The 126015-nt window shown below is 45.6% G+C and overlaps 3 protein-coding genes across 4 annotated transcripts; 2 read left to right on the top strand and 1 right to left on the bottom strand.

The window, feature by feature from the left end:
- Nucleotides 1-10845: 10845 nt before the first annotated feature.
- On the bottom strand, nucleotides 10846-11469 carry LOC149331264 (uncharacterized). The gene has a single exon (XM_089555925.1). It carries the CDS (start codon nucleotides 11467-11469, stop codon nucleotides 10846-10848), a length of 624 nt encoding a protein of 207 aa, XP_089412051.1.
- Nucleotides 11470-37695: 26226 nt separating this feature from the next.
- Nucleotides 37696-50341, top strand: LOC149331263 (uncharacterized). The gene is made up of 6 exons (XM_089555922.1): nucleotides 37696-37912; nucleotides 38051-38072; nucleotides 45760-45869; nucleotides 48550-48656; nucleotides 50214-50220; nucleotides 50304-50341. The coding sequence occupies exons 1-6, from the start codon at nucleotides 37696-37698 to the stop codon at nucleotides 50339-50341; spliced, it is 501 nt and encodes a 166-aa protein (XP_089412048.1).
- Nucleotides 50342-51297: 956 nt separating this feature from the next.
- Cmtr1 (Cap methyltransferase 1) lies at nucleotides 51298-108326 on the top strand. Of its 2 annotated transcripts, XM_089556427.1 has the most exons (26): nucleotides 51298-51479; nucleotides 54208-54279; nucleotides 55881-55991; nucleotides 60179-60274; nucleotides 62023-62091; nucleotides 63051-63131; nucleotides 65263-65294; nucleotides 66229-66390; nucleotides 67093-67185; nucleotides 70236-70307; nucleotides 70420-70514; nucleotides 72835-72907; nucleotides 75855-76047; nucleotides 77777-77895; nucleotides 78988-79084; nucleotides 79558-79690; nucleotides 81982-82167; nucleotides 83276-83332; nucleotides 86810-86867; nucleotides 90785-90853; nucleotides 92927-93076; nucleotides 95018-95140; nucleotides 97376-97467; nucleotides 100686-100802; nucleotides 103110-103240; nucleotides 107995-108326. In XM_089556427.1, exons 1-26 carry the CDS (start codon nucleotides 51449-51451, stop codon nucleotides 108249-108251), a joined length of 2769 nt encoding a protein of 922 aa, XP_089412553.1. In that variant the 5' UTR covers nucleotides 51298-51448; the 3' UTR covers nucleotides 108252-108326. The 2 variants fall into 2 exon arrangements, with proteins under 2 accessions (XP_089412553.1, XP_089412554.1); XM_089556428.1 differs by lacking the exon at nucleotides 60179-60274.
- The last annotated feature ends 17689 nt before the right edge of the window (nucleotides 108327-126015 follow it).

The following is a 126015-nucleotide window of genomic DNA, read 5'->3' as shown; positions in this document are numbered from 1 at the left end:
ATTGAGCGCGATAGTACATGTCAACAAAGAGCATTGGCGATAAATCATGTGCTTCTAGTGCATGCGTCATGCGCATCTCTTTTATGAACAGGCGAGCGAGAACAACATTGTCAGCAGAAAGAGGAAAGCATGCTTTTTAATACAGCTAAATTCGTTATAACGTTTGGCAATTACTTCGTTACAGCCGTAGCTTCGTTATAGCCCGTGTTGACTTGGCTTCCAAGGAAAATCGTCATTCCTTCGTTATATCCATTATATTGTTAAAAACCGTTTCCTTATAACGAGGTCCGACTGTATCTTGAATCATGAAATGTGGTTTATCGATCCGGTGAGTAGAAATACTTTCGATTTATGCAAGAATTCTGCAAGACACCTTGTAACGCAAAAGAGGGACTATAGTGTTCCTAGCACTTGCGGCTAGCTATTCCCGTTCTGTGCGGCAGCCCTCCAAAGCAGGATAACAAGTTCTTACTCACATAAACCGGTTGAAGAAGAAACATAGTGCGATAGCAAGATCTCGGCTAATAACAAGCAGCCTTGTAAGCTTTGGCGCGAAGTGTATAGTATTAGCCTCATGCGACTCCTTTCGGGTAAGCCACAGGAAAACTGATACTTATCTACTTACGCTGTCAGTTAAGCACTTACGCCGTTAAGTACTTAGGGTGTAAGTGCTTACGCTGTCGTTGATAATGTATTTTTGGCAGCAAGAGCCGCGATGAGAAAAACTAGAGGTCATCTGATTGCTAATCGTTAGCAATGCACTGTCTCGTCAAAGTATTCATCGGTCGTACTGTGAGATATTCAGTCTGGTTAAGCAAAGGGGCAACGTCATCCAATGCCGACTATCAAAGACCAGCAAGCATTGCGCTGTCAAAGCTACTGCGTCATCTTCAACCCTTGAAAACATCAAGATCAAACTCATGGAGGCTTAAACAAAAGAGTATTGGGGCCCTGCTTTGTTATATATACCGTAAGAACATTTTATTTGCACTATTTGTAATCATGCCTCCTCTAGTCGTGTCAGTTTCTGTGTTTTCGCTCCCTTTCCGAAGTGCTGCTGTTTTTGGTTTCATTGATACCATCTATTTTGCTTTACATCTGACCATTTGCTGTCCTGGCAATCGGCAAGTTGCTTGCCGTTGTTTGTGCCTTTGGTCATCCAGTTTTCTATGATTTTTTTTACTTGTATGTTTTGCAGATGAAGGCTGCAGTAAAGAATGCTCCTGAAAACAAGACATTTCTTGCCAACCCCTAATCTTAGTAGTCGTAGACGACTTTTCCGCATTCAGCGATGCGGTAACGTTGTTTGAATGTCTGTATTGGAATAATAACTTACTTCTAACAATTTCAAAAGTAAAATATTTCAATATTTCTAGGGCATTATTAAAAAAGTTTAATAACACAAGTAGACATTCTCAAAACTACCCATTTCTCTATCAGTCACTGTTCCTGTATATAAAAGGAGAAAATTGAAGTTTTGAATTAAAACAAAACATCGAGTATTTCTATCAGAGCACCCCAAATGCGTCGCAAACAATATTTGCCTCTTTGTTGCTGTCTAAGCACCCAGGAAGTGCAAAATAACATTGATAACCTAGCCGTACTATTGAATACAGACGGGCTTTCTGGTTTAAGTACCAATTTCGCGTTGTAGAAGTGGCAGGTTATCAGGTCTCATTGATAATGACTGCAAAAAAGAAGCAAACCGACATTTTCAATAAACTATGGAAAGTATAAGTCCAGACCGTCTAATTACTTTAAGTAGGAACACAAGTATTTAAACATGATGGGTGTGCGCGGATTTCTAAGTCAGCGACGGACCGGTTGACCACTCATCATGAAATCACCCAAAATTACCGACTTGGCCGGCCGACGTCTTCATTTACCGGCTGACAGCTCCTTACCTGACCGCACGCACGTTATCTCCTGGCAATTCAAATGCAGCTTCAAATGCACGCCTTCCAAAGTCCCGCGGTTGTCTTCCATATGTATACCCCACTCTCTACTCTCCCAACTGCAGATTCTGCGCTGGGCACGCTACTCTATACCTCATCACGTGGGGCTGTCCTATCACTCTTCCCCCTTAATCACTACCGAGGAGCAGTGGCAGACCGCGCTGCGCAGCTCGGAGCAGGGCCTTCAGGCTCGATTTGCCCAACGGGCTGAGTGAGTCACCGCAACGGGTCCTTTCGTCTATGTCCGCAGCAGGCCAGATGCCTGCGTCGATACCGCGGTTCGCGGCGAGGGCTGCGCGGTCATCCCCTACTCTTCTTCGTAGTTCAGCGCCTCCCAAGACACCGAGGATGATGATGACTGCCGCATCAATGTCTACCATTCATCGACCGCTGATGCTCCAGATGTGAAAGCGCATGTATTTTGGCGCTATGTAGGCAAAACTTCTTGGGCCACAGCGCCTAGGGTAACTGCGTTTTCGAGATTCTAAAAGCTCATATAGATTTCATTTACGGTGGGCTACACGCCTCTCAATTAGTAAGAAGCCTAACAGTAATAGTTAAACAGTTAACTATACAATATTAGTCAACCAGCCTGCCAGTCAAAACGTCTCAGCAGCATTCTGGTGCGCTACACTGCTGAAAATGCTATGCAGAAAAAAGCGCCCTTCTAACTCAAACAGTTTGGTTTTAATATTGCAGAGCACATTAGGTGAAACACCCGGTATTTTGTACCTATGTCGTTTTCGTATTTTTTCACTGTGGTGTGTTTTCACAGTTCAGAAACTTCGGCCACTTACCCACGGGGCATAAGTGGGCAATGCTGGCTGGTCCTCGAAACGATTAACTCGATGGTGACGCCACGCTTCGCTGCCACTTCCACTGAACTCGCTTGCCATTGTCCATGAAAGGCCACTGTACAAACAAAAATAGCCGTAGCAGCCTATAGTGATTGGGAGGATTCGTTACTAAAGGTAAGTGCAATCCGCACCACGGTCAGGGTTACCTACGGCCTCTGGTTCGAATTCGGCTTCTGGCATCACCTGAGAATGGAGGCCAAGATAAAGTGGCCGTACTTCTAAGCCGACTGCTTTGTGCATATGTATGCGTTTGTATACAGAATGTTTCATGTAACTTGAGCCAAGGGCTTAAGAAAGAATGAACTTTATAGAGAAACTTGTCTTGAGGGTTGCTTGACGATCAGATAGTGGGGTCCTCATTTCAGAACTCCAAGAATTGCCCGAGCTGCTTCGCGAACCTGATCGATAAGATTTAGCTGATTTTCCAAAGACACGCTAATGAGTTGAGCTTCCTATTGTTCGTAAGAAGTATGTATCGTCTTTAGAAGTTCAGGCTTTTTCGCACAACCCCGAAAAATGGGGAAAAGTGCCGGACTTTTGTCACATCAGTGGCAGAAGTATATTGGTTGGGGTACACTTTGCTGTATTTGCGAAGATTTTAAGATTTCGAAATAAGTTTGGCTATTTGGAGCCTGGGTGCATCATCTGCTGTTGTTAAATGTTGCACCCAGCTGACGTTTGCCACTTTTTTTTCAATTCCCTCCAAGAATTTTAAAAAGGCAGGACATCGCAGCTGAATAAAACCAGCGACATACTGTGTGCCGTCATGTGGTGCTCTTCACACTATTTCTCATAGTCCGCGTAATTAGTTAATTAACGAAGACTAATTATGCAAACTATGTTACATAAAAGAGTACTTTGTATTGACTCCTTTGTCCTAACCCTCGTCACGCTTACTCAGTGGTTCAGTGTTCAGTTACCAAGCCCCAAGTTCGCGAGCTCGTATCGATTTTCGAGTTTGGCTAGTACATCAAATACAATCACTAGTCTCGCTACACGTAAACTTTCCCGGGCGCTGAACTACGAGCACCTCAGAAATCAGCAACTTATTATTCATCAGCCTGAGCAATATGCAGATGAATTGTTTCTGAAACGAAAAAAAAATTCACGTGTCATGTAAGCTTTAAAATGGCGACATTCTACGCAAAATACTTTATCAATCACATTCCAAACGCAAGCGAACACTAATTTCATACTTTGATCATTAAGCTTACAGAATAAAGCAGAACCAACATTTTGTGGACTGAGTTGGCGAATTTCTAAGTATGATGCATGCCCAAAAAGTAATACCCTGATTTTTTCCCTCGACCGCAGTTCATTCAAAATTTCGGACATTTGTAAAAAATACAGCCGCATATCTGAAGGATATGCTTCAGTGTTAAATGTGGATTATTGTTCAATGTAATCTCCCTCAAATGTATGGATTTGGGCCACAGGTGAACAAAGGCATGCATACCGTTTTTTCGTTCTCCAGTCTGAATAAGCGAAGCGCATCTTTTAGCGACCTTGAATGATGAAAATAGGACAGTGTCAAGACAGGATCGGTCAGTACAGTCTAGCAAAATTTGGCTATCGGTTCTTTGCATGTAAAGAAAAAAAACGGCTGTCAAACACCGATGCCATATTCTTGAGCTAGTATAGTCGCGCCGGCAAAAGACCACATTTTGCATGCCATGGTAACAACTCCGCTATCAGTGATGTATCCATATCAGAACAAGGCGCCTTATCGCTTTTACTGAACATCGATACAAAAAAGGCATACGGAACTGACGGGATCCCAAACGCCTTCCTGTACAGATACGCAGAGTGGTGCTCCAAATACTTATCTGTTATTTTTAGAATATCCCTATCTCAAGCAGCGCTTCCAGTTGACTGGAAGTATGCGAAAATTACGCCCATACCGAAAGCGGAAAACAAATCACTTCTAGCATCCTACAGACCAATTTCTCTATTGAGCACAAGCGCCAAAATAATAGAACATATTATTTTCAAACACATATCTTTTTTCCTGGAGGAGCACAACTTAATCGATTCCCGACCGCACGGCTTCCGCAGGGGTGTATCTACGGTCACGCAACTTATAGAGGCGGTGCATGACTTTGCAGCAGACTCGATAAACAAAGCCAGATCGATATTATTTTTTTAGATTTTTAAAAAGCTTTCGACTGCGTGTCCCACCCAAAGCTGCTATTAAAATTGCAAACCATACTCAAGAACGACACATTGCTTGCATAGATAGCAGCTTATCTCTCATGTAGAGGCCAATGTGTGGGAATTGATGAAGTGTGCTCGAGCTATATGTTTGTCCAGTCAGGTGTTCCACAGGGATCTGTTCTTGGGCCCCTTTTCTTCCTAGTTTTTATTAATGATATTGTTAGTGTAGTACCCGTGAAAATAAAACTTTTTGCTGATGATTGTATTATTTATCAAGAAATTAAAAACTAGAATGACCAATCACGACTAAATTTTTCGCTAGCTCGAATAGAAAACTGGTGCTCAACGTGGCAAATGAAAATAAACAGGAAGAAAACGGTAACAATGACAGTAACACGCAAAAGAAAACCCCTCCTATTTCCCTATTCCGTCAATGGACACCCTTTATCTTCCGTTAAAAGCTGTAAATACTTAGGTGTAATCCTCACCTCAGATCTCAGATGGAATGAACATGTTTCATACATTACAAAAAAGGCTATGCAGAAACTAGGTTACATGAGAAGAACCCTGCGCAATTCTACACAAGAGATAAAACTCCTTGCCTTCAAAACTTTTATCAGACCCGTTCTTGAATACGCTTCTGTTGTCTGGGATCCGTGCACTCAATTAAACATTGCCAAACTCCAAAGCATCCAAAAAAAGGCAGCTCGATTGATCTATAGCTTATATAGTTGGCGTACCTCAGCAACTGCACTTGTGGAAAAAGCTAATTTAGAACCATTACAATTGCGACGGTATTATGAACGAATGAAATACATGCATCTACTCTACAATAGTAAGCTAGGTATAGATAGTAGCATTTATATCGAACCTGTTATACGGCGATGTACACGATCAAACCATTCCAAAAAATTAAAAGAATATATGTGCCGAACAGATACCTTTCAAAATTCCTTTTTTCCGAGAACCGTCCGCCAGTGGAACGCTTTGCCTTCTAACGCTGTCGAATGCCCGACTGTCGAATCTTTCTTATCAAAATTGAAGTGCATAAGTTAAATCAACCTAAGCTTTTTGGTTCCCGCTATTAATATTACTTTGTGGTTGGCATTATTGTGATTGCTGACGGATCAGCGTATGTCTACCGTTAGTGTTTATCTCTTAAAGCGTGCTATTGATGCCAGTGTTCTTGTGTTATGTGCCGGTGTTGTTTCTATATGCCTGCACAGCGCGAGCTTGTACAAAGCATTTTTCTTTCTTTTTTTCTTTTTTTCTTTTCTTCTCGGTGTTAATCTGCTCAAGCAAGCAGATGACACCACTGTTATCATTATCATGTCTTGTCGCGCTTTTTTTTCTTCTTAATGTATGCTCACTCCTGTGAAAGGCCTCCTGCGAAGGCTGGCAGTACCTCTGAAATAAATAAATAAATCTCTGTGACATAGATTAAAGTGGGCACATATGTATAAGCGGGATGCATCAGAAAGTGGGATGCGAAAGCACAGAAGTGAAGCCAGTTCATCCACTGGGAGCGCACGCATCTCTCCATCCACCTCAACTTCTTCGTGGGTGGCAGAGACTCCGTGATCGGCACTCGTGCAGCGATGGGGCCTACTCAAGAGAGGAGTACTCGCGGGCACTTGAGTACATGCACGACCGCGAGGTCCAGTGCGACTGAGACCGCCTGGACCGGGCGATGTACTCACCAAATGAGAGCAATCGCATTCAAGTCACGCGTTGCCACCGCCACCTGATTGTGATTTCAACCGTAGTGATAAGAGGACTTTATTATGATGAACACTAGCTGCACAGCATCGCCAGCAATCCCTGACTAGTTTTCTTCCACCAAAAGCGATGGAAGTAATTTTTCCCGCGTAACGATGCTCTTGCACCACGTTGGCAGGCAGCCGTCCGTCCGAGACATTCAATTCAAAACCGCAGCAGTGCTCAAGGACATTGATGTGTTTACGCCATACGAAGACCTCTAGGAAAAGCCTGAAGAGGACTTTTAAGGCAGCCCCTTGTGTAACACAGTAACGACAATGTGTACAGTGAAGCGCATCCGAATTTTCTGCTCAAAGCAAGGAGTATAAAGACATTTTTTTTGTTTCGCTTTTCAATGACGCGGAAGCAATCAGTGAACAGGAATAACCACGAAGAGGGCACCTTCGCCGCAGAATCTTCTCATGCTGTTTCTGTGAGCCGAACGGTGGATAGGACGTCAACTTGTACTTGAGGTCGTGAGGCATAAGGTCAAGACGACCACTGCTCGGTCGTCTACGTTCTTTTCTTATGCGAGCCTGCCCCAAAAGCCAGAACAACAAATGAGCACGTTAACAACGGTATGAATATCGACTTGCTTGCAGTATTCGCCAGCGTACATTTTGGCCAGGGCAGATGTGCTCGTAGCACCCTAAGAGATTCTTTAAACAGTGTCATATGTACCGCAGAGACCGAACAATATCTGCCATTGATCGACGAGTAAAAAATTTAGAGCTGTAGCTTCGAACGTAGCAGTCGAAAATACCAAATGGGATACAAACTATTGTATCTGAAACACAATGACAGGAAAATCAGCATTGCGTCAATTTTCCAACGTGTAGAGCGACATTCAAAGATTTTGACAGCCAAGCAAAGAAGGATGCTCCAGTATTCAGGAGCACGGCGGCGCTGGTGCCAGAAGACAGGATCCATGTCCGTCTGCATACCACAAACGGTCTGCCTTCGTGAAAAAAAAAAAGAAAGATGGTCCCCTCCGAGAAGCCAAAGAAGGCAATGCAGAACAAAGTTCACGTTGTTATCATTCAACCAAAAAAATAGCAGGCTGCCCGATCGAATGATCCAAGTTCACGTTAAACGCGCCATTAAAAATCCCAGCCGTCCACTTTAGCTGCCAACAGTAGTCAGGGTGGCGCACGCGTCACGTACGTCTTCTGCGTCGAGACGACTGGCTGCGACGTGCCCACAACGCCCTGTACTACACGCCGCGATGGCGCTGCTGCCATGACTGTCGACGTCCCGCTCCTCGAGAGATGGAGCAGCGATGATGACCTAGATACCGAGTACGCAGATCCCGCTGGCGCAGTTTGCACCACCGAGAAGCCAGGCTGAGGAGACACCGGCGCCGAATAGGCCACCGGCGATGACGTCGCCGCCGGGACGCTCACTTGTGGAGCAAGCATCGCCTGGTATCCGGTCAGAGGCGCGGCCATGGGCATTCCCAGTGTCGGTGTATGTGACCAGGTACCGCCTCCACTGCCGCCGTGCACATTGACGTTCGTGTAAGCCAGGGCAGCCTGCTGGTTCCCTCCCGAGCAGCTGGTCATAACCTCGGGCGCAGCTGGGGGCGCAGTGGGCGCCGCGGGTAGCGCTGGCAACGCCATTGGGGGCATTACCGGAGCCATCATGGGCTGCGGCAAGGGCATCGGCGACGCCAAGAACACAGGAGGCGGGGGTGGCGGTGGCGGTGGCGGTGGGGGCGGTGGTGGATGAGAGCATTGAGGAGGCGGCATCATGAGGACGGTAGGCTTTGGTCGAGGTCGACGCATGCTCCGTACTGGCACCAGGACGGGATGGGGAACTTCTACCTCGACATTCACGAGCTGCGGGGGTGGAGGCGGAGGAGGGGGAGGAGGAGGTGGTGGTGGTTGTGGCGGTGGTGGGGGTGGGGGTGGCGGTGCCTTCTTTTTCTTCTTTTTTCTTTTCTTCACAACCTTGCGGACCACTTTTTTCGTGACCACCTTTTTTTTCTTCTGCCCAACGGCTAGAAATATGACAGCGATGGATCCGGACGCAAGGGCGGTAAGCATTCCGAATAAGGCGGCAAGCACCAACGCCATCCAATGACCCAGTAAGTCATCCGTGAATAGTGGACATGCCGCAGTCATATCCGTGTCAATAATCTTATACGGATAGAAGCAGTCTCCGATGGCCACATATGCTTTCGAAGGTGCCGAGGTGCTGGAGGCCGGCTGTTGGAGAAGCTGTTCTTCCGGCGCGAGTTGATCAGCCACTACCAAGGTCTTCTTGTCAGCCTTACGTGGGCACTCCGGCAGGCTCTTGATCCCGGTGTTCCCTTTGGTGGAGCACTTGCGTAAGAGTGAGCTAGGAACGAGCCTGCAGAAAGGCTCTGGCCTGTTGGCTAGAGGCCAGATCCTAGAAACACTGTCGTCTATGATGGTAAAATCGGTGTCGCGGTATGGCCTGCAGAGGTACGTTTCCGCCAGCACGCAGACTGGCAACCAGCGCGCAATCATAGGCAGCGTCAAGGCCAGATGCGTGAGAAGCAGGACAGTGCCGGCCATGACAACCAGTGCTACGAACACAGGACTTCTGCCGCCACCCTCAAGATTAATTTTGCGCCTGTTCCAAGCGCCACACGCGAGCAGAGCTGAGGCCACTGCTACAGACAGCGCCAAACCCAGCAAGCCCATCTGGATCAGAGGCAATGGTCCCGTGAGCATGTCCTTCAGGCCAGCATAACCCGCGAAGTTGTTCTCCCAGGCCGACAAGTTAGCCCGCATCCACTTGATGCTGTTCGTTGTCGCGTTTAGGGCCTTGTCGAGGTTGGTGTCTGGGTCCTTCGCACCCTTCAGCAGCTGCACAGCTAGCTGTGTGTAGTTATGCAGTAGCTCAAAGGTCCATTCGTAGGCCTGGGGCGCTTTCGTGACCAGGCCGTCTTGCATGCCGTGCCAAGTGCTGATCATGGCCAGAAGGCAGATGAGTTGGACAGCGGCGCAACCGATGAGAACTAGCTCGAAAACCAGCCACGGTATCAGGCCCACGGCGGCAGTGTGGCGCCTCAGGCCGAGTGCGGCCAACGGCAGCACAACGAACAGCCCGAGCAGCACCAGGCCCGTCAGGATGTAGCAGACGAGGGCGGCGTTGCTCACGGACGGCTGCTCGTTGTCCAGGTAGCTTACCAGCGCGCCCATGCTGCCGTCGCGAGCCAGCTCGGTGAATAGGTCGGCATTCTCCGGTGCGGAGGTCAGGATTTCCACATTCGCGCGGCCCTTGCTGTTGAACCAAGGGCTGGTGCCGCCTGCGGTGAAGTCCATGTCCAGCTGGACGAGGATGGGCTTCTTTGCGGTGCTGGCCATAGCTTTTGAACCGTTCTTCCTGCGAAATCACCGTCTTGTTTTTTTTTCCTTGAGGACTGGCTAGCAGAGACGTATTGCCGGGGATCGGCTCGCGAGCACGGACCGCGCAGAGCCTGCGCCTTGAGGTCGTGCTTAACTTCTTCTTCACTCCGAGAAATATCATGGCTCGTGGTCTGACGCATTATTATGTTGTTGTTGTTGTTGTAGTTCACCTCATAGAATGGCGCATACCCACACAGGGGGATCGGCCAAGAAGAGGGGTGCATCGAGAGTTTTCGAGAGTTTTTTTTTTGTTTGGTTTATTTTTCTTAGGAGAAATGAATACATAAATTTAGTAATAAATGGAAATAGCAGTATGCTGGGGAAGAGAATCTTCAAGAGAAAGCAGAAAGACCAAAAAGAAACAGGACAAGCATAACGCACGCAGGAGCTGGACTCTGCAAGATCTCTAGCAGAGGGAGTTGAAAAATAAATAAATGAATGAAAATAGTAATAATAGAAACGGGGGATAGAAAAAATAATAATAAATAAATAAATAATGTAATGATGTGTAAAAAATAAATAAAGAATAAAATATTAGCAAGCTAACCGTTTAGATTCCAGTAAAAAATTTTGAATGGCGGTAAAAACAGACCTGTGGCTGTAGCCAAGAATGGTGGCACCAAATGACAATATGATCGGGCTGCTCAAACTAAGGCCAAGCTGTTGCAGCGGTTGCTCTAAAAACCATCGTCTCATCTTGGTGAAGCGACGACAAAAAAACAAAAAGTGGTCTATTGATTCTTGTTAACCACAGAATGAGCAGACGGGAGAAAGCGCCAAACCAGACCTGTGCAGATAAAAATTTAAGCGTCGGATCCGGCAGCGCAGCGTAGTTAGAGAGACCTCAAGCTGTCGTGAATGACATGACTTTCTGCTCCACGAATATTTCAGATGGAGGAAACCATCAGGTCTTAAAATTGATCCAGATGTCATGCTTAACAAAATACTTGTCCGAAACCTCGCTGCTGTGATGTACGCTGTAGCCGGGAGGATAGGTAGCACGGAGCCATTGAGGGACGCTTTAGCCAGGCTATCAGCCACTTCATTGACTGTCACACTGCTATGACCTGGCACCCATATCATATGTAAAAGGCTCAAATGGGGAGGAAGTAATGATAAGAAGGTGTTGAGGATTGGAGAATCCGTAGCTGAAGCAAGGGACGAGCACAAAGAAAAGGAGTCTGTAATGACAGCCACTGCGGAGAAAGAAGGGTCTAGTTTGCGAAGAGCAAGCACCACCGCCAGAAACTCCGCTTGTAAAATTGGGGTGAAATCCGGAAGACGCACAGAAAAAGACCAATCAAGAAGCGGGCAATATATTCCCACTCCTGCCTTTTCATCACATTGGGAGGCGTCAGTAGCAATCATGATGGTTACAGGTAGGCTTTGTAAATGGTCTTCTAATAATCCATTTAAAACGCTTGATGGTGAATGCTTTGCATGCTTCGGGAAGATATCATCATAGACAATTTTCACGGAAGGCCCACTGTCTTGCGTCGGAAGTATGTCAGACAGGAGTACATTTAACGGGTGAAGTAAATTTTTTACCAGTACTACCTGCGGTGTATGAAATCGAGGCCAGTGGATTCCAAAAAAGAAGGTCGGCTGGCAACAAAACACAGACGAGGAACGGTGGAAACTTGAGTCATATATCGTTAGGTACGTCTTAACAGTGAGAAACTTAAATCTAGATACTAAAGGTGGAATTCGAGCTTCAAGGTAAAGCACGTCGTTAGCTACAAATTTAGGGAGGCCAAGGCACAACCGTAGAGCTTCCCGCTCTAAAAGAACAAGCGGGCGAATTTTGTAAGCAGCTGAACCAGAAAACAGCACTGATGCAAATTCTAACATTGCTCGGACGTACATAACATAAATCATTAAAAGTGTATCTCTCCGTATTCCAGACCGGGGATTGCTTAATCTACGCAACATGCCCACAGCACGAGTGCCTTTCGCTGCAACGTGGTCAGTGTGAGAGCGCCATGTGAGCTTGTCGTCATAAATGACACCAAGACATTTTAAAGACTGAACTTGGGGAATAATTTGTCGCTTGTACGTTAGAGAAAGAGCAACAGAATCTTGGAGTCGAAAAACAAGGATAGCGCATTTGTTAACATTTAAGGTGAGTCGTAGGCCACACAACCAACTCTCAAGCAAGTTCAGGTACGATTGCAGACGCACGTAAGGAGATTGAATGTCAGGAGCAGCCGAGAAAAATGGAATGTCGTCCGCATAGACGTACGTGCGAATTTCGTGATGACTGGGAATAGAGCTCAGTAGAATGTTGAAGAGTATGGGCGAAAGGATTGCCCCCTGAGGAACACCTCTAGTTTGTTTATACCATCCAGAGTTGGCACCATGGAGTGTACAATAAAACTGCCTGTTATCTAGGAACGCCGATATCCAAGCAATTAAGTAGTGTGGAAAATGCAGAGTCTGCAGTCTTTGCAATAATATGGTGTGTTACACACTATCGTAAGCTTAATGTAACCAAAGCAGCATGCATTTTTTGACGCCGCACAAGGAGAATTCGACTCTCGAGGTCAACATGGGCATTCCATATGGAACATTTTCTACGGAAACCGATTTGACAGTGACTGAGGATATTTTCACTGTCCACAAACTTCGAAACACGTAGGAGCAAGACCCTTTCAATTAATTTAACCACATTGGATGTCAATGAAATAGGTCTAATATTTTCCACAGAATAGCCGCCGCCATTATTTTTAGGAAAAGGAATCACTTTGGCGAGTTTCCATTCAGGAGGAATCCAAGCATGTTTGATGGAATAATTTACTAGCTCTAATAAAGAGTTAGGACACTCCTCAAAGAGGATCTTTATCATTTTTGACGTTACCCTCACCATTCATGCTGATGATAGTGACGGTGGCGGCAGTGGTCGCCTGCCCCTTTGAAATGGGTCATCATATTCAATGTGTCCTGGCCGACAGAGAAAAAAAGGGCCATCTGGGGGGCAGCTGGTCCGAGGTTAGCCAGGCCTGCCACTTTAGGAGAGAGGAATATGGGTAATGGGGGAATTGAATGCCAACGGGACAGGACAACAGGCAATGCTCTAGATTAGCGTAGGGTTATGGGAAATTTAGGCATGCAGAAGAGAGTCGGAGGCTGTGGAGAAAGGAGTGGCCAGTGTTGAGGAGTGTATTTAGGTTGATGCACCGGAGGATTCGTAGTTGGTCGGTGGTTAGAGATTTGTCAGGAACAGGAAGCCTACGAAAAGCATCTTACACTGTAACGTGTCGGCCAAAGTTTCTCTTGTGTTTTTCTAATATGTCACATGTTCCCTCATGTTTGCCTGGTACTCCAAGCGATATGGCGTATAACTTGACCAAAGCAATGTCTTTGGCCATCTGTCTCTGACCGTCGACCAAAGAGTAAACAATTTCAGACGGGCCGGATTCGTGGTGCCACAGTATGAGCGCCTAGTCTAATCACTCTTGGTAGCCATCTCTAGGGCAAGGTCATATTCTCTCCTAGAACTTGCTAGTGCATACTCGTTGCCTTTAGATGTCGAATTGGTCCCATGGACTTTCTGAGGAGGGAGGCGGGATCAGCTTCTCTCTCTCCGCTCAAAATATCGAAAGCGGCGAGTTCAATAATATACGCGAGAAAATATTAGCACACAGGTGTATAACCAAAGTAAAAGGTTCCTCTTGCGCAAAGACAGATGTGTGGCCAAGTGAGGCGCGCACCTTCCCCGACTCATGCGCAGAAGAAACCCAGCACTCTGGAAGTAGATGTTTTCCAGCAGTCGACTTCGCTGCGCTTCCAAACAGACCAAGCCTACGCACCGCATCAGTGTCCCGCATTTCTCTGGAAAGTACTCCCGAACAGAACGCAAAATCAAATGTGTTTCAATCGCGCGAAGTTTCTTCAGTGTGTTTGCCTAGCCCGCAGTGCTCTATGCTGAATAATAGCGCCACAGCTGAGGACTCCCTCCAGACAGCGTTTCGTGCGCGATCCAACAGGAACAACACCAAAGAGCCCCCGCATGAGCACCGGCGATTGCGGTGTCGTGGTCAATATAGCGTCTATATCGATCCGTTGTTCGAGGCGCCGTGATGTTTCTTCTTGCCGCCTGCAATGTCACGCAACCTTTTTCTTTCCCATTTGCGTCATATGCACCTTGTGTCGCCATTAACTCAGTGTGGTATAAACAGAACCTTTTGCGCAGCTTTGGTGATCGCTCGCGTAGTCATAGATCGCTAAAGAAAATTTTTGCTTACAGCGTCACCGAAGAGCACGGCTGTGCACTTTGTGGCCTGCCCGCCGCCCAGGAAACGGCAGGGCCACAAATGAATTTATCTCACGCGACTCCCTCCACCTGACTTTTGTGCAGAGATATCCATTGTGACCGCACCCATGCTGGCGAAGTGCTGCGGCTATTTCGTAAATCAGTGAATGGTTCTGTATTCGATGAAGAAGGCTTAGGAGAGACACTCACAATCAGAACTCTTCTTTGCTACGCACCTGCAATCCGCTGTAGTTTATTCACTCGACGCAAACGTTCTTGGTTATATCACGATAACTATTCAACTCACTTGAAATCAATTAAGTGTCATATAGGACAGTAGCGTATTTACGCAAGAGCACGCCACTTGCTGAAGAGTTTGCTGAAACTTGTCACCTCACTGCGCTAGTTCCAGAATCGTCCAAACAAAAATCTGCCGGTGTTTTGTACTCTCGTACGCGTCTTGCGACCACAACGCATCCGCATTGATTCCGGCCTGCGTGGACATTTGAGAGTCTCCCAAGGCGGTTCCGCTAAAGCCACTGTGGACAAGCTCTTCGAAAGCTTTCCTCTCACCTCACTACTCAACAGAATCATTCGTCACCAGACTCGGCTTCCGGAGTTGGTGTATGGGCCACCTCTTCCTGCCAACATCCGAAGATTCTTGTTATTGCGTGATTCGCCCCAACCGCCGGCAGAATGGAAGCGTCAGAAAACATAAACTGAGCCTGATACACGCTGTGCGCGACTCCGCTCGCAAATATTTGATTATTTTAAACCTTGTGTCGGTGTGTGTGCAGGCACTAAGCTTTTTGTCTATAACATCGACGAGCGGCGACAATATTTTGCAGCATTATATTAATCACTCGGCTTCTACACTCTTTCGATATTATCCTGACGTACGTGTTCAGTTTTTTTAGATAAAATAGTCGATATTTGTCCTGAAAACCGTTTTCATAACCCGCGTTCGTGAGCCGCAAGTTTCAAGTGCTTCATCCCCACAAGGAACTTACCGCGTTAAGGCTGTAATTGTGTTGCTGCGTCGTGACGCGCTATTTCTCAAATTCTTTTACATCGTTGGAACGGCTCACACTTGCCATAATGGTTGCTTCACGAGTGATAACGTCAGTTGCCTTGATACTTCATTCTTCCCTTCTTGTAACCGCAACTGAAAAAGACGGCGATCGCATCATCAAGCTGCTTCGTTCTCGCATTGGTGAAAATGATCACATAGCCATAGCAACATGCAAGGGATTCTGGGACTCCACAGGCAGCAACTGGATGCAGAAGCTTCCGTGGCCATTAAGCCGGTGGGAACTGCCGAATCCCAAATTCCGAAGCATGATCCAGAGGAACATCTTTGCGAGCGTAAAGACGAATGTCGTTGTACCAACTCAAGGAATGAACGTTCCCAAGTGCCTCGAAGCATCATTTAGGATGGGATTATCATTCTATCTCGTCGACTTGATAGTGATCAGTGACCGTGCAGGCACAAGGGTGAGCTTGAATCTTGCGCTGATAAACTCTGACAGCGAAACCATCTGTCGCATTGAGGGGGCTGACAGCGACCGCAATACAGGTCAACATAATGAGAGTTTGCAGGAGTCCACCAACACGTCTCTGACTGTTTACTCCCAAGATTGCGCAACATCATCTCAAAAGACTCAAACAAGGAGGAAAATAGGGACCTTCTTCAACAACAGTGTGGTCCACGTAGCCTGCTACGACCCGTCCTTGTTAAACGCAGCTCGTCCCTGCAGTCACAGATCTCAAATCGAGAGTTTCTTCCGTTTCTATAACGCAACAATTTCAGTTTCCCTGTTCGGCGGCCCCATAGAAGCCTTCCGAGCTTTCTGGAGAGGGAATGCCGATGTAATGTGGGATGTCATCGCGGCGTCTCACTACGCCTCGTTCGTATGCAGCATTCCACCTGCGGTCGTCTACACGTATGAAAATTTCTACTCCAGTCGCGGTAAAGTGCAACGTGTGTCCTTGTTGAACCTAATCACAGAATTCAAACAGTCCTTCCATCTTGTGCTCGTGGTACTGGTGTCCTCTACGATTGTGCTGGGAGTTGCAAATTTTCTAGAATTCAGATTGTCCTCAATTTTCATAACATTAGACTCACTAATGGTCCTCCTTGCGTCGTTTTTCGCCACTTCGTGCCCCATGCCTAACACACGGCGCTGGGCTCTGAGCAGGAACCTGGTGTACGGGTTCTGGATACTCGCCATTCTTCCGCTTTCCAACTACATTAAGAGCGAACTGACGTCACGGCTCAGTTTCCAGCCCCTTCCTGAAAGTCTCGACACGCTGGACGAGCTTGAAGACGCCCTCGACATCGGCACTGTCTCGCTCTGCGTTGTTGGCCGCACAGTTACGGTGAGCGACCTGAAAGACAACTTTACTGGCAGTATACTTTACGCAAAGCTCCACTCCTTGTTCACGAAACAAACTAAGGGCACGGGCTTGGAGACGAACGACTATGTGAGCTGCCTTACCTGTGCCCAGCAGGAAGGCCATATTTGCTTGACGAGCCGCGTTTCAAGGTGGGTCCTCAACATGGCGGCTCCTGGAATTGTTGAGTCGGTAGAACCGCTGAGGAGCATGTTCGGCATAATCCCAGCACGCAAGAACTACCCCTTAGCGAAAGCCTATGGAGATTTACTGCTCAGGATCTTCGAAACGTCACTGCATATACAGAACAGACAACAGAGCTTAAACGAGCTCCGGTACAGTCCAGTGGAGACCAGTAGTGCAAGAATTAAGCACTCGGAGCAAATCGAGGAGTTACGCCTCATCTTTTTGTGCTGCCTGAGCATCATGGGAGTTGCAACGGTGGTCCTGGCCATTGAGATCCTTCTTGGCCGGTGACTGCGCGATCACAAGGTGAGGAATTCTTTTTTATAAATCTTGGTCGGCATTAACTTTATAAATGTCCCGACTTAATGAAAATAACCTATGTTATTGCAGAATATTCCAGAAAATTTGATACTTTCACAAATCGCAATTCTAGTACTAATCTATCGCACTCATTCTCAACCACGGGGAGGTATGACAATGTTTGTAGCAAGGATGGGACATCAGTTAACAATGTGTGCAGTCTCATGTAGGGCAGGGAATATATTTGCGTGTCACTGTGCCCATGCTATTGATGGCAGCAGATATTAACCCAGTGTCAATGCGATATACAACGTGGTGGAGCAGCGCAAAGGACGGGACACAAGAAACAAGGAAGGACGTACACAGGCGCTGCTTTTCCTTTGCGCTGCTCCACCACGATGCAACAGTACCAACTAGCCCAGCAACTTGCTCTACTGAGCGATATACAAGCCTTTGATTTATCTCGTTAATTTATCTTCAACTACGTGAAAGTTTGAACAGTTAGGCGAGTACTCCGCTATTCAAGCTTGTTTTGAAATGCACCTTGTTTTTACAAACATTATACCAAGACAACGTTGGAAGAAGTTTTAACTAATGCGTATCTACGCTCAAACCACAATTTTATTGGGAAATCACTCACATCAACTGATTCCTGCATTTCCCAGGCATCTCTTATAATACCAAATCAAATCAAATCAAATTTATTCATTTTCATTTAGTACACGAGTTTTCCCGTCCAACCTAAGCACAGCGTGCTTGTTGGTTGTTCAGGCAGTACAGTGAATCACCGAATGTGTACAAAAATTATGCACAAAACAATAAATTTGAGAACACTAATGCATGCATATTATACAAAAATTATGTATGCATATTGAGCAAATAGGAATGCAACTCGAGAAAAACGAAAACAAACATGAACAGACGTCATCACAACTTGAAATGAGCCATCTAAACAACTGAACAAATCTAAAAATATCTAAACAACTCTAAAATCTGAAGCAAAAGGGAAAGTAGATTATAGCAAAAACAGAGAAAGTAGATTATAACATGTAAGAGGCCATCAGTGATTTATCTGCAAGGATATGCACCATTTTCTTATTGCTTTAGTCATTTTACGTTTTGTTTTGAAATTGTAAAATTCTTCACCAAGTGTATTGAATACCTGTGGTACGTAATATCTCCGTATCTTTTTCCCATAATGCGTGAAGCAGCGCGGCTTAATATAAGCTTCTGTCTTTCTTAAGGCAGCGTTTTTCTTGACGGGTATTTTGAAAGCATTTGTAAAGTAATGACGTGTGAGCACTGTGTAATAAAATAGTTCCCGCATTTCCAGTACACCTAGTATACTGTATTTTTCCTCCTTATCAACCTCCTGCAGCATAGTACCATAAGTTATACTGTTTACAATTCTTTTAATTATGCGATTTATGGATCCCATTTTGTGATCAGAGCAGGTGCCATATAATGTAATGCCGTAGGTTATAATAGATTCAGCTAGTGCCTTGAATATGACGCGCCTTAAGTGCATCGAAGTCTTACCTCTGAGGTTGTACATCATCGCGGACACGGCTCTAAGCCTGTTACATACATACTGCACATGATTAGTCCATGTCATATGCTCATCAAATATTATTCCGAGATATTTTACTGAAGGTTCAAATGGTATGACATTACATGTGCACGAATCACAATGCGAGCCATGTAAAAAAAGTGACTCATTTAGGAGTACTCGCTTGTGCGGGTTTCTAAAACAGAGAAGTTTCGTTTTTTGCTGGTTTAAATAAATTGAGTTTTGAGCAAGCCAGTCTATTACCTTGCATATATCCTGCTGAAAGCTTTTGCTTGCAAAATGAAGATCAGTGAAATCTAGTGCTAGTGCTGTGTCGTCTGCATACTGAAAGATTCTCGACGTTAATTCCAAAAAACCGAGTTCAGAGACGTACATATTGAATAGTAATGGGCCCAGTGTACTTCCTTGTGGAACACCAAATTTGATCGCCCTAAATTCACTGTATTTATCATCAATTCTAACGCACTGCGCTCTGTCTGTGAAATAGCCCTGAAAGAATTGATGAAATCGTCCCCGGAAACCCATGTTTTCTAACTTTTGCAAAATTAATGCGTGATCAATAGTGTCAAAGGCTTTCGATAGGTCTAAAAATAGTGCTAATGTAAGATGATTGTTTTCAATTGCAGTGTTAACGTAATCCGAGAATTCTTCTAAGAGCGTAGTTGTGTTCCGGTCCTTTGTAAAGCCGTATTGTGCCGGGTTATTTAAAGAAAACTTCTCGCAAAAAGACTGCATAACTAATCCCACGTGTTTTTCCAAAATATGCGCAAGAGCAGATATAATAGAAATCGGTCTGTAGTTTGCGCAGTCATTTCTTTTTCCGGTTTTATACACAGGCCTCACTATCGATATTTTCAATTGTCTGGGCATTATTCCGGTTTCTAATATGCCGTTTAGTATTTTGAGGATCACACCTTTTAATATGTTAAAGTTGCAGTACAGATCGCGCACACGGATCTTATCAAAACCTGGCGGCTTGAACATCTTCATTCTACGTATGATGTTCCACAACTCAGTATCTGTTAACTCGGGAAGGTACGCTGTTTGTGCGCATGTAAGTATTGGCTTGTATTCTAGACGTTTTGTTCCATGAGCGAGGCGCAGCTTATCTGTTGCGTGAATGAATGTGTCGTTAAACAGTTCACACAATGACTGTGTTTCTTCCTTCGGAAAGTTTTTTTCGATCGTCTCCTCAATCGTAGACTGTTTGACCCGGCCCATTAAACTGTTTGCTAATTTCCATGTCTTTTTTCCGTCGTTCTTGTTCAGTGCAAACTGCTGGGATAGGTATCTTCTTTTAGCCAGTCGCGTTTTAGCTGTTACAAGATTTCGCAATGTGCGAAATTGCTGTCTAAGTGCAGTGTTTTCAGGGTCCTTCCTACAGTTTTGCCAGGCTTTATCCTTTAAGTAACACAACTCCATAATTTCCTGCGTTATCCAGTGGTTGTCTGGTTTTCTTTGTTTAATTTTGACAGATTTGTATGATGTCGAGTATATTAGGTGCAACTTTGCAAGAAATGTATTATACAAAGTCATGTGATCCAGAGATAACATCGCATTCCAGTTTGTTTGCTGAATTGCATTGTCTACACTCCTGTCGTCTAAAATTTTCCTAGCTATAGGTCTTATGTTCGCACTACCTTCGTAGTTGGAAGTTTCTGTCATGGTTACTAGTGCCACAAAGTAGTGATCTGCGAGTTTCAGCTTAATTACTCCTGAAGAGCAGTGTTTGTCTGCCATGCGAACAACTATATGGTCGATGCACGATGTCGTTATCTTGGAACCTAAAAATTCCTCTCTAGTACATTTATTAATAAGGTTAGCTAAGCCAAACTCTGCCAGTAGATCAAGATAGTCCCTGACTACCCTCTTTGACTCTTGCATTATATCTATATTTAGATCTCCGGCTAAAATAAAATGCTTCTCGTTCATATATGTTTTTACTAGTGAGCTAAGTTCTTCCAGGAATAAAGTGGTGTTCTTGCTGGGTGGTCTGTATATTGCACACACAGTGTAAGTTACATTCAATTTGTTAAGAGAAACAACAACCATTTCTGCGTTGTCTATGGATACCTGAATTTCGTATGACAGCCAGGTATCATTAACAAACACGATCACACCTCCTCCTTTTCTGTTTTCTCGACACCAAGTGTAATGAAAGTAACCAACAAGGCTGTAAATGTTTTGTTGGGTTGCGTCTAGATTAACCTCGGTTAGGACAATTACATCTTCTTTCTTCTGCCGGCTATTCACATAAGCACTTAGCTGATCCCAGTTTTTTTTTTATGCTACGTATGTTTACATGCAACAAACTTAGTTCCTGAATCAATCCTTCTTCTTTTGCAACCTGTTTTACATGAGAATCCCACTCAAAAAAAGACATGAACTCAGCCATTAATTAATTTTTTCCAAATCACTTTCCGTTGCAATGTTGATAGCAGTACTTCCTTCTTCCCGCCTTGCAAAGATTTTGCCATTGCGCATCCAGACAAACTTGTAGCCCTGCTGTTTGCCCCTCTGTTTACTCTGCCAAAATAACTTCTTTTGTGCTCGTGTCAGATTTTCATTTATGTAAATGTCATCAGACTTCAGTGCATACTTCTTCGAAATCCAAAGGTCACGATCAGCCAAGTCCTTAAATCTGACAATGATTGGGGGTATCTTATCTTTCTGCTCTTTTAACCTGTGAACGGCTTCTAGTGAGTGACGCTCGACTGTCGCTATTTCTAGCTTTGCGCTCAGTTCCGCTAGAACTTTGTACAGATCTTCGCCCTGCTTATAGGGAACGCCATGCAGCTCGACGTTTTTCCGCCTTGAGTACTGTTCAGCACTCTCAACGTTTTCCTTCAGTCGTGCGATTTCAGTGTCCTTTTCTGAAATCCTTTGCATCAGCTCTGCTGAAGTGGTTTTTAGTTCAGCAATATCCTTTTCTTGCCTTGCCATGGTGGCGATAACTTCGTCATATTTATGCGACAGGAGTTCCATCGATGCTTCTATTCCTGCTGTTGTCGTGCACTGGCTGTCTACCTTTGTTTCCAGCGCTTCCAGCCGAACCAAGACTGCAGCCATCTTTTGGCTAATCTCCTCAATCAGTTTTGCTACATGACTCATTCGACTTTTCTTTTCTCCCCTTCGTTCTCTACTTAGTTCTGGGTCACTGGTTTCTGATGTTTCTTCCTCTGTGTCCTTCTTTTTACAGCTCTCACACATCCAGCGGTCGATTTCGCGTGCTGTCATGTTTTTGAAAGTTTTTTTAGTCATTCCCGCACATTTACCTGCATGGTATACTTTTTTGCATTTAGCACATGATACACTCTCTTGACCGTTTTCAAGCAACTTTGAACATTTCATGCAATCTCGCGGCGGCATGGTTCAATACAGGAATGCAGTCCAGTGGAGCAAAGAAAGACGTCTGAACTCAGCTGAAAGGCCTCTTACCTAGAAGTAAGCAGCAAGATCAGCACGTAGCTCGGTGCTCCACCGGACTGCACCCCAGCATCGTTTGGCTCTTCCTTTTGTAGGCTTCAGCTCCTTCCAGGCCCCTGACGTCACCGCTGCCGTTGAACATCAAGCGATGATGTTATCGCTGGCCCGCCCACGCTCTTGGCTTAGATGTTGCGCCGTGCGTATTCCGTTGCTCGCTCGTTGATCAGTATAGTATGTAAATAGCTCGGTTTTCTTGATCAAAGTCAATAACTCACAAGTAGAATGTCAGTAAACATCTTGCCGAAAATGCGGGGCCAGGTTGTCGCAACGCTGCAGCCGAAGCCATTCTCTGCCACTTAAGTCTTTTATCGCTTAAAATTTGACGCATCGTTAAAAGTCTCGAAACATAAGAATAGTATGCATTGCTATGATACGTTTACCTAGCTGGATGCTGCAGACGAACCTTGTTTTCCATCTACTTCTACTTGTTTCTTTTTTATTTATCACATTATCTCCAACGCACATATTTTTTACATGCTTGTATTGGGGAGTTTTATATGTGAAATAAAAAAATAGATCAGTAGAAACACGTAAGTAGAAGGTACACACACAGCAAAATAGTATAGCAAGACAGTCCCCAAAAAAAGCTAAATATCCATGCGAGTATGCAATTTGCCATCAAGCACTCAAACTAAAACAACATATGCAACTATGTGCACGAAAAGTTTCGGAGGACAGAAAAGATGCCGATGCGGCAGTAACAGTATCAGCAGGCAACCTTGTAGGAGTGAGGTATTGAACAAGATTGTGATCCTTTCGCCAGATTAATGTCCCAATTCACATCCTTACATAGAGCAGCATGTCAGCGAATTTTACACGCCGGCTAAAATAGCTGCTTTTCATTAAACGGTCTTTCTCTCTCTTTCCAGTCTTGTATGGCACGAGGGAAGAAGCCTATTTAAAAAAAATTTAAAGAGGGGGGGGGGGGGGGGGGTAGACTTATGCGGCGCCTTTAAGGGTGTGACACGGCAATTGACGCTAATGGGTCCCGCCAGCAGTTGTTGTTGGTGGTGTCTGGTGGTGTGGCACACACCCACTGTGGGGGATTGGCCAAACTGCCTTGCACTTTCAAACAGTGGTGACACATTGACGCAGTTAAGATAGACATGGGTGAAATTTTGCTTAAAATGTAATAATTTAGAAAATTATAACTAATAAAGGAATCTCCTTGACGTAATGACGTAATCATGAAGACAATGGCACAGTGGTTTCACGGCATATCGTCTGGCGCTGGTCCCAAAGAAGAAAAGATTCAAAATATTTGCGCTTTTGTTCAATTCGTGCTCTCTCAGCAAGGTGTTAACACTGCGTCAACCGAAAGGCGACGTCAGTTCCTTTGTAATGACACTGACCACTATACAAGAGCCACTCAGTTCCATTGTAGACATTTATGTGAATCCCAGCAAGGCGTCCAGATTGCCTTCCGTACATTTCAAGACCCATATCACCTCTCATATGCATGCTTACCTGGAAAAGTGTTTGCATCTAATGAATTATAGAATCTCAAAATCATAACATAAAGCGAAAAATTCCTGTATGTGTCGTCACGACACGTTTAAAGAACATTCATATCATCAAAAATTTACTGCGCTACTCTGCAGACACTAAGCTTGTTCACGACATGCTCATGACCAGAGTGACTGCGTTCGTCAGGGCGAAATATTTTCTTTGTCCCTTCAAACATACGTGGGACTCGGACCACCTCCATCCTTTCGGAGTATTCCTCCGACAGAATGCTAGTACTGAGGGCTTCAAGCTCCGGTAAGCTCATCACTGGTATTTTTTTAACATTGCTTTTTTTTCCTTCATCTTTGCAGCCGCACCGCTTCAGCCTGTGTCGTGACAACCACCCGCAGCCAGCCTTTGTTAAGTCTCGTTCACAAAGACAAATGGGCCGGCAGTCGGCGCATTTGTCTTTGTGAACGAGGCTTAACAAATGCTGGCTGTGCCCAAGAGAGGTCTTCGCGGAAAAAAACTACCCGGAACAGGGACGATTGCAGCTGCGGCATTTCGACCCACGTGCTGCCCCTTGAACACGCAACACAGCTCAGCAGTGGACAAGCCTGAGTACTGGAGGAAACAAAGGAGCCCACCTCGCTCTATAGGACGCCTGCAACAGCACCCAACAGGAGGCAAAGCGCAAGAACATCATCGACGCGCACCGCCACTGCGAAGGCTGAAATGGAGCTAGCGCTGTTTATTGGGAAGAGCAGGCCATGCCAGTCTCGCAATAAGGAAACTGATCTTTTCGTTGGTCCTGCAAAACCAGTAGCGAATAACTGTGTTTAGCATACCGGCGTATCTGTTCTACTTTTAATGATGGTCATCATCATGAATTTTTATGGCGCGAGGGCATCTGTGGGCAAACAACGCCATGACACAAGGCATTTTTTTTGTTCTACTCAAGGTGTGGTAAAAGACCCTGTTCTACTTAGCAAAACATTTGCGGGCATGAGAGTAAACAAGGGCACGCACACCCTTACAAAAATGCTTCTTGAGACAGTGTTGAAGTTCTCATGAGCAGACTCAACATGCCATGTTGAATTTTTGTTGTGACCAGGATGGGCTAGTGTTGGTGAATTGTTGAGGCCGAGTTGAAACTCATTGGAAAAGTGGCCACTGTGCTAGAGTTGAGCATTCTCAATGAAATTTCTGCTTTGCGTTCATGTTGAATTCATGTTGGAATTACGGGAGTGAATCAACACGCCATTCTGAATCTTGGCTGGGGTAAAAAAGCAAAAAATCCTGGGAATGCATTCGTATTGCGCCAGATGGACCGACTACCAATGCAATTTTCGGCGGTATATTCATATTGCTGCGATTTCTCGTTAACGTGAAGCCATCACCCCCTGTGACGTAGCGCTCCACACATACGCATATAAATATAAGTATATAAATATATATATACATACACATCCATACATATACATACACATCCATCAGATAAAGAGCATGGGACAGTACTGCACACGAGGCTATAGAAAGAACTGACAGAGTTCATCTTGATCTTTAGTGCAACCTCGGCTTCGCCCTTATATAGTCCTACTCAGTGGTGTCCGGACCTGCGCAGGTTATGGCCTGCCGATCAGCAAAGTTATGTCAGTTATTACTCTTAATATTTATTTATTTTATGTGTAGAAGAAGTAATGAAGTTCATAGGCAACGGTCTATTATTTGACGACCTTGATTTATTCGTAAACAACTTAATTAAAGCATTAATTAAGCGCCCTTTTTTATGAGAGCACATACGAATCCTCCAAAGTAGGTATGCCTGAATGAGCATAGTGCACTTTTTTCTATGCAAGAAAATGACTTTGAGCGGTTTATGAGAGTTTTAAAGGGTGCTGCATGCGTTCTTAATATGTGTAATGTGATCAGGTTCTGTTTAACGATGGATGTTGAAATGATTTCATTTAGTTAGGCTTAGAAACGGCTGCCTTGAGATGATTCAACTTAAATCCAACAGAAATTGCTCAACAGTAAATCTCTTGACTACGCTCAACAAAAATTCCGTGTAGCAGGTGTTGAGTAGGCTCAACATACATTGAGTTCATGTTGGTTTCCAGTTGATTCAACAGGAGCTCAACAAGGCGTCAACTGAAGCTCAAAAGTCATTTTTGTAAGGGATCTCTTTGAGTCAGGAGCAAACTAAGGGCCGACCGAGGGCACAGAGAGGACATGCTGTGGCTAAGGCCTGCCGCTGAAGCTCCAAATAAGCTCTTCACCATCGAGCAAAAAAATGAAGCCGGTCGTTCGAGCTTGAATAAGGTCCTGGCAAGAGCTCAAGAACGGGTGTGCATCAAAGGTGCCTCAAGAGACGCTCTCTTACCTAGCTAAGCACCTAAAGGGTTTTTTCACTAATTCCTCCTGATCTAGGGGTGTCAGAATGGATAGGTTGCATGGCGAGAATTCACGATGTGGCCTGGATCCAGCATTAAAACAAACCACGCTCCCACAGAGCACTCACATCAACCAGCTGAGTACACGGAGAGCTGACACAACTGTGACGCAACGAAAACGGTTCGCAATGCATACGCAGAATCCCGATACCGGGCGTCTCGAGTGCGCTCCGGTCGCATGGAGATTAGAGAGCGAAACCTTAATACCTCGGGTTTCTGAGGGCATGCAACCGCCGGTCACAGCAAGGATCGTTTCTGGTCATCAATTTTAATGCTATACCCTGTACTTTTGTGGTATCTGCATCTTCTGCGTACTCTATTCTAGCTTAAAGGGACACTGGGGAGAACTTCATTCAATTCTTTCCCTCTGTAAAAATTGATTCTTTGGTTCTTTATGGCTTTGCTGATATTTGTCCGGAGAAAAATGGGTTTTGAAAATCTTCCAATTATTGGATTCAAACTCTCAACGTCCTTAGCGGGCAGGACGGATTTTTGGTTTGGTTTGCTTTGATTTATGCGGTTTAACGTCCCAAAGCAGTTCAGGCTATGAGGGACGCCGTCAGGAAAATTTCGACCACCTGGGGTTCTTTGACCTGCACTGACTTCGCACAGTACACGGGCCTCTACAATGTCGCCTCCATAGAAATTCGACGGCCGCGGCCGGGGTCGAACTCGCGTCTTTCCGGTCAACAGCCGAGCGCCATAACCACTGAGCCACCGCGACGGCAGGACGGATGTTTATCGTTTTGTAATGAATGGGCGTGTAACATACCTGCTGGAATTCACGGTAAAAACCGATGTCGAAGGACGCACATTTCCAGCCTTCTTAGACGATTTTGAATATTGAAATATTGTAAGGACCTTTTATGGAAATATTTAGGGTAATGAATCGTTCTTCTTTTCAATAGCAAGATCTTTCTTTTAAAATTTTTCCTTCGCTAAAATTGCGCAATTAAGACTGCCATAGAAAACCAACGGGGAACGTTTTAGACGCTATGATAGCGTGAGTAGCAAAAAAATGCAAGCCTGCGGAGGAGAAATTTTCGGATATACTGATTGTTAGAATGAAATTTTAAAATATTTGAAAAAAATGCTCTAGCTTTCCCGCTTAAAAATGCTTTTGTCCAGAATGGCTGGGTTATGTCACGCCTCGGTTATTCGCGGCCCTCGAGCTTTGATTCAATCGTGTTGTGTGTGTTTGTCACCTCAACGATTTGCGGTGACGTTCTGTGTGCAGGACACGAAAACAAGTGTCGGGGTTCCGCCTGTAAGAGGCGTGCCTATGCGCCCTGCGCATTCCAGTTTGTTCGGCGCCCAGCTATGTGGCTAGGTGGTACTGCAACCTTTTACAGTGCATACACATCCAAGAACTTATCAGTCGTAAGCCTACTACAGTTTCATCCCACCGCCTGTGCACAACCTACATGGTTAATGACATGTGTCGGTGTTTGTGTTGCAGTCACCAGTTTCATGAGTTTTATGTGCGTCTACTAACCGCGATGCGAGTGCCAGCCAGTGTGGTGTGTGTGTGTGTGTGTGTGTGTGTGTGTGTGTGTGTGTGTGTGTGTGTGTGTGTGTGTGTGTGTGTGTGTGTGTGTGTGTGTGTGTGTGTGTGTGTGTGTGTGTGTGTGTGTGTGTGTGTGTGTGTGTGTGTGTGTGTGTGTGTGTGTGTGTGTGTGTGTGTGTGTGTGTGTGTGTGTGTGTGTGTGTGTGTAGACATCACCCGTGAAACTCATTGTATTATGCCATCATCAGCCTCCATTCGCACTTTCCTTTTCCTCCTCTTCCCTTTCCCCTGTGTGGAGTAGCAGGCCAGGGCCATCTTACCACCGGCCGACCTCTCCACCTTTCCCTCATTAAAATTCCTTTCTCTCTCTCTCATCCCCCAATTGATTGTAAAACATTTTATTCGCCGGAAAGAGCTTGGTAAGAGGTCGCGTTAAGTGGTCGTGAGTATGCAGCCCTCGACGACTTTGTCAGCCCACTCCACCGCCAAAACTTGCGTTCTGGGGTTAGAGCTAGCCAGCACGGTCTCCCACCGCTCGAGAGAAGGAGCAGTAACTAGATCACCCGGAGGTGGCTCTATTTTTCAGTCCCACAGGATGTGATCATAGGTGGCTCGTTGGCCACAATGTTTACAATTTGGGTTGTAAAGATCTGGATAAATGTGCGCGAGGAGTGATGGGGTGCGTATCGATCTCGTCTGTAGACGACGCCACGTAACTTCTTGTTCTTTAGTCAGACTTTTGTCCGGAGGGGGGACAATTCTCCTCTCTAGTTTAAAATGATTGGTGAGATCATGATGTGTTATCATGGAGTCCTTCGTGAAATTCAGGGAGTCAGACTCATCCACTGCCCGGTCGACGAAACCTCGGACTTTATTGTGAGCTGCCTCGTTCCCCGGATTCCACGAATGGGCTGGGACCCATATCAATTCGGAATAATTTGGTGAGAATTTGGTTACGTGAAGGATTCTAAGGGAGGTGTTTGTAATTCGCCCTTTTGCGAAATTTGTCCTTCATCCCACAATAATTTTGCACCACCAAAAGTTCGAACTGCCCGCCGTGGTGGCTCAGTGGTTATGGCGCTCGGCTGCTGACCCAAACGACGCGGGTTCGATCCTGGCCGCGGTGGTCGAATTTCGATGGAGGCGAAATTCTAGAGGCCCATGTACTGTGCGATGTCAGTGCACGTTAAAGAACCCCAGGTGGTCGAAATTTCCGGAGCCCTTCACTACGGCGTCCCTCATCGCCTGAGTCGCTTTGGAACGTTAAAACCCATAAACCAAACCAAACCAAAAGTTCGAACTAACTATAGAATTCAGACTGTCGGATTTTCTTTTATAAAACTATGTAATTCATTGCCTCATAGTGTTAAAGCCGTGTCATCTGTATCGTCATTTAAATGTAGACTCCACTCGTCCATTCTTTATTATTGATTATGAAGCTATTTTAATCCACATTATATCTATCTGGTTCGATTTCTGATCGAAACTTCACTTTTTAGTGCATTTGTTGTTTGCACTTCATAATACTGTATTTTTTTAAATATCGCTAATAAGCTTGTATTGATAGCAATGCTGTTTCATGTTGCTATTTGTTCTTTTTTGCATGTGTACATAGAGGTCCCACTACAGTGTAAAAATTTGGGACCTTTTTCTGTAACCTTCTGTATAAACGTGGCATATGTAATTGCTTCTGAATAAACTTTCAAACTTTGAAACTGATCACAGTTTTCGCTTTGACTGCGAAATCGAACAAAAACTTCTAGCTGGGGCAACTAACTAAACTTTGCTAATCGAGTTTCTTCTAGCAATAGAGAACACCTACAGTACACTGTTATATGTGCATATTATCGTCTGTTTCAAACTTGAAGTTTGAAATTGATTCTTGAAACTACTTGCAGAGACTGCACGCAAAAACAGATGGCACCTACTGCAATACAAAATAAGAAAAGCAAGTAACTGAAGTTTTTCAAGCATATTTAAAACCTAAACCATAGAAAAAGTAAAAGTTTTCGATAAAACAAAAATACTCCACGTTTTTGCACCACCTGGCGCACTAATTTCATCTGCGAGTCAGTTTTATAAGGCATGCTTCAATGCGTCCTGGCCTTCCACGTAACTCTCAGAGGTACAGTTATAAAGCTTGCATTTCACTGACACTTCAGAGACCGGCAGGATTAACATACCTCTGGTCTTGCTCCAAGCTTGAGAAAGAAAGGAGGAATGGCATAAAAGAGAGAGAGAGTAAAATATAAGATGACACTGCCATGAATGCAATAAGGTACTGTCGCGATCACAATATTGCGGGACGTCGGCATATTGCGGGACGCGTGGCAGAATAAACCGGTACATGCAGGCTCCCTATGGCAGAACTGCGTTCTGCGCCATCTAACGGCGCAGCTTCGCTCCTTCTCCCCCTTTCAGGCATTTCTGTACTGTCACTCCTAGCACGCGCGCAGCACGTAGATCGCCGCTGGCGCCAGGTGCCGCTTCGGAATCTAGCCAGCATCTGGCTCCGCCGCTGAAGAATAAAGATAGCGTGTCGCTATCACGGTGCAGCGACTCTTGATAGGGGAGAGGGAGCGAGCATTTATGTTTTCTCTGTTTTTGTTGTGCGAGTGTATGCGCGCTGAACGAACACGCCTCAAGGCTGAATGCCGGGACGACCAACTTCTTGTCGCTAAGAATTTTGGTATACCAAGCACTCTCCTGAAAAACAAACTACTCGTCATTGAAAGTCCTCTCCCCTTTCCCCGGAGTCGATCCTCCGCGAAACCGGCAACTATCTGCTTCACCCATCGCAGCGCCAGCGGCACCTGGCGCTCGTTCCGATCTTCATGCGCCGCGCGTAAGGTAGTAGTGAGGCTACAGACATGCCCGAGCAGAAAGAACGAGCGGGAGTGCGCCGTTAGATGGCGCAGAACGCAGTTCTGCCACGCTTTCCGACGTCCCGCAATATTGTGATCGCGACAGTACACGTGCGGTGGTGGTGGTGGTGGTGAAAAGCATTTATTGCAAGTTACACATAGAGAGGTACTTTGGGAGGTGGCCCCTTGTGCGCCACCCCCCTCACAATACCAGGTGGGGTTCCTATTCCGGGACCCCATTTGACTCTACCGCTGCTCGGGCACGCCGGACCATCGCCTGTTGGGCCGGAAGGTCGTGGCAGCCGAGAAGGGCCGCCTCCCAGTCCTCTCGGGTTGGGTTGGGGTGGGGGGTGAGGGGAGGATTTTTCTGGCATGCCCACATCATATGATAGGTGTCAGACACCTCCGTACAGTATGGGCAGAGGCCAGAAAAGGAGGGGTCGAAGTGTTTCATGACTGCCGGGCACAGCAATGTATCTGTAAAAAGTCTTATCAGAAGACGCTCACCTGCTTTTCCCAGCCCCTTGAGGGGGGTCAGGTACTTGCGGTGAGAGTCTCGGTAGTGATTGACTATATACAGTATACAGTACGTGCGGTGCTCACTGCTTCAGAAGGGTAGCGGATCGGGCTAGTTGGTGAAGTTTTGACATTTTTAGTAGTGCTCGTCCCTGTCTGTTCCCTCTGCGTCCTTGTTGTTTTAGCGCTTCGAAAAATGTCAAATCTCACTGCTTAATGCATACACTTAAGCAAACACGCCCAAGCACACATCGTATCACACACGCTGTCACCACACCGTTCAAACTGTTCTTCATTGCCTTATGAATATATAGCGACTAGTGACCATTATTTCGGGTTTTCAGTCGCCAACATCGTTTTTTGCTTCACATGTTGTTTTGTGTAAATGTACTGCCAAAATGTTCAGTAAAGGTTTGTCTACGTTTTCCCTGCATGGTTTCATTTTCTCTGCGTCCTAAGACGTCTCTATTAGCTTCTGAATTAGGCTCTTCTCATAACTGGAGAGAACGGGCGACTAGTGACAGTGTCTTAGTCCAAGAACAGGATGCCCTATCTGCCTTTCTGACACGTTTATATATTCGGCTTTTTAGGTTTGGAACAAATTAGAAGCTTGGGCGAGTTGGTTGAACATTATAAGAACCACGCAAAGGCGTGGACGAGAAAAAAAAAGAAACAGACCGGACGCTGACTTACAAGTGATTTATTGAGGCTTTGGCACTGCTTCTATGCTGTAACAAGCAATCTCAAGTGAAAGCAAAAAAAAACAGCAAATGGTACAGCATGGAAAAGCGCGGAATATCGTGCTTTAGCATTTGACTTACCTGGTTTAGCGTTGTTTTGCATTGCTGGCATTGTTGTCATCCGAACATCCTAAGTAATTCTGAGTTGTTGGGAGCGCATCGGTGTCCACAACTATTAGCGCTTTCATGCACGGTATCCGCTGCACATTGTATTTTCTCCTGCATGCGCCTAAATGACCGTCCGGAGGTCCAAATCGTAATGTCGTCAGCATACAGCTCGGGCTTGCCTCCCTGTATACTGTCCAGCCTATTCGGTAGTCCTAATAGGACAATGTTGAAGAGCAAAGGAGTAAAGTTGTGCCGGTGGTGTTGGTCCGGTGGTTTCCAGCAACTGGATGCACCGCTTGAAGGGCTTCTCGATGAAGTGACTTCCAGGCGAAGCGATTCAGAGAGAAACGATGAATTTTATACAGGCTATTTACAGATGGATACAAGATTCAGTACGGCCAAACTATCTGCGGCCGGCCTAGCCGACCGCCTGCACAGAGGCGAGGGACACCACGTCCCAACAGTCGAACTGGCGCGCCTTGCACCAGCTCTCAACGGCCGCTACTCCGCGCTCGGCCCGACCGAGCGCCTGACAGCTACGAGTAGCTAGAGCCAAAAGCCCTCGGGCGCGGGTCTCTTCACGAGTTCACCCCGATCCCGCGCCCCTTTCCACACGCCAAATTTGAACTGTGTTACAGCTTCCTGCCTGACATCAGTTTTAACGAATAGGAAAGCTCAGAACTGATGTCAGGGTTTTTCCCTCACCCCGAAATTCCTCCCTACGTGGCTGCGCAATCCTCCGCCAAGTGGACCGGAGGCGCGCCAGACGTGTGGGGCCAACGGACACTTTCAGCTCCTAACCGTGCTGGCCTAGTATACCGCCCGTCGCGTAACGCGACGAAACCGAGATCGTTCTCGCTTGTTTATGGCCGGCGGCTTCTCCCCCCGGGAGGCAGGATTCCGGGAAGATGGGGGACAGGAGCCCAAGGTCGATGTCGGCAGAGAGCCCCGCCATCTGGAGTGGCAAGGGAAAACGCAAGAACGAACGGGGAGACCAACCGAAGAGCATGGGCGTTCGAGCCGCTCCTCCCCTTCCAACGGCACGCACTAAAACAAAACAAACAAAACGAAACAAAACGGGGCGCGCAGCCTAGTCCACTCTCCTCTCGCGGAATGTTCGTAACACATGTACAAAAAGAGGCGGCAGCGTGCCGAACCCTACAAAAGGGGATAGCGCTGGTCCCTGCGGTATGGCCCTTCAGTTATATGGGGTTTTATGGCGCATAAGCAACTATGGCTATCATACCAATCATACCAACTATGGCTATCATGCCCTTCATACCAATCTCGTGTACTCTAACTTGACTTCTCCGACATTGAGCCTAACTCTTGGGTTCGAGAGAGACTCTCTTCTTTAATTATAGGTCCTTACACCACAACTGCATTCCTGTAATTTTTAGTGTGGTAAAATGTTCCACATAATCAAAACCACCTTTGAAATCTAATGCTAAGACTCTAAGTTTGTCATTTATTTCTTCTTTTAGGTGTCAATATACGTCTTGAGTCGAAAGGTTTGGTCTGAACCCAAACATCGTGTTTGGGAAGAGACCACCCTTACCTGAATGTGCGTAAATTATTTGATACATTACTTTTTCCATGAACTCACCGGTAAACGACGTTAGCGATTTTGAATTGAAATTCTCGATACTCATATCTTTATCGGGTTTGGAATAAACAACACTTCTGCCGTTTTCCATTCCCCTGCAATTTTTCCTTCCTACCAACAGTTGTTAAAGAAGTCCGTGATAGCCTCCAACGAGTTGTCGTCCAAGTTAGCTAGCATTTTGGTGGTTACCCGATCTCCCCCAGGGCAAGTATCCCCCCTCGTGTCCACGAGTGCGGCTCGTATCTCCCAGGATGCGATCTCCTTGCCCATTCCCTCATTCTGTTCGCCCGTGCAGTATTCCATTTCCAGACCGACAACCTCCGATTGTGTATATCTCCTGTTAAGTTCTTCAATTAGCGCCCTTTCATTCCACTTGAAATTGTGTATGGCCTTCAGCAGAATTGCTTTATGTTCTATTTTGCCCTTTACTGGCTTCATCAGGCATCTCAATATGAATCACGTTATTTTGAGGTTACGTCTTTCATTGAAAGAGTCGCAGAGGTTTTGCACAGTTAGCCAAATTCGAGGTATACTTCTCCGCGTGCTCCGTAAGTTCTGCTCTTCTTTTCTTTAGTTTCCTTTTAGCTTCTGCCTTCTCCACCGCTTTGTGAGACCCGTCCTCGGTTCTTATAGATGCCATTAACGCGGTTAAATTCCCTCAAAGGCTTCCGGAGTCTTAACCTTTTTGGTGTCAGTATCCATGTCCTCCAAAAGCGCTCCCAAAAATTCAGTGTCTAAAGGAGTATAGACGCCGAACCTTTAGGTGCTTGTTTTCTTCTTTGTAATGAAGCGTAAAGCATTAGTATACATCAATTATCACGTTCTATCACCTACAGCGACTAAATAATTTATAACCTAATTTCTGTGTCTTGCTTTTTCGGTTTTGGTTTCAACAGCCGAACGGGGGCTGTGACGTAGACACGAAAAAACTGCAATATATTTATACATCGTCGTTTTAATTCACAACAACGCTAAAGGCAGCTTGTCTCAATAGCTGGAATGAAAAAGAGTGAGGACACTCATGACCCTTTTGCGCTGCAGGATACCGCGGCTAAATCTTTATTTATGCCGATCGGGGCTTTCGATATCCAACCTTTGTGAGTCTTGTGGCGAAATTGAGTCTATAGAACATTTGTTCCTCTCCTGCCGGCGGCTCGCTGCTCTCCGTAGAATTTACTTGGAGATCCCCCTCGCTCGGCTTGGGCTTCCTCTATCTATTCCGATTCTCTTATCCTTCGGGGCAAGCGCCAAGGGATATGCCCTGAAACCAGTGTTCGATTCTATTCACGATTATATAATTTCATCTGGTAGATTCCTCTGCTAGAATGTGAATTCACAACTTTTCTTTCTCCGTATTTTTTGTTTTGTACAAATTCTAGCTCTGCGTACCAAAATTTTAGACTTAAATATACTCCGTTCCCTGTACATGAGTGCGTTTGTATCCGCTACGCACCCTGGCCAATCCCCCGCCGTGGGTATGTGCCATTCAGCCCGAGGACATCATCATCATCATCAACCGTCTATACCCACAAATCCATTTTGCTTTTTTTTTTCTTACATTGTCCTCTACGTTTAGCGCGTGTCTTTTAATGCCGCAAAAGAAGACGAGCAAGAAGAGCAGGTGACATTGCAGCTTCGTTTCAAGTCTTCCACATCAACAGGAAACGATGAGGAAAGGGACTCGTGAGTAACCTTGCTTCGCCCTTGAAGCGCGGCTGACTTTGGCCATTAACCGAGCAGCGTGTATACAGACAGACAATAAACTTTATTAGCTGAGTGGAGGAGGCGGAGCCCCTCATAACGCAGAGGGTCAACCCCGCCTGATGGCCAAGAGCTTATGCGCCTCGGCGACCCAGTCAGCCCGTTGGACGAACCTGGTCTCTGAGCTGCCGAGCGTGGTCTCCCATTGCTCCTTGGTAGTAATCAAGGGGCGGGTGGTGATACGGCAGGCCCACATGACGTGGTGTTTAGAAGACAAGAGAATGGAAAGAGGTGCTCATTATGACATAAATGGACTGTTGGCGCCCGTCATCCTTATGATGTGGGATACGGTAGCGTGCCCACCACAGAATGCAGTTGGGAGAGTAGATGGTGGGGAAGATATGGGAGACAACTCCAGTATTTGGGAAGGCATGCGTTTGTAGCTGGCACCAGGAGATCTCATGTGCGCGAGATAGAGGACCTGTCGGAACGCAGATGTTATATCACTAGCCGGTATACCTGTAAATTCCCCTGAAACTCTTGTAAAGCAAGAAGACGCCATATTCTTTTTGGGGGGACCTCCGAAAAGGATGAAGCATAGATGTCCACCCGCCTATCTAAAGCTCTCAAATGATAGGGTACAGAGTGAGGTCATCTGTCGCTACGTGCAGGGTCTGGTAGCTTTTTGGGACCCGAGAAGTAAATCGTGGCCCGTTTGGAAGCACATGCTGAATAGCATATTTTTTCGAGCTCGAGGTGACTTGTACATCACGTCAGCGCAATCAATGGTACGCCATTTGTGCCCCCTAGACAAGTTTGTGCAGTAGCGCTACACCCCCGGTAAAAAGTCCTCAGATCACACGGTTTGCTATTCAGCCGTGTAATGAGGAGCTCATGACACCCCCGAAGTCCTAAATGTATTCAGGGTGACGAATACCCATGTGCCCACTTTCCAATATCGTTTAGTCTTCAACGGTACCCTGAGAGATAAAGCTGTAGGTTAAGAAAACTTTCTGTTGGACTCCTTGGGTTTTATTGATTTTTGCTTTTAATGCATCTTAAACAGGACGGAATACGAAGGTGCGCGACCGCATGAAGTGCCCGCTGACAGGGGGAGGGGGCGGGTCTCCACTGTAGTCGCCGGAATGCTTTTGATTACGGCTGTACATGAGGTTTTGTTCGGGTCTTAATGAGAGTGCCGCCAAGGTTTCTACACAAATGTACAGGTCTCAGTGCATGATTTCTTTAGATTCAGAGCCGACCAGCGTCAGGTTGCCTTCGTTCTAAACGTCAGTGTTAGTTTTTTCTGCGCCAGACCCCTTTTCCTCACTGCCAGCCTACGAGAGGAGGCTATTATTTGTAAACATGCTGTCCTATGCGGATTTAATCGCCTCAGACTCTCCGCTCGCAGGCAGCATAAGTAGCGCATGTAGGCTGTTATAACACAGGAAATCTTGGAAGCTGACAATGGCAACGGATCCTGCCATATCGTGGAACACCGAGGTCTGTTGGCTGAGCGTAGAATCATCAGAAGAGTGCGTGAACGAAAAATCCGCTCGTCGAAACCAAATTCTCATGCATAAATAAAATTGCTAATGAGGGCGACAATACTTAGAATGGCACTGAGCACAGTTGTCCCTAGTAAGAACCCTGTAAAGTTTATATAGTACAGAACAGGCCATTTGCCGGTGATTGTAAATTTATGGTCGTTCTTAAGTTCGAGACACTGAGCCCGCATTCTTGTGACGATGGTTGCTTGCTGGAGGCAATTGACAGCGGGAATATCTCAAGCTTGAATGATAGCCAGAAGGGGGACATTGGAGACTGCGCGTGTACCTTTTCCACAGACCTCTCTAAGAAGCGCCCTCTGGGAGTCGTCATATTGCTCGCGGATTGTCGAGCGCAGATGGCGCTAGCACGCTGGAAGCGGCCGTGCGAGCTCCCTGCACCTGCTCGCAGCCACGCAAAGAGCGGGTGTTTTGACACCTGCCTGTATTCAGATAGAACTGCTCAAAACAATATGATCAGGGTGTTGAAGGGGGAGCCTTAGTGCACCAGCCAACGTTTCGACAAGAAGGCTGTCTTCACCTGGGCAAACAACTGTTAGCTTTCGCGGCTGGGGCTACTCTCTTTGCCTGTCTATGTACAGTTTTTGCCAAAAGTAACCAGGCTGCACGGTTCGCTTCTCAGTCGTACGTTGAAGCTATTATTCCAGCCCTCAAGCTCAAAATCTCTGTATGGTAAGGAGAACCCCTGTCCTCATCTTCAGAGAACTTTTTGAATTTTAGAGAAGCTGAGAGCTCTGCTATACTAATGAGAAGCAAACTATGCAACCTGGTTACTTTTGGCAAAGGCTGCACATCGCCTCTGTTCTTTTGAGGCGTTTGAGCTTCTCTCAAGTCCTTTCACTCGCGTTTTCAGCTGTCCAGAGACCTCCGACGCCTAGCCGGTGCTCCCTGAGATCCATGGCTGCGCCCCCGACGTTACCTACACGTCCACCCGCTCCTCTCCAGCAGGTGGCACCACCGACGCCGGTGTCGCTAGGGGCGCCGGTAAGACCAGCGACCCCTGCGGCACCGGTGAGGCCACTGGTGCCGCCTGCCCTTCCTCAGCCGCTGGTGGTCCCAGTAGGTGGCGCTGTGAACCCGGAGACCGCGTTCGCCTCCAGCTTCTTCGGCTTCGGTGAGGACTGACTGTTCTAGGGGGAAACCTGGTCCGCACCTCCTGTGGACCCTTAACTCGTCCAGCTCAGTCACCGATAGTTTGGTTTCGTCGTATTACGAACAACTTAATTGAAGCTTTTGTCTTTTCTGCCTCCAGGTGTTTCGAAGATGTTCTCACAGTAAGCAAATAAATATTGAACTGCTTTACTTCTCTTTGTATTATAATCGCACCTTTCTGATTTCGCTGTCACACCGTGTAGCGAAGCGCAAGTTTGCATATCAGGCTGAAGGCATGATTATACTTATTTGCGCATCTATCTGTGTGCCAAATTCACTCGTAGAGGTATTGACGTATTAAATATGATTTATTTGTAGCATGTGGGAAGCAACGGCGAGTAGACACCTTCTTTTATACCTGTAGCTACGGCAGTCCTAATTTATGACACGCAAGAATGGTAGTTTTTTTTAGCATTCTTTATCTTCACGAGCCATAGCCTCTACCGAGGCTGTGGTATGTGAAAAAATACTATAAAATAAAAGTCATGATCGCAGTAGCTTTTCTTATTATTTTCACCCATTAGTTAAGAGCTGAGAACATCGCCATATAGTCAGCACAACCGACGGAATATACATGTGCGGTTTGGCAGCTCTGACTTCGTCAGCCAGCCTGCCGAGCCGAGAAGTCTCGTCATAGAAAACAGTTCCAAGCAGAGAAGCAGAGAAGCAACTACCCGCAGCCTTACTTCTTGCTCTTTTGAAGTGCATTTGTACTGATACCTAGTGCTTCTTTTTTATAGTGTGTGTGTGTGTGTATGTGTGTGTGTGTGTGTGTGTGTGTGTGTGTGTGTGTGTGTGTGTGTGTGTGTGTGTGTGTGTGTGTGTGTGTGTGTGTGTGTGTGTGTGTGTGTGTGTGTGTGTGTGTGTGTGTGTGTGTGTGTGTGTGTGTGTGTGTGTGCGCGTGCGCGTGCGCGTGTGCGTGTGCGTGTGCCTGCGTGCGTGCGTGCGTGCGCGCACTATGGTACGACTCCCATCCTTTATGCCACCCTGAGCGACACAGAGGCCCAGCTTTTTTTATGCCCAACGTTCTAGGTCAAAAATTTTGAAAATTAGAAAATTGTAAGATACTCTTAGAAATATTGAAGGTAATGGTTTATTCTTCTGATGTGTAGAAAATATTTTCTTTTAAAGTGTTTTCATCGATCGCATCGAACAGACCGCGGTGGCTCAGTGGTTATGGCGCTCGGCTGCTGATTCTAAAGACGCGGGTTCGATACCCCGACCACGGCTGCCGAATTTTGATGGAGACGAAATTCTAGATACCCGTGTACTGTGCAATGTCAGTGCACGTTAAAAAACTCCAGGCGGTCGAAATTTCCGGAACCCTTCACTACGGCGTCCCCTATAGCCTGAGTCTCTTTTGGACGTTAAACCCCCATCAACCATAAACCAGCTAAGATCGCCATAAAAAACCAATAGGGAACGCTTTTGACAACAGTAAAGATGTTAATAGACAAAAAATGCAAGACTGCCGCTAAGTGATCTATGGATTGTTATATTGTTATAGTGAAATCTTAAAATATCTGAAAAAAAATTTTCTTTCCCGTTCAAAAATGCTTTTGTCCAGAATTGTTGGGTATGGGGGAAAAACACCAATTTTCGAACGTTTCCCCGCAATGCACAGCCGCAGTAGTTCATGGAACAATTCTTTCAGAGTATTTCCCCGTCGGTGTCAGCAGAGAAGCTCCGAAACAGCATAAAAAAGAGGCATACAAGCGTATGCAACAATAACAAAAAATAATAATTTTTCGGCCATTTAAAAAAATTTCAAAGCCCCCCCCCCCCCCCCTCTCCTCCCTTAAGTAAGACTCAGCAGCTCGCCCAGCACGAAGTTCGCATGGTAATCCTGTGCTCTCAATGCAACGCAAAATAGTCAACAGCCACTAAAAACAAGGAAAACGCGTGGAAATAAAAAATACCTTTCCCAAAACTTTCCATAGTTTCAGTTGCTGCTAACTTCATTTTTACATAAATCCAAACAAGCCTTTCATCACCTTGTCGTGTGCTGCACCGGCGTCCGAAATTTTAAGCGTGGAATTTCCTGAGTGAGCGGCTCATGAGCGAGAAATACGTGTGCGTGCATTGCAAGAAATCAGCAGCAGCTGAGCTGTGTTCAGGGTAGACTCTCTTAACGACCTCTAATTATTCCTCCCTTCTCCCTCTGGTCCCCGCCCGTGGGGAGAGGTGCGTTCTAGTGCGTTATAACGTTTGCGTTATACAAGACGCTCGATGGAATAGCTTTTCCCCTCTTCGGCGTTCATCGCCAACAAGATGCAATGCGTTCACACGTGTATGCACACTGTGGAACCAAACGGCACCTCACGCAAACACCGCGTAGTAAAGGAGCCGAAACGAAATGAAAGATGTCCATCGACCTGAAGTACAATCGTTATCATCATCATCAGCCCGACTGCGCCCACTGTAGGGCAAAGGCCTCTCCCATGTCTATTCAATTAACCCTGTCCTTTGCCAGCTGCAGCCACCGTATCCCCACAAACTTCTTAATCTCATCCGCCCACCTAACTTTCTGCCGCCCCCTGCTGTGCTTGCCTTCTCTTGGAATCCGCTCCCTTAAGGACCAGCGGTTATCTTGTCTTCGCATTAAACGCCCTGCCCAAGCCCATTGCTTCCTCTTGATTTCGACTGAGGCGTCATTAACCTCTTTTTGACCACTCACCCACCCTGCCCGCTTACGGACAAGCGTATGAGATTCTGAAGAATGGCCTGAGGGGCGAGTTGGTGCATGATGAGTTGGTGCATGTTGCGCCGCCGTTCATTTCATCGTATGAGATTCTATTTTCCGGACTCGCCCTTTATTGCCTTTCGTTTTGTTTTCGAGTGAAAACTTGTGACGCTAAATCCACGAGACTTCTCAGTGTTCGTGCCGTCCGTTTCAAAAGTTCTCATCACCGGGCCGCGTATTGCGTGGCCTCCGCAGCCGAGATATGATCCCGCGTCCTCAGGTTAAGAAACCGAACTTCTAACCACTGAGCCACTGCAGAGAGTGGAGGTCTAGTAGCACTCACTGCACTTAGAAGGTCTCAGTGGATGAGGAGGAAAGTTTCCTTCACCCTCCAGAGGTTTGGAACGCTATGCGAGCCGCTCCGCACGGCCCGCATGGGAATCCGGCTGCCCGGTAATTTTTGAGAAGGACCGTACGCCTCTGCACTCTGGGCAACTCTGGAGATTTTTTGAACATTTCCATTTGACTATCGACCTATACTTCTTGGACCTCCTTGTCTTAGTTTCGATGAAGATTTCACAACACGGAGGGACACATTTATAAAACAGCAAAAACCGGCAGACCGAAACGAAAACTTGATTTAGACCAAAGTATGAAGTCATGGATAATGCCACTAAACCACTCGTACGCGCGTTGAATGGCTGAACTGGCGACTGTGAGCGACAGTTTCAGTCGTTACTTATTTCAGGTGATCAAAGCAAGCTCGAAATTTCTTCCTTCAACGAACGGCGCGCAACTGGTGACGTCACGCACGCAAGGTTGCCAGTAGAAATCCGCCCCCCCCCCCCCCCCCCATCCCAATTGAGACCTCAAGGCACTAAAATTTTAAAATCATTTGAGCTGAAACAAAGCGCATCCCGGCTGCGGAATTTGCCGAATAGGATATGACTCCGGCGAGCCTATTCTGCAATTTTCAGCAAAATGCGTGGAGGACCACAAAATGCCGTAGAGCCCGCTGGTTCTAACCGTACAATGCCAATTCTAACGCCATTGCTAGCATGGCGGACTAGCGTGTCCCCGTTGACCATTCGTCGGCAAAGCACAAACCGCAATTCAATTACATGTAAAAGTAACCAATGAGAAATGACTGTGCTGTTACAATATTGTTTCAGCTTTGCACGTCTTGCAGGACTACTACGTCTCCTTCTGGCAACAATGGGTTCTTTCTATCTGCTGAAGTCATGAAGGAAGGAAAAAATTTTCAATCACTGCGAGGACGCTTTGGCAACTAAAGTGTTGAGATACGAAAGCCGAGGACACTATGCCGTGACGACTTCCGATGGATGTGACGTCACACCGTTCCCGTGGCTATATCGATACCCAAATTATACATCTTTCGGAGATCTTATGTGTTTATTACGCTTAACTGCACGTTTCCCCATTCTAACTTGACAAAATTCGACGTTTTTCCGACCATTCTGTGACAATTTTCACTATGGCGTGACGAATTCCGCTGGATGTGACGTTACACCGTTCCCGTGGCTATATCGACATCCGCGCTATTTCGACGCAATTTCGTCATTGTTGCCTATAATTAATTAAATAATTGCTCTACAGTCATCAAACTTGGCTTCTATGTTCATTTTTTCCTCCTCTCGGCGAACGTGCGCATGCGCAGCAGGCATTGCAGCAGACGACGCCGCTGCGCCCGCCGTTTCTAGTGGCTGCGCCGTCGGCCAAAGACTCCCAGTAGTCCTTGCGAAAGAGCATGACTGCTGATTGCATGATTTATTTATTTTTTTATATTTATACAGAATACCCCTAAAGGCCCTCAAGAGGGTATTACATAGGGGGGGGGGGGGGGCACAGGCAATTGAACAGAATAAAAGAAAAACCACAAATATAAAACAAACAACAAAAGCACAAATAAGACACACTGGATGAAATAAGTAAGCAAAAGAATCAATCAAAAGCACAAATAAGACACTTTGCATGACATATAAGTAAGCAAAAGAATCAAAAGAATGGCAGCGCGGCAAAGAACGAAGATTACTGCATTATTAAAATTATACAAACAGAACACTAATACAATGAATCTTTTTAGTAACAAACCCTGCAAAAAAGGAAGCCATGAACAAATAAAATAACAATGTATGCGAAGAGTTAAGCAGTAGTTATTGAAGATATAAGTTTAAAATATTTATCAGGATCAGTGGTGGTTGCGATATGTGAAGGCAGAGTGTTCCAGTCAGATATTGTGCGTGGTAAGAATGAATGCGCATAGATAAATGTTCTGCACGTGAAACGTCTAACTTTAAAGGGATGATCGCGGCGGTCAAAAATCGAAGTAGGCAAAGAAAAAAAGTCGTTATGAAGTGATGGGATGATAAAGTTTATGAAAAAGTGACAGTCGTGCAATTTTACGGCGGAGACATAAATCCTGGAGACCTGCGCGTTTCTTTAAGGCTGTGACGCTGGTGTTACGTGAATAATCGGAGTAAATAAAACGAACGGCGCGGTTCTGCAATGATTCAATGTTATTTATTAGGTAAGATTGGTAAGGGTCCCAAATAGCCGAGGCATATTCAATTTTAGGTCGAATTAGAGTGGTATAGGCATGAGCACGGAGGTGAGGAGGAGCATGCTTTAGGTTATGTTTTAAGAGACCTAATGACCGATTAGCAGATGCAAGCATAAGGTTAATATGGTGGTTTCATGCTAAGTCTGAATGAAGGTGAAGTCCTAAGTACTTATACGTGGTGACTAGCTCGAGTGAGGTATTATTTAAGGAGTATGCTGTTTGAATTCGAGACATTCGGTTAGTAAAAGACATCAATTTAGTTTTTGAATGATTAAGTTGCATAAGCCAGGTTGAGCACCATGCTGTTACTGAATCCAGGTCAGATTGAAGGGATTGGCAATCGGTGTTAGAATAAATTTTGCGATAAATTACACAATCATCAGCAAAAAGTCTGATATGGGAAGAAATGCAATCCGGTAAATCGTTGATAAATATTAGGAAAAGTAAGGGGCCAAGCACACTTCCTTGTGGGACGCCAGAGTGTACTTGGCTGAAAGACGAATTGTGGTTATTGACAGTTGTAAATTGAGACCTGGAAAAGAGAAAATCTTTAACCCATGCAATGACAATAGGGTTAATATTAAGCAGTGCTAGTTTCATTAATAACCGGTTGTGAGGTACTCTGTCGAAAGCTTTAGAAAAATCAAGAAATATGGAGTCTACTTGAATGCCAGCATCAATCGATGAATGTATGTCTTGAATGAATCCGGCAAGTTGCGTTTCGCAAGAGTAGCCTTTACGGAACCCATGTTGATATTTAAAGATAATGTTATGTTCTTCAAGATAGTTAATTACCTGCGAGTGAATTACGTGTTCAAGAAGTTTGCAAACAGTGCTAGTTAATGAAATGGGTCGGTAATTTAGTGGTGAGAAACGATCGCCAGACTTGAAAATTGGCACAACTTTAGCTAGGCACCAGTCCAGCGGAATCACGCCTGATGATGGAGATTGTGCAAAAATAGCGGACAAGATGCGATGAATACCATCAGATGAATTTTTGAGTATTTTGTTATTAAAGCCAAGGTGATCTGATGCTGATGTTGTTTTAAGCTTCCCTAGTAAGGATAAGATGCCGGTCTCACTGATAAATATTTCGGACATTGATGTATTAGAAGTGCTGACAGAAATGGGAGGTAGAGGGAGATCTTCACGGGTAAAAACGGATGTGAATGCGTTATTGAAAATTTCGGCGCATTCGGCCACTGGAACACTGCTGCCTTCCGCGTTAGTAAGAGTAATGTCCGGATGATTAGCGGGGTTTATTATCTGCCAGAACTTCCGTGGATTGTTTGTTAGCATTGCCGGTAGATCGTGTGTGAAGAAGTGCCTACGTGCAGATATCAACTCAGACTGATATTCCTTATCACATAGTTTGTACCGTTGCCAAGATTCGGAGTGTCTGTTCTTGTCGGCTTGTCTGTAAAGGCGCTTTTTCTTGTTATTAAAGCGACGTAGATGCCTATTAAACCAAGGCGCTGTGTTAGTGCAAGGGATACTGATGACGGGTATGAATCTGTCAATGAGAGTAGCAAGTTTCACGCTGAACAGGTTCCAGTTCGTTTCCACGGAGCGTGACGAAAAATCGTGAAGAAAATGATCAGCAAAGACTGACAACTGAGCGTTTATTTCGCCGAAGTTTGCTCGGTTGTAGCACCTTATTTGTTTAGTACGAGTTACCTTTTTATGGGGCACAAAATTCAGGTTACCCGTGATTGTGGAATGGTCGGAAAGGCCTTCTAAGAGCGCAATGTTGGAGCAAAGGTAAGGATCACTTGTCAAGATAAGATCGAGAATATTGGCTGTAGTGGCGGAACGACGCGTAGGTTCAGAAATAAGTTGTTGCAAAGAGAAATCGAGACAGGACTGGAGGAAAGCCTGAGCTTCGGGATCATTGGCAGGAGCTGTTAAAGACGACCAGTTAATAGCCGGAAAGTTAAAGTCACCAAGTAAAAGTAAGCTTGAATTCGGGAAACGACAAGTAAGATCGCTTAGTAAATTAGAAAACTGACTTGCGAATGAAGAATTCATGTCCGGAGGGCGGTAAATGACGCCAATGATGGCGACCGTGGGACCACAACTCAACCGAACCCATACCGATTCGATGTACGACGTGACCTCGATAGGCACAGCAGTGAGCACTTTATTGACAGCCAGAAGGACACCGCCACCTCTACGGCCCGTGCGGTCACAACGAAATATGTTGAATTCGGAGTCACAGGCGAAAATGACATCATCAGGAACCATGTCATTTAACCAATTGCATTATTTGACCACTTCGACTACCTAAATGCGCTGCGCGAGTGTGGAAGCTCGGCATTGCTGCAGTAGCGGAAATGAAGGAAGGAAAAAACTGAGGAGCGGTGGTTACGTCACATTTTTTGAAGCCGGCTCCCCCTGATCCCCCCCGTATAAAACTTTGAGCAAGACTAATTAACGAACATGAATGGAGAACCAGATGAGAATAGACAAGAAATGGACAAGTGTGCATGTCGTTCTCGTCAGCCGTTAGACTCGCTCACAAAGCAGTTTCTGTCACCCCCGCAAGCTCCCGGATCGAGGCGGGTCACGTGAGGCGAGTTGTGATCGCCATCGCCATGATCCTGTCCCTGGCGGCTGTCCTCACGGCTCTGCTTATCGTCGTCGTCCTCAAAGATGGTGAGTGAAAAGTGACGACGGAACTCAAAGTGGTGAGGGAACTCATCGACTAGAAATACGTTTAAGGATTTTGTTTCACATTCTTTTACCGCTGTCCTCGTTGCATGACCTCCCGTGCAAATATTTTCAAAAGGCCGAAATGATGCACGAAATGATGCAGTGTCTATAGGCCGCTTATATGGATGCTTTTCCAGAATTATTGTAAGGCATGGGGCTTCCGGAAAGCAATGCCAGTCATTGTCCTTAAGCACTGTTTCTTTTTGCATTCTGCTCACTTGAGCGGTGTTGTTTTAGGGTTTTGAGAAGACACGGGAGAAGAAAATGATAGGGTTTAAACGTACAGTTAACCAAGTAGATGTGCAAAAGCATGTGTTTAGCCTGATTGGCACATCTGGCGATGATTAATAGTTTAAGCTCCGATCGAAGATAAGCTGACCCGCAGATGGAAGTTGATGAACGTGGCATCAATGTTGCTAGGCAAGGGCACAAGATCTAAAGATGACGAAATTCGTCGATGTTGGCGAGCGTACGAGTATTTTCGCAATAATAAACTGAAATACGAAATTATAAGTATGGCAGTAGTAGCACAATGGTAGTGGTAGTGTTATTAATAGTGGTAGCAGCAGTGACAGCAATAATAGACATAGGGGAAGGAATAGTAGCAGCAGTAGTAGCAGCAGTAGTAGTACAGCAGTGCAGTAGTAGTATAGTAGTGATAAGACACTTTTATTTCTATAAGACTTCTCTCACCTGCGGACCGGGGCGACGCATTTTAATGCGTGTCCCCAAGAACGCTAACGGCACTGTATAACAGTCGGAGGAACAGGGACTGAAGTTTCTTCCATGAGTGATTTTTTTTTAGCAAAAAATTGTTTCCAATGTGTCGAATTCCTACTTTTCAAGATTTTTTTTTTTTCTAGAAAACAGAAACTACGACAATATAACATTTTTTTTTTCTTTTTTTCTCCACTTCGTTTAGAGTAACTCATTTTCATAAAAAACTATACACGCCAAATTTTTTGCTTCCGTGTTTGCTTCTTTCAAATGATGCGTTACACGTTAATATACTTGGGTCATCCCGCGATATTAACCTGCGAGCACTAAATAATTCATGACTTGACACTGTTTCGGTTCCGGTTTCATCAACTGTTTGTGGCTGCCATGTGTGGTTGGTTTTCAGGTTACGTGAGGCACACAAAAAAAACTGGCAGCGATGATACGTCGTTTGTTGCCACTCCAGCTTATTTAAGTGTTTTATATAGTTGAAATTACGTATCAGCGTTTGTAATTCGGTTGGTGAAACCGAAACAGCATGAGAGAAGAAATTCAATCATGTATTTAGCGGACCCATAGAGTTAGCGGACCCGATGCGGTGGCTCAGCTGGTTAAGAGCTCGGCTACTTAGTCGGAGTTCCCTGTTTCGAACCCGGCCGCGGCCAACATTACTAGACTAGGCTAGTAACGTTGGCCGCGGCGGCCTCATTTCAATGGAGGTGTTTCATTTCAATGGAGGCTGGTGTGCTGTGCGATATCGGTGCGCGTTAAAGACCTCCAGGGGGTCGAAATATTTCCGGAGCCCTCCGCTACGGCACCTCTTTCTCTCTTTCTTCGTACCTTCCTCCCTACACTTACGGCGCGGTTCGAGTGTCCGCAAAGATGTGAGACAATTACTGCGCCATTTCCTTTCTTCAAAAAAAATTCAATTTTCAATTATTTAGCGGTCGTTGACGAATACCACGTGGTAATCCACGCATCTTAGTCTCTAACACATCATTTGAAAGAACAAAACGCGCATCTAAAATTTTGTGCACATAGTCACGTAATAAAGTTGGCCAGCACAGCTCGATTTTACCTCTTCGGATGCGTTTATTGATTTTTTGCCTACTTTCATATGTAAGGAACGGCGTTATCAACTTTTCCTTTTCTGAGTTGCACGAATCTAAGGTTAGAACGCCAGTGCCATCAATGATGACGATGATAATCATTCTGGCTTGCATCATTAGTCGACCCTTCCCTTAACGGCTTCAAATGTTTATCGTTGCAAGCCGAACCGCATGTACTTAAAAATAGAGCGTGTGATCTCGCCACCCTGCTTTCAGCGAGACGTGACAGTTTTATATTTCCACAAAGAAGGTTTTTTTTTTTTCATTGCCGCAAGCCATGAATGGGAAAAGCGTTGCAGAAGAACTTGCTTTGGGGCTAGTTGGTTCATGATTGAAGTTCAGAATGGCGCAAAAGACACACACACAGGAAAAATAGGGGATGACACAAAAAGCGCCTATTTGCGGAAACACCCTCTTTTATAAGGCAAGACATATCATATCCACGAACCGGAAGCAGAAAAAACACATATTCATGGTTTGAATTCACATTTCGAAACACATTCGGCAGAAAAGAAAAGGCCACAAGAACAAAAAACAGAATCTAGAACTACACGGGACCGTCTAAGAAACCCAGCTCCTGGCGGCAGAGTTTAATCGATGAAGTGCTAATGCACGCGGACCCAGCTTTCTGTATATGATATGCTTCTATAATCTCTCTTTCAAATCGCTCCCTGCCTCTGCCGATAAACGTTGCCTAGCGCTCTATGTGTCATCCCCTATTTTTCCTGTGTGTGTGTCTTTTGCGCCATTCTGAACTTCAATGGGAAAAGATTGGTGAACTGCTTGTTCCAACGCAGATATGACCACCTCGACGCACGATCCGTTTTTCGTCACGCGTGAACCGGGCCAGACGCACGGCGCTCCGGCGTTCACACCGCCGACGGAGCCCCAGACGACAGGTGACGTCACTTTACCGCTGCGAGCGCTAGAGAGAATCGCTTCAGTGGTTCATTTTGAGTGTTGTTTTTTTGTACACCCGCACGCTAATGGCAGCTAGTTTGATTAAAACTCATTCAGCGCTGACAGAACCTTCAGCTATGGATAAAAGTGTTGTACGTGAACAATCCAGTCCAGTGAAAAGCTCGGCAGCCAGAGAGGACATGCATTCTCCTTCTGCATGAACCAGATGAATGTGTAGCAACGTAACGCAGAATTGATGTTTTTCCTTTTTCTTTTCACGAATATCCATCCAATTAACTCTTGTTCACGTCTCTACACAAATCCTACGGGAAGACGCAACCAGTATAAAAAGAGGACAAAATAGTGTGTTTCGCTGCGGGACAGTCATTCGTCATCAGGCATGTGTGGCATCTGCTTATGAAAGCGGAATGGCGCCAAATCACTTGTTCGGTGCACACTACCGTTTTAAATATTGGAAGCACTGCTCTTGAAATTGTTAGTGCTCATGGAATTGGTCCTGCGTCCCATACGTGCAGTATATATTAGTAGTAGTAGGATATATGTAGTACCTAGCTTGTACTAATTCGGCCAAAATTATACATGTATATATAATTTCTGATAACAGATTGCTTGACTGTAACATACACCGAGTCCAGACCCTGCACTCAAAGCCTTTACCTGGGTTCGAGGTAAGAATATTACAGGAGGTCATTACACTTCTGTGGTCTGTGGTCTGTGGTCACCAACAAGGCGACTTTAACGCCAAGTGTTGCCATATTGTACAGTTTGTGCCTGAGCCCAAAAGCTGCCGTCGGATGCTTCTGCGGGAAGGCAGATGTCCTGGTGTTGTCAATAAACGGAGGCTTATGCACCCGCGTTTTCTTGTGGTCACTCTGAACGGACAGACACGCACCTGTGGTGTTACACTGCACACAAACAAGTATGACGCCATGACAAGGCGAGACAAGCTGAGAACTCTCAACTACACCATACCTTACCTATTACACGATACCTTGGACCATCCAAGTGGTCCAAGGGCGGGCGCACATGGCCCCTTTCATCTGTGCAGTCGCACTGCATGGCGACTGGCGGTGGCGGTATACAATAGCTCTTCTCAATATCCTCATGCTAAAACTTTCCATTCTCGATACTCCTCCGTTTGTCTGCGTCATAACTCCATCTACACGAGCCACCTTTCAACTTGTAGAAGCATATCCGTGGAGCTCCAAACCCTTATAAAGAATAATTTAACGCCCCCCCCCCCTTTTTTTGTCACTTGTCAAAACACCGTATACTTCTCAGTGGGTCTTGTGTGTTACATGCGACAATTTGCGTTCTCAAGATCTCAAGTGCGACCTTAAACAGTTCCTTCTCGAGATCACGCCTTTGCAGCCCAAGCGGTAAGCTGCCAACTCTAAATGACACAATATATTGACAAGCATTTGATAGTAAGCAGTGACTTTTTCTTTTTACTGCTTTGCTGGAAACGCCTCTGTTTAAAATCCCATCTGATGCCAGGCATTGCACATGTGCTCACGGTCTTGGTGTGCTCTTATTTCAGCTGTTCGGTAAGTCACTTGGCTAGAATGCATTATTTCATGTCTTTTCAAAATATTCGCTAATTCAGAACGCGCTTCTCTCATTTGTGCAGGACGTAGCGTGACCGACGTCTCAGCAGCCAAAAGGTAGGCCTCGCCTCGCGTCCAAATACTGTAAAATTGGTTTGGGAGAAAGGAAAGGGCGCGGATCGCATGCAAAAGCTGTAGTATGGTCGCTGCTTTCTTGGTTTTTAATTCACCCCAACCTTACGCAAGCTTGCTCAAAATTTATAATCGCAAAAAGTGAACAAGCATCAATTTTGAAATCGAAACCGAAATCACATTACAAAAAAATTAATAATAAATTATTTATTATTCACACTGTTGTCTTGTGCACTATTAAAAAAACTAATCCATGCGTTTAAATTATTATGAATAGATGGATTATAATGTGGTATTCATCTACAACCTGCAAATTGTTTTTAATTTATTGTGAACTAATATTTTCGTCAATGTTGTTTTGGTTTCGGTTTTGAGCAGTCAGATCTCAAAAGGCCATGTGAGACATAACGCGTAGCTTTACTACTTCTTCAATCGTTGTCATTCGGACTCTTCATACAGGCTGACTTAAACGTTGTGGTGAATTAAAACAATAAATGAAGTAATGACAGCTGACGGACTGGGTTTGAATGATACTACGCGACCCTGGAAACCATTTATGCCATGCTCAGTAAAAGAATTGGATCCCACTTAAATTATTTTTATGGGCTCAAAACAAAGCTGGCCCAATGTATGTCATATGATTCATATCTGACCGACTTCTTCAGCTTCATTACTGCGAGAACAGCATGACAAGATGCGTGCGCCCAAGCAACCTACGCTCTTTGAATTTTCGGCGCTCAAATTCAAATTTTGTCTGCTGTTTCTTGTTTGTGTGAGAATAGATATTTTTCGCCCCAAGCGTGCTCCGTCGCGCGGCGTAGATAGCTTAGGTACTCCCTGGACGGCACACTGCTCCGCACCGAATATATGAAAATTCAAACATTTCCTGTTCAGCACGTTGTCAGGATTTTCCGCACGGCGTCGCAACAAGCGCACCCAAAAAACATGGCGCCACCCTGGTTTTAGCATGGGCTGCTCCTTTCTTTAGTTCCCGGTTCAGAGTTTTTGCTCCCCTTTATTAGTATAAACGCTTTCAAAACTAAAACTACGCTTGGGTCGGAATCGCGGACTCTATTCCGAGGTTCGTTGCTCCACAATGAGTGCGTTCAAGCCCAAGATGCTTTCAGGTAAGACCGGTTGCGTCAGTGATGCGGACCGGCTACTTGTTTGCGTGTCAAAAGCGTCCGCGTTAAGTCGCGTTTATAGCAGTGGTTATCGAGCGGCGTTTCCCGCCGAAGGTAATGCGGGGTGCTGAGCTAGGCCGGAGCTGCCATGTCGATTTTCCATATGCCTCCGAGTTATATATTATACGAGCTTACCGGACGCTATCAGGTTATCACGATACAACGTTATCAACAGTTCGCGTTCTAATGGCAAAGTCCACCGCTCATCGGTGAACCCTAGGAGAATATCGGCGTTGAGAAGCCGGACGTTGAATCGGTCGCTGTTCGTCATTGAGTCTAAAAGTGTTTAATAGAAATCAGCATTTTGAAAGCGGTAATACAAAGCATCACGCACTTGTATTTTCCGTATAAACAAAAATCGATGCCTGTAATTTCCTGATTATTTACTTCCGTGCGGATTTGCGCACAGCTGGAACGCCGCCGTTTTTCCATTAAGCAGCAGTATTTTGTTTTTCTTTGACAGTTTTTTGTTTGAATGAAAGCTGGGCATAGTTTCCTTTTGTCTCTAATGTACCTTATAGTTCCCTTTTCACAACCTTTATATATTTTTATGCAGCTGTTTTGGACCGTTATAAGGTTTTCAGTTTCAAGTTAACTGTCAGCCATCTATAACCACCCAAAACAGCGTTACAGAACATAGGCGAAAAAAGAAACTACATGCTTGTAGTCGTCGGTAATCGTATCTGGATGACATGCTCGCCACTACTGGGAGCATGCATTCAATGCATTCACGCACGCACTTACGCACTTACGCACGCACACACGCGCGCGCCGTGAAAGACGCGGGTTCGATCCCGGCCGCGGCGGTCGAATTTCGATGGAGGCGAAAATCTAGAGGCCCGTGTTCTGTGCTATGTCAGTGCACGCTAAAGAACCCCTGGTGGTCAGAGTTTCCGGAGGCTTTCACTACGGCGTCTCTCATAGCCTGAGTCGCTTTGGGACTTTGAACCCCATAAACCAAACCAAACACACACACAAAACAATGCTGTCATTGTTTCGGATATCTAGGGCACTGGGTATTTCATTTGCAAGTGTTGCCATTCAGATTTACGAAGACAACCACTGCCTTGAAATTGCCGTGGTAGCACAGTGGCACTGGTGCGTGTCTGCTGCCCCGAAAGACGGTTCGGCCCCGGCCGCGGTGGTTGCATTTCGATGAAAATGAGATGTGAGAGGCCCATGTACTATGCTATGTCAGTACATGTTAAAGAACCCCAGGTGGTCCAAACTTTTCGGAGCCTTCCACTGTTTCATCCCTCATAGTCTGAGTCAGTTTTGGGACTTTGAACCCCATAAACCAAACCAAACACACACACAAAACAATGCTATCATTGTTTCGGATATCTAGGGCACTGGGTATTTCATTTGCAAGTGTTGCCATTCAGATTTACGAAGACAACCACTGCCTTGAAATCGCCGTGGTAGCACAGTGGCACTGGTGCGTGTCTGCTGCCCCGAAAGACGGTTCGGCCCCGGCCGCGGTGGTTGCATTTCGATGAAAATGAGATGTGAGAGGCCCATGTACTATGCTATGTCAGTACATGTTAAAGAACCCCAGGTGGTCCAAACTTTTCGGAGCCTTCCACTGTTTCATCCCTCATAGTCTGAGTCAGTTTTGGGACGTTAAACTCTGTAAACCAAACCAAACGTAAATATAGTTTGCTTACTACACCACAGATAACTCAATATGCTGCTTGGCGCAGCAGAGTCACACAAGCTCATAGCTGTTGACTGCTTGTATTTCCTAAGGGCCACAATTGTGGTGGTCGTATTATGCCATGTCACTACTTCAAGATATGATGTGGTGTGCGTTTTAATGTAAACCCTGACCTAGCTACTTCGCTTGCCACAACTTGTTCCTAGCATAGTGGAAGCTACGTGTGCCAGGCAATGGCTTTGACAAGTGTACTTTATCACGCGCTCACGAGCGAACCAGGAGCTATTACCTTGCAGTGTTGTGTTGTGGGACAGAGTATGCCGCTTACGACATCCGTGTACAGCAAGGCTGCATTGAGCTAAAACCCCCGTGTGTATATATGTGTGTGCTTGAGAGAGAGAGGGCATTAACTCATTAACTATCACGTCGTACCCTTAAGGTGGAGTGTAGGGCGCAGTATGGCGGAAACAGCCTTCACGAAGTTAAAACGCAGATCAGTAGGGGTGTGGCGTCGCCATTGCAGCAGTTAAATAGAGCTCTGCAGAGGTAGGAGTGCCAGCCGCGTGGCATCGTGTTGCATCATGCCACAGCGCGCAGCAATTGTGTTCACAAAGTGTGCGAGTGGGCTTATGTCTTCTCAAATGTAAGCAGTCTTAAATATCTGTGCCAACTTCTTTTATTTGGTCTGGATCGCTTTGCAGGCCTTCATTTTCAAACTTCCAGATGCTGAAACCAAATAAAAAGAAAAACAGGCTGCTTGTTAGAAGTAGAAGTGATTGTCTTGAGTTAGCTGGGAGTACTTTGGAACAGTGAATTTAAAAAAAGAGAGATGTTTATATTATACAAAAATGAGGTGTCTTAGGAACAAGTTGTAGTTTTGCTTTTCATTTCTCATGATGTTGTTGGGGTATGGTGCACATTTATGTTCTACTAAAATTAGTGAAGTGACAACAAACTGTTCTGCATCCCATCGTTCTTGTGAGCGTGTGCAAAACACAGTGGCTTCTTTTGCAGACACAAGTGAGGATGACACAGACAACGATCACGAGTCACCCAAGAAGTCTCAAAGTTTTCGTCCTGCACAAGGTATACGTGTTGCTTTTGCATGCTGTCTTTAATCGTGCATGGTAAGGTAGGTAGCGAGCTACCCATTATCTCCTTAAACAGTAAAAAGTGATCAGAAACGTGTTGTTAATACCTGTGCAGGCTTCAGATTAATTTATGCGTGAAACAGCTTTTATTCCTGAGGCAGAGATAGCCTCAGGAACACTTCAGAATATGGGGAAGAAAACAGAACTTAAATTGCACTTTAGCACTGATAGCTTTTTGTATTGATCACCCTCCCAATGTGTTCACCACAAAGTTGTTAGAATTGCCACACTGGGATAGAAGATTTATATATGGCTGATATTAGAATTTCCTTCAGTCTCTTCCCATTTTTACCCCCTTTTTTTTTAACGCCATTATTGATTGCGCAGCTCAGGGCCAAAAGACACTTGCTGGACGATAGGTCACCTGTGCTTCAGTTTCTTGTGCACCACTTGTGGCCTGGAAAGTGGATCAAGAGCAATCCAGGGCTGACATCTTCGTGCTAGCACTGTTTAGAATGGGTTTCCAGTCAATTAACGGTGCCTTTCTCTGTACCCTCGTATAGCGAGACTTTCTGCTGTCTTGGCACTGGACAAACACCCCTTGCGTTATCCTCATGAAACATGGAAAGCCTCTGCAAACTATGTGGAGACGTGTTCACAGTAAACCACATATTCCAAGTATAAAACTTGAGAAACTAGGATAAAAACATTTCGTAATATTTTACCGCGAGCACATTTTTTTTCCACTCCAACTCGCTCGTAGGAGAAAATGCAATTGTAAATTTGTCGCAAGTTGTTCCGCTTCTAAAAGGAGGGAATATGTTAAATTGATTGAAACTTTTTGAAAGCATGTAGTCCTTAAGTACAGTAGACGGGTATTTCTTTGTAAGTAATTGGTGCATGGTGGTTTTAGTCAATTAGGTACCATGAAACCAAACACAACAGCATCATGCTAACTTTAGCCATGTTTAGGCACCTATGCTGACTGTGTACAGTTATCAACTTCTCAGATAAAAAATAACTTAGTGAAAGAAGTGAATGGGTCTGTTAATAAAAATTTTAAAAAATATGGAAAAGATGAGACCAAGCAGTGCCTGTCACATCTTTTCCTTCTCCCTGTCTATCTCGTTCCAGTCAGTCATGCTGTTTTTGATTTGCTGTGGGGTCTGTGAAGAGGTCCAGCTATTTTGTTTCATTTTACTACTATGGTGGCCTAGTTGATTGAGTATCCGCCGCGCATACACGGGATCAAAGGGATTCAACCCCCAGCACCCACCGCAGTGGCTCAGTGGTTACGGCGCTCGGCTGCTGACCCGAAAGACGCGGGTTCGGTCCCGGCCGCGGTGGCTGAATTTCGATGGAGGCGAAATTCTAGAGGCCCGTGTGCTGTGCGATATCAGTGCACGTTAAAGAACCCCAGGTGGTTGAAATTTCTGGATCCCTTCACTACTGCGTCCCCCATAGCCTGGGTCGCTTTGGGATGTTAAACCCCCATAAACCAATAAACGAATCAATCCCCAGTGCCGCCGGGTACCAAGCAGTGATGCAAAAAGCACTAGCTTTCCCGGTAAACATTTTGTCGCCCGTTTCCCGCAGCTCCCAGGAAGCCGGGCTTCTCCATGCCGAAGCTGTGCGGAGACGATGAAGAAGAGGAAGATGGGAGCAACACGGACGACTGGGAAGTGGCAAGTGGTAACGATGATACGGGTAAGCCGCAGTGCACAGTCTCGCGGAGAAGACCTGTATAGTTGCTGGGGAGATTTGGCTCACATACCAGGGTTTTGGAAGAGGCTCTCATTGAACAGTAGTCATTACAACTGCTTTTTAACAATTCTAATCTGAGTGGTTTGTATTAGCTGTTAGTTTGAGCAAATTACTACATAGTTTGTTAATAATTTCAACAGCGCATGCTACACAAGGACACAAGACGAGGAAACACACACACGAGCGCTGAACTGCAACTTTATTTGACAAAGGCGCCAACCTCTACATATATACCCTCAAGGAACCTCCCACTAGGCTAAAACTAAAATCACAGTACATGTCAAGCCACAAGCGAGAAAAAATGTTCAAGAGTTAAGCATACAGTATACAGGTGACCAAGACTGCAAAAAAGAATAAATATTACAAGAAGCAGCGAGAAGAAATTATTTCACTTGCCCTTTTTTTCTGCGTAACAAACAGTGGGCAGAAATCGTTTTTAAAAAGTGGTAAAAGCACAAATCGCGGTAACGAAGCATGAAGATGACCGAAGCGAAACATCTGAACTGCATGAGAGCCAACAACTAACACGGCTAAACAAAAAGTGGTGACAAATGAGTTGTAAAAGTGCTAACACAAAGACTAAAAGAGATAAAACAGAGGTACAAAAAAAGGGCAATTGAAATAATTTCTTCTCGCTGCTTCTTGTAATCTTTCTTCTTTTTTGCGGTCTTGGTCACCTGTCTACAGTATGCTTAACTCTTGAACATTTTTTCTTGCTTGTGGCTTGACACGTGCTGTGATTTTAGCTTTACCCTAGTGGGTGGTTCCTTGAGGGTATATATGTAGAGATTGGCGCCTTTCTCAAATAAAGTTGCAGTTCAGCGCTCGTGTGTGTGTTTCCTTGTCTTGTGTCCTTGTGTAGCATGCGCTGTTAAAATTGTTATGAATGACCAACTGGCCCGTGAGCTCACCCTGTGCTAGTTTGTTGCTTGAGAGCAGCCAGTTATGCTAGCGCTCTGTCCCCGGTTCAACCCCATTAAAGGGGGACGAGGGTCTTAAAACTAACTTTTTTATTTATGGCTAGAATCTCATGAAATTTTGCACACAGGTGCATTTTTCTCTTCTGATCCAAATATTAACCATAATTGAGCTGGTGGTCTTAAATCTTACAAGGCCTAGAATGTAATTAGGCAATTTTTTAGCAGCTGTAATAAACTTTCTCATTGCATTTTGTGCTATTAATTACATGAATTGGTAGCCAGAGAGTTGCCATACTCGGTGACATTCTTCGTTTTTCTCTAAAGGCATGTCATCCTGATATACTATGTCGAGAGTAAAAGGTCGCAGTATTTGACTCTGCGACTCGTTGAGCTAATTGTAAATTACTTTTTTTACGTGACCTAACCAAAAATGTAAGAATGCCGTCGGGTATCGGAATTCTCTGGCCACAATTCATGCCATTAAAAGCAACAGAATGCAGTGAGAAAGTTTATTAAAGCTGCGTAAGAAATTACCTAATTACACTCTAGTCATTAAGATAACTTTTGATCTAAGACCGCCAGCTTAATTATGGTTACATTTTTGAAATCAGAAAAGAAACACGCACCTGTGTGCAATATTTCAAGAGATTCTAGCCACAAATAAAAAGGTTAGTTTTAAGACCCTCGTCCCTCCTTAAACTGCATTGCCACTGTTGTCACTTGCAGAACATGGCATATGAGTACAGGGTTGGATAGGGTGGACATGTCACATTGCTTTTCTGTTCGTGTAAATGTAGTTCGATTTGAAGAGCGCATGTGAGAAAAACCGTCTGATATATAAAGAAAAAAGGTTGTTCTTAACGCCTGCTTTGTGCTCTATAGGTGCGCTTTTATTCACGATACAGAGTCAGTAGTTTAGGAGGCAGCTAACGAAGTGCATTTGACTACTCGCTTAAGGTATTCCTGCACTTTCTTTTCCATTTGGTCTGCAGGCCTACCTACTCATTATGCAGGCCTACCTACTCATTATTCAGGCCTACCTACTCATTATGCAGGCCTACCTACTCATTATGCAGGCCTACCTAATCATTATGCAGGCCTGCTTGTCCTCTGAGGTAACTTTTGAAGGGACACTAAAGTGAGCTTTGATTATGGTAATTTTAGTTAAGAATGGTGGATGTTTATATGTGTGCAAATGCAGCATTGCAAATAGTAACCACATATCCCGCTTAATTAAATTACCACACTGCATTTCTCAAGTTGAATTGGTACTTGCTCATTGTGAAATTAATGGAAGAGGGCTTTAAGAAAGCAATTAAGGAGTCTTAATCACTTATGTTTGGTGAATAATCTATGTTAGCGGGTATATATGCCAAATTTAAAGATAGAATTTGTGCTGATCTTCCACATTTATACATTTTCCTGGCTTGCCGCAGTTCCATTCTTGGTAATAGGGACACACACACATACACACTGTGTGCACTGCTTACGTGCTCAGTTTTGTGAGGTTGTGATGGAGGTGTGTGTAGGTTGTTAAGCAGCTGATGAATATGTGATGTGAACAGTCATTTTCACTGAAGAGATTAATTTCGGCCGTTGAAAGTTTCTGAAGTTGGAAAAGAAAATGGAAATAATGTAGAACACATGCACTGGCAAAGGACGAACCCACAGTCTCATTTAATTGGTAGAGAAGCTCTGCTGAGTTTGGATGTTTGTAAGAATCAAAAGTTGTTTGGTTAATGGAGAGAATATGCTGCAGTTGAGTATGATATTCACATTCTCTGTGCACGCATGGTATATATTTTTTTTAATTTGTGCACACGATATCTACTGTCACTTCTTGGGCATCTCTTCTTTGGAGTCCAGGTTTCTGTTGAAATGTACACAAACTTCTATCGAAAGTTTTTTCATGGATAGGCTCAAGCTGTGGGAAGAAGCGCTTATTTTAAAGAGAGCATACACTGCTTGTGGGAGCAGGACAGCTGAAAAATGTATAGCTGCCTTTCTACCAAAACATTTTTGTAGTAATGACAGCATGCTGTTTAGATCATGTTTAATGAATGCAGTTGGCGTCTTAGGAAACAGCATAGCTTTGAAATACAGCTTTTGTGTGGCCTTGCAATTAGAAGGAATAGGCAATTTTCTAATGTCTTTCTTATTCAAGCCTGCTGTGCAACCAGCCAACTGCTTCAAACATACTTTGGGCATTATGCGGTATGAAGTTAGCACACAAAGTGCTTAATATTTGTAGCACTACAACCTTTAAAGCTGCTTTGTATTCCTGGTAATGGAGCGTTTAGCGGTCTAAGCGCCTTGTTGTAGTAACCTTAAGCATGGTCGTCATCCTGCATAAACAGTAACTTAATGTACAGAGGGCAAAACGCATGCCTAGAACAACCAAACCATGTGTTCCGGAGCTCCCAAAGCCGCTGCGACCAAGAAAGCAAAATTGACGATGAAATTCTATGCGTTTTACAGCACATGTTTACATCCAGACCATTTTTAACCAAATCTTATGGATAGTTATCGCGTGTTACGCCCGAAACACGCTCAGAGCGTGTTCTAGACATGCGTTTTGCCCTCTGTACATATGAAGGTTGAAGTAAAAAACACTTCTTCCCCATTGTTTTTGTTTTTTTTATTTGAGAGCCGTGCCACAAGGGGTTATGTTCTTCAGTGATCACTTTCTGCAGTGCTTCCACTTTCACATAAAATGCCTGACAAACTTCCTTGCTGCGGTGGATGCATTTGCGTACGTTCCTGCATTTTATTCTACCTCATTCTGTCAAAAGCAACACACCTTATTCATTTAATGGCACAGTTATCTGTGCATCACATTGGCAGCAGTTGTAAGAAGAGTACTAGGCCTAGTTACATAAACGTATTCGTAGTCGACAGAAAGATGGCTGTTTGGCTGTATTTTGAGAAACCTACATGACACCAGGATGTCTTTCACTCCACATCTTCTCGGCACTCAACAGCTAGTGTTGCATTGAATCAGTGCGCATGAGATATGCATCCACCAATCTCTTCAGCCATGTCTGATCTCACGGGGGTTCTGCGTGATAGCTGCCCATCTCCAAAAGCAGGTTGCAACAAGTGATCACTTTGGAATGTGGCCCCTGTGCCCAAAATAGTATTGATCCTGTTCCGAGGTCACAGTGTGGACTTTGTGCATGCGTGCGTGTGCGTACGTGTGTATGGCCACAGGTAAAGTGAAAAAGGCTCCGTCCAGCAGTGAAGACGAGGATGCTGAGAGCGTGAACAGCGATGACAGTGGCGGTGGCAAGAAAAACACGTGGAGGGGTAAGGATGGTGTATGGCGGTGGCCCGAACAGCGTGCTGTGAGTGGCGCTGATGTTTGTGTGTGTGTGTGCGTTTTTGTGTTTGGTGCTTCGACCTGGGATCTCCGTCTGTGCTGCTGCTGTCGGTGTTGAGGTTGCATCTGCGTTTGTGTCGCCGTGTCTCCTGCGTTTGTCCTCGCCATCTGCTTTCACTCACCACCCCCCACGTGTGTTGCGTTTTTCACTCATACTGCGTGAAATGTTGTTTGTTGTCACGTTTGTTGGCTTACGCTGGATTTATTAACCTTGGTGGTGGCGGTGGTTGGGAGTCTGGTCTGTCAGCTGCTTTTGGAGTGCGTTTTTAATGTGCAGCCGGCTGCAAAAGTTCATGGGACAGATTGTTGTCACATGACAAAAATGAATTTCATAGTGCCCTTGGTGCACATGTCCTGTACTCTGTGAGCTGTATTCAGTGGTTGCGGAGACTAGTGCAGTTTTCACTGATCAGTACCAAGCGTTTTTTGAAGTTGCTTTCCCAGGCGTGCATGCGTGTCCTGTGAGCTTTTGCTGTCCACTTTGCATTGAGTTAATCTTAATGTTATACCCCAGTGTTTGTCTGTTTTTGTATTGTCGGAAAAAGATGTGACTGGTAGTCTAGAAGTAGCTGGTGGTCACCAACGGTCACATGACTGTGTCTGTGACCATTACTGGTTGTGATAGCCCTGCATCTTTGTTGGTAGACACAGCTGTTCAGTTTGTCTCTAGGGTGTATTGCAGGGATGCATATGCATATGTTGCAGATCATGAGTAACTTGTCTTTTGTAGCATATGTGAATGGCTGTAGTGAGAGAGATGGGAGGAGTTTCAGAAGTTAATGATATCAGTCTGGCTACTACAGGGATATTATAGTGAGTTAGCAACCTTAGAAATATTCTTTTTCTTTGCGGAAAAGCTCGGTCCGTTGAAAAATATAGGAAGTGTAAGATGGGTACTGGGATGGTTAGGTATGGGGCGCTGGCGGTAGACACAGAGACACAGGCCTCGTAGACACAGAGGTCGAGCACCACGAGCACACACACGAAGCGATGGCAATGCCGCTCAACACAACGGTCAGAAGTTCGTCGTCGTCTTCGCCTGAACAGGAACAACTTCGTCGTTACAGAAGTATAACTTCGTTGTCTTGTATGTGCCCAGCAGCAAGCAAGAAAAAAAAAGTGGAAACAGAAACGTTTGTTACTTTCTACAGTACCTGCGCCTTTTCATAACAGATAGCGCTGCAAGTCCAGTTTGATACTTTCTTTTCATTCAACCTAGGTATTTGAACGCTATAGCACTAAAGTCTTGAGTCTGTGTCTGAGATCTAAGGGAGCTCTTAGCTTTTCCGTTGAAGTGTTCGTCGATCCCGATGTAGTTATTAAAATGTGCATCTTTTGTCAGGTTCAGAGGTACTTATTATTTCCTTTGCTCACAGCTAGAATATTTTTCTTTTTCTAGCAAGATTAAATATTCAACAACACAAAAAGTATTCTTAAAAGAGGGGCTTTTATCACCCAGTGCACTTGGGAGCTTAGAATGGATTTTTTTTTATAGACCTGAAATCTGAATGAAAAAAACATCGTCTTAGAGCGTATTCCGGGTAGACTCAACTGCTTTCATGAAAGAGTTGATCCCCTGTGATAAGTGCTTCATGAATTTTTGATTTTTCTATGTTATGAATGTCAAGCCAAGCTGTTGGTTCTTGAGTGACAAGCTTTTTTACATCTTTTGCAGGAAAGTACAAGTCGCCTGACGTGGCGAACAACAGAAAACGGAAAAGTGGCATGCATGACAGTCCCAAAGGTGAGAATCGCTTGCACTCCTCATCCTGTGTGTGTGCTCTGAACATAAAGTGGAAGGGCTTGTACAGCAGTTGAGTGGTGTTAACTCATTTTTGCATTAGAAGTGGTTAGATGCACTGGTTCACAAATGTTCAGGAGTAGATGTAATGAAAAATAAGCAGACTTTACGGGGGAATTCAGGGTTACATCTCTGAAGCAATTGTAACTGTAAAGAAGAATGATTTGAGTGGTTGAGTTGACTGGTTGAGTTGAGTGGTGTCTTGTCCTCTAAAATAAGACAGTACTTTAGCTTTGAGACTACTGTGTTCTTTTAGGTTGATTTGAAATTGTTTCCATTTAGTACCACTGCTACCATTTAGAGACAGTGTTGAAGTGAGGCTGTGAGAAGAACTTGTACATTGTTATTATAGTGACAGAGCTTTGCAAAGCATTGCAAGATTTCTGACCCAGTTGATTGATTGACATTCTTGTCTTGCACAAGGCCCAATGGTTTTCTGCATAATTGGGTTTACCTCCAAGGGGGAGTTATGCTGCGGAATTCATTGCTGATATATGGATGGGTTTATTGTCATAGTAGGTTTGGGATCTTGGTCGTTAATACTTTTCTTTGAATGCATGCAAGCTAAGTGTAGAACAGAACGTATATTGTATTGGTTTTTGACATGAATATTTCTTCCTTCACTTAATACAGCTCTGGTATTTAAGTATCTGAACGCTACCTGTTAGATTGAAGGCAACACATGACTTCAGTGATACTTCGGCAGAATCCGACAAATTTATTCCAAGTGTGAAAAAGGTGTTTAATGGCAGTGTGTCGTCACTGTTGAAGCTTCTTTAAAACTCCATTTATATCTTCGGCCTTTCAGCCACAGACCTTTTCTTGTGATCACTTACATGTCCTCTGCAAGAGTGAGCAAAATTATTCACTTGTACTGGCGCTGTTCTTGTGCGCTGTTCCAGCTAAGTTCCAGAGGTTCTCCCACGACTCATCAAAAGAAGACGACGATGATGTTGAAAGTGGTTCGGGCATTTCCGTGGGGGGTAAGTCTGGAACAGTCATTTTAAACTTGGAAGTTTAGAACCTCAAGAAACGTGCCAGGGCTTGGAAATGTAACTGAGTAACACTTGTTGGGGGGCTAGTTGGTGCATGTTTCCAGAAAGGGGTTGTAGTGCCGAAACAGACAACACACAGAAAGCGCCTGTCCCGTCTAGCTTTCTGTGTGTTGTCCGCTTCGGCGCTACAGCTCTTTTCTGGAATTGGAAGTACTTGTTTTATCCAAAGATATTGCTCGCTTGTGCATTAAAAGAGTACGTTTTTACGGTATATCCTCTTGCTTTGGTTATGCAGGTTTAGGAGTATTAGACATAATTAATGACCGACCAGTGACCGACCAGTTAGAGAGACAGCGGTATAATTTATGTGTATCACACACCTTTCTGTAGTTATGAGCCATACTGATTGGCCTGCATTTTGATGCTGTTTTTATGGCCTGTAGTGAACATTGCTTGCTTTTAATGGCATCTTGCCACTTGTTAATTGTTGCTTTTAACTTGTGGTGGTGGTAAAATTGCTTTTAACTTGTGGTGGTGGTAAAATAGACAGGGTGTATTCTGGCCAGATTGGTGCCACGTTGTCAGTTTATTAGAGAGCACAGCTGAAGCTATCACACAAAATGCTAGTTAGATGAGCAATTGTTGGATTGTCTATTGTATTTTGGGGCCTATTGGAACATATGCCAGATATCAGGACACTGCAGATACTATCTTTTGTTGTATTCCATTAAGCACAGTACCACCTAAGCAACCAGTTCTAGTTACACTTGCTCAGTCTATATTTGGCCTCAAGAGAAGCATTTCTGGGTGCATCAGGTGATCTTTAGCAGGTTTTTGTTTTTATATGATGTCAGCGCAAAAAAGAAAGAAAGGACGGGGACAGATATCACTTAAAATGAATACTTCTGTACACCGACCCAACTTTCCTTTCTTTTGCTTTAGCAGCTATAGCAGCATTGTTCTCATGGACGGCTCCAGTGTAGAAACACTTATGAAATGCAGAAAAGCAGCAACTTGACTTGTGTTGAAAGCATCTAAATGATCATTTCATCGTTTGATCTGTGATGTCTAAATGTCTGCAGTTTACTAGATTGATGCCTGTGGTAAGCATGCTGACCACGCTTGTGGCCTGTGGAGAAAATGTCGCATTGTGGAGAAAATTCCTTCCTATTCGCAACATTGTCTTCCATCTGTGAAGTTGCATGCTGCCTGGATCGTCCAATCGTGTTCAGTATGCCCGAACACTCACGCGGTGTTGCTCATATTGAGCACGATAGTACATGGCAGTAAGGAAGAGCCAGTCGGAACACCTTTGCACTTGTTCATGAAATACATGCCTCCAGGCCGGTGTTTTTGCCACTGTTGCTGTCTTCTCTTTGGGACGCTGCTGTAAAACCTCATTAATTCAAACATCAAGGTAGTCGGAAAGAAGTGTCCCAATTATCTGAATGTCGAATTATCCAATGTGTCCCCAAAAACTGCCAGAAGCCATTCGCGTGGAAATTAAATTTCTTTTGTGAGAACCTGGGCAACGGTCTCCTCCTTTTAAGATTAAAACTGCGTGACAGCGGCGATTTTTCCGCAGTTCCCTCAAATGTTTATAACTCGTGCACGCTATCGGGAGTGTCGGAAGCGGAGCTGTTCTGTAATGGTAAGGGCCTCCGCGGCTTCTTTTTGTGTGCAATGCGGCACCACTGGAGCTCCTTCGAAGTGAATGACGCTAAACACCGGTGACATGGCTGACCACATGCTTTTATTGATGAAGGACGTACAGGTGGACATGTGATATGAAATTTCAACTCTCACAAAAAAAAAAACTGTTAACTTTTTTCCCTGCCTAATGAACCCTTCCCCCAAGTTGATGTCAACTTTGCTGAAAAATGAGTGGGTTTGTTACTCAAGTAAATATGGAATTTTTAACCATATACACTACACGTTTTACCTACGCACACTACTGTGTAGTTTTATACGGTCTTGTAGTAATGAGTCTGTTAATTTAATGGCACTTTCTCCTTTGTTGCCATCTTTTGAATAAGCGTGCGGGATCTGTATCTCCAACCTAACATCAACTTCACTTTTTGAAACGCCATTATCTTTCTGACTATTTTTTTTGTTTCAGGACACTACAGCAATGTTTCAAAGAAGCTCATGGTAAGCTCAGTTTTTGTTGGACTAACCAGTGACAGTTACATTTCTTAGTTAGCTGTTGTCTACCATAGCACACCACTGAAACTATTGTGCACATATCATTTGCACCTCTGGTTCTTTTATGATAAAAAAAAAGAGAGTTTGTGCTTTTTAGGTTTTGTGCCAAGTTTTGACACGAATGGCACCCTGGGCTTGCTGTGGGAAAAGACGTGCTGCATTTAAATTAAATTCATATATGCTTCTAGATTGGTTGCGTTCTCCAGATGGATGATATCTTTTCTTTATGAAAAGCACTGCAGTCTCATACTTTTGGCTGTATGTGCACCATGCTATCGTTGCAGTGATACTGGTCTCTTCTTTTAGCCAAAGATTAAATTAGTGCACTTGGGGGCAGACATGTCTAAGACAAATATATAGGAGACATTATGCCTTAATCTTGATGTTTGTTTTTTTGTTCTTTTTTTTCATTCTGACTTGTTCAGCTTGCATAGTCAGCAAGTGTTCACTTGCCTTATTTTGGGAAATTTTGCACTAAGGAAGAAACTTTGTCCCTAGCTGGAAGAGACTGCACCTCTTCATTCGGTGATAGCCTTTATAGAAACCTACAGCTATAGTAGGATACAGCTTAAAAAAACAGCAGTTGCTAACACTGGGCCACGGTCTGTGGCGTCCTGTATTACTCCGCTGGCCAGTCACAGCTGTAAATGAAATAAGCTTTTTAATGTTTGACTATATCAAACAATCCAAGTATCAGTGTTCTAGAGCTCATAATTTTTTTTCTTGTGATAAGCTTCTTGTTTAGGCTATAAGACACGTTTCAGCAGCGGACTACTTTTTCGTCGTGGAGGAATTCTGTGCGCAGAGGCTGAATGTGGGCAGAGCTTCACTGCAGACTTCGGTTGTATCCGACGATAGTGTGTTCGTCTCTGGCTTTTAGGCAAGCATGGGCTACAAGGCTGGCACCGGACTGGGCAAGGACAACCAGGGAATCCGGGACATCATCCCCACATCCAAGCAGAGGGGCCGTCGAGGTCTGGGTCTCTCCATGGAGGGGCTCGAGCCCAGCACCGACGTCACCTGGGACTTTGAAGAGGAAGAGGTGAGAAGCAGCGCCCTTTGACCCCCCCCTCCTTTGATCTTGTGCTTGCAGTGTTATGAGCCATCACTGCAGTTCTCTTCATAAGGTCATCAAAGCTGAAGTTGAAACTTTTTTCTTGAAAACCTCCTTGTGCATGCCAGATAGTTTCTAGTTGTAACAGCTTCAATAGAGTAAAATGTTATTGAGATGAACATGGTCAAACAAGACAGCGTCTGTAGAACATGTGAGGTTCTTTTAGGGTTTATGGTGTACATATATATTCTCGTATATGCTCAGAATACTTTTGTATTGTTAATACTTTTGTTAATGTCCAGTGGGCAATTTTTTTCTATGGGTGGAGGTCCTAAAACCTATATAAATGCTGAATATGTTTAGAAAGCATTAGTGCCATGCCACGGAAACGGCCACTTTTGTATTCTGAAGCAGCGCGACATTTTCTTTTTTTTTTTTTTGCCCTTTTTTAATTTTGGCTTCTGTTGCAAAAAACTTGGTGCATATTACCACCGGTGTTTCCATTATATGGCAACCTTGCAGTGACTGTTTTCAGCTACAGCCACCACAGTAATGCTTTGTTCTTTGTTTCTTTGTAGCAAGTCTTCGTTAATCACTGGTTCCCACCATTTAGTAGCCTTGCTTGTGGGCGTTCCTTCATCAGGGTTCTCAAAGTGTGGTCTCAACAGTGGCGTCACGCTCTCCGCGCAGGTTGACGTGAAGGAACCGTTGGAATGGATTCCCGAGTGCGAGGAGGAACCACCCAGCATCAAGGGCCTCCGGGAGTGGGTGACGGAGGGAAAGGTGAGATTGGTGCCGAGGAGATCAAACCTGTAATGTGGGCGTCAAAGTCATTCAGGAGTTCTTGGCATGTTCCTAAGCCCTTTTACTTTGTGGGGCCTCTTTTCTTTTTCCTTTTCTTCTGTGTGTGTCTGGCAAAAAGTAGGGGTGTAGGCTAACTCCGTCTGCTGCGGTCCAGCATATAAATTGAACAGTAACTGCAGTGCTTCTTTGTAGGTTTGGTTTGGTTTATGGGGTTTAACGTCCCAAAGCGACTAAGGCTATTGAGAGACGCCGTAGTGGAGGGCTCCAGAAATTTCGACCACCTGGGGTTCTTTAACGTGCACTGACATCGCACAGCACACGGGCCTCTAGAATTTCTCCTCCAAAGAAATTCCAGCCGCCGCGGCCGGGATCGAACCCGCGTCTTTTGGGTCAGCAGCCGAGCACCGTAACCACTGAGCCACCGCGGCGGCCTTCTTTGTAGGAGCAGAGCACAGAGATTGACAAGCATATATTGTGTGCGGGGTAGTGTGTTTCCGATTTGAGATCCTGAAGTGGCATATAGGCTGTGAAGAGCGACTTAGTGGAGGGCTCTGGAATAATTTCGACCACCTGGGGGTTCTGTTAACCTGTGCTGACATCTCGGAGCACACGGGCGTTACTCATTTTGCCTCGATCGAGACGTGGGCACCTCAGCCAGGGTAAGCAAATGATGCTAGTGCTCTTACAAACGATGGTCTAATTAGGGGCTCTGGGAAAACTCGCTTTACTCAGGCTTGCAGTTTATTTGAATTGTGGCTTGGTCCCATTCAGCATTAAGCATATCAAAGTGGCCTAGTGCGCTGATGTAAAGTAGAAAGGAAATGCATTAAAGTCACTTTAAATTTCTTTAACTGAAACTTTGCATAGTCCAAACAAATTACCGTGAAAGTGCACAAAAGTGGGGTAGAAATAAGACACATTAAATTCACAATAAAAATTTGAACTCTGCGTGGTCTAAGCAAACTTTTCGGTCCCCTTTGAGGATGTGTTATTAAAAGTTGGCTGTATCTCCAATCCTGTTCCCCATAGCTGCTCCATCACCTTCATTGGTACTTCATGAGCCCCTTACTACTGGCAGTGATTTTCCATGCCAAATCTGAAAAATTCCCTTAGTTAGACCCAAAAATTCCTACATCAGGCCCTTTTTTCCCTGCATCAACTTGAAAACGCCATCAGTTTGGGAAAAGTCAGGCAATTTCACCTCCTGAAATTCCCTGAAACTGAAAAAATTTCCTTTTTGCCAAATCTTGTGTTCAAATTCCCTGAGAAAGGAAAAATTCCCCGAATCGAACACCACAGCTACCACTGAAGGTGACGGTGCATTTGATGATTGATAACTGTTAGTTTATTTGCTATTGCATCGAACCATGCATCTTGAAACAATTTTGTGACATCTTTTCTCACACAAAGGACGCAATGGCTTTTTTGTTTTTTCAGGTTTGAAGTTCTTCAGCTACGCTTGTTTCATTGAATGACCTTAGGAAAGTTTAAAGCAGCACTTTCAGTGCATTTTTATTGGTAATTGGCATGATGTAAATATATGCAACTTTAAAATGCATTGCGAAGGGAAGCTCATCACACGCACGCACGCACGCACATACATACATACGTACATACATGCATACATACATACATACATACATACATACATACATACATACATACATACATATAAACGCGTGTAAAGGCCGCACTCGTGTATGGGCCACACCCCGTTTTCCCGAAGAAAATGTTACAAAAAAAATAAATCCGTGTAAGGGCCGCACCCAAACTTTCCACGACCCAGATGGGAATAGCCTTCTAAATGCAGGTGCCCTGGCCTCCACGATCAGCTCCGGCTGCGAGCAATAGTGGGCTTGATTGCGGAGGCCACGCACATGCCCAGGAGCCTCCAAGTGCCGTCCATGGATGGTGCCCGAGGTCGCAGTCATCATCACCATAGTCAATTTTTTTCTCCGCCGCGACCTCCCGCTATCCACATCGGCATCAGTATCGTCACCTCCAGCCTTTTGTTATTTTTGTGGCATGTTAGCATAATCGCCGTAGTTGTGGTGGTTGTGGCTTTCGCGTGCTGCCACTGAGCATTGCAGTCTTAGCATGATGGCCAAGCACCTTAAGCTACATGGTTGGGAGTTAGCTCTCGGACACAGCAAGCATGCGGTGGGCAGGAAATTCGACGTGTGTGTGTGGGGGGGGGGGGGGGGGGGGGGGGTGCCTCCGATGATGGTGCAACCAGAAAGATGCTTTGAGAAACACGAGCTGCAAAAAGCGCGTTTTCCGAGGCAAGTCGTGCGAGTTTCCCGAACTGAAAGAAGAGCTGCTCTGCTATGTGATGGAAGTGCGGAACAATGGCTACGCGTTGACAGCGGACATGCTGCACGACTTCTTGTGGGATGAGCGCGCAACAGAGCACAGTGACGATTGAACGCAGAATAAATGCCGCTCATTCCCTGATTGGTGTGTTTCTACTTAAGAAAAAAATTTTTTTGCACATTGCATGCATGGGCCGCACCCCAAAAATTGGCCCTCGAATCTGGAAAAAAAAAGTGTGGCCCGTACACGCGTTTGTGACTCACACACACACACACACCGCCGCCGCGGTGGCTCAGTGGTTATGGTGGTCGGCTGCTAGCCTGAAAGACGCGGGTTCGATCCCGGCCGCGGCGGTTGAATTTCTTTGGAGGAGAAATTCTAGAGGCCCGTGTACTGTGCGATGTCAGTGCACGTTAAAGAACCCCAGGTGGTTGAAATTTCCGGAGCCCTCCACTACGGCATCTCTCATAGCCTTAGTCGCTTTGGGACGTTAAATCCCATAAACCAAACCTAAACCAAACCCCACACACATGCGCATGCACGCACACACACGCGCACACACACGCACACACACACACATTGCTGCCCAGCATGCTCACAAAGTGTAAATTTGGGCAGCTGGAGTCAAAAATGTTTATTTCAGAAAGGAGCTTCATCCTCAGCTGCTCAAATTTCAAGCCACCTCCTCAGCACATTGCTTGCTTTCTGTCTTGCAGAAAAAGCTGACCATAGATGATGAGACCTGTTTCTGTGATGAGGATGTGCTCAGAGAGGTCCTCGACTGCAAGGCAAGTGGCACTCCGTTTTCCTTTTTAGTTGAAGCATCTCAGGTCTGTAGGCTCCGCTTCCTCCTTAATTTAACCTTGCATCTTGTCTTTTCTTCGTCGTCTTGTCTTTCAGAGTGTGTTTGACAGGCTAGAACCAGAGGAGATGCGGAGGGCAAGAACACGGTCAAACCCTTTCGAGACCATTCGAGGTGGAATCTTCCTGAACAGGTAATTCTGTCTTTCTGTGCAGTTCATCACAATGCAGTTGAACCTGGGTGTAACCAAACTCTGCGTAGCTAATTTCGCAGTATTACGAAGCTTCTGAAACCCCCAAAGCCCTCCCCATATTTAAGCGCGTGTATTTGGGAACTCCAAATTACAAAGGTGTTGTGGCAGTGGACCATGATATAACGAACTCACTTGGCTAGCTCAGCTGTGCTACATTACCTGAAATTGGGCCGGTTCATGACAAAGTTGCAAGACTATAAAATGTGTACTGCCATAAGAGGAATGTCTGGGATCACAAGAAGCAAACGCAGTCACAACATAAGCGGCTTCCCAGGGTAACAGTGGCCAGGCAGACTGAAAGAGGGGACGTACAGGAAGAGGCGGGTGCCTCTGACTCTCCCCCTTTTCTCACTCTCTCTCTACACAGCACGTAATGGCATTGTGCATGCTGCAGCAGCAGAGATTATAGGGACTTTTGGAATAGGCTGACCCTATCAGTTAGAGGTATAGGGGAATAGGAGGGCACCAGTGCGAATGCGCAGGACAATAACTGGAGGGGTGTTATTCCCCACTATTCCCCTTGCCCTTAACCCTTTGAAGGTTTTTGCCGTATATGTACGGCGGCGGTTTTCTGTTCCGCAAGGTCTTTGCCGTACGGGTACGGTTTCGATCTTCCGTTTCAAATTTTGCGCCAAAAGAACAATGCGTGCTCACTGGGGGGTGCTGCCACCTCTTAGGACTTACAAGAAGTGTTTGAATTTTGTGCTGCCTTCTTACGGAGATAAGCAGAACTTATGTCTAGCTTTAGCGCGGCGGCACAGACTGCGGCAACACCCCTTTTGTAGTTTTGGTTTCGCCGCGTGATCGCAACGGAGTCGCGCGAAATTTGAGTTTTCTTTTTGTCAGTACTATCTTGCAGGGGCTGCCGAAGTTGATTTCTATCTTTATTGGCGCTGCTCTTAGCTTGCTTATCACCGTTGCTCGCGAGGTATTCTCGCCCTCTGTGGCAATGCGCCTATGCGGTTTCGATTCCGCTGCGGGATCGCAACGGAGTCGCGCGAAACGTGTTTTCTCTTTGTGGGCACTGTTTTGCAGAGGTGGCGAAAGTTGATTTCTATCTTTATTGGTGCTGCTCTTAGCTTGCTTATCACCGTTGCTATTCTATTCTATTGAACATTTTCCAGTTGTGAGTGATGCTGTCACCAAAGTACTGTTCCTAATTTTTTTTTACTATTTATTCTCGATTATATACATTTTGTAGATTCAAGATCCGCAATAAAGTAATTTGACCACCTGGGAAAGTTTTCTTCAAAATAATTCGACCCTCAAAGGGTAAACCAATAGGGTCACCCTACTCTAAATGTCTCGAACGGTTGCTGCTGCTGCAGTTGCCGTATCAGCGCGTTTGAAAAGTGTTGCTCAGCGTTTATAAGGCGGTTGACTGTGAACAACTGCAAGGTGATTCCACTGACTACATTGCGTCTCATCTTGACCGCAGTGGCTCAGTGGTTATGGTGCTTGGCTGCTGACCCGAAAGACGTGGGTGCGATCTCGGCCGTGGTGGTCACATTTCAGGGAGGTGGAATGCTAGAGGCGCATGCGATGTCAGCACATGTTAAAGAACCCCAGGGGGTTGAAATTATCCGGAGCCCTCCACTGTGATGTCCCTCATAGCCTGAGCCACTAGAGTCTCTTTTGCCGCCGCGGTGGCTCAGCGGTTATGGTGCTCGGCTGCTGACCCAAAAGACGCGGGTTCGATCCCGGCCGCAGCGGCTAGAATTTCTTTGGAGGAGAAATTCTGGAGGCCCGTGTACTGTGCGATGTCAGTGCACGTTAAAGAACCCCAGGTGGTCGAAATTTCCGGAGCCCTCCACTACAGCATCTCTCATAGCCTTAGTCGCTTTGGGACTTTAAACCCCATAAACCAAACCAAACCAAACCAAATTTCTTTGGGGATGTTAAACCCTATAAACCATAAACCTTTATTTCCATTCTGCAGTGTCCTTTCATGTCTTCATGCAACAAGTACACGCAGTAAAAACGTGCATGTAACGAAAAATCGCGGCATTTTTTCAGCTTCATTATATCCAGGTTTAACACTATGAAAAAAAAAAAAAGTTAAGTTGAACACTGAAGTGCAAGAAGCAGTCTCATTTGCATATGATGGAGCTTGCTGACTAATGAGCTGCTTTTTGATGTGTCGCACTCAGCGAATTTAAGACTGAAGCAGCAGTTTCTAGAAGTACAGAAAAGCAAAATGAATGCCTTCTTTCTCGCATGCTCTGGAGGGAGCTTACATGACGTGTGCTTTGCTCTGCAGGGCGGCCATGAAGATGGCGAACATGGATGCCGCCTTTGACTTCATGTTCACTTCTCCCAAGGACGAAAATGGGGTGAGTGCCATGCCATGGTTTTGCCTTCTATTGATAACGAAGGTTTTTCGCTGTTAACCAGCCTATTTGATCCACTAATGTCGGCTGCTTTTTTTTTTTTTTCGGTTTGCCAGCTGTCAAATCAATAGATAGTCTTAATAGTCTGTCAATCGATAGCTGTCAATCGATAGTCTTCCTCAAGGCAGTGTCTTGGGACCCCTGTTATTTTTAATCTATGTGAATGACCTAGTGGATATTGTTGAAAAGGATGTAGAGGTGAGGCTGTTTGCCGATGATTGTATAATTTTTAAAGAGGTAGTAAGTGATTCTGACCACTTGTCACTTCAAAAAACTGTACTAGCAATTGCAGACTGGTGTGAGCGCTGGGGCATGGATATTAACCCAAACAAAACCGTATTATTAAGAATCACAAGAAAAAAAGCGTCCAGATTTCACAGTTATATACTTCACAATCATCCCATTTTAGAAGTAGAAAGCTATAAGTACCTCTGAGTAACCCTCACGAACAAACTTACTTGGTCCACTCATATAGCTGACATCTGCTCATCAGCAGTAAAGAAATTATGGTTTATTAAAAGGAAACTCAGAAACTCTCCCGTGAGTACCAGAATCACTGCATACAAGGCTTGTGTTAGGTCCCGACTTGAATATGCGGCAGCAGTGTGGGACCCGCATAACAAGAAAGACATTGCTCAACTGGAGCGTGTTCAGCGAAAAGCAGTTCGTTTTATTTATGGGAAATATAGAAGGATAGACTCTCCAACTGCATTAATTCGAAAGAGTAATTTGCAGTTCTTGGCAATAAGAAGAAAAGTTACCCGTCTAGTACTGCTTCATAATTACATGTCCGGAAATCTGAAGGCAGATCTTCCTGATTGTGTGAAGCTGGCGAGCACTAGGAGAACACGTCATGTACATGAGCAATCATTAGCACCAATTTTCGCACGAACTAGTGGGTTTAAGAACAGTTTTTTTCCGAACACTGTCGCGGAGTGGAATGGTCTTCCTTCGGGTCTATGTAAGTCTAGGAATTTTGAGAAGGGGCTAAAGAACTTATTGTATGGCTCCTAGTACCTTGTTTGATGACTCTGGATTTGTGTCCTGTTTACTGACTCGCGGTGTTGTAGCTGATGCTCTTTTAGAAATTTTTTTTAGTTGTATGCCACTCCTGCTTGGGCCAACTCTGGCTTGCAGTATACTGAAATAAAAATAGAAAGCATCTTTTTCGACTTCAGTGACCCATCTTTTCAAACCTTGTTTGGAGCCTTTGTTGAAATGTCCTGTGTCTTTAGATTTACTACGTGTGTTTGTACGCAGACTAGGCGTGTGCAAATGTTCGATAATTTTGAATATTCGGTCAAATGCGTGGTGCGCACACACCGTAACCGGCGCAGTGGCATGTGTCAATAGAGACATTGTGTAGTGCGTTCCGCTTCGGCGTGCTGATTGGTTTCGACGGGGCAGGCGTGCAAACAGCCGACTGGTGCTTGGTGCCTTGTGGCATCCTCAGGGTGATCTGCACATTTACATTTGCACCACGGGACAGCAGATCATGCTGTGCTAAGTCTCTCTACTCAGCGAGTGCGGAGTTCCCTTGACTTCCGCAGGACGAGTCCGAGCTGACTGCAGCTGCCGCAGCCATTCTTCTCCGTGCAAAATCCGATAAACAAGCGCGATGAAGGGGAGCTAGTGCGAGACACATGAAAATGGGTGCCCTTTTCCGACGCCTCACCATGGGATGGTGCTGGGCACACGGCGTATATACCTGGCAGGTGTCACGGAGTCACCGTCTAAAAGCAACAACTGCGCAGTGACGTCACAATTAGGAGCAGCAGTTGGAGGTCCCTCTTGTAGGTCTCACACTCCACAAATACCATTGGCATCACATGTAGGTTGGCTGCCCCAGTTTCCAGTATAGCCATTTTTGAAGAAACTCAACAGCTTCAATGAGTGTGACAAAGCTTCAAAGCATTCTCTCTTTTTTTTCATGTAGTGGTCTTGTCTGTTCAAAAAATACATGATCTCGAAAATGTTTATCGGGCCAATTAGACATTTTTGTGTTCCAGAAGTATATGAAATATTCGATTCGAAATTATTCAAAGAAAATTGCTGTTCACTTCGAACTAAAAAACCGCTATTTGCACATACCAGTGCAGACACTTATGATGCTGTGACTGTGAAAAAAATAAAAAAATAACAATCTTGTCCAAAATAACAGCATCTCTGTGCTGCCTCAAAGTAGCACCTGTTTCTCTCACTAAAAAGTGCATGAAATGTGCATCTTGCTGTATTGATCGCATATGGGGCAGTAACATGGGGGCTAATGTAGAGGTTTGAAATTGAGGACTGGAGGGAGCTATTGAAAGGAAGGTGATCGGTTCAACGTTAGGAGACAGCATGAGAGCAGAGTGGGTCAGGGAACAAATGTGAGTCAATGACATTCTAGTCAAAGTCAAGAGGAATGAATGGGCTTGGGCAGGGCATGTAATGCGAAGACAAGGTAACCAGTGATCGTTAAGGGTAGTGGAATATAGATTCCAAGAGTGGGCGAGCATAGCAGGTTGCGGCAAGAAGTTACGTGCGTGGATGAGATCAAGAACTCTGCGGGGATAGAGTGGCCGCAGCTGACACACAACAGGGTTAATTGGTAAGATATGGGAGAGGCCTTTGTCTTACAATGGGCTTAATTGAGCTGCTGATGATGATGATGAGCACCCGCATTTTTTTTAAGAGCGTTAGCTCTTACTCATCACGTTTGGAGATTTCGTGGGGTCTGCTACCACCCTGAGATCACAGCGCCATCTGTGGCAGCAACTAGAAAACAGCGCATCTCGCACTGGGACTTGTAGCTAACGCTCGTTACTTCGTCTTCCAGACAGTGGTGGCCTTTTTTGTATTTATGCATTTGCATTGCTTAAGTGGTTCATTTGTGCTGTTTGCACTGCAGGACTCTGTGTTGGGCCCTGAAGACCTGTTGTACTTTGCCGACATCTGTGCGGGGCCTGGCGGCTTCTCGGAGTATGTGCTGTGGCGCAAGGGCTGGCAGGCCAAGGGCTTCGGTTTCACCCTGAAGGGTGCAAACGATTTCAAACTGGAGGACTTCTTTGCGGGGTCTCCCGACACGTTTGAACCCTACTATGGTGAGCAGCTCTTCTTAAGACATTCGTCTGTGCATTTGTAAGTGAGCAAAAACTGTTTCAAAGATGGAGGCGAACTATAAGTGTCGCAGCGCACATTTGTTGCAAATTTGCTCATAATTTGGAACCAGCTGGAGCTTTTTATTGTAGTCCTCCAGTCTCTTGGTTGTTTATTCTTGGCTGGCTTTTCTAAGTATTTCTTGTTTTATGTTTTATCTTATTGAAGGAAGTATACTGTTAAAAGTGCTTGAACAAAGCACACTTAAAGCAGGCACGATCACGCGATGCACGTTTTGTCCCTTGTTCCCCAACCTCTTTGTGATGCTTTGCTGTCCACTTATCACAGGGTATGTACTCACCTGATTTACCAGCAGAAAAAACTAATTAAGAAGTTGGAAATCAGCAAAAAAAAACATACAGTTGGCTTCTGTTGGTTTCTGCCTGGTTTCCTTCCTGTTGTGGTTGAATTGTGTCTTTGGCTGCTGTTTTCTTTTGTTTTTAACCAAGGGGTATGGCAGCATATTTCTTTTGCTAACCCCTTTTTTAGAACTTTATCCTATTACTTCCCTTATATGGCTCTGTAAACTTGCTCCTTGTTACAAGAAGAGATTGTGTTCCTTCTTTGTGGTAGCCTCTAGGCTTTTATTATGTATACTTGTTTTCTTTGTGTTTTTTTTGCAAGCTGATTTAGACCAACTTGTTATGCACTTGACTCCCTTTCTGTTTGAGCCAAGCTATGGCTGACATTGCCGAGAGATAATGGTCCACTAGAGGAGCTTGATTGCATTCCTGTGTTTTGTAGAATCAAAAAGCTGTACAGACGAAAGTAATTGCATAGCTGCTGGCTAGCTACTATCGAACGCATTTTCAGGAGCAAAGTGACGAAGCAAGGCTGAGTGAGGCATTGGGTTAAGGAAGCCCCTTTGTACAGTTGAGAACAAAAGTCTCTGGACCGCATGATCCACAAATGAAGTTGATAGGTCTATAATTAGCTGTCAGTTGGAGACCACACTTGTGCAGATGAAAGTCAAAATCCTCTAGTTTCACCTCCGCGATTGTGGTCTCCTGCCGGCAGCTAATAATAGAGCCGTCAGCTTTTTGGTTGCGGATTGCGCGGTCCAAAGACTTTTGTCCCAGACTGTACATTCTTTTCTTGCCTTGTGATTTAACATCAGCACTTGACATGGGAAGTTATTTTTATCATCTTATCAGATGAAATAGCTTGCCAAAATTGTTGCAATTTTGAAAAGTATTGGCTCCAAGGACTGGAGTTGGATGCCTAATGCCGTTTGTCGCAAGAAAGTGAAGGCCTTCAGCCCACTTAGATCGTAACAGTGATGGTCTTCAAAGCTTTGCAACGAAAACATGTGGCATTTAAAAATGTTTACAGGCTGTGTGTGAAGAAATGCGTGTGGAAATTTTTCGCTGTAATTTTGAAACTGACTGTCGCACAAGTAATAAAGTAGCACCGACTTTTTTTCCTGTTTTTCTTTGTCATATCTCTAGTCACCTTTTTTCAGTCCTTTGCCGCTCACACTGCAACAGTTAATGTTCATCATTACTGACACGTTCAATCCTGACTTTTACTAAATTGCTGTGAAATTGAAGACTGCCTGAAAGAAATATGCCTTCTTCAGCTCCTCATGCCAAAGCACTTCAAGCTGCTCATTGTGTGCTGAGAAAGGTCTTCGCCACCAATGACGACTGAGTGTACGTCATGTGCCATATGCAGGTGTCGGTGAGCTCGCCGGTGACGGAGACATTTTCGTCCCCGAGAATATTCGAGCTTTCTCCAGGTTCGTCAAGGCCAGCACAGACAACCAGGGGGTCCACTTCGTCATGGCCGATGGCGTAAGAGAGCTTTGCTGCCCGTTTAACTTCAGTTACATTGTGCATGCTGTTCTAGCCTGGGGGTGTCAGGCTTAGTTTTTAACTCCTGATGTAGTTCTAAAATGGAGGAATGAATTTTAATGATACATGGTACCCCTTTAACATGGCTGTCCCTTTAAGATGAGTATCGCCTCTCTATCCTGGCCATTTCCATTGAATCGTGCAGCTGTGTAGCGTTTTGTTCCTACGTGCATCAGTTACGTGCATCAATTTTAAAGTCGGCTGCTTTTGTTGTATCACTTCAGAGGATCTGTCTATGGTCGCTAGTCCTACCATTCAACACATGTTTGATAGTATAGGCATCCATGATACTTTTTTATTGATACTTCATTGATTTATTGATACTTCTGGCTTCGAGATTTCAAATACCAAGCATTCAGATGGAATAGAATATCGAATACTTTACTACACAACAGAATCTTTGGAATTGTCGAATTGTTTGCAGCCTCTTTTCTAGTCTGAGGTGATGACCATCTTTTTTGTATGGTATATTCATGTGGCTTGATGTTTGGCCGGAAAAGACTTGTTCTTTGTGGAGTGAGCTGAGCTAGCTAGATAAAACAGGAGTATCGATGATCAAAACTTTTCGATGTTCCTTGTTTCAGGGGTATGAGAAATTGGCTGAGCTGGTTGAGATATTTCTTCTATGACTCCGATCTGACATTGTACTGCTGGCCATCTTCTCTTGTTGTCTTTGGCACCATATGAATGGTGAATAGTTTTAGGAGCTTGCCAGTGAATGGCGTCCAGTATAAGCTAAGAAACGTTTTGTTTGTAAAGGCCAGGCATTGGCTTGGCTTATCAGGTTTTCATTTTCACTCCAGAGTGATGAAAACAAGATGTGCTGGGTCAGTAGTTTCTGTCTTCTGATTTTTATGAGCAAAGCAAGACAGAAGATCTGCTGTCTACTATGCTTGCCCAAAATTTCCTTTTTGAGAAGGAAGTGCCTGAACGTGGCTTCAGGGCTCAGGGTGTGCACTGTGTTAAAAGCTGTGGACATGGAAAGAGAAAGAAAAGACCCAGTTGCATCATGGTTTGTTTTTTTCAATGCAGGGCTTCTCAGTGGAAGGCCAGGAGAACATCCAAGAGATTCTCTCCAAGAGGCTCTACCTATGTCAGTTCTACATGGCATTATCTGTTCTGAGGACAGGTGAGTGCTAAGTGCTGGGCCTCTCACCTGCTTTTATTGTATCGCATATTTTCTTGCTCCATTCCATCCTGCTCCATCCCATTCCCATTCCATCCCATTCCTGCTCCATCCCATTTCTGCTCCATCCCATTCCTGCTCCATCCCATTCCATCCCATGTCCTTTCCATTAAGGCACCGTGATGGGTGGCCAACAAGTGCTGAGCGTTTTGAGTGCCTTTTGGACGCGCCAAGGAGACAATCAGCCTTTACCTTTGCACAGGAATGTGTACAAATGTGTGGTCTAAATAGAATTTGGTTCTTTCCAAGGACTTGTTTATAACTCCCATCTTGCCCCCAGTCCTTCCTGTTGATCTTTGTGCCTTAGGCAGTGTAGACTGGACACTGTTTTCTGTATTTATTTTTATTGCCCACCCTAACAATTGTCAATGTTTAGGTTCATCAGTTTCCCTTCGTCTTCCCCACCTTCCTCCCAGGTGGCCACTTTGTGTGCAAGCTGTTCGACATCTTCACCGTGTTCAGTGTCGGCCTAGTCTACCTGATGTACCGCACATTCCGGCATGTCTGCATATTCAAGCCCAACACAAGTCGGCCTGCCAATTCCGAGAGGCAAGTTGCATCACGACTGGCACGCCATCCAAAAGTGCCTAGAATGTTATACTATATAGGGCCCCACACGGGCCTTTCCTTCACGACCTGCTGTATTCTTGTATTCTTTCATTTTGTCTTGTGTGCAGTTTATATTATCTCCCCTTGATGTAATGCCTGAAAGGGCTTGTGGGGTAAACTAATAAGTAAACTTGAAGGTGGCTTTCACAATTCAACTTCGGGTAGTGCTTGGTAGGGAAAGAATGGCGCTTGTTTGATGCGATGCCTTCTCAGGGACTGAATGATCTCTCTGATCTGGCCCAGTACACAGTCCTGCCCCCTGATGTGTAGTTAGGACGGGCCCCCCAATAAAGTTTGGCGCCCACTTGCCATTCACTTTTCTTACCTGTGCAGCCTGATACTGCAACAATACAAGGCAAATGGATGGTGAACTTCATTCGAAATTAATGTGGTTTTCACAACTATTGCTTTATTCATAGTGCTGTAAAAAGGCTTAAATATTGCGACCCTTTCCATAGAAGAAGGCTGTGAAGCATTGTTGTTGCTAGAGCCCCCGCACGTGACACACTATAGTTTACTCTAATGTATAGGGCAGCAGGCATGCCAAGGCATCAGTTATTTGTTGCCCCATCCTGGCTGTAAGGATAATTCACACGATTAAATTACTAAATCACATTTCCACCATTCTGTGGCTCTTACTGATGTTTGTTGCCACAATAAAGTAAAAGAGAGAGAGAATGTGGTTGCTAGCATAGAATTCCACAAAATATGCGCAAATCCGCGATCTTTCACGCAGTCGCGGAAAACCGGGTACCCTAGTTGTATAGAGCCTTTTTGGAAGTCTTTAAGGTTGGCTGTCCCTAGTTAACTGCTCATTGGTCAAAATGTAGCCGCAATGGCTGATGATCAAATGAAAGATTCAAGAGTGCTCGCCAATGTTTGGCAGCAGTGCGTGGTGTTATCATGGGAACAACTTCAATGCCTTTTACATCCTAAAACTAGGCAGCCTGCATAAATATTCGGTTGAATAGTAGAGTTTTCAATTCAATCTGAATGTTTGGTATTCAAAATCTTAGAGTATTTGTCTCAAGTGAATAAGCAGATGTCCACGCAGTCACTGTTAAAAACGGCAGTTGCACAGCGATGCAATCGCAGTTAAAACCAGCATTTCCATTGCTCTAAGTTCCAATGAACTATTTTTGCAGAAAATCGATACAGTTGAAATAAGTTTGACTCAGCTTCAATGCCCTCTTTCTTTTTAGTGCACAAGTACTAGATGCCTCGCTAGGGAAAAAGCCATCCTGTCTCTTTGACGAAGCTTTCACCTTCAGAACATTTGATGCGTAATTTACCTTGACAGTGTTTGAAAAATCTCTGGGAAGTATATTCGATTTGCGCTCAATTTTTGGTATCCGAATTCGTTTCACACCTGACATTTTCTTATTTTCGCAGCTCGACAAATTGCTATTTGCTCCAAACCAAAAAACCCACCATTCGCTCAGGCCTGCCTAAGACGCAAAATCTATTCCCGTATTTGCTGCGTGAAAAATTGCCTGCCCCGCCACCATTTCTTGATTGTGCAGCATGGCTGTGAAGCCGGCTTAATAGTCTGAAAAAGAGCTGCTTATTGGCCTGCAAAAGATTAGTACCGCCATGCTATAAGCCTCTATGTTTCTACAAAAAACGTTCTGTTCATGTTGTTTACGGAATGCGTTGACACATTTCGTGTCTTTTGGCGCAACATTTTGCCAGTGTTGGTTGGAAGCATATAAATGCACCATTTCTTTCATCTACAGTCCTCTGGCATGGGTTGATGCTGGCTTCATGGCAGCCGTGATGTAAAAAAATTCAGGGGCACTTTGACGATCTAAAGTACGCGAGGCGACAGCCTTTCCATGCAACTTTGGCTGTTACTGTGAGTTGGATTGGCTAGTCATGACTAATTAGCCATGAACCATGACTGGTCATGATTGGTTAATGACTAACTAGTCATGACTAATTAGTCATGAGTGGTTAGTGGCTACCTAGTCATGATTGGTCAATGACTAACTAGCCATGATTCGTTAATTACTAACTAGTCATAACCAATTAGTCATGATTGGTTTATGGCTAACTAGTCATGACTGGTTAATGACTAGTTCTTAATTAGTTGATGACTAGTTAATGACTAACTATTCATGACTTCTGACTAGTAATGACTAGTTATTACTCACTTCAGATGTAATGGACGGACGGACAGACTCATAGCCGCGGGTATGAGCCATTAAAGGCTTTCACCTTAAAATGCGCAGGTACATCGTCTGCAAGTGGCGTCGCCCCGACACCAAGGACGTCGAAGACTACATGTACGAGCTGTGCTGCCGCTTCCAGCAGATCTCAAGTGTCACCAGCCAGGACGACATCATCGAGGTGGTGCCCCTGGAGGTGATCAACGACGACGACACCTTCGCCAAGTACATCCGCGACTCCAACAACAAGTGAGTGCTGCAATCTTGTGTGCAAGTTGATAAGCATGTTGCGTTAGAAACATGCCTTGACATTAGTGCCGCATGACAGACATCTTCATACGCATGGTCAGTTTGTGTGTTCAGGGTTCTTCCTAGTAGTTCATTTTGGGTTCCTCGAGCCCCATAATTCATGCAGGCCTCAACAACCCACCTTTCCTCTCTCCAGTTTGTTCTTGGACTAATCAAACTTAAATTGCTTATACAATATGTGGTTTCATTGTTTTGGTTGTTAGTCATTAACAGAAGTTGAATCATTTTTGGGCGACTATGCATCTTCATAGTTTCCTGTGGCTGAAAAAGAAAAATTCAGGACCCCTGGTTTATGTCATTACCATGGTATCAAGCTGTACTAAGGAAAGAGAATTTTATCACAACACTTTCATGGCAGAGTAGGTGCCACTTCAGAGAGCAGGATTTTACCTAAGTTCAGTTGCAATGGGTGAAGTTCTGTTTTGGCCTCACTGTATTTTTCGCGAGTCATGAAGTTTTCTTCACCTCTGTCTGCTGGTCGCTTCTTTATAATTTGTAATGTAACATTTGTCCACGCACTTTTGGTTGCCTCACAAAGAAATATGGGAAGTGTTAGAAGTAGTAGTATGTTGTTCATTTATTGCACTGGGCTTTGTTGCCATCACTAAGTGAACTGGTGCACAGCTTGGTTGCATTTGACTTAGTTCATTGTAATAGCAAGAGATATCATCACAAAGGCACGATGTGTATCAGCAGCCCTTCTGTTGCATTGTCTCGGAGGGAATGTGCCTTCTAGGTAACTTGCTAGTTGTGATAATTTCTTTCAAAGCTTTTATATTTTCTTCATTCTTTAATAAACCCAGTTGATAGTCAGCGCTTGTTCATGTTCTGCCTTCATCTTTCGTGTAGCCTTTGGTGTGCTGTGGGCAATAATGAAAAAGATAGTTTTCCTTACGTAGGAATGGTTTGCCATCGGCTGAATTGAGTGGTTGCAATATCTTGCTTATAGGTCACACTTTGTTAGAAGTATTTTTTTTTCTTGTCAATGTTTGATGTATCACTCCTCTGTCTCCATGTTTTCATTTTCAACTTTCTTCATGATGCCAAGGCTGGGACGGGCCCAAGTCACACACCTAAAGAAGATTAAAGCCTTCGCCCAGAACAGGTATGTGTTTTTCTGTCACCTTACTGACCTGGGTGTACTTACATTGAAGCATGTGCAGTGAAACCTCGTTGCAGCGAACTGATAAAAAATCATAAAATAGTTCGATAGAGCCGAAATTCCTAATATAAAATTTTTCCAAAAACTCGCACTGGAGACGCTAAATTTAAATCAGCAAAAGAATGGCAACTAGGAGAGACGTCTTCCATAGTTTTAGCGGCATTTCAGAGCTGCTCGTGATGATTGCGGAGGCCACAAAAAAACAAGCAGCAGCGGCAGGTTAGTTGCCAGGTAGGGCGGCTTCCTCACATTACAGCGGCGTTACGTAAAAAATCTGACTCTGGGACGAACGCTTTTGCTGTTTTCACCACCTTCTCTCCATGGCAGCCAACGTGAGCAGAGGATAGCTGCCGGAAAGCTACAACAACCGACCATTTCACGGGTTCTGGGGCACTATCGACGAGGGCACGAGCCGCAAACGAGTGCTGGCCACCTGGCTACCAGCTGTTCACGTGGGATTATCTTCTGAGGCGCTGTTGGCAAATGCGAGATAAAGTGGGAACCGTGGTGCGAACGCTTGCTGCTCCATCACACGTCACTCATGTACTAAGGCAAAGCCTACCTCCTGCTAACCTGGCATCATGCTCACCAAATATGAAAAGGCCAGCTGAATAGGAGCACAATAAAATTTAATCAAATCTAAAACTTCACAATGTCGCATTTTGTCCCACCCCCTGGGGCAAAAAGAGACTGGGCATGAGGCTAAATGAGACACCTCTCCAAAACTACCATATTGCTCATCCCTGCTGTGAATACACGCGAATTTGGCTCCATGAACGTTTAGACAATCTTTGCGAGCCACTTTGAATGACTGACGTTGTACTAAAACCGAACCAGGCACTGTTCTGTTCCATGGCCCACTATTAAAAATCCCCTGTTCCCCTTGGTTTCTGTGGCTGTTGGCTTCTGTCATATTTATAACGAGCCCCTCATTCCCCTTTCCTTGTTTGCTTAATTGCTTAGCGAGGGCCTCGGTTCTGGCAGCCTTGACGCCATAGGTAGCATAAGAGGGTTCTCACACAGCTTCCACCCTCTCCGTTCGATGACGTTCTACGTCACACCTGCGGTAACTCAGGACGTTCTACGTCCGCCGCTTAGGAACGTGGGTGGCGCTGATGAACACTCTCAAGGTTAGGTTACTTGTAAACATAAATACTCCCGAAAGCAGAAGGTTTGACAGCCGTCGCCGTAGCTCAGCGGTAGAGCACCGGACGCGTAATTTGGAGGTCGTGGGTTCGGATCCCACCGGCGGCATGTGGTTGTTTTTTCTTCTGCTTTTCTAATCAATTAGCTTTAAGCGATAACATATTCAGTAATATTCTAAAGTGATCAACACCACAAAAAATAAGTAAATAAAAAAAAAAATCCCCTGTGCTCCTTGGTTTCTGTGGCTGTTGGCTTCTGTCATATTTATAATGAGCCCCTCATTTCCCTTTCCTTGTTTGCTTACACTCAACACAGTTCTACTGCCGCACTCTGCGTGTAGCCTGGCTATGCGATATTATTGAATTTCCTGCCTCCATTGAAACTCTTCCGTTTTAGTGTAGGCAAGGACAGAGGGCTTGATTCGCTGAAACCGCCTGGTCTGATCCGCCTTGAAATGAAGGAGCTGTCGTCCTGCCCTGATTGCAGCTAAATGAAACTTTCTGTCGTTTGCTGGTGTGACCTCTGTTATCTTGCTCTTGCTATTCATCTCTCTGCATACACGAACGCTTGGCATTATGTACTAGCTGAATCCCACAGCTGTGGCATTTGTCACTTGCACGTTTCCTCACGAGGCCAAGCACCCATATGTTTTTTGTGGTATGCTGCTGTTACCATGTGAGCAATCTTTACCAATGGTACGGTGTCGGTAATAAAGAAAGCCTCTTTAATGGTACTAGTAGCAGTAACAGTATACAGTAAAACCTCGTTAAAACGTACCCGCTTAAACAGTACTTTCGTTTTAAAAGTAGTGAAGTCAAGTCCCCGACTGAGCACCCATTGAACATAATGCATTTTGCATCCGCATAAACCGTACCAGCTTATCGCGGTCGTATCGGTTAGCACGTACCATTTTCACTTTTCGTCGCGCTCGCGCGTGACGAATTCACGCCGGTAGCACCGACCCAAAGGACGGTTCTAATGACAAATTGGCGCCAAAGTTGGTAATCATACAACTAGCGCCATCTTTGGGGGTTTTATTGCGGCGGCAGCAATAACTACCCGTGGCCTCCGCGACGGTGAGCCGCCGGAGCCGATCGCGGAGGCCATAATTCGGAAAATCGGATAACTCGACGCGCACGCGAGGTCCCTACAATTATACATAAGAGTCTATGGGGCGAAACTCTCGTTAATTCGAACAAATTTTGTCGTGCGTCGGTTAATTCGACTTCACTCCGCAGCCCGCAAAGCCGGTGCGCCGAGAGCAAAAAGAAAAAAATACTGCCACGAGCGGCGCTACTGTACTGCTCATAGGCGATCGGTATGGTCATCGTCATCAGCAGCGTGAGAAAGGGCGGTTAGCGGCGGCCGAAGCAGCTGGCGTCTTTTTTTTTTTGTGCTTTGTTGTGTCGCAGCAGTCGTGCGCTGCTTGTTGCTGTTTTGTTGCGACTGAGAGAAGGGTGAAAGGAAATTGCACCCTGCCTACTGGCTCAGCCGAGCCACCACCGCTGCCTAGTGCAGATAGAGGAGAGTTAAAAGATCAGAGGAAAGATAAAGAGAAAAGATAAGACGCGTGTCGCAGCAACAACCGCGAAGCCGACGCTGGCTGAAAGAACAGATAAGCGGCCAAAGCCGCGCCCGCTTCACCTCCTCCCCGCGCTACTTTCGAGTGGGTAGCGCGCAGTGCCTGCGCGCCGGACAGTGATGAGGACGACGTGGAAAGTGAGGGTGATTTGGGCCCAACAGTGGCAGAGGCTGCGCGCGCTGTAAACGTGATGCGGCTGTTCGCTGAAAAAAGGGGACTGGCCGAGAAGCTGGCTCGCGGCCTAAATGAGTTTGAGGCTGCTGTTGTCGCTGCCAGAACACCGCGGCGTCAAACGAAGATTGCCGACTTTTTCAGTGCAAAATAAAGGCTGCATGTTTTTTTTTCCTTCTTTCAACTACTACTGATCTCTGGTTTTGTTTTTTGGTAGGTAAGTGGGCGATTTTATGCTACTCCTGTTAAGCCGTACTACCGTTTAGTACGTACTTTTTCCGGGTTCCGGCCAACTACGGTTTAACGAGGTTTCACTGTATTATGGTAGTGAATGTAGAGTATTTACAACAGCCTTGCAGAGTGTCCAGCAGTTGCTGCATCGTAAGTGTGTTGTTTTGCCAACAACTTTTCCAGCATTGCTCGTTGGTCTGTGGTACGTAAGCCTCATTAGCAGTGACAGCCCTTGGGACAAAGTTGCGTCGCTCAAGACTGTCGTTGCTTTTCTTTGTTGATCCGTGCAGTGACTTGTACGAAGAAAGGCAGAGCAGCCTGCGGAAAGAGTGTCTGCAGCACTGGAAGGTGCGTAACCTCTGCTTGCCTTAGCTGTCTTGCAGTGTAAAAGGCTGCTCGGGTGGTATGTGGCCACTGTGCAGCGCTACCCGAGCAAGAATGAAAGGCACCGCTCATGCATGGAACTGTGTGCAAGAGGCATCAAAAATGCAGATGTTGTGTGAAGGAAGCAAAGGTTGCTGTGACCGCATCACTGTCGGCGGGAACCCGAGCCATGCTGCTGCACTGTAAACAGAAAGCAGTGAAAAAACACCCTTTTTTAAAAGGGTGTGTGCACTAGAGGACAGCTTAATCCCTTTTTACTCCCATATAAGTGTATTCTTGTTTAAAGGTGCACTGAAGAGGAATCTGAACTTGTCTTTTTGCCGCGGGAACTCGATCTACACGTTCCTAGCATTCTTAGAAACTGCGACTTATTGCCCTGTATGGCCGATTTTCCTAATTAAATCGAATTAACGTCCGGCTCCCGCCCTTTTTTTTTAATTCTGCCTCGTACGATGGGCGGAGTCGACCAACGCGTGAAGTTCCTTTCACCCAGCTCCGTGGAGGCTTTGCTTGCACTTTATTTTGTTTTTTAGGTTTCCATGAATAAATAGTTTCATTCGCAGATAATATAGCCGCAAAATAAGCCCGCAGAAATAAAAATACGCGCGGACTATTTGCTACTACGGACTACTACGTATTACTCCGCCGATGGCAGAGCGGCAAGCCGCCACGGGACTGGCTGAAAGGCACTCCACACGTTGGTCGACTCCGCCCACCGTACGAGGGAGAATTAAAAAAAAAAGGGCGGGAGCCGGACGTTAATTCGATTTAATTTGGGAATTCGGCCATACAGGGCAATAAGTCACAGTTTTTAAGAATGCTAGGAACGTGTAGATTGAGTTCCCGCGGCAAAAAGACAAGTTCAGATTCCTCTTCAGTGCACCCTTAAGGTATTGAGAATGGATGAGGGAGGGATCGAAAGGAGGCAGACAGAAGGAGGCACCTTAGTGCAGGACTTCGATCAGGTTTGACCACCCGTGTTTTTTTTACAGGGACATTGAGGAATACTCCATCAACATTTTACTTTCAGTAAAAATTATTTGTATTGCTCTTCGTGGCTATGTTGATGTTTGGCAGCAAAATACGCATTTATTGCTAAGAAAATCAGATTTAAGGATGTGTTTTTTTTTTCTTCTGCTTGTTTCAAATTTGTAACATTGAGGTAGAACAGGACTGCTTGATCGTTGGCTCAAAGTCACTAGTAGTGCGGCCTAGTCCCTGGAAGAAGAGTGAAAAAAAAAAATGCCATTTTGACATTGCCGCAGTTTCCTTGCGAAAATGGCTGGTGGCAGTGATAACTGTGTTTAATTCTTTTGACTTTTTATAGCATATGAAACCTCTGTTTTCAGTGAGAGTGCCCTTCTTGTCGTTAGAGCGTGGTAATCTGTCAATACAGGCCAACTTCAGTCGGTTCTCGTCAACTGAGGTGCTCTACACAGAAAAAAGGATTACTTGGCTTTACCACTTCTATTGCACAGTGACACCAGGAGGTTTGAAATGCAGTTCACTCATGATAATTAAAACTCTGATGATTTACACTTTCAGTTAAATGAGAGAAATACAAAAATTTTTGACTGGCGAGACATATTTTCTGTGCATTTTAGAGGCGCTTATCTCAAACTATGCTTTTGCCTGTTCTAAACATTTTGTCTCTCTCCAATGTTTCTGGCACACGATAGAGGGGCGGTGGCTGAGGTAGGATACGTCAGGTTTGATGGCACTGCATCAGCTGCAAATTTGCCTCTTGCTATAGTGCAACCACATTTAAGGGTGGATGAGGGTCTTGAAAACTTTTTTTTTTTCTTTGTTAACATATCTTTCTGAAACTTAGCACCTGGGTGTATCATTGAATGCTGATTTCGAATATGCATTTAGATTTCAAATATTTCAGCTGGAAGGAAATATATGGCAAAATAAAATATCCTAATTAGGTCATTTCTTACGGGCATTTTTAGTAATTTATCAGTTAAATAAACATTTTTAAAGAATAAGCAAACATTTGTAAAAGCCCAAAGCACATCCTAAAGCTAACAGAATGTCTACAAACTAATTTTGTTGATCATAAATAAACAACAAAGTTGGAAAGGAAAAATGACGTGGCAGTAATTAGCCCACACTTGGCCTAATTGCTCATATATCATGTTTAAAGGAAAAAATAAAGCTTTAGGATGTGCTTTGGGCCTTTGCAAATGTCTGCTTTTCTTAAAAAATCATTCTTTAACTCATAAATTACTATAAAGGCCCGTAAGAAATTACCTAATTTGAATGTTATTTTGCGATAAATTTTCTTCCAGGTGAGATATTTGAAATCTAAATGCATATTTGAAATCAGCCTTCTATGATACACCTGTGTGCTAAGTTTGAACAAGTTATGGCAAAAAATAAAAAACAAGTTTTCAAGACCCTCATTCCCCCTTAAAGTTGAAGGGGTTTCTGAAGAGGGTCAGCCTTGAGGCGTGGCCAACACAGCAAGTGATGATCTAATTATCCCTCCTGAAAGCTGAATTGCACGGTACATCACTGCCCGTTCAAGCTTCGACATGGCCGCAACAACAGCAGGCGTGTGAAGGCAGTCCGAGGGCCCCTGTTGCGACTTAGTTTTGTTTTCCAAGCTTTGCTACCAGCCTGCTGCAACACCAACCAGGCCCTGCAGCAATTCGTTTTGAATACTGATTGGCAAGATGCCGATTCAGAATTGGCTGGGATGCATGCGTGTACGTTTTGCTTTTTCGTTGCCGCTTTTGCAATGACTGCCTCCTATTGGTTTTTTGAATTTGATTTAACTGTCTCTTTTTTTTACCACTGCAGTCTTCTCATGGAAAGAAGCTTCTGGAAGCTGGAGTTGGGTGAGTGGTTTCTAGGTGGATGGTGAGAGAAGGCTTGTAGGTGGGAGACGCATTTTTGCAGTTGGATGCCCAGAGGTGCCCCCACTGGCGGTTTAAGGTTTGCTTCACACACAAACACACACACTCTATCTCTCTCTCTCTCTCTCTCTCCCTCTCTCTCTCTCTCTCTCTCTCTCCTCTCTCTCTCTCTCTCCAGAAAAGGGCTTTTTACCAGCAGTCTATTCCTAAAGCAGACAAATGTATATCTCCCACCTGCAAGCCTTGACCTGTCCACCTTGGACCACCCGTCTCCACCTTTCTAAAGACCTGCACTTTTCATAATCAGTCTCGGATCATATTTAGAAAACAGTTTCTGGTGATTGAAGCAAAATCTGTGGTCACTTGGAGTATGAATTAATGAGTGTCTGTACTTAATACCTCAAGTTTGAAGCAAGGCGGTATTTTCACCACGAAGTACTTGCAGCATCTGGTCAGTGTCTAGGAGCACATTGAGAAGCGTTGTGTTCTTCCTCTCTTTGTTTTGTTGGACTCGTTCCAGTATACATATATGCCTTCCTGCCGTCAGTAAAATTCAGGTGCAAGTTAGTGTGTCAACTTCCCCTATGTGTGTCAAACTTCCTCATCTTCTTGTGTGCTCATGTTTTCATCAAATTGTCCAGGAGGCTGCGGTTCTTAGTTAGGTTGATTCGAATGAAAAGTGAGGACAGGCGAAGGAAGATCAAGATTTGAAAAAAGTGAAGATTTGAAGATTGGGTATCGGCTGCAACAGGTGGACCTCAAGCATTAATGCCTGGTTGCCATGATTGCTGGCCGCTGGAATTTCAGTTTCATCATAAATTCTAGTGTTCGTGTAATGTGTTCACGCATCTACCTCAATATTCAGGGATTGTAAATGATGAACGCTGAATGCTATCCGTAACTGATAATGTTGAGCCTCGTTGAACTCGTGCTCTGCCATTGATCTCCCGAGCTGGGAACAGCAGATCATCCCACGTGATGTTTTTCTTGCCTTTTCTCTGCATATGACCTTTGTAGGTTCCAGACCAGGCACGGTCGGAGCCCAAACGACAGGCACCTGAAGCAAAGCTTAAGGAGCTCACCAAGGTGGGACTTGGGACGTCTTATTTCTGCACCTTGCACTAGTACTATGCCAAGTGATTAAGAGATGGTGACATAGTTTTTAGTCTAGTTTAGTTTACTTTAGAATGGTCTCCCTATCCATACTCCTGAGAGGCTACCTCAGATGACGAGGTAAAGTGCAGAAAATAAGACAGAGATACAAGCAAGGTGGTAGTGCATTGTAGCAAGGCAGCGCTACATGTGCACACACAGCGAATGCAAATGCGAAAACACTCCGGAGCATCTATAGGACTTAAATGAATCCACTGTCTTGTAGAAACAGCAAAAGTACCTTCACTGCATTGAGTAGAAACAGTGCGAATTCTGACTGGGAGGAAGGAAGACACGCAAGGACAAGAGCTGTAAGGAAAGCATTGCATGCAATGCTGAGGTGGCACTCGCCCAGTGCCCAAGAACATTGGTTAAAATCAGGCTGGAATCGCTGTGTGAACACCATGGTCTTGTGTTCCCTTCTTTCTGTGTTCATTCAAAAGTCCAATTGGCCGAGAGGGTTCACACTCTTAAGTGTGGCCCGCGTGGAGTGTTTTTTGCCCGTGAAATCGCGTCGCGCACCCGACGCCCGCGCTGGCGTCGACAAATTCATTCCCACATAGTCAGCAGCCGAGCGGCGCGCGCTACAAGCACGTTACAGGATGCGTTGACAAGATGGCAGCGCTGTGCTCGCCCGCTTCGACATAAATACGTGTCGCCGCTGGATTCTTCGACGCGATAGCTTGCTCAAATGGTAGCGGTTCGTTTTTATTTCGCACAGCTCGCCCACGTGTAAAGATATAATCGATAACTAGCCCGTTTTTCAGATAATTTGGTGATTTTCAAGCTCTTAGGCCTAACTAAATGCCGTGTGTTTACCTCACAAGAACGACACCTGGCGAAGCAGTTGTCTTGCTTTCAGTCAGTTGTTACATTTTCATCAATTTGCAGTTTTTCTTCTTGGAACGAAAAAAGGCTCGCAATGCATCCACCCTAGTCATCAGCAATTACGGATGAAAATTTCTTCAACACAGCGTTGATGTGCTTTGGCGTCCTGTCACTGGATGGCGCTACCGTTTATGCGTTCCCCAGAGGGGCGCTACTGCACGGCCAGCTAAAAGCGACTCCTCTGAAAGACAACATGCTGCTCGGCCATTTCGGCCGAGAAACCCGAAACCCAAGCCTCGGTACCCTCGGAGCACCAAACACCCGTCTTTCCGGGAAGCGCGACGCAGTTTTGTGGGTCAAGCTACCGTGCCATCTCAAGCTCAAGCTCGCGAGCGCGTCTCTTTCGGCTGGCGTGGCTCTGTCCTGAATCATGTGACGCCCGCTCCGGCTCTCATTGGCCTTCTGTCGCTGCCCTCTCCCGGCATCGGCGCGGCGTCGACATTGTTTTCTGTCCTACCAGAACCCAACGATTTGGCAAAAACGCCCTCTCTGGCGGCGAAAAAACGCTCTGGTGCTGACGACGCCGACGAATCGCCCAGAAAATGCTCCATGCGGGCCACGCTTTAGGTCTTTTTAAAGCAGTGTGAAAAAGATGAAGTGAACTAGGGACACTTGAGGTGGTATGTATCAGAGTCTGTGCCTTTGTTGACACAAAGTAGTGAGACACGAGAGGCTCAGACTATGCACACTCATCTGAGGTGCTCAAAACTTTATCTGATGGTTGTGATGGCAGGTTGATCCAGATGACAGTAATAAAGCTTGAAGGGATACATATGTACTATTAGCACGAGAAAAAAGTAAACCACAGACACAACTCTAAAGTGTTATTGGTTAATACTGCAGGAAGAAAGTGGCGAATGTGGTAAGTACGATCTACCATGCTTAATGTCTACTCTCAGAGTAAACCTTTACTGCTATGCTGTATATCAAGGGGGTGTTCAGAGCACTTCAGTAAGTATGTTCACTTTCAGCTCTCCATTTAAGCTGATCCGATGACCCGCTAGTCAGCATTCAGCATTTTTAAAAAAAAATTACTGTTTTTTATGCCCACTGATCTTTGTTAGAATGTTGTGACGGCAACTTTTTCGGTCTTCTCTCTTCTCAACCTTGCTCTTTCAGAACGAACTTTCCTACTTTGACAAGCGGCCTGACGAGTTAAAACCCAAGTTCCTCGATGGCATCAAGAGCATCTACGACTACCGGTGTGTTGTGTGCGGTGAATGGAAGCCTAACCTTCAGGACAACAAATTTTTCTTCCTCAGTGTAGGGGTGAGTTGGAGCTATCTGGCCACACTGTCTACTTTTGAAATGTCAAGGACCGTAGCGGTGGCCTAGTGGTCTGAGCATCCGCCTGGCATGCAGGAGGTGCAGGGTTCGATTCCCCGTGCCGCCGGGTACCCACCGGTGATAAAATGGGTACAAGCTTCCCCTGCCTGGTGATCGGCTTCTTTAGGGTGAAATGCTTGGGAGTAGTCAAAAGCACCTTGTGCTATGGCGCTCTCTGGCCACAGATGCCCCTTCCAGCATCAGAAATCCATCATCATCATACCTTTGTGTCAAAACTGTTAGGGTGCCTCTTTTGTCTGTCTAGCACCAGAGGGACAGTGGCATATTTGCACCTGCTGTAATTCCACGGTTGTTGCATTCGTCTCATGGCTATAAAAAGGATGTTGCGTGCAACTTATCTACATATTTTTATTTCTGTGTTAAGGATTTGTAGCATGCTGCTCATATCCATGATGTGTTGCTGAATCTCAACATTTACCAGCCGCGGAGGATCGCTGGCTTTGACATTTGTCTGCTGGTCCTAAGGTGATAAGGTTGAATCTGAGCCACAGCGGCTGCAATTCGATGGAGGTAAAATGCAAACATGCCCATGTGCTATGTGATGCTGGGGCATGTTGGTTGTCCGAACCCGTTGTGCACTGCTTTCAGACGCTGACTGGCATGCCGCTTAGTGATGACTTGAATTTGGAATCGGATGGAAAGGCCGAATTGCCTCAAACACCTTGCAGAGGAAAGTTGCCCATTTTCAGCGCTAGTAAACATGCATACTGGGTAATGTACGTGCACAAGAGACATATTGCAGTGATGTGCGATGTCAGTGCGTGAAGAACCCCATGTAGTCGAAATTTCCGGAGCCCTTCACTACGGCATCTCTCATAGCCTGAGTCGCTTTGGGACGTTAAACCCCTCATAAACTCATAGCTGCACGATAGAGTTTCTCTTAGGCAAGCAGTCTGACCATCACTGTGGTGCTGTTGTGATGGCCTTCATCAAAAAGGTCCTGAGTTGACTTATTGGCCATAGGGAACAGGTTTATCGGGTGAACTTGAGCCATGAGAGGCACAATGCAACTCCCTTGAGTGCGCATGTACCAGCTGTTGTCATGCAACAAATGTTGTCCTTTGACTCAGGGAAGGTTACAAAGCTCATGAGTGTGGTTTTTTTTTAGATGATTTTCTTGAGCTAACGTGTGCCTGCAGTCAAAAGTTTACGGAACACGATATTAGCAAAGAGCTATAGTTTCACCACCATCTTTGTGCTCAGCCGTGACTAAATATGCACAGACGTGCAAATTGCACTGTGCACCATGGAATATTAAGCAGTGTGCCCCGTATGCAAATAGACAATTTCTGTACGGAAGTCGCATCCAACAAACTTGTGACTGCGGGCCTCTGATGAAGAAAAGCCGCCGCATTGAACAAGTGCATCTCTGCATGAGTGTTGACGTAGGTGCGTTTTGTTGTGAATCCACTCCACAGTAAAAGCTCGTTATTTCGGCCCTAATTAATTCAAAAATCCGGATAATTCGAACTGCTGGCAGGGCCCCAGCCACCGTCCATGTAGGTCTATGGCGTTGGACACTCAGCAATTCAGATGTTACAGATCTCGCACCAGTTAATTCAAACGGCTGTCCGAAGGAAGGCTGCACTTAGGAATGACCGGTATGACAAGTGGTCATCAGAATAGCGTTCTCAAACCTGATATTCATGCTAGAGAGTAGTCCACGCACCTCTGATAGCCAGAAAGGAGCGTTTAGACTTTCTAGAGGTCTCTAGAGGTTTAGAGGTCTTTTTTTTTTTTTTACACTATGCCAATTTTACTGTGACTTTGTGTTGTAGATCTAGTTGGTTAGTAGCAGTAGCATTACGAAGCATGTCTCGTGTCACTGCCATCAGCAGTGTTAACACAAACTTCCACTTCCAGCGAAAGCACGTGTACCAGTGGACCGGCATTCCAACAGACCAGTGGAAGAAAATGTCGGAAAACCTGGAACTTCCGGCAGACACACTCTTCTATGGCGAGATGGTGCAAGAATTCGCGGGGGAGGCAAGTATCTGCACCGTGGAGTTCAGACGATACATTCGAACCCGGATGTATTTAACTCGAAGGGGAATCTCGAAATAGTTTGGTATACCGATAATTTAGTATATATAAAAGTGACAACAGATAAGTTTATCTGTACCTTGCAAGCAAGAGTACATTGCACCCGCGCTGGTGACACACTTCTTGTAGTGGCATGCTGCCGCTAGTGTGTTGTAGTGCACTGCTTGCTAGGTGTTGGTAGGTGTAACCTGCCCCGTGCCAATGCCGTAGTGGATGGTTCTTTAGAACTAGCCACTGCCTGTCATAAGATGTACAGTCCTGCTACCAGTACACTACAAATGGAATAATCACTCATTAAAATTAAGTTACAGTTGGCTTCTGCAACGCCTCCAGCAGCGAAGCACGCCGGATGAGGGCCGTCGCTAGGCTTTAATTTGGTTAGCATCAGCACATAACAGCGATGGGACTTGGCAGATATGTGTCAGAATAAGATCAGATTAAAGGGACACTGAGGAGAAATTGAAGTTGGCTTGTATCGACAGAATACCAGCTCCTGATTACAAAAACGCCACTCATACTGACAACAAAGCTCCTGTAACATAGAAAAGAGCAAGAACCCAAAGACAGGTATCGCCGCCACAGGCCAAACTCGCAAGTACAAGCGTGATGACGTCATAGGACAAAACAGTGTTGCTAGAACCAATAGTTCTAGTAACGAACGCTGGCAGAACGCCGGTGCAAACGTAATCGAAGCGACTGTAGCGACGGCCGCAATAGCCGATAGATGCCTTCAACGTGCAGCCGGCAGTAGCTTTCTTTTCGGCTGCTGCTAGGCCGCACTGCTGGCCGCCAGAAATCACGGAGTCTGCATTATGTCATGTTCACGTCATGTTTCACGTCACTTAGTCCTGTGTCGTCATAAGAGAGTATGAAGTTTGAATCAGAGCGGCGGGAAAAACTTTTTCAACTTCGAATCCAAATTTCTTGGAAATAAATGCATCTTTCGCTGCCGGCCAAGTGGCAACAAAGCCATGAAATGCCGAACTATCGGATTTTACTTTAAAAGAAAATATCACTAGAGCTCTCCTCACTGTCCCTTTAAGATCAGAGGCCACCCTCGAGCACACCCTGTGTCCACCTCGTCGCCACCTGGTTTCACAGCGCTAGCACTAGCAGCAGGTGCCCAGGGTCACACAGCTGACCTGTTTTCACACGCAGAGTGATGGAAGAGGGCCATTAGGATGAATACCACTGGCAGAGGCACGGGGCACAGTTCGATATATCAAATGACTGGCAAAAATGTAGTTCAATATATATCGGGCTACTTTCCTATACTTTTGCACACGATTTGCAAGGGGATAATCAGTGTGTTGTTAGGACAGTGTGGCGGCGGAGGGTCTAGTTCCGGGTGATGTCAAGAGAGGGCACTAGTGGATCGCCAAGTCATCATCATCATCATCATTAGGCGGAGCGGTGGGGAGAAGTGCAATAAAGGTTGTTGGCGTGGAGCCCGTGTGTTTGGGAGTTGTGCGAGTGTGTCACCGCCGAAGCGTGACAGTGTTTATTATAGCCAGTAATTCGAATTATCTGGGTTCATTATATATATCCACCTCATTATAAATATCATTATAAATATCCGGGCTTGGCTGTACTGTACAGTAGTGCCTGATTCTCTGAGGGTAGCTTTCTGGCTTTTGAATATCACCCAGTGCTCTGCAGAATGATTGCACCGACAGTTTAGCCTTCCAGGGAGTTGATTGATGGTAATATACTGTATTGCGGGCAGATTTAGTAGCATAAAAATGTATAGTAAGTGATGAATAGGGATGCTTATCTTTACTGCCGCCAGATGCTGTAAGGTTGCAGTAAACTCCATTCCAGTAAATATACTTGCAAGACTATCTTGCTGCTTTGGGTTCCCCTCCCAGTACTGTGTGCACTTTTATTTGGTTATGAGATATGAATTTAGTCTTTATTTTGTACTGACACTAGTGTGCACGCGTGATGTTATCTGGAATGGCAGGATATGATAATTTCTATTTGTCAACCGGGTGTAGATTTATGGGTAAATCTTGGAAGTGGAAGGGGTAGTCGTGGGGCAGCTGCAGTCCTGTTTTGCACAGTCAATTCAAATCAGTGTAATGTGGTGGTAATGACTGCTGCCAAAAAAAAAAAAAAAACATTTTGGAACTGGTGAGTTAATGTTGCAACTCTTTTTTTTTTTTTTTGAAAAACCAGGGTAGGCAGCAAAAGAGGTTCAACACAATCCACATTATCGACGCACTCGTTTTGGGCAAGGTGTCTGTCAAGGACATGCACTATGAACTGAGGTAGGTGCTTCAAATTGTATTTACATGCATTCCTCATCATCAGAATTATACCATCAGTAACATTGAAGCCCTGCAAAACCGTGCTGCGCGATTCATCTTTTCTGATTATTCATGTTACACCAGCGTCACCTCATTGAAGACTAAAGCCGAGTTAGATAACTTCCCATCTTAAGATAACTTAGATAATTTCCCGTCTATCACTCTTCCACAAGCTTTATCACCATCCTTCCCTTCATGATGAATTCTTTCAGCCACCGCCAGTTATCTTGCCAGTTATCTTTCCTTTCCACGTCGCGATCATCCTTACAAAGTTAAACGCATTAACTGCCAGTCATTCCATTATGCCTATTCTTTTTTACCACGCACAATAACCGAATGGAACACGCTTTGCCATCAGAAATTGCCACAGAATCTGATCTAAATAAATTCCAACATCTTATGCACTCATGTTTCAACAACTAAAAAGGTTTTTTTTTTTTTAGCGTTCTTTTCTTCCGCCTTGTCTTCTTTTTATTTTATATTTTTTGTTTTGTACTTCAGCGCACCTTTTCCAGTGCTCAAATTTTGCTGTTATGTGCATTGTTGCAACCCTTTCTGTGAATGCCTATTTTGATTAATATTTTGTGATTTCTATTTTATTTTAGTGCAATATTTTTAACCTTATAACAATGCTTTGTACTTATCCCCCCCCCCCCATGTAATACCCTCAAATGAGGGCCTTTGGGGGTATTTTGAATAAATAAATAAATAAATTTCATTCTTCTGCCTATGCCACGTGTTGCATAATAGTGCTGAAAATGAACTCTTTCTTTTTTAGTGCGGTAGAACTATAGTAGGCTCATTTCCAGATTTCCCACCTGCCCACCGGGTTGTGGTCATCCTGCCAGGTTTACCATGAAGGCTTTCACACTGTAGGCCTTTACCGTGAGGCTTTTAGCCTAAATGCCTTGTTTTCAAACAGATGAAGGCAAGGCATTTGTAAAAGTCTCACAGTAAAGGCCTTTTGAATGAAGGCCTTCATGGCAAATGCTTTCCGGGTGAAGGCCTTTAGGGTAAAAACCTCAGAGTAAAGGCCTTTTGAATGAAGGCCTCCATGGTAAATGCTTCCCAGTGAAGGCCTTTAGGTAGAAAGCCTTTATGCCAAAGGGCCTGTATAGTAAAGGCATTCAGGTCAAATGTGTTTTGCACGTAATGACCTTAAGTGCCCATCGTAACTAGTGCTACTGCACGATATGCCGCATTTAGTCATACTGAACCTGCTATTCCTTTTTTTTTTTTTTAGAAATGGTTGATTTTGGTTCCAGGTAACGTGAAATGCGCAATTTATATGAAATGGTTCGAGATCAGAGTGTCTTGAATTCCCTATCCTGTGGTAGCAACTGCAGTCTCTTCCGTCACTGTCGTATTGCCATGAGTGGAACAGGCAAGGACTTTTAAAACTAGAGAATGTTTTCGAAGAAAATCTCGACGGGTATCTTGTGTCATGTATGAGGAATGTGGGCACAGAAAAAAATTTGTCAGATGAGGGAGACAAAATTTATGCGCTATTTTGAGCACATTATGTGATATGTCATTTGCGGAGTTGCTTCTTTGTTTTTCCCAGAAAGGTGCGTGCCTTTCCTTTAGTGTTCTTGCTCAGAAATCTTTCAGCTGTTCGGCAAGGTAGAAGTAATTGCACACTATTGCATAGATATGCTCCAAGGCTGCATTAAGGTACTTGAATTTGGCTGCCACTTAGTATAACTATTTCAGTAAGGTGCAATTTAAAGGTCACTCATATTGAGTTCAAGTAATCTTTCATGCAATTTGTGTGTGATTGCATGCATATGAAAAGCATACAAAGCAAAAATGTCTACACTGTGCAAGGTGTGCATTCTTAGGCAAATAATGTATGCAGGTACAGTGAAACCCCGTTAATACGTACATAGTTGGCGGGGACGCGGGAAAAGTATGCGCTATGTGGTAGTACAGCTTAACTGAGTGGTACAAATTTGCCATTATTCATGACCCGAAACAACAATAATTCAGGCACAGTAAATTTCCCACGAATACACGTACGTACCTGCACTTTTATTTGTTTGCTGCTGACCAGAAGTCATCATTTTCAGTTGCCGCCGCGGCGGCCGTGCGGCGATAACAGCAGTCTCAAAATAGATGAGTCTGGGGGCAAGCTTTTCCACGAGGCCCATCTTCTCGGTGAACGCCCTCATAACCGCCAGTGCTTGAGCAGCTTTCGCCACAGTAGGGCTACAATCTTATGTTGCCAAGTCGCCGCTGCTGCCCTTGTTCGCAATGCCCCCATCGCCTTGGGTTGGTGCAACAGCGGCAACAATCTTGCTGTTGACCTCGCAGAACATTTCGGAGTCGACAGCGTCCACACCGCCCCGTCACTCCCAACACCTCTGTTAGTAGGGCGTCACAGTCATCGGTGGGATCGCTTGTGCACTATGAATTTCGCCCGCGCAAAGCAATTCTGTACCATAACAGGTTCAAGCGCTTTACGCTTCCCACAGCACCAGCTCAGAACAAAGGACGCCAGCACAAAACACGCGTTGACAATTCGCAGCACATCCACAGTGCAACCATGGAACTGCTCGCTGGTGAGGTCACATGGGCAGGGTGGATGATGATGGTTACTGCGATAGGGCTGGCGACGATATTAGACAGCGATGAGTTCACGCGCAAGATCACAGAAGCGGCCGACGCTTCGTGGGCTCTTCATTGACATGGACATCGCCTCACTCGCGGAATATGGCCGAAATGGCATTGAATCGCTGGTTGTATAGTACCGCCAATCCGCATGTTGATAGTGTTTTGTTGATAGGGCTTTTCGGAAAGGCGAAAACATTTTGCATCATAACACGGAGCCTGCGAAACTGTGACGACAAGTACGCATTAAGCAGTGGGCATTTCATGAGCCACTACGCCTTAAGTGGTCAGCCAGTACATGAGTTTCAATGGTAGCTAAGCCGGTGAATTCTCACAACTACGTTTTAACCGCAACTACTTCGTAAGTGGGTATGTATTAATGAGGTTTTACTGTAATATCTGCCATTTCAATTAGCCCCTCGTAACTCCTAATTTTTAATTTTTTTTAAGTCATGTCTGCTATGAGTGTTGTTCTTAACATCCATGAGATTGCACGTGTTTGGAATGTGTATGAAGCACACTGCTTTGCTGCGACGAGAAATAGATTGCATTGTTTAAATGTATTCTAGAATGAAGTGGGTTCAGAAGTTTGTCAAGGCCCTGTCAAAGCCAAGTCGATCCGATTTGACGCCTCTTCGAGCCAAAGAGGTCTTCAGGCTTCAAGATGTGGAGTCACTCTTTGACAGGTAATGCTTCCTAGTGGTTCAGCACCTTTGTTTATTTATTGTTCCAGCTGCAGTTAATGCTGTATATTCTAATTTTTAAACTGGCGGTAATTTTAAAATCGTGCCTTTTTTCTGTCCCTGCATTAAACTGCAGTCCTGCTTTTGGTTAAAGGTGTACTGAAGAGGAATCTGAACTCGTCTTTTTGCCGCGGGAACTCGATCTACACGTTCTGAGCATTCTTAGAAACTTCGATCGCCCTGTGTGGCCGATTTCCCTAATTAAATCGAATTAAAGTCCAGCTCCCGCCTTTTTTTTCGAATTCTCCCCGTACGGTGGGCGGAGTCGACCAACGTGGGGAGTGCCTTGCAGCCAGCTCCGTGGAGGCTTTGCTTTCACTTTATTTTGTTTTTTAGGTTTTCGTGAATAAATAGTTTCATTCGTAGATAATGTAGCCGCAAAATAAGCCCGCAGAAATAAAAATACGTGCGGACTATTTGCTTCTACGGACTACTACGTATTACCCCGCCGATGGCAGAGCGGCAAGCCGCCACGGGACTGGCTGAAAGGCACTCCACGCGTTGGTCGACTCCGCCCACCGTACGAGGCAGAATTTTAAAAAAAAGGCGGGAGCAGGACGTTAATTTGATTTAATTAGGAAAATCAGCCACAAAGGGCAATAAATCGAAGTTTCTAAGAATGCTCGGAATGTGCAGAATGAGTTCCCGTGGCAAAAAGACGAGTTCAGATTCCTCTTCAGTGCACCTTTAATGTTTTTGTCAGAGTTTTAGTTACAGCCAGCAGCACATCCAAATAAATAGTTTCTACGAAGTGTACATGTGCATAGCATAAATATTTTCTCCTTCAGTGATTCCACTTCATTAAATCAGTGATCGGTTAAAGGGGAATGCTGGTATAGCAAGTAGTATAGCAAATGGAGCAAATTGATTACTATGACTACTAGTTTGCATTTATACTGTTTTTTTTTTATTCACGGACAAAAGCAACCAATTTTATTTGTTATAGCCAGGAACCAGCGGTAAAGAACAGCTTTTGCTAGTTGCCACTGGTTTCACCTGAACAGAGTTTGAAGGTAGTTTGATCGCTTGAAGGGAGTTTGATCAGAGAATTATGAAAAGCAGCTATTATTAGAAGCTGTGGTAACTTTTCCCTATCATGTGTTTGGGCTACGTAAGCACTGTTTATCTTGTCATCATTTGAAATCAGTTCATCAGAATCACTTGTCAAGATCTGATCTGACACCAACATCAGATGTGGGAGATCTGGTGTCAGGTTGCTCAGTTAAACCAGACATCAGGAGAAACCATGTGGCGAATTGTTTGGAGCGTTCCTAAGGCCGTCTTGACGGATGCTGGTCCTTGCCTTTCGGCGGATTTCACATCGAAGTTACGAACAGCTGCTTCACGTCTCTCTTTAGAGGTTTACCATAAAAACCAGAATATAGGTTGAACGTTTTTTTCAAAAAACCATGGCAAAAAGTCGACCCCCGTCTTATACCCTGTCATTGGTGGAAAAACTAAGGAAGTCTTGCAGCAATGGGCAGCTGAAGTCAGCAGCCTACATCAGCATCAGCATCAGCAGCAGCGTGGCATGGAGACGTTGTGACACCGCCAGTTTGCGTTTCCGTTGTCACAAAGTTATTTTGATTTGCGGCTGGATGTTGTCGACGTGGAAATCTCTCCCCGTGGAGATGGTGCGCAAGTCTTTTAGAAAATGCAGCATAAGCAATGCGCTAGACGGCACAGAGGATGATGCTCTATGGAACGTGGCCAGTGAGAAGCAATTGTCATCTTACTCAAATTCGGACGTCTCTGATGACTCGTAGTAACGCTTGCACACTTCGTGCCCTTCTCTATGCTGTACACCTGGCCAATTCTTTAACAGTATCGCGCGACCATTGCCTCGCACATTTGTCAGCACCTTATCATGGAGCGGCGAAAGAAGCGAGAGTAAGCGCATGTGTACACACGTGCGTATAACGCTTGTTTTGCCGCTCAGTGCCGTTAATAAGGCACTGACAAGCACACGGGTCGATGGTTGCGCGATAGTGTGAAAGAATTGGCCGGGTGTACATACGAGCAGCATCTAAATGAAAATAAATACTGTCACCATTGTGTAACCGGTTGAGTCGCATTTGTTTCAAGGTAAGGGTGTCTTTTGGTACTTTTGCCATTGGAAAAGATTTTTTTCATTTTTAGAATTGGTTAGCTGGGGGGTTGACCTATATTCTGGTTTTTACGGTAGCAGTACGCTGCCTTGTTGGCGAAAGCCTGTTTCACACGACACATCCGCGGATGCGCCTGTTCCAGGATCAGCCTGAAGCTGGAGAAAGGTGCGGCCAGGAACATGCGGCTCAGCTGCACGGTGCCCCAGGAGGTGCGCGACCGGGAGGAGAAGCACTTCTCAGCCACGGGCGTCCTCTTCTACCGGACCACCAAGGGTGAATGGGGGGGGGGGGGAAGGTTGTGGCTGTCAGCGGGATGTTTTAATAGTTTTAGACTGGTTGCAGAGCCTGTGTTTAACACTGTCAGAGGTCTTCACTGCCTACAGGGACGGCTGCGCACTGCTTGGGGACACAGCTTTCCGTTATGAACGAGAAAGCTCAGAATCGTTGCGCATGCAAATGGTACATGGCACTAGACGGGGCCCACTGAATGTCTTTGCTGACCTGTGTATAATGTGTATAACACACGCACGCACGCACACACGCACACGTACAGAAAGAAGAATCTTGGCCAGATTTTGCTAATGTCGCACCTGCTGTGATTTCAAAAACACATGGTGGAAGTGCACTTCTGTCCAAAATAGCATTTATTTTGTTATATATGTAAAAAAAAAAAAGGGCTATTCTGCATAATCGCATTGTTCTGTTTGTTGACCTTCATTAAACTGACTTTTTTTTTTGCAACCGTCTTAGCACAATAATTGTTCCATATCACTGTGGATGAACATGAGATGTGTGCTGACAGAGGTTGTCCAGCCGTGGGTAAGCAGGTTGTGCGCAGAGTGTGTCGCCCTCTGGAGATGGCACTACTGAAATCCAGAAATGGGGCCTTACGGAGCCTAATTTTTCAATGTGTGCAGGCTTCACGTGATATAAACAGCATCAATAAAACACAAATTGGGTTCTTCCACACAATAAACGTTCACTGTTAGGCCACGTGTTAAACTGTGAGGCACTAACTTTGAGACACTAAATAAGCTTTTGTGCTGTGGAATCATGTGCTGTTGGGGACAAAACTAATGACCCCCCCCCCACCACCACCACCATACCCCTCGCAGCTGCAAACAAACCATCGAGACCAGCACACATCACAATGTTGTTGCGAAATTAAATTACGGAGCCCTCCTGATGAGGCCTCCTTAATGAAGGCCCCAGTAATAAGGGCCTCGGTTCTGGTTGTCTTGATGCCATACGTAGCTGAAAAAAAAAAATACAGAGAATGTTTACTACATTTGAATCAAGAGAGAAAGCAGTGATTTGTGCTAACGTAGGAGATGGCGGTGAACAGGCAGTGCCGCGGGGTGGAGCAGATGGAAGCTGATGAAGACGATGCTTTCCGTGCGGTGCACAACAAGAGGATGTGGTGGAGTTTAACACGAGGCATGCTGGCTGTGGCAATAGCCTAGTGGTCTTGCTGAGCGGCCCTTTAAAGGAGATCTGTTGATGCAGGCGCGGGTTCGCCTCCGAGTCATGGATATTGATTCAATTTCTTTTTTTCTTTTTCTTGGTTTGACCTCTCACTCAGCTGAAGGTCAAATTTACATGGTTGAAGCCCGAGGTCCTGTAGTGAAGCTTTCGCTTAAAGGGTTCTCACACAACTCCCGCCCTCCTCAAGCGATCATGTGCCACGTGACACTCGCGTCAATACAGGGCGTACTATGTCCGCACTTATGGGCAGGGGCTGCACTGGTGAACACTGCCAAGGTTAGGCGACATGCAACACAAATCTCCCGTTTCCACAGGATGTGGCGCCCTCTGGGGAGTGGGTGAAAACTGGTTAAAAACAAACGCACCTGACCTACGCAGGTGCTGTCTGGTTACATGAGGTGTCAAGTGCTCCTGCAAAGTGGCAGGTGTGCGCTTGGCAGCTGCTTCCATGGGTCGCTTGCACCTGCCATTAACTTGAGCTGGGCAGGTGTAACAGGAGCTGGCAGTTTGTTTTCAACCAGTGGAGCTGGATGTCAATTTCGGAGGTCATTGTTCACACCTCACTGGCTCCATGTGGTTGTTTTTTCTTCTGCATTATAATCAATTATCTTTCAGCCATAAAGTAATTATGCTCTTAATTTCCCATTGATTAACACCACATTCCCCTATGCTTTTGATAGTTTCGGTGACCGTTGACTTTCTTCGTACAGTGGAACCTCGATTATACGACGTTCAGGGGACCGCGCGAAACCGTCGTATAATCCGGGTGTCGTATAATCGAAAATCATGCGTGATATTTTTTAATTCATCGTCATCTTTTTTTTTTTTTTCGGAACACAAATGCAGCACATTTTGCCGGCAGAGGGCTAGTCTTCAACAAACAAGATAAAATGGCCGTTGAGGCTGCCGTGAGCAGGGGGGCAGCGGCTCGCGCGGTTTTTTTGATAGGTGGAAAGATTAAGGGGCACCGGTTATCGACTGGCTAAAGTGTGCCTACTGTATTTACTCGATTCTAAGCACCCCCTTTTTTTTCACGATCGCGATGCCCAAAGTGAGAGGGGTGCTTAGATTCGAAAAATTTAAACTCCCCCCCCTTCGGGGCCCCTCTTTTCGCGGCGAAATCTCGATGAAACGGGCGCGAGAAAAAACATTTTAGACAGTTCTGTGCCGCCATCTGTCTTGTAGTGTCGGAACGCAGCAACACAAAAAGCGCCGTGGACGCCGCTGTCCTCGCTTCGGCGAGCGCGGCCTCACCCGCTTATCTGTTTTTTCAGCAGCATCCGCTCCGGCGGACGCATTTGTTGCTGTAACGGGCGTCTTATCTTTTCTCTTTATCTTTCCTCTGATCTTTTAACTCTCCTCTATCTGCACTTGGCAGCGGTGGTGGCTTGGCTCGAGCCAGTAGGCAGGCCTGTGCAATTTCCTTTTCATCCTTCTCTCAGTCACAACAACAACAACGCGCAGGCCGCGCCTCCTCGGGACTCCGACTGCACAGGCTCGCCGAAAAAGAGAGCAAGTGCACTTGGCGGCCTCGGCAACGCTCTCTTCCGCGCAAAAAATGGGGTGCTTAGATTCGCATGCAAAGTTTTTTTTCAGAAATTTTTTACCGAAAATAGGGGGGTGCTTAGATTCGGAGGGTGCTTAGAATCGCGAAAATACGGTACATCCCGGCCTGCGTTTGCTGACGACCTTTTTTGACGGACGGTACAAGCCAGACGTCGTAGGAAGCGGGTCCTTCTAAAATTTGCGTCGTATAACCGAGGTTTTTAATGCATTGTCTCTATGGGGGTTTTGCCGGGACCGCACAAATTCGTCGTAAAATGTGGGTCGTCGCATGACCGGGTGACGTATAATCGAGGTTCCACTGTATGTTCCATATCGCTAACTTCAGGTACCTGCAAGCTTATGGAGCATATTATATCTAAATATCTTATGTCATTTCTGGAAAAAAATAACGTACCGTCTCCCTTTCAACATGGTTTTAGAAGAGGTTTATCTACGGTTACTCAGCTCGTCACTACAGTTCACGAATTCGCTTCATCGATTGACAATGCTGGACAGGTTGACGTCATTTTTTTTAGATTTCAGCAAGGCGTTTGATCGCGTCATGCACAATAAGCTCATCTTTAAACTTCAGCATCTTGGTCTTCCAACAGCATTTGTCGAATGGATTAAAACCTATCTTTCCAACAGAAAACAGTTCGTTGATGTTCAAAAATCTCATTCAGGTATTTTACCCGTTACCTCTGGTGTACCTTAAGGCAGCGTACTTGGGCCTCTTTTATTCCTTATTTATATCAATGATTTGGTTAACTCCGTAAATACGTCCGAAGTCAGTATTAGACTATTCGCAGATGACTGCATCCTGTTTAAGAAAATTAGCAGCACTACCGACCAAGAATGCCTGCAGTCAAATCTGAATAATGTCCTAGAGTGGTGCACCCTTTGGTCCATGAAAATAAATAGCAACAAATCGGTTCTTCTTCAGGTTACTAACAAGAAAGCGCCATACAGTTTTAATTACGCAATAAGCAATCTTCCACTGCTACAGGTGAGCGAATACAAATATCTTGTAGTCACCATTACAAAGCGCCTTTCATGGTCCAGCCACATTAATAACATTTGCTCGTCTGCTTCAAGAAATCTTGGCCTTCTAAGACACAAATTAAAACATGCTCCTTCTGAACTTAAACAACTTGCCTTCAACACACTAATTCGTCCGAAACTTGAGTATGCTTCTGTCGTATGGGATCCGCACTTAAAAAAGAATATAAAGAAACTTGAAATGATCCAAAGAAAAGTGGTCCGTTTCATTTTTAACGCTTACCATAGCTCTATCTCGCCATCCGTTCTGATGTCTACGAATAACATATCCACTCTAGACAGATGGAGAGCACTTGCAAGGCTTAAATTTCTGTACTCATTTTACTCTAGTCAATTTAATATGAATGCTGCTCCCTATATATCCTCCCGTTCTACAAGACAGACACGCAATAGCCACAACCATAACCTTACCCCGTACTTTGCTCGCACAAATATGTTCGAAAACTCTTTTTTTCCCCGAACAATCACAACTTGGAACTCACTGCCAGCAAATGTCTTTTCGGCTGAGGATGCCGCTGCTTTTGAAAAGAGTATCCTATTGTATGTGTAAACTTAACAATATCATTGCCCTCTGTTTGGTTTTCTTTTTTGTTTGTTGCCGGAACGCTGGATTTGCGTAGTGTTTGATATTATTTTTGCTTTTTGAATGTTGCCCCCCTGCTTGGTCTCTATGACTGCAGTATGTGTAAATAAAAATAAATAAAATAGTCGAGTGGGTATGGTGGTGCGTTTTCAGTGAATAAAGTAGCTGAGTGACACCGGCATAAACCTTTTAATCACACCAGTTGTGGAATATTGCAGGTGCCCCGTGCCTTACAATTTGCACCCAAGTTTGTCCAAAGTTGAGTTTTGCAGCAGTTATAAATAAAGGACTCGGGGGGTCGCCGTTAAATACTAAAGCGTAATTCGCCGTTTCTGCTCTTTTCCTATTTCTGCAGAGCCCTGGCACGAAGAGTTCAGCCTGGGTTCTCAGCGGACGTACTTCTTCAACACCATGACCAAGAAGAGTGACTACAACATGCCCCAGAGAGGCTGCGCAGCCTCCTTCAAGGACTGCTTCACGTCAGCCGTGCTCTGGCCATGGACTCCGGGCCTTAAGCTCCTGCCCCCCAAGTCACCCAACGACTGTCCCAACGACGGCCGCGTCCATCGCGCGACACTCGTACACTTTGTGAAAAAGAGGCTTGGCAAGTGAAGGATGGACTGCCACGAGAATGTATATTGTGCTGAGAGAGAAAGCCCGAGTGATAAAAAGAATGAAAGAGTGTGACTTGCTATCCACTGTCTTTCCTCCATGGATGACATGCTTGCAGGGCGTAGTGCCTTGGAAGGGGCAATAGAAAAGACTTTCTATTTGGCTAGAATTCGGGAGAAGTGTTGCACATGTTTTTGTGGAGGTAGTGAAATGACTTAGCTGTGAAAGAACACGGAGTCAACTTTCCTTCACTTTTTATCACTAGAAGCGGTTGGCCCATCAGCACGCGGGGAGAGCACGTGACGCGCACCAAGAGGTGACCTAGAGGGGTGAAATTGTGTGCGCACCGGTTAATTCGGACCATTCGGACAGAAGATGTGCCAGGAATGACGCTGAAGTCAGTTTTTTGGGACATGCATCGCTACTGTCTTCACCCAGAAACCAGTGCCGGGCTCAAAACCAAAAACGTACGAGGGGCAGCGCTGCTGCTATAGAACTTCATTTATTTGGCCCCCGTTAATTCGGACTGCCGCCGGAGGCCTGCCAAATGCCCATGCAAGTCTACAGCATCGAAAGCTTGTTTATTCGGACATCGCGATGCTCAAATCAGTTAATTCGGACAGGTCCCCAGCTGTGCCGAGATATCACGGGCTCGACAGGCGATCGACCATATAATTCGTCCACACGCCTGAACTGCATATTACATTTTCTCCTGTGCCTCGCTGACCTGAGCACAAAGGCAGGCGTGTTTACGGTCGGCAGGTTCCCGTTGAAACGCCAAGAGAAAGTCCGGCAGCATAGTTTCGTTTTCAGAGCTTCATCGCCAGCCTGCGGCGATGGCTGCTGTTGGCTGTGCATATCAGCGAGCCAACCAAGCCACACACCATTTGGTACGACGGTTGTCTTGTTGCTGATCATTTTTGTTGCGTTAACAACACTACGCCAGGTTTTTGCCTCGTCGCGTAGCCGGTGGCCGGTAGGCACGAATGGCCTTAACAGCCGTTGCCTAGCAACCGTTTCAGCCGAGCTCCCCCAGGTGGCGCCGCGCCGCTTTGCTCTCTCCTGCCAGATGCATGCTCTCCGCCGAGGTAGAGGGTGAGGAGGGGGCGCTTCGCGCCTTGGTGGAATCTTGTCGTTATGGAGAGCGCTAAAGAGAAGCAACGGCGACAGGACCAAGCTAGAAAGAGACAACGCGCTAGAGAGACAGCAAAAGAACTCGCTGCACGACTTCTCGAGTCGTGCAGCGAGTTCTTTCGGATAGTCCATCATCCGAAAGTCAATCATGGTAAAACCATTACCGAAAAACATGGGCCCCGTTCACCACGAAGGAAGACGCAAGGCCAGAGCACAAGCCCTAGCCAAAAACTCCAGAGCCGACCGAACGTAATCTACGTAGACGCTACGGCTTACCCAACACCCGAGAAAGCGTGCGCGATAGCCGCAGTGACCGAAGAAGACCAACTCGTGGAAAACGCGACGGTGCGAACAAACTCTTCAGTAGCAAAAAAAGCGGCAATTTCCTTGTCGTTGACAAACCCGCGTGCGGAAGTGGTTGTCAGCGATTCAAAAGCAGCCATTGGAAATTTCACCAAGGGCAGAATGTCTGGCATCTGTTTGGGAATCCTCAAGAATTACCCGAAACACAGAAAAGACGTGGAATTGGTCTGGGTACCGGCTCACTCCTCAAACCCGGGGAATGAGGCAGCCCACGATAAGGAGACGGACGCCGGCGTCGAGGAGAGTGGACGCATCCTATGTGCGCTCCGCAAATTTTCGATGTTTGCGTCGGTTTTGTCGTTTATGCTCGCAAACCACTGCGCAATTTCAACGCCGGAAGTATTCGCGACCACCGGGATACCACTTCTTTGGCAAGTGAAGCCCTATTTTTCAATTTCTAGAGACTTTTGGGCTCACGCCACTCGGCGAGGCTGCTAAGCCTAACCTGGTGAGCGGCTCCCCGAGCCGCCCGCCGAGAGTATGCAGAGGCTGGCTAGTCACATGGTCGTCCGGAAGGAGGGGCAAGGGAGAGGGGCGGTTGCCCCTCCCCTGGAATTACAGATATTATTTATGCACTAGTTCTTTTCTGGTGCTAACCAACCGCCGCCCCCATCCCCGGACATCGGGTGCCCCCCCCCCTGGAAAAAGTTCTGCGGACGCCCTTGGCTAGTCGCAGTCTAACTCATTCACAGCTGCGCCATGACTCGCATGGAAGTAACTGTGGAAGGAGAGAGTATCCAGCCTGAAGAGCTCTACTCTCAATTAGGTTCGTTTAAGGTTAATAATTCCAAAGTCAAGGCCCTCTCGCAGACAAGGGAGGGAGAGCAAGCTGACGACCCGAGTCGAGATGGGAGGCAAGACAAAGCTTCAGCGCAAAGAATGGCGCTAAAGAGAGAGGGAAGGAAGCTGGCGAGGCAATCTGTTGACACGCAGCAGAGGCGCCTCTCCCCCGAGTACCATAAAATAGTGTCCAGACCGAAAGGGGGTCTCGAACTGATCATGGAACGCACTGACGCAGCAGTGGCGGACGCGGTGAAGATGGCGGCAGGTTTTAAACCGGCGGAAGTTAAGGAAGATATCGTACTCGTCAACCACAAGCAAAACTCGATTCTCATAGGCACTGACAGCCCGGAGAGGATGCAAAAGTACCTGAAGATCGGCTCCAATCCAGCGCCAAAGGGACGCGTTGAAGCATTCGTCTACCTGGCTACTCCGGACGGCTGTGGGAAAGGAGTTATATATGGAATTTCGGTCTCGCACACCGTGGAATTCATTCAAGATATGTTGGACTGCTCGCGTAACCCGGACGTGATGGGAGTCGGACAACTTGGCCGTGAGTCTCGCACCGTGTTGTTGCTCTCTGAAGATGAGACAGTGCCACACTGGATTTATTATGGAAGCATGCCGCTACGCTGCCATCTCTATAAGAAGAAATATGGTATGGTCTGTGTGACATGTGGCCAACTCGGAAATCGAGCCGACGCATGCCCGAACCCAGACAAAGTGGGAAGGGGCACTTACTCGGAGACAAGAAGTGCCGGGAACGGTACAGGACTCCGCACATAATAAAGAAGCGACAGTGGGAAGAACGAACGCAAGACAGTGAGAGGGCAACAACAGACAAAGAATAGGTTGGGGCAACCGAAAAGGAAATAAAAATAATAAGCCCCTGCCTGCACCACGCAATAACAGACAGCGAAAACAACGCATCTGGCCGACAGAGCAGACCAAGAACCAGGGCAGAGGGGGAATTTCGCATGCGACAGGACTCCTTCCTGCGCCGGCAGTCGGGGACAGGCTCTGGCGGTCACGCCCAGTCCACGGGACGCTCCAACTCCCGAGGTCGCTCCGGTTCCCGGGACCGCCTCAGCTGCAAAGGCCCTTCCAGCTCCCGGGGTCGTTCCAGCTCCAGGGGCCGCTCCAGCTCCAGGGGCCACTCCAGCTCTCGCAAGCGCTCCGCTTCCAGGGGGTGCGACAACACTGGCAACAAATGGAACACCGGAGCACGGCCCAAAATCGAGGGATGCTCCGACTCTCATGGGCAAGGGTCAACACCGCCCACGGACATGACCAACATGCCGGAGGACCACAAGAGGGTGATCATTGTAGATAAGGTCTCCCATACTCATCCACCCGGGCGGTCTGAGGGCATCTTACAACTTAAACGCATGGTGGAAAAATTAACAAGGGGCGGTTACGGCCCTTCAAAATGAAAACGCGGAACTTAGGAAGCAGGTGTAGCTTAAGATCCAGATAGATAAAAAACGACAGGAAGCCGAAAAACCCACAAATAGTAACCAGGAGACTACTTTGGTGGTGGAGAAATCCCTACCACCACCCAGCGAGAGAAAATCGTTAGAGGGCGCTCAACCCGAACATACGCTAGAGGAAGTCTGCCTAAACTGGAGACCAAAATACAGGCTCAATTTCAGGCATTGGAAAACAACATGCAAAGCCAAATTCAGTCGATTCTCTCCACAATACAGGGATTCACAGACGTAACGCAAGGACACAGGAATAAGCTCTTAGCCATCAATATATGGCAGCAAACTGTAGAAAATACCATTAAACATTCAACATGGCCATATACACAAAGAATAACAACTACTCGCTGTGGCAATGGAACTGCCAGGGGTATCGGCGGAAAAGGCCGATCCTCCAGCAGCTCCTTGCGTCTCTGAAGGTCCAACCAGAGGTTATCGCCCTCCAGGAAACGGGAGGCGCGTCAGAATTAGTTGGTTATCAAGCTTATAACGCCGCAGGCGACAAACCTAATGTTACCACATTCGTTACAAGGAACACTACGGCCATTGAGTATGACACGGGCATCCGCCACATAAAGCACGTCCTTGTCGAACTTATTCCGGCCAAAGAGACCCAACGCAGTCTTTCCATTCTGAATATTTAATAGCACTCCAAGTGAAAAGAAAGTTAAATTCGACTCACTCTTCAGAAAAGTCATGCGTATCGGCAACAAGCACGCACTGGTTGTTCTACGTGACTTCAATGCCCACCACCCTGCGTGGGGCTACCCGCGGCCCTGTACGAAGGGGAGAGAGCTATGGCTAGACATACAGCAAATGGGCTTCACCCTGCTCACAGATCCTCTCACCCCCCCCACAAGAATGGGTCACAGCGTGTGCGCTGACACGTCCCCAGACCTCACCCTGGTGAAGAATGCGGGTACAGCTAATTGGTCAAACTCATTGCTAAACCTAGGCAGGGACCCTTACATACTTGTCACGGAAACTGACGTTGGCCCTTACAAGCGCCAAACGCGCTCCCCGCATATGATCGAATGGGACGCTTTCCGCGACGCTCGTAACCAGGACGGGAGAAAGGCAGAAATCGCAAACATAGAACAATGGGCGGAGGAACTCCGCGGTGATGCTAAGAATGCGACTAAAACGCTCGACGACAATGCGGAACTCGAAGTACTAGACAGCCGCCTTCTTCATATGTGGGAGGCCAAAGCTAGTATGGAAAAGCGATTAAAGAGACAAAAGTGGAATCGCAATCTCAGAAGGCACCTAGCGCGCCACAACAAAGAGATTCAGGAATATGCACTTAAGCCCCACCTCGATGGACACTTCCGAGGCGTACGGGCGGAGCGCCTACGCGCACGGGCGTACGCTGGAGCCTGCCTGCGCGAGCAGGCGCGCGAGGACGCGCGAGCAGGCGCGAGCGGGGCGCAGATATCTTTGCATGTCAGATATCGGCGCCTGCGCACGGGCGCTAGCGCGCGCGTCGGAAGCGGGGTCCGGTTTACAACAATGGGAGGACCGCGGGGTTCTCGGGGACCCTTCTTTTCACGGCTTGATGCTCTTTCAGGTTCCCTCAAGTTTTCTTGGAATCCTTGCAGCTCCCCAACCAACTTTCGTTCACGGCTTGACATTTTTTCAGGCGGCTCGCGAGGGGGAGCGAGCCAGCACCAGGAGCATGGAGGTGCATGCCACTTTTCGACGCCCGTCGCGGCGCGTGCTGGGTGCGCAGGCGCTTCGCGTGTACGCCTCCGAAGTGTCCACCGAGGTGGGGCTTTAGACTCTGCGATCAGAACTGGGGAACAATGTGTGACCAGCTGGAGGGCAATATCGGCCTCGCCAAAACATGGAACCTCCTTCGGCACCTCCTCGATCCAGAAGGTAGTAAATTAACACAGCCACAAAATTTACAGAAATTAGGTTATAAATTTGAAGGTTCGGAGCAAGAACTCTTCGATGCAATTCGTGGTCGATATATAGGCTCCGCCACTAAAACTCCCTTACCGCGTTATGAGGGTAAATCCAACAGCAAACTAGACGCCCCTATTCACGAATTCGAGGTTCCAGCAGAAATACTAAAGCTGAAAACCAAATCAGCCGCGGACCCGATGGTGTAACGAAGAAAATGCTTAGAAACCTAGGCGACAAATCTATAACAGCGTTGACCTATTTCATGCAAGAATGCCGGGAGAAGGGTGAGATTCCCAAACAGTGGAAAACCGCTAAGGTAATTTTCACACTTAAGCCAGGGAAACCGCTCAATTTTGAAAATCTAAGGCCTGAATCTAAGCCTACTTCCGCACAGCGAACAATTTACTTCTTGCGCTGCAGCTGTCACGGACTACGGCCGGGCCCATTCGGGCCTCACGCCTAGCTTGGCGGGTCGGGTCCAGGTTGAGTAGAATGATAATTAAGCTGGCTCGGGCCTGGCCCGTCCCTTTGAATAAGGAAAATCCAGTGCCATACTTGCCGCGTTTGTTCGATCGAGTTTTCGCTGGAACCGTGCGGTATGCACTCGGCGCATTTCCACCGGTTCGTCCACGACCAACACACACCGTCCTGGGCGCCAAGGTTGTCGCTAATAAACTTTATCCGCTGCATGCCCATGCAACTGCGGTGTACCTCTCCCCATAGCCTCTAACTTCCCCAGTGCTTGACCTTCGCTCGCCGCTTTCCCTTCCCCGCTAACTTTTGGTTTTATTCTCGTAGTCCTCTCTGCTGAGAGCTGAAAGAGGTGCATTCTCCCCCGCCTCCGTAGTGTCAGCGCTGTTGGGCGATGCTTACGGCGGTGACTTCGGGGAGCTTCGTGTTATTAGCTACAATTCTAAAAACAAAAAAATGAGAGACCACTGCAGCGACCCGCACTGGTAGAATGCGAAAGCATTGACGTTTCCTCGACACTCGTCGCCTCTCTCTTTATCATTTTCCTTTTGTTTGTAAATTTAACTACTGAGTTAGCGCATTTATCATATGTTTTAATTAAAATCGAGTTCCGTGTGCTGTGCGATGTCAGTGCACGTTAAAGAACCCCAGGCGATCGAAATTTCCGGAGACCTTCACTACGACGTCCCTCATACCCTTAGTCGCTTTGGGACGTTAAACACCATTAACCGAACCGAACCGAACGCATTTAATTACTCTGATTATACCTTATTTTGTCTGAATCAACTTTTTTGGCTTTTCAAATTTGGCGCCATGGTTGCTTCCTCGTCCACTTACTATATCGCCGTCCGGCCTATTCAACCGTCTAATGGTTCTTGCTTATAATTAATTAATTAATCAGTCTATGTCAATCAAACTTTTTGTTCGGCTAATTATGACTCATCTAATAAATTTCAATTCATTTCGAACTTTATTTTCACTCCTTTGCCTACTTTTTCACTATTTTGCCGTCCACGGCTGTTTTCCCATCATGTTTCCCATCCACTCACTGTATCGACGACCGCGCTATTTCGACATTTTTTCGACATTTTTGGCTCTAATTAATTAAAAAATCGTCCTATCGACATACTTTTCGCATCATCCTGTTTCGATTACGAACACTCGTTGGATGCTACCTCTTCTGAGAACATAACAACTGCATCGGAGACGTTTTGATAACACGACCCCGTCGACAGCCAAGAAATGCCTTCGCATTAACAAGACCTCGATGTCCGGAAAACTTATTTCTCCTCATTCGTGCTGCATTACAATGAACTGACTGGAGCAGCGGTGCATGATTTTCTACAAGCACTTTCATTAGGGAGTTCGCAAAAGGATATCATCATACGTGGCGCTCAATGTGCTGTCAGGGCCGCAGTCATCGAAACCAAAGTACTTTTAGGTTGCCGTGCTACCGCATTCCTCAAGCACGCGTACATATCGTGCTGCCACCTAGTGAGAGTACGTCGAAACACGCCAGTGTTTAGCTGACAGAGCTTTTTGCTCACTTATTGACGCAGTGGATAGCTACATTACTAGTGTTAGCTATTCCACAAAGAAAAGCTATCAAAATAGAGAGGAGATTGTAAAATGTGGTGCAAAGACGGAACTGCTTCATCGGATCTCGTTGCAATGACGAAAACCTATTCCGCATATACTTACTTTCAAGAGCTTTTGATTTCTCATATTTTCTGAAAAACCTGGGCGAGTTCTAACTCATACCTCGGCTCACGGTTCGGAGTCTGCAAAATAAAAGCGAAAGCCAACATTTAGAGCGAATCATTGCGCCAAAGAACGCAGCGCACATGTTTTTCGTTCCAAACGGACCAGCAGCTTGCCGCTGGGTTTTAAACGTAATAATTATGACGGACAGGGTTAATTGGTGATACATGGGAGAGACCTTTGCCCTACAGTGGGAGCAGCCAGGCTGATTATGATGATTATGATGATGGTGATGACTAGAGGCCGGATTTTTAGGCACTAAAAAGCACATTTTAAGCGCCATAAATAGGCGGCTAAAATTGCATTTTAGGCACCTAACGGAGAAAAATAGGCACTATAAACTTTATCAAAAGTGCACACAGTTCTGAACTTTAGCGCGAAATATCTTCCGTAAAATAAAACAAAAACACAGCAGGAATGATTGGGACCTTAAGCAAGGTGCGAACATTAGAAGCCGTTTTTTTTTAAGGCTGTCGCGCAACTTTTCCTACAATACACATGCTTCAGCAGAGCAAAGGGGACGGTTACCAACCCTTTTAAAACACTTTGGTACACCTTGAAACAAACAATTCGCTTGTCGTGTACAAAAGTAGAAACAATGAGCACCTTATGTATGTATAAATTGATAGAAACATTGTCAATTCAAAATGTCTGACAAATGAGTTCAGTCTTCGCTCACACAGGAATTGCACTTATTTATTGCAGGCATACACGATGCTTTGACATTAATAATTATGTTGTCATTTGTGTAAACCGTGTTTTATAGTTTGTGGCTTTACGTGTCTGGAACCACGCGACTATCAAATGGTGCTTGCCATTAGAAGGGTCTGGAAACCATAAATACGAGATGCTAGAAAATGTTACACAAAGTGCTGCTTGATGCGGAATTTGCCGAAAAGAATCATGGTTCTGCACGGGCCTACGTAGTACATCCACGAGGATCCATGGTAAAAGAAACATCATCCATCTAGAAATCACTGTTAAAGCAATGGAAGCAGTCATTGAGTCATTTACTCTATGATTTGAGTGTACAAATGCGTTTTCGTATGCCAGCTGTCTAGTGTGGCCTGCTCCAACAATATTACTGCCATGGAGGAAAAAAAAACTGAGAGAGCGTGACGTCACGCGGCCAGCGTTTGCAAGCCGAGTGTTTTGAAGTCGTTTTCTCCCTCAGTTTTTCGCTCTCCGAGTCAGTCCTCTTTGTTTTGATTCTGGTATGTTTTAGTGCGCGCGTATGCGCGACCCGCGGCGCGGGCGTCTACAGCAAGGAAGTTGATCTACAGATAGTCTGCCGCGCTAATCGGCGCATGCGCGCGCGCAGCGGGGCTAGACTTTACCGCACGCTATCACGTGGTGCGATCACGGGGGGGACACACTCTCTTTTTTCTGCTATATCTTTACTTGTAAAGACTAGGCTTCAAGGTTGTCGTCGGACGCTCCCTCCTCAGTTTTTTTTTCCTCCATGATTACTGCCAAATGCCATTTGATGAAGATGGCATGCGGCTGGGGCACAAGAAACGAAAATAAGGCAGGTTACCCAAGTGGAAATTTTAACCACTTAAACTGTTTTCAGCAGGTTTATGAAACATTTTACAGTTGGTCTGGGAATTATTTGGACGAGCCTATAACTTAATCCGTATGCTTTCCGAAATGTGGTGCCATCTGGTCAACTACCACTTTAACAGCCAAAGTCATCAACAAGCTGCTACGATAAAATTGCAGAAAATAGGAAAAAGGTTGCTTCGATATTTTCGGCTGACGTGGTTGGCATTGTGTACGCAGCCGGCGTAGGTGCAGTGTTCACCACAGCCAACTGACGAGGTCATCTGATGTTGCCACGTGTGTGTTCTACTCAAAACCGCAATGGATTCGAAAGCAAACAGAAACTGAAAGCAAAACCTCAGCGTATTTCAGGCCCCTTTTCTGTAAAATAGGGCATTTTTAGGCACCGACGTCGGAAATAGGCATTTATAGGCACTGACACCCAAAATAGGCATTTATAGGCACTATAAAAAGAGTATTAAACATATTGTCAACACCTAATTCGTGCTCATATGTAAAAATGGTGCGCCTACGAAGTGTTGAAAAAAATAGGCATTTGCCTAAAATCCGGTCTCTAGTGATGACGTATGGTGCTCGTAAGACCCGCACGCTATGGCTTCGGCAACAGTACACAAGACGCGGTCGCATGAACAGCGTTAAGCGCAGAGTCACTGCGTGAGCCTAGATAAAAGTGCCTGTTTTCATTGATTTAATACGCAGAGGCTGTTTGCCGCTGGTGCGTAGCTATTGCAAGCTGCGTATATATCTGCACCGATCGATGATGCTCCTGCACAAATCAATAGATTTGGAAGCAGCGCCTTGCTGCAAGTAATTATGGTTTGCAGAGACATTTCCTTTCCCTCCAGAAAAAAACCTGCCCTATGTCTCTGTGATGCAGGATTGTCAGCTCCAGGATTAGGATGTTCAAAAACAGCTCGAAAGACGACGGATGGGAAGAGGCGAGACAAACACAGCGCTGACTAACAACTGATTCCTTTATTCAGAAGACACTGTATTCGTAAGAAAATTAAAACCGTGTACGCGCGGCAAATCCCGGAAGTTAAAAATAAAAATGAAAACTTTAACGGATACAGGCTTGTCAAACACACACGTCCTCGTCCGTCACACAACATCCAAAAACGCACGTGCAAGTACCTCACCCATTTTCTTTCTTTCCTCCATGACCTCACCACAGCGTATGCAAAAACAGTTAGTAATGCCTTGCGAGCATCTCTCGCAGAAACGGAACCTCAGCTCTGCACTGTCGAGACTGCTGCGGCTGCCAACCAGATTTGAAGGGTACGCGGATAATGTACTCTAACCGTAACCAAGCGTCGCGTGAAGTGGTGGAAGCATTTTTTTATTCTAAATGAAGGAAAAATTCGTGTAGCGAAACACCCAGCGAGCCTGCATGAAAATGAGGTTGCGTTTCTGCCATATGCGCTCGCAAGGCATTGCTGATTTTGCATACGTTGTGGTACTTGGGTGTGCGTTTTGGCTGTTGTGTGAGGGACGAGGACACGTGTGTTTGACAAGCCTGTATCCGTTAAACTTCTTATTTTTGACTTCCGGGATTTGTCGCGTATGCACACTTTTATCTCGCTTATACATACAGTGTCTTCCGAATAACGAAATCAGTCGCTAGTCAGCGCTCCGTTTCTCTCGCCTGTTCTCCTTCGTCGTCTCTCGCTCTGTTTTTTCAATGCTGCATTTCATATCCAACTCGCCCAGCCATGGAGGTGCCCAGCTTTCCGTACTGCAGGATTGGATTGGATGAGATTGGCTCGTCGGCTTACCCTGCATGCAGATGTTTTTGCTATCTCCACAACTAACGGATCCTTCGCATAGAAGGAAGAAGCCGTACAGGAAGCGGCATCGATTTTCGTATCCTTCGCCGCCCGTAGAGGCCTTTGTTGTGCTTCCAATAAGTAAGAAGTAATCAGGGCACACGGGCCAGATAACAAAAACACCAGATCAATAGCCCTCTCTTAATAATTTTTGATTAGGAGAGGGCTCTAGATGCACCCCACTAGCCATTCTCCCAGTCATACATGTCACGCAACCTTCTTCACTTCTCTTCGGGAATATGAAGCTTTTCTCGATATCTACGCAGTGTGTATCCACCTGAAGAAAAATATTTCTTTTAACTTCGTTCATTGGTTGCCTGGTTGCAGATAACAACACGATGTTTTACCTCCGCATCACCAAGGAAACGTGCCACAAACCAAGGGAGACGTAAAGCCCTGAACGAATTTATCTAAATAACTCCTGCATTTGTTGTGCTCAGGATCTCTATTACCGCAGCGAGCTCATCGATAGCGAAGTTCTCTGGCCATTCTGAAAGCCCATTGCTGCATTTTTTAAATCAAGGACGCGGTCTTAGAAGAGGTAACTGGAACAGAGCCCTTCTTTGTGATGCATGGACAGGCCCGTGCAGTTTATTGATCGGTGCGGACCATTGTACTCCCCACGTCCATTCAAGCTAGTGCCACACAGAGCTGCAGAGCATTTAGTTCCCGGAGGGTGTCATAACTTGGATGCTTTAGCTAGTGCCACACAGAGCTGCAGAGCATTTAGTTCCCGGAGGGTGTCATAACTTGGATGCTTTACGTTGCGTGAATTGCATCATCTCATCTCGTTCCTTGTAGAAGTGAGTTAACTGCGATCGGCCCGTGCTTTGTAATTTCGTACCCGTCTGGTGACCGCCAGCGCATCCATAGTGAATCCGCTCCGACAAGACTGAGGAATCTCCCAAGGTAGTGACGTTGAGGAAAATGCGCAGAAGATGATTCAACGTATTCTTTCGACCTCGCTATGCAAATGCAGCCTTTTCTGTCTGCCTCAAACACGGTACCTTCGGAGTTGCTGTGTCGCTCACCCTTTACCCTGAACACCCTAAGGTGATCGCTTACTGCAGGATTAGCCCTTAGCACCACTAGCCTGATCCACATTTTTGGTAGCTCTGCCTTTTCTACAGACTGATACCTCCAGGACTGATCGCTTACTGCAGGATTAGCCCTTAGCACCACTAGCCTGATCCACATTTTTGGTAGCTCTGCCTTTTCTACAGACTGATACCTCCAGGACTGATCGCTTACTGCAGGATTAGCCGTTAGCACCACTAGCCTGATCCACATTTTTGGTAGCTCTGCCTTTTCTACAGACTGATACCTCCAGGACTGAAACAATTTGTGTTCATGCGTGCGCTTGCGTATGTGTGTACATAATAAGCACTATAGCACTAAAAACGTAGGAAAGAAAGAATCGTTTGGAGTATCATCGCACAGCTTCTTACTGTCCCTGTATTCATCAGAGACTTCCTCTCCGATGCATTCAGTCTGTGGACCATTTCGGTATATATTAGCATAAACTGATCGCTCTTTCTACCGACTAAAAATACGACAGCTGCATTTCTGTAAAAAAACGCAAGAAGCAGAGGTCATTCTTGCAGTGAACTTGCAAAGTTAAAGACGTCTTCACTTTTTCCACCTCTTAGAAGCTTCCTAAGCACGTCCATCACAACATTATGATTCCTTTGCAGGTTTCAATGTCAGTTGTTCTGATACTTCATTCTTCATTGCTTATAAACACAGCTGAGGAATATGATAAGCTAATTGCCGAGGTGCTCCGTTCACGCGTTGGCAAAAATATTCACCTAGCCATAGCAACGTTCAATGGATTCTGGGAACCCTCTGATAATGACTGGATGCAGTACCTCCATTTGCCATCCAGTCGGTGGAAGCTACCGGATTTTAATTTCCAAAACATGATCGAAGAGAACGTATTCTACAGCATTAAAACGATCGTCGTAGTACCAACACTTGGGAGGCACGCCTCGACGTGTCTTGAAGAAACATTGAGGAAGGAAAAATCCTTTTACCTGGTAGATTGGATATTGATTGGTGACAATGTCCACGCTAGAGCAAGCATGAATCGCGCCATGTCTCTCTCTTACGGCAAAAGCTTCGCATGTACTGAACACGCATGGGACGACTACATCGAGCGTGCGCCAAATCAGACATTGCGTGAGTCGAGCACCGAGATAAAATTGTCGTTTTACTCTCAGGACTGTGCGAAAACCCACCAGAAGCGAGAAAATTGGAAAAATCTCGAGATGGCATTCAGGAATAGCGTTGTGCATGTAGCCTGTTTTGACACAGCTTTCACCAAATTGCCTCGCCCCTGTGATGATAGGCATTCTGACGTCATTAAGAGTGCTCTTAAGTTTTATAATACCACGATTTCAGTGTCTACGTACGCCGATATACCAGGCCTCTTTAGAAATATATCCACAGGGGATGTCGACATACTGCTGGACATTTGTGCCGCCAATGAGCATGCCTCGCGTAGATGGGGCATCCCACCTGTGGTCGACTACACGTACGAAACCTTTTACTCTCAAAGCGGTAAAATGCAACCTGTGTCTCTGTTACACATCGTGATGGAATCTAAGCGCACTTTATACCTAGTTCTTATAGTTATGTTGCTCTCGCTGCTTGTGATTGGTATAGCAGATGTTATGGAATTCCGGTTCTTTTCAGTCGCCACAATGATGGACTCCTCTATGCTTCTCGTGGCTTCGTTTTTCGCTACTTCGTCGGCCATGCCCGTTACTAAGCGGTGGGTTTTGACTAGAACTCTGGTATACGGATTCTGGATGATCGCCATTCTCCCTCTCTCAAACTACATTCGAAGCGAGTTGACTTCAAGGCTCAGTGTCCGTTCGCCTCCGGAGAGTCTCGACTCGATAGAGGAGCTGGAAGATGCCCTCGACCGAAACAGTATCTCGCTATGTCTGGCATCAAGCTCTGCCTCAAAGCACGCACTGGAACAAAATTACACAGGTCACGCCCTGTACTCCAAGCTCCACTCACTTTTCTGGAAACAACACAAGAAAAAGGCTTCAGAGAGAATAAACGGCCTACAGTGCCTCCGCTGCGCCCAGCGGGAGAACCACATTTGCTTGATCGACCACATCAGCGAATGGAAGGTCAACATGGAGGCGCCGACCGTCGTGGAGTCGGTGGACAAGTTGAAGCCCGTCTTCGGCATAACGCCTGTTCGAAAAAACTACCCCTTTCTGAAGGCCTATGCAGATTTGCTACGAAGGACATTTGAAGCGTCTCTGCGTGTAATTGACAGAGAAGACACCTTGAACGAGTTGCGGTATGGCACACCCAATGCGAGCTGGGCGAGCAGTCAGTGCTTGGAGCAGATTGAGGGTTTTCGCTACTTTTTTTCCTGCTTCCTAGGCATCCAAGGAGTTGCGGTGATAGTCTTGGTCATCGAGATCCTTACTGGTCGGTGTCTGAAATATAAAAAGGTGAGTACCCAAGTTTTATAAATTTCAAGCGCCATTTTGTCCGCCACTGTTTTGCTGCCAAAAAATAGCTTGAATGGCGTAAAAATCGTCATAGATGATGACAGCGTGCATAAAAAAAATTATAAGCTTCGTCGATGAAAAATGTTGACCATTATGTTGAGAGTGGGACGGAATCCTGTTTGGCCGGTCGGGTACATTTAATCAAAAACAGAGACGCCGACGTCCATCGCGGGGGCCTTGTTCGCAATGAAAGCATCGCTAGAAGTGGGTCGTTTTTAAATAGGCTTGAATATTCGCCGCAAGGAGCGTGTGTGCAAGGCCCCCGTGCTGTGTGTCGAAACGCCAAAGATCTTTCACACGTTCAACCGAATTGAGCGAAATATAAACCCGATATACGCACGCTCCCTGCAGCGATTATTCAAGCCTATTTAAAAACGAGCCACTTATGGCGATGCTTTTATTGTGACCAAAGCTGGTCGGACTCTGTGTTCTCCGAATATTTGAGATTGTCAGTAATTATGAAGATTTACATATACGGTTGCTTGTTATCCAAGTAATGCACTAAAAGGGGGAGGTAGTGGATCACTCTACAGCCTTAACGTAATTTTCAGGTGTGTGTACGATAGCAAACACATTTGTTTCTCACGTTCTTTTTTTGGAGTACTTGCAGGAGAAATGAGCATTGAACCGGTTGATATTCTCAGGTTCACATTGGTGTTGGCTGCACATGGAATTAGGCTTGCCTGAAATCTGCAGGTAGTTGATGTACCGCAGCGAAACATTACATATTATTTAAAAACAATAGTTTTTGGAAACGTTCTCTGGCCTTGGTAAGTAGACGAGCACCCAGAACAGTCGTGAACTGCTGCTGTTACCATCTGTAATTAATTGCATTCGATGACCCAAATGAATCGCAGGCGATGGCGGGAAGACTGAATCGCAGTTGTGCGGTTCCCACACGGCTAAACAATGCCTTGCACGGAGCCGTGTGGCACCCTCCCTGCCTCGGTCAGAGAAGTAAACAGGATCCTGTCTGAATGTACTTTTGCGATCTCGGTAACACACCAGTTAATGAAGTACACCACCTCAAATCCACATGAGGAGCGCAGTGGAGATGTTGGTTCTGTCTTATACATCTACGCCCCAGGGCTAGCAAAACCTCTGCGAACGAGTTGTAGGACGACTTGAGCTCTTTTAGCCCCCCGGTCACACAAAGTGACTGGTTGGACACCACAGGAGTCTGAAATGGCTTATGAGTCTCTCTGAAGAATCGCTTCGAATCTCAAGAGACACCTCTTGATGGCTCAGCAGACAGCGCTTCTTGGGTGAATCTGTCAGCCGAACCTCTTCTCAAGAGGCCTTCATTGAAAGCGTATAGAAAGTAGCCAGCTGTGTGGTTCATACACCAAGTGAGGAGGAATGAGGCAGAACTGGCACACATCCACAACCTGATTCACTAGATGCTTATCGCCGTAAGGAATGCCCGCGTCATGGCGAAGCACTGGCAACTTTTTGTCTTTCAATAGACTCGTTGTCCTACACCGACAGTAGCAGCGCCTCGTAACATATGACAGGTTCTCGCGGATCATGAATGGCCGCTTACTAATATCCCTCAACAGTAAAGTATACAACATATGTATCATAGAGGTACGTACCTATCTGGCAGAAACGTGGAGGCTAACGATGAGGGTTCAGTTCAAGTTAAGGAAAACGCAGCGACCTATGAAGGAAAAACGATATGTGTAATGTTAAGCGATCGGAAATGGGTGGAGTGGGTGAGGGAACAAATGCGGGTTAATGGCATCTTATTTTAAATCAAGAGGAAGAAATGGTCTTGGGCGGGGCATGTAAAGCGAAGTCAAGATAACAGCTGGTTCTGAAGGGTAACGGAGTGGATTCAAAGAGAAAACAAGCGTAGCAGGGGGTGGGTGAAAGTTAGGTGGGCGGATGAGATTAACAAGTTGGCGGGGATACGGTGGCCGCAGCTGACGGACAGGGTTAATTGAAGAGACGTGAGAGATGCCTTTGCCCCGCAGTGAGCGTTGTCAGGGTGATGATAATGATGATCACATGGTACAGGTGGCGGTTAAAAGTTTATTTTAATATCAGCATGATGGATGTTTTCGTTCCTTCTTTTCTTAGCCTCTTCAAAGCCACACCGCAGACACCTATACCAGCCCCACGGCTTACGTCCAGCCTTCAGTGAGCCTCGTGCATTGAGACCATCGGATGAGGGAGCGCGCCCAAGTGATGTCATCTTTGGGAATGAGCTCGGCGGACCGCGAAATTTCCGGTTGCGGCTTTTCTACTCTCATCCGCCGGGAGAACCCATGACACCTTTGAGCAGCACCCCTACTGAGCTGAGTAGAAGTCTGAAGACTGCGGCAATGCCGAGTGAAAGACGAAGCCGGTATAGTCATAGTGCGGACACACCGTTACGTCGACCACACACAGACTACAGATCGGCATTCCAAAATGCCGGGTCTCTGTGGCGGACCGAACTTCGACTGCGACACCAACAAAGAGGTCGTGATGCCGAGACTTAACCGACGCCTCGTGAACAGAGATGCGGGAGCGTCAGTGGCGTGTTCATAGTGAAAAAGGGGGGCGTTCTCCTCTCGGGAAGCACTAACGACCGGAAGGCAATAAAGGTTATTTGTTTTCAGTTCATGTACAGGAACAGCTGCGAAAATGAAAATGATTAAAGGGAGGCGCTGAGGAGTACGCAGTTATGCCGAATCAGTACCACACTCAGAGCAGGCGAACGCCTGCGAAAGATTGCTATCTGGGTGCAGCAGTTCCGTCGACTATAAGGGAAATGCATCTCCTAATCTCAGATCGACTGCTGGCAGCGTATGTCTTGTGTAAGGTATTTGCTGTTATCGCAATATCAGGAAGCTGCTGGAAATAGGGTCCCAGAGGACCTCTGCGTAGGAAGAACATCTCACTTGAACGTAGCCTCCTTTAAAGGCAAAGATGTTACGACTATCTTCCATTG

Source organism: Amblyomma mixtum, chromosome 8, assembly GCF_055824585.1.
Source record: "Amblyomma mixtum isolate Tamu chromosome 8, ASM5582458v1, whole genome shotgun sequence".
Lineage (NCBI taxonomy): Eukaryota > Metazoa > Arthropoda > Arachnida > Ixodida > Ixodidae > Amblyomma > Amblyomma mixtum.
Note: the sequence above shows the minus strand (reverse complement) of the source record. Positions and strands in the feature narration are given on the sequence as shown.

Excerpts from the sequence above, each read along its gene's own strand:
- LOC149331264 (XM_089555925.1), bottom strand. The coding sequence starts at position 11,469 with ATGATTGCTACTGACGCCTCCCAATGTGATGAAAAGGCAGGAGTGGGA.
- LOC149331263 (XM_089555922.1), top strand. The coding sequence starts at position 37,696 with ATGGCTGCGCCCCCGACGTTACCTACACGTCCACCCGCTCCTCTCCAG. Across the intron at positions 38,073-45,759 it reads GTTTCGAAGATGTTCTCACA|CTCCCGGATCGAGGCGGGTC; the intron begins GTAAGCAAATAA and ends CACCCCCGCAAG. Across the intron at positions 45,870-48,549 it reads CGTCGTCGTCCTCAAAGATG|ATATGACCACCTCGACGCAC; the intron begins GTGAGTGAAAAG and ends GTTCCAACGCAG.
- Cmtr1 (XM_089556427.1), top strand. The coding sequence starts at position 51,449 with ATGAGTGCGTTCAAGCCCAAGATGCTTTCAG. Across the intron at positions 70,308-70,419 it reads GAGAGGTCCTCGACTGCAAG|AGTGTGTTTGACAGGCTAGA; the intron begins GCAAGTGGCACT and ends CTTGTCTTTCAG. Across the intron at positions 86,868-90,784 it reads AGTGTCTGCAGCACTGGAAG|GTTCCAGACCAGGCACGGTC; the intron begins GTGCGTAACCTC and ends TGACCTTTGTAG.